The sequence below is a fragment of the Homo sapiens genome, chromosome 10, assembly GCF_000001405.40.
Source record: "Homo sapiens chromosome 10, GRCh38.p14 Primary Assembly".
Lineage (NCBI taxonomy): Eukaryota > Metazoa > Chordata > Mammalia > Primates > Hominidae > Homo > Homo sapiens.
Window position 1 is genome coordinate 30,277,571 of NC_000010.11, and position 125,245 is coordinate 30,402,815.

General features: G+C 42.6%; 1 protein-coding gene, 1 non-coding gene and 6 pseudogenes across 3 annotated transcripts, besides 10 other annotated features; 2 read left to right on the plus strand and 6 right to left on the minus strand.

Moving 5' to 3' along the window:
• Nucleotides 7,563-7,642: an enhancer, noted in NCBI's record as "active region_3203". NCBI's record gives its function as "activates an Ori minimal core promoter by ATAC-STARR-seq in GM12878 lymphoblastoid cells {active_cell/tissue: GM12878}" and the evidence as "EXISTENCE:reporter gene assay evidence [ECO:0000049][PMID:35858748]".
• On the minus strand, nucleotides 21,999-22,103 carry RNU6-598P (RNA, U6 small nuclear 598, pseudogene; annotated as a pseudogene).
• Nucleotides 24,253-24,502, minus strand: EEF1A1P39 (eukaryotic translation elongation factor 1 alpha 1 pseudogene 39; annotated as a pseudogene).
• On the minus strand, nucleotides 32,231-71,708 carry MTPAP (mitochondrial poly(A) polymerase). The gene is made up of 9 exons (NM_018109.4): nucleotides 71,549-71,708; nucleotides 63,898-64,070; nucleotides 62,656-62,880; nucleotides 59,233-59,457; nucleotides 48,854-49,065; nucleotides 44,821-45,047; nucleotides 38,548-38,640; nucleotides 38,393-38,466; nucleotides 32,231-36,401 (listed from the first exon to the last, which is right to left on the minus strand). The coding sequence occupies exons 1-9, from the start codon at nucleotides 71,703-71,705 to the stop codon at nucleotides 36,039-36,041; spliced, it is 1,749 nt and encodes a 582-aa protein (NP_060579.3). The 5' UTR covers nucleotides 71,706-71,708; the 3' UTR covers nucleotides 32,231-36,038.
• Nucleotides 70,188-70,688: an enhancer, noted in NCBI's record as "H3K4me1 hESC enhancer chr10:30636687-30637187 (GRCh37/hg19 assembly coordinates)". NCBI's record gives its function as "activates a minimal SCP1, AML or CMV promoter by ChIP-STARR-seq in naive H9 embryonic stem cells {active_cell/tissue: H9 hESC(naive)}" and the evidence as "EXISTENCE:reporter gene assay evidence [ECO:0000049][PMID:30033119]".
• Nucleotides 71,270-71,369: an enhancer, noted in NCBI's record as "active region_3204". NCBI's record gives its function as "activates an Ori minimal core promoter by ATAC-STARR-seq in GM12878 lymphoblastoid cells {active_cell/tissue: GM12878}" and the evidence as "EXISTENCE:reporter gene assay evidence [ECO:0000049][PMID:35858748]".
• Nucleotides 71,380-71,449: an enhancer, noted in NCBI's record as "active region_3205". NCBI's record gives its function as "activates an Ori minimal core promoter by ATAC-STARR-seq in GM12878 lymphoblastoid cells {active_cell/tissue: GM12878}" and the evidence as "EXISTENCE:reporter gene assay evidence [ECO:0000049][PMID:35858748]".
• Nucleotides 71,500-71,549: an enhancer, noted in NCBI's record as "active region_3206". NCBI's record gives its function as "activates an Ori minimal core promoter by ATAC-STARR-seq in GM12878 lymphoblastoid cells {active_cell/tissue: GM12878}" and the evidence as "EXISTENCE:reporter gene assay evidence [ECO:0000049][PMID:35858748]".
• Nucleotides 71,580-71,719: an enhancer, noted in NCBI's record as "active region_3207". NCBI's record gives its function as "activates an Ori minimal core promoter by ATAC-STARR-seq in GM12878 lymphoblastoid cells {active_cell/tissue: GM12878}" and the evidence as "EXISTENCE:reporter gene assay evidence [ECO:0000049][PMID:35858748]".
• DNM1P17 (dynamin 1 pseudogene 17) lies at nucleotides 79,584-81,414 on the plus strand (annotated as a pseudogene).
• Nucleotides 82,106-82,710: an enhancer, noted in NCBI's record as "H3K4me1 hESC enhancer chr10:30648605-30649209 (GRCh37/hg19 assembly coordinates)". NCBI's record gives its function as "activates a minimal SCP1, AML or CMV promoter by ChIP-STARR-seq in primed H9 embryonic stem cells {active_cell/tissue: H9 hESC(primed)}" and the evidence as "EXISTENCE:reporter gene assay evidence [ECO:0000049][PMID:30033119]".
• Nucleotides 82,594-82,643: an enhancer, noted in NCBI's record as "active region_3208". NCBI's record gives its function as "activates an Ori minimal core promoter by ATAC-STARR-seq in GM12878 lymphoblastoid cells {active_cell/tissue: GM12878}" and the evidence as "EXISTENCE:reporter gene assay evidence [ECO:0000049][PMID:35858748]".
• GOLGA2P6 (GOLGA2 pseudogene 6) lies at nucleotides 86,757-94,337 on the minus strand (annotated as a pseudogene). The gene is made up of 12 exons (NR_120609.1): nucleotides 93,495-94,337; nucleotides 91,963-92,049; nucleotides 91,757-91,855; nucleotides 91,476-91,563; nucleotides 90,576-91,080; nucleotides 90,196-90,308; nucleotides 88,781-88,856; nucleotides 88,257-88,350; nucleotides 87,775-87,995; nucleotides 87,579-87,681; nucleotides 87,136-87,497; nucleotides 86,757-87,049 (listed from the first exon to the last, which is right to left on the minus strand). The product of NR_120609.1 is annotated as a GOLGA2 pseudogene 6 (transcript).
• Nucleotides 88,494-88,729, minus strand: RN7SL241P (RNA, 7SL, cytoplasmic 241, pseudogene; annotated as a pseudogene).
• Nucleotides 91,027-91,095, minus strand: MIR7162 (microRNA 7162). The gene has a single exon (NR_106985.1). It is a non-coding gene; the product is annotated as a microRNA 7162 (primary transcript).
• Nucleotides 95,254-96,213: an enhancer, noted in NCBI's record as "NANOG-H3K27ac-H3K4me1 hESC enhancer chr10:30661753-30662712 (GRCh37/hg19 assembly coordinates)". NCBI's record gives its function as "activates a minimal SCP1, AML or CMV promoter by ChIP-STARR-seq in naive H9 embryonic stem cells {active_cell/tissue: H9 hESC(naive)}" and the evidence as "EXISTENCE:reporter gene assay evidence [ECO:0000049][PMID:30033119]".
• Nucleotides 96,214-97,173: an enhancer, noted in NCBI's record as "NANOG-H3K27ac-H3K4me1 hESC enhancer chr10:30662713-30663672 (GRCh37/hg19 assembly coordinates)". NCBI's record gives its function as "activates a minimal SCP1, AML or CMV promoter by ChIP-STARR-seq in naive H9 embryonic stem cells {active_cell/tissue: H9 hESC(naive)}" and the evidence as "EXISTENCE:reporter gene assay evidence [ECO:0000049][PMID:30033119]".
• On the plus strand, nucleotides 102,591-103,551 carry NIFKP1 (NIFK pseudogene 1; annotated as a pseudogene).

The following is a 125,245-nucleotide window of genomic DNA, read 5'->3' on the forward strand; positions in this document are numbered from 1 at the left end:
CAGATACCATCTCATGCCAATTAGAATGCTGATCATTAAAAAGTCTGGAAACAACAGATGCTGGCAAGGATGTGAAGAAATAAGAAGGATTTCACTTCTGGTGGGAGTGTAAATTAGTTCAACCATTGTGAAAGACAGTGTGGCAATTCCTCAAGGATCTAGAACCAGAAATACCATTTGACCCAGCAATCCCGTTACTGGGTATATACCTAAAGGATTATAAATAATTCTACTATAAAGACACATGCACGTGTATGTTTATTGCAGCACTATTTACAATAGCAAAGACTTGGAACCAACCCAAATGCCCATCAATGATAGACTGGATAAATAAAATGTGGCACATATACAACATGGAATACTATGCAGCCATAATAAAGAATGAGTTCATTTCCTTTGCATGGGCATGGATGAAGCTGGAAACCATCATCCTCAGCAAACTAACACAGGAACAGAAAACCAAACACCACACGTTCCCACTCATAAGCAGGAGTTGAACAATGAGAACATATGGACACAGAGAGGGGAACATCACACACTGGGGACTGTCGGTGGGTAGGGAGAAAGGGGAGGGACAGCATTAGGACAAACACCTAATGCATATGGGGCTTACAACCTAGATGACAGATTGATAGGTGCAGCAAACCACCATGGCACATGTTTACATTTAAATTTCATATGGAACCAACAACAGCCCATATAGCCAAGACAATCCTAAGTATATAACAAACCTGCACATTCAGCACATGTATCCCAGAACTTAAAGTAAAATTTAAAAAATAATAATAAATAAATACAACAAATATGATAACAGCCCTTTCCCAAAACAAACCCCCTTCTTGCCTGAGGACTAGACTGCCTTCATAGGAATAACAAATTACCCACAAGATTGGAAATTATGGTTTAGGAGTCATGCAGCTGGAGGCTACAAGATTCTGATCATCCCTAAACTGTTCCTTAGATCAACGCTTGCGATATTTTTGCAGACCCTGCACTTGTTGGAGCAGCTGGCATCATCCAGAGTGATAAACTGGCTCATCTGATCTTGTGGCCCCCACTCAGGAACTGATTCAGTGCAAGAGGACAGCTTCAATTCCCGATGATTTCATCTCCAACCCAACCAATCAGCACTCTGGACTCACTGGCCTTCCCCTATCCACCAAATTATCCTTAAGAACTCTGATCCTCAAATACTTGGAGAGACTGATTTGTGTAATACTAAAACTTTGGTCTGCCGCACAGCCAGCACTGCATGGATTACTCTTTCTCTATTGCAATTGCTGATATGGTTTGGCTGTGCCCCACCCAAGTCTCATCTTGAATTGTAGCTTCCATAATTCCCACGTGTTGAGGGAGGGGCCTGGTGAAAGATAATTGAATCATGGGAGTGGCTCCCCCCATACTGTTCTTCGGGTAGTGACTAAGTCCGACAAGATCTGATGGTTTTATAAAGGGTCTCTCCTCGGCCGGGCGCAGTGGCTCACGCCTGTAATCCCAGCACTTTGGGAGGCCGAGGCGGGCGGATCACGAGGTCAGGACCTCGAGACCATCCTGGTTAACAGGGTGAAACCCCATCTCTACTAAAAATACAAAAAATGAGCCGGGCGTGTTGGCGGGCGCCTGTAGTCCCAGCTACTTGGGAGGCTGAGGTAGGAGAATGGCATGAACCCGGGAGGCGGAGCTTGCAGTGAGCCGAGATCACCACTGCACTCCAGCCTGGGCAACAGAGAGACTCCATCTCAAAAATAAATAAATAAATAAATAAATAAATAAATAAATAAATAAATAAATAAATAAAAATAAAGTGTCTCCTCTTGCTTGGCTCTCATTCTACCTTGGCTGCCACCATGTAAGAGGTACCTTTTGCCTTCCACCATGATTGTGACGCCTCCCCAGCCACCTGGAACTGGGAGTCCATTAAACCTCTTTTTCTGTATAAATTACCCATTCTCAAGTATGTCTTTATCAGCAGCATGAAAACGGACTAATACAGTAAATTGGTGCTGATAGAGTGGGGCACTGCTGTAAAGACACCCAAAAATATGGAAGCGACTTTGGAACTGGGTAACAGGCAGAGGTTGGAACAGTTCAGAGGCCTCAGAAGAAGACAGGAAAATGTGGGAAAGTTTGAAACTTCCTAGAGACTTGTTGAATGGCTTTGACCAAAATGCTGATAATGATATAGACAATGAAATCCAGGCTGAGGTGGTCCCAGATAAAGATGAAGAATTTGTTAGGAAATGGAGTAAAACTGACTCTTGCTATGTTTTAGCAAAGAGACTGGCGGCATTTTGCCCCTGCCCTAGAGGTCTGTAAAACTTTGAACTTGAGGGAGATGATTGAGGGTATCTGGTGGAAGAAATTTCTAAGCAGCAAAGCATTCAAGAGGTGGCTTGGGTGCTGTTAAAAGCATTCAGTCTAAGTTTGTGAATTACCATTGACATTTTTAACATCAGAGCTAAATATTGTCATTTTAGAGATAGTAGGGAGCTAGGCAGTTATCTGGTCTACCTCCTTTATTTTTACATAAAACTGAGGAGGCTGCAGAAAAGAGTTTAAATGGTGTATTCCTGGTGATTGAGATTTATTATTCCTCCTTTACTTCTCTACTTGTTCCCCCTCTTTATTTTTAGCAAAGAAAGTTCTGCAACACTGCTGGCTTACGTTTGTCTATTTTTATGCCATGGCTAATAGAGTATGCTTCTTGGTTTGCTAAATGTATTTTCTTTTGGTTATTCAGTAGAAATTACTTGTCCTGAGTCTGTAATCTGCTGATGGAAAAATACCCCAAACTCTGTAAAATATTTTAAAGAGGTTTATTCTAAGCCAGTATGAGTGACCATGGCCCAGGGAACAGTCTTGAGAGCTTTTGAGAAAGAGTACCCCAGGCAGTTGGGTTACAGTTTGGTTTTATACTTTTTTTTTTTTTTTTTTTTTTTGAGAGAGAGTCTCACACTGCCACTCAGGCTGGAGTGCAATGGTGTGATCTCAGCTCAACCTCCACCTCCGAGATTCAAGCAATTTTCCAGCCTCAGCCTCCCAAGTAGCTGAGATTACAGGTGTGCACCACCACACCTGGCTAATTTTTGTATTTTTAGTAGAGATACGGTTTCATCATGTTGGCCAGGCTGGTCCCGAACTCCAGACCTCAAGTGATCCCCCCGCCTCAGCCTCCCAAAGTGCTGGATTACAGGTGTGAGCCACCGTGCCCAGCCTGGTTTTATACATTTTAGTGAGATGGGACTTGCAGGTAAAATACTAAACTAATAATGGAAGGTCTACATTTGTTCGGCCTAAAGAGGTAGAATATCTTGAAGGGGGCAGTGAGATGGGGATGGGGGTTACAGGTCATAGGTGGATTCAAAGACTTTTTTAATTGGTAATTGGTTGAAAGAGTTAAGCTTTGTCTAAAGACTTGAAGTCAGTAGAAAAAAATGCTTAAGATAAGGGGGCTTATGGAGACCAAAGTTCTTGTTATGTGGATGAAGTTTCATAGGTAGCAGCCTTCAGAGAGAATAGATAGTAAATGTCTCTTTTCCAGTCTTAAAAGATTTCAGACTCTTAGTTAATCTCTCCTAGATCCAGGAAAGGCCTGGAAAAGGAAGGTGTGGCTGCATTATCTCCATTAATGGAGATTCTCTACAAATGCAAATTCCCCCCATAAAAGATGGCTTGGCAGGACAATTTCAAAATATGTCAAATAAATATATTTTGGGGTAAAATATTTTGATTTCTCTCCAGGTCTGCTATCTGTTATGCAATGCTATACCAGAGTCAGGTTGGAATTTGTTATCTTATTGCCACAAAGAGTCTGTTTTTTTCAGTCTTATGGTCTGTATTTTAATGTTAGTGCTGGTCAGTTGTGCCTAAACTCCAAAAGGGAGGGAATATAATGAGGTATGTCCAACCTCCCTTCCTGTCATGGCTGGGAATTCAGTTTTTCAGATTTTTCTGGGGTCCTCTTGGCCAAGAAGGGATCTATTTAGTCGGCTGGGGGGCTTAGAAATTTATTTTTGGTTTACAAACATATTAAAGTGGCCATCAGAGAAATTGTCGGTATCCTGATAGCTGTTTTCTTATAATGTTTACAGTATCACTTGGTGGTTAATTTACTTAAAGTAATTAGAACTCTCTCAGGTAAAAGTGAAAGAAATTTTTTTTTTTAATAAAAACACTTTAAAAAGGAATTGATTAGGCCGGGCACAGTGGCTCACACCTGTAATCTCAGCACTTTAGGAGGCCGAGGCGGGTGCATCACAAGGTCAAGAGATGGAAACCATCCTGGCCAAAATGGTGAAACCCTGTGTCTACTAAAAATACAAAAATTAGCTGGGCGTGGTGGCGCACACCTGTAGTCGCAACTACTTGGAAGGCTGAGGCAGGAGAATCACTTGAACCTGGGAGGTGGAGGTTGCAGTGAGCCGAGATTGCACCACTGCACTCCAGCCTGGGCAACAGAGCCAGACTCCATCTCAAAAAAAAAAAAAAAAGTAATTGATTAAATATATACTGTGGACTTTTACAAAACAGCTTAGCTTCTGGGAGGTCTGGGGTATAGCTGGGCCTTGGGAACACCTGGAACCAAGCTTTGAGTGCCCTCAAGAGTCTCATGGTTTATCCATTTTTCTGCCTGCCCTGGCTTCCTTCTCTTTGAAATCAGAGGAATTTTTCTCCAAAAGTCTGCTAGTAGACCTGAGTTTGAATTATAAGAGTTTCCTGATTCCAGTTCTAAAATTCTAGGAAAAGGACACTGATTGACTTAGCATGGGCCATGTGCCTGCTTATAGACCAATTAAGTAATACGAGGAAATGAATATGACAGTAACAATATCTTGGCTCCGGTGACCACCCTTGGTGGTCAGTCAGTTGTATCCAGGAAGTGGAGTCATAGCAGCTTCCATCATAACCATGTGTGAAATTGGCCAAGTTACTTCATTTTTCTGTGCCTTTCTCCTTTACTTCATCTGTAAAATGAGATTAAATTGTTCCCCTCTCATAGAGTTATTTGAGGATTTTATGAGAAAATGCAACATTCTTTGTATAGTGGAAAACTGGAAACAATATGATATAAACATTCATTACTGTATTAGGCTGTTTGTGCATTGCTATAAAGAAATACTTAACCTGACCAACATGGCAAAACCCCATCTCTACTAAAAATACAAAAATTAGCCGGGCGTGGTAGTGCACATCTGTAATCCCAGCTACTCAGCAGGCTGAGGTGGGAGAAATCACTTGAACCCAGGAGGTGGAGGCTGCAGTGAGCTGAGATCGCGCCACTGCACTCCAGCCTGAGCAATAGACCAAGACCCTGTCTCAAAAAAAAAAAAAAAAAAGAAAGAAAGAAAAGGAAAAAAGAAAAGAAAAGAAAAAGAAAAAAAAGAGAAATACCTGACACTGGATAATTTATCAAGAAAAGAGGTTTAATTAGCTCATGGTTCTGCAGGCTGTACAGGAAGCATAACACAGGCATGTGCTTCTGGGAAGGCCTCAGGAAGCTTACAATCATGGTAGAAAGTGAAGGGGGAGCAGGTATCTCACATGGTGGGAACAGGAGAGAGAGCGAGAGAGTGAGAGTGAGGTGCCATGCTTTTAAACAGCCAGATCTTGCAAGAAGTCACTCACTATTGCAAGGACAGCACCAAGAGGATGGTGGGATGACGCTAAGTCATTTATGAGAAAGCCACCCCTATGATCCAATCATCTCCCACCAGGCCCCAAATCCAATACTGGGGATTACAATTCAACATGAGATTTGGGCGGAGACACACATCCAAACCATAACAATCACCAAGGGACAAGTTAAAGAAGTTTGTGGGCTCAAGCAGTTGACTTCTATGCAGCCATTAAAATATATGTCCCCAACAGAAGGCAGGCTTCCACGTATAACACATGTGACCATTTTCCCCAGGCCCTCTAGTTTGCAAAGGTGAGGGCAGAGCTCAACCTGTAGTGTAGAGCCTGAGACAGAGGGACCATGCTCCCTGTGTCCTAATGGGAAAGGGCTCTTCTTGAGTAGAAAGGTGATTACCAAGTTTTGCTTTCTCCTATAGATGAAACATGAGCAAAAACAGGGAAATGGAGACCTGGAAAAGAGAGGGCACAGAAACGGCCAGGTGGGTACACCTGTGATGCTGGTGGTGGGATTCGTTGGTGAACTACAGCCTGTAGGCCAAATCCAGCCCACTACCTGATTTTGCATGGCCCAGGAGTGAAGGATGGTTTGTTTGTTTTTTTGTTTGTTTGTTTTACATTAAAATGATTGAGAAATAAATTTTTTAAAAGAATATTTCATGACTTGTGAATAGTATATAAAATTCACATGTCATAAATAAAGCTTTATTGGAACATGCCAGACCCATGCACTTACATATTGTCTAGGGCTTCTTTCCCCCATGTAAAGTTGAGTAGTTTTACAGAGATCATATGGGTTCCAAAGCCTAAAATATTTACTATGTGACCCTTTACTGAAAAAGTTTGCTGACCCCTGCCTTGTAGTATGACACATGGATTTTTGGAAGAGTAAAACAAATTTAACATTTGCTGAGCACTCCTTCTTACCCAGCATGGCTATAGACTCTTCTCATGTATTTAATATAATTTTGTGAACAACCCTATAAGGCAGGTACTATTATTATCTTCATTTCACACATAAGAAAGTTAAGACACCTCGGTAATTTTCTCAAAGTCAGGTCATTAGTGAGTAGAAAAACTGGGATACGAACCCAGGCTGTCCAATTCCAGAGCAATAATCTAGTTAGATTTTCTGGCTTGTTATGGGATGGAATTCCTGCTAGCTGTCCCTCAAAAATGTCAGTATCGCTATGCAAACCATCATTTACTTGATTAGTCTTGCTGTGGAGAAAGGGATTGGGCTGTGCCTACACTTGGGGCACAACGGGAGAGGACACAACAGGAGGGGACAGTAGCCTTGAGAAGTGGCACCAGTTCACTCCTGGGCTTTACATTTGATGGCGTCATAGAATGGAGGAAATCATTGTGTGTGTGTGTGTGTGTGTGTGTGTGTGTGTGTGTGTGTGTGTGTGTGGTGTATACATAGCAAATGTCTCGAAGGTCCCATCCCAAACTGCATATAGCATTTGCCCTTCAGGAGTGAAATGGATAATGTAAAATTGGGAGCTGTCTACATTTTAATCCTACGTTGTTTGAAATTTTAAGTGAGGTTGTAGTCTTTGTATTGCTATTTTCAGAAACTCATATAAACATGGTGAAAAGAACTCTCTGGCCTGATTTTCCCTTTTGTGAGGTAAATTGACTTAACTCTTCTTTAAGTTTCCTAGGTTTTGAGAAGAGATAGATTATTTAATAATCTATTTCCCCAGGATGGCACCTAGAGGAAAAGATTATCCAGCCACCAAGAAATGCCCAGCTCCTCTATTTATGATGAACCTGACTTAATCAGGAGTAGAAGGCACATTTCTTCTTTTCAGAGTTACACAAGGGCCCTGGGTTTCCTGTTGACATGAAGATATTCACACCCTTCAGAGGATGGAACCCTTCACAAACAGCTTATCATCTGTTCCACTTTCTGCTCTTAGAGATGAAATAGGAAGTTTCTTCTTTGTTCAAAGATTAAGGAAACCACTGTTTCCCTGTTGAGATGGGGAAAGACGTACCATCCTGGGATCTTCATGTCTCAGAAGGATTATATACATTTTCCCTTGTCTTCCCTGCAAAGGAATGAGAGAAAGAACAGTCCCAGGGTTTGGCCACTGAAGGCTGGAAAGGGATGGCAGGGCCCTCCCACACTTAGTCATTACTCATGCATGAGGGCAGCTCCCAGCCCTCAGCTCTGGAGGGGTGGTGAGGGCTGGTTTTCCTGGGCTCTGCTAGGTATCTGCTTGGTATCTTGGGGAACTATCTCAAATTGAGTGAAAGAGCAGTGAGTGTTGCTTCCATTTTCGGTACACCACTGAAAATGAAGTACTTGTACAAGCTGGACATTTGAGTTTCACTTCTCTTGTAATGTTGAATACAGACTCCTAATTTAAAGACATGTATCTAAGGGACAAATAATTGCACTGATCCAAGAAGGGCTGGGCTCCTGGCTAAACTCTATCCTGAAGCCTGGAACCTTGGCCCTAAGTGAAAACAGCCAACCCCATTTTTCCACCCAAATGATTTCCTTTTTGGCCCACCCCGCCCCCTATCCTGTGCCCACAAAAAACCAGACTTCAGCTGGTAGAGGGAAAAAAAACACACACATACAAAAGCTGCTGACTGTCGGGGATACAAGCAGCTGAGTGGTGAGCAGAGAAGCAGCAACTGCGTACTGTAGAATATGGATAAACGCAGCTAACTTCAGACGGTGCGGCTTCAGAGGGGAGCCTGGCTGGAGACAGGCTGGGCTTCAGGGAAAGATCACCTTCTTCCCACTCGATCCCCTTTCCAGCTCCCCTTCCACCGAGAGCCACTTGCACTGCTCAATAGTCTTCTGCACCAATCATCTTTCAAACAGTTCATGTGACCTGATTCTCCCAGAATATTGAACAACAACTCGGGTGTCAAAAAGAGCAGGTGCAGAAGGCTGTCACCCTAACCTTTTACTGAGCTGTTAACACTTAGCCATCCACAGACTGCAGGCTGCAGGCTGAGTGAAATGAGTCACTCCAGTTCCACGAAGGGGGTCAAAGTCAAGGAAAAATCTCATCTTAACACAACCCATAATGTAATAGTGTGCAATATCTTTTCTAGTAATCACAGTTTTTGTAAAAAATCAGTATAAAGCTGTCAAGTTTTCTTTCTTAGAAAAGATCTGTTATATTTTTCTGAAATCATCTTCTTTATCTTTTGCAGGGAGGAATGTCCTTCCTTTTATGAAATTAAATAAGAGCCCCTATAATTTGCAAGAAACTGTTCTAAGTCCTAAGGAATTGGCAGCGAACAAAATGCAGCAAGTCTCTAAACTTGTAGAGCAAATTTTTTTCCAGAATAAAATGTAGCTTTATTATGACATAGGAAAGACTGCAAACCATTAGGGGAGGACGAGGAGTCAAATTGATGCAGGATTATTTTCTTGACTGTTTCGTGGGACTCGTGACAGGGGTGCCCTGTTTACTCAGCCCACCCCGCTTAACCCCTTGTAGGAGGGAGCACACAAGCAAATGAATGGAGGAACCGGCTGGCTGCTCCATTCCTTCAGGTCTGCCATGCTCCACCCCTCACAGGAGGGAGCATGTAGGCAAGTGAGTGCAGGAACCAGCTGGCTGCTTTGGTGCCAGCAGGAGCAAACTCCAGGCAGGCCCCGCAGCAGTGTCTAGGTGGGGGTGCCTGTGACCCCAGAGCCCCAGAGGGCGTGTTACAATGCTCTCTTAGCTCCACTGTCCACAGACAGCAGTGTGTTATCAGCTCAGTGGGCCCTTTGCCTCATCGTATGGGGCAGCTGCCCTCTGCCAGTGAGGGAAAGGGACCAGTGTTGACAGCCTTTTTGGGTATCAGCCCTTGGTGCATACTGAATCCTTGTTTGGTGCCCAAGAAGAATGAGGTCACATGAACGAATTGAAGGATGGTGGATGAGGATAATTTTATTGATCAATGAAAGCAGATCTCAGCCGAAAGGGGAGCTGGAAAGGAGATGGGAAGGGCAGGTTGCTCTCCCTTGAAAGCCTCTGTTTGACATCCAGCTGCTGTCTCTGAAGTCAAGGTGCCTCTTCCCAGTGTCCAGCTGCTTCTCCTCTCTACAGGCTGAGCCTGGGGTCTTTGTAGGCACAGGATGAGGGGTAGGGCAGGCCATAGATTGCTTTGGAAAAGGCAACATCTGATTGGCAAAAAGACGTTATTCAGAAAGAACCAATCAGGAGACAGTGGGCACACAGGGATAGAAGTTCTCACTTTGGGTGGCAGGTTTCAGGATTTCCAGAAGGTGGGGTTTTGCCACAGATCCACCCCTGTCTGCAGAGAATTTCTCTGCCTCTTGCCTCTATCCAGATAGCTCCTTAAAATGAGAGGTAAAAGGAAGACATAAACACCTTGGTAATGAAGCCTCCAACCACAGCACAATCATTGGATGTTTTTTCTCACAATTTTTTGTTTTCAAAGCTATAGTAAATGAAACAGCTACTTGAATTATCAAAAGAATAGCAGTTTTACACAATGAGAAGCATACATGCCAAGCAAAAATATAGTAGCACTTGGGCATAGAGTCCAGGGACCCTTCGTGCACCTGATAGGGAAGCCCAGGGCCTCGGTAGGTGTTGTGGGGGTGCTGGAAGGAGGCCAATCATGCTCCCAGCATATGGCTCAGCTCAAAGCACAACAGCAAATTCTAGAAAACAAATAAATATATAACACCATGCCAACAGTAATTGGCACTATTAGCACCAATTAATAATATTAGCACTATTTTAATAAGTGCTATGAAGAGACATGAAATAGAACCAGGAGCTCAAGCAGTGGGACTCAACCTGGGCCCAACGCTGTAAACACCCAAGAGCTTTAAAACATATTGTTGCCTTGGTTCTACTTGGAGAGTTCTATTCCAATTGGTCTGGAGTTTAGCTTGGGAATCTGAATTTTAAGCACTTTGGGTGGGTCTAATGTACTGATGAGCAGTGACTACCAATAAGGGCACACTGGCACTTGAGGCTTTCACTCACATTTCATTGGCCAAAGCAAGTCATATTCCTGACCTGCACTCCAGGCAAGAGGGCAGTGCCATTCCAGGTGTGCCCTGGAGAAAGGGAATGTGCGTGAAGCCCCTTAATGGTGGCCACAAGCTCCTCCTCCCTTGCTTGAGTCCAAGTGAAGAACTGTTTTTCTATTAAATCCAATTCTATGACTTTCCCTAACATTCACACACAAAGTAATGCAATACAGACCCACATACCAGCAGATCGCTACTAGCTGAGTGTGTGACCAGTTTGAGTATCTGGATGGGCCAGATGTTCACAGTGGCCACACTTAGCCACAAAACACAACAGCCTTCAATGTCCCAGCCCTTGGCCTAACCATCATTGCTCTCCAAGCATGTGGAGGCTTCAGCTTTCTCACTTCCGGAGCCGAGGTGACACTGTTATGCACTGGCTAGTTTAGCTTTTTTGGGTGCAACATCTGGAGCAAATGTGTAACTTGATGTTGGTCACTTTTACACAAAAATAAATAGTCTGTATCCGACAGACCCAGTGAAAGGTGCTGTTTGTTTAGACAGTGGATTTGTTGTGCATTTCATTTAGCTAATGAATCTTGGAACTCTCAACATAAACAATCAGGAAACTTAAACCCTTAAGGAGCCTAAGAGATAGGAATGTTTTCTTCAGTGTGAATCATGAGCTAATTATTGTTCCTAAAACTGTAAACCAAATTAATTATGCCTACCTAGTAGCTAGAGAACATGAAGGATCCAGCACCTGCCTTGTGTTCAAATATGGACTATTTAGAGACAAGAGGTGTGTTCGATTTTTCTGCTTGCTAGAACATACTCTCTTTCAAGTTTCTTCAAGTAGCAGGGGTCCCTTGTAAAGATGTACATGAGTTAAAAAAGAAACAGGGATCTCATGAGAACCTAAGAACAGAAGCCAATGGACACTCAGCTTACATATAATTACATATATAATTAATATTCTCAGTGACATAAGAGGAATCTTTGCATCCATGACACAGGAACAGAGTCATTTAAAAAAGGATCAATCAGACATTCAGAAATAGAAAAAGAGCTTTTGGAAATCTAAAATATGATTGCAGAAACACAACAATGACAAACTCAATAGAACAAATAAAAGTAAAATTTGGGCCGGGCATGATGGCTCACGCGTATAATCCCAGAACTTTGGGATACTGAGGCGGGAGGATCATCTGAGGTCAGGAGTTCAAGACCAGCCTGGCCAACATGGTGAAACCCCGTCTCTACCAAAATATAAAAAATTAGCCAGACATGGTGGGGTGCTTGTAATCTCAGTTACTTGGGAGGCTGAGGCTGGAGAATCACTTGAACACAGGAGGCGGAGGTTGCAGTGGGCTGAGATCGCACCATTGCACTCCAGTCTGGGTGACAAGCAAAACTATGTCTTAAAAAAAAAAAAAAAAAAAAAAGTTAAATTTGAGGAAATCTCCCAGAGAGTAGTCAAAACCACAAAAAGATGAAAAATAGAATAGCAAAGATAACAAAATTTGAGGACCAGTCCAGGTGGTCCAATGCTGATATTTAATAGGAGTTCCAGAAATATATTAGAAAAAAATGAGGCAAGAAAATCATCAATGAAATGAGTCAAGAAAATTCTCAGGACTGAAGGACCTGAGATTGAGAGAGCCCACAGAGAATCACACCAAAGCCCATCATGTGAAATTTCAAGTCCTGAGAGGCATGAGATGATCCTACAAGTTTCCAGAGAGTAAAACACAGGGCATGCATAGAATTAATATTCATGGCTTTAGACTTCTTGAGACACCAGAGCAAGAATATATCTTAAAGGAAAATGATGTCTGACCTATTATTCTATATGCAGCAAAACTATTAATTAAATATGAGGGTAAAATAAACACATTTTAACATATGCAAGCCCTCAAAACATGTATCTCCCAAATATCCTTTCTCAGAAAGCTACTAGAGGAAGCACTCCACAAAAATAAGAGTAAACCAAGAAAGAAGAGGCATGGGAACATGGGAAATCCCACAAACAGAGAGACAAAGAGCATCCCTGGGATGACAAAGGGAGGTCTCAAAATGACCAGACAGAGGGAACATAGTCCAGACAGAAGCACCGTCATCCACGGATGTCCTGGGAGGTCATGAGCAAGATCCACACTGCCATTTTTTAAAACCAAAGGTCACATGTCCAATGGAGCTCATTGACTATCTTGTCTATGTACTGAGAAGGTTTCTTTTTTCTCCTCTATGACCTACTACTTGGATCAGCTGAGAATCCTCATTTCACCCCCAGAGAAATGTTCTTCTTTGACCTACTCTTGGGAGCTGGAGGCAGATTATGGTAAGTTTGGACCCAGGAAGATCTGGGTAGCCTACTTGCCTGACCACATCACTGCTGAATCCAGACCCTGCTCCACAAATGGATGCCTCAGTGATGTGCTCCCATGTTTCCAGGTTTCAACAACAGCCTTGCCCCTGACCTTTTCAGAAGGGATGCTCTTACACATCCAGGGAATCTAAACCCAGAGATTCAGTTGAACTTATCCCAGGAACCTACCGGCAATTAACTCATTTTATTGCAGTTAAGTTTGTATTTGCTATTCAGTCAAAACTGAGCAATGTATCCTTTGAGGATACAAACAAGTTGGAAATCTATAAAGAAAGGCAAAGGAATTACTAACACAAAGGTTTGGAGAGGAATTTCCTTGGGGTGGAGGCTCGGGGCTGTCATAGAGAAGACGATCAAAGGGCGCTTCTAAGCTACTGACATGATTCTTCTGAGCCTGAGATAAGTGTATGCGGGAATTAATTTTATTCTTCTTCTGCTCTTACATAAACATTTTCTATTCTATTATGCATGATACATTTCACAAAACAAAATTATTCTTTTAATTTAAAAAACAGTCATGGCCAGGCACGGTGGCTGACGCCGTAATCCCAAGATTTTGGGAGGCCGAGGCAGGTGGATCACTTGAGGTCAGGAGTTCAAGACAAGCCTGACCAACATGATGAAACCCCGTCTCTACTAAAAATACAAAATTAGCCAGGCATGGTGGCAGATGCCTGTAAGCCCAGCTTAGGCTGAGGCAGGAGAATTGCTTAAACCCAGAAGGCAGAGGTTGCAGTGACTCTAGATCACACCATTGCACTCCAGTCCGGACAACAAGAGCAAAACTCCATCTCAAAATAAATAAATAAATTTTAAAAAATATAAAAGAATCAAGTAGCAGTTAGTGTTTTAAAAAAACAAAGACTGAGGAAGCTCTGTGTACTGATGTGGAATGATCTCCAAGATATTTTTTCAGATGAGACAAAAGGGATGTCGATGAGACAATGATTGAGAAGTCAAAAAACAAAAAAGCACACACACACACATGCATGTGCATGTACACACACACTTGCTGGTGTCCACATAAAAATACCCATGTAAGATTCCTTTAGGAACTTCTACTCTAAACTGTAAATGGGCTGCCTGGAGATCAGGGTCATAGAATGCTCACGTTCTATTTTTTTTTTTTTTTTTTTTTTTTTGAGATGGAATCTTGCTCTGTCACTCAGGCTGGAGTGTAGTGGTGCAGTCTCAGCTCACTGCAACCTCTGCCTCCCAGCTTTAAGCGATTCTCCTGCCTCAACCTCCCGAGTGGCTGGGATTACAGGTGTGCACCACCATGCCCAGCTGATTTTTGTATTTTTAGTAGTGAGGGGGTTTCATGATGTTGGCCAGGCTGGTCTTGAACTCTTAACCTCATGTGATCCACCCACCTCGGCCTCCCAAAGTGCTGGGATTACAGGCATGAGCCACTGCGCCTGGCCTACATTCCATTTTTTTATAGTTTTGAATTTTGCAGCACTTGAAAGTTTTACCCAGTCAAAAAAAACACTTTTTTTTTTTAAATAAAAGAAAGAAGACTGACAGGACCAAAGCAAATGTTATAAAGGATGCAGAATCATATCCTGCTAATAGGAGAGCAAATTGGTAAACCTCCTTGGAAAGCAATTTGGAAATATCTCATCAAGTTGAACCAGCAACTACACTCCTAGGTACATGCTCTAGGAAAACGTCTTTCATATGTGCATCAGGAAACATCTACAGGAACGTTCCAACCAGGCTTGCACATGATAACTAAAAAGGAAGAAAGAAAAAAGAGCAGCAATATAAAAGGTCCCAAAGAAGAGATTGTATTTAAAGAAATTCTATTATTTCCTTGGTCTGTGTGTCTGCTTTTACTGCAATACCATGCTACTTTGATTACTATAGCTTTGTAGTAGATTTTGAAATCAGATAGTGGGATGTTTTGCTTTGGCTATTCAGATTCTTTTGTGTTTGCATAAAAATTTTAGAATTGTTTTATAGTTCTGTGAAAAAGATTATTGAAATTTTGATAGAGATTGCATTGAATCTCTAAATCATTTTGAGTAATATGGACATCTTAACAATGATCATTCTTTTAATCCATGAACACAGGGTATCTTTTCATTTATTTGTACTTTAAATTTCTTTAATCAGTGTCTTATAGTTTGTAGTGTACAGATCTTTCACCTCCTTAATCAGATGTATTCCTATTTTATTGTTTTTGATGCTGTTGTAAATGGGATTGTTTTCTTAGTTTCTTTTTTGGATAGTTCCTTGTTAGTGTATAAAAACACAACTGGACAGGGGGAGGTGGCTCACGCCTATAATCCCAGCACTTTGGGAGACCAAGGTGGACGGATCACCTGAAGTCAGGAGTTCAAGACCTGCCTGACCAACATGGTGAAACCCCGTCTCTACTAAAAATACAAAAATTAGCCGGGTGTCATGGTGGCACAAGCCAGTAATCCCAGCTACTTGGGAGGCTGAGGCAGGAGAATCACTTGAACCTGGGAGGCGGAGGTTGCAGTGAGCCAAGATCACACCACTGCACTCCAGCCTGGGTGACAGTGAGACTCCGTCTCAAAAAAGTAAATACATAAATAAATAAATAAATAAATAAATATAAAAGAAAAACACAACTGATTTTTGTATATTGATTTTGCATCCTGCAACTTTACTGAAGTTGATCGTTCTAACAGGTTTTTTGGTGGTGTGTGCTGGGTTTTATATATTTCAGATCATGGCATTTCATCTGCAAACAAATAATTTAATTTCTTTCTTTCCAATTTGGGTGTCTTTTATTTTTCCCTCTTGCTTAATTATTCTGGCTAAGATTTCAAGTACTATGTTGAGTAGAAAGCATGAGAGTGGGTACCTTTGTCTTGTTCATAATATTAGTAGAAAAACTTCCACCTTTTCACCCTTGTGAATGATTTTAGCTGTGGGCTTGTCATATGGCCTTTATTATGCTGGGGTGCATTCCTTCTATATACAATTTGGTGAGAAGTTTTTTTATTTTATTTTATTTTATTTTTTCTTTTTAGCAGGAGTCTCACTCTGTCCTCCAGGCTGGAGTGCAGTGGTGTAATCTCAGCTCACTGCAACTTCAGCCTCCCAGGTTCAAGCAATTCTCCTGCCTCAGCCTCCCGAATAGCCGGGATTAGAGGTGGGCGCCGCCATGCCCAGCTAATTTTTGGCTTTTTTAGTAGAGACAGGGTTTCATCATGTTGGCCAGGCTGGTCTTAAACTCCTGACCTCAAGTGATCCACCGCCTCGGCCTCCCAAAGTTCTGGGATTACAGGCATGAGCCACCGCGCCTGGCCATGTGAGAGTTTTTATCCTGAAAGGAAGTTAAATTTTGTCAAATGCTTTTTCTGCATCTATTGAGATTATTAAGGCCAACTAAATATGGCCTGAGAAAGACTGCGTAGTTCTATATTTGAGTCCTTGTAGATGAACTGTAACCTAATTTAATAGGTAGACAACATTGAAAACGTAAATTAGGAGTATGCACCTGTAACAATAGCTAAGTATTGGCATTGTACTTCAACGCTCATACACTGCCAAGTGTTCAAACTGTGTTCAAATAAGGCAAACGCCAACCTGTAAGCAATCCAGCTGTTTCTGTACCTTGCTTCCAATTTTTGTACGTCAGTTTACGTTTTTGTCTATAAATTTGTTCCGACCGCAAGGCACCCCTGGAGTCTCTCTGAATCTGCTGTGATTCTGGGGGCTGCCCAACTCGCGAATCATTCATTGCTCAATTAAACTCCTTTAAATGTAATTCAGCTGAAGTTTTTCCTTTAACAAGATGATCATATAACTTTACCCTTCAGTCTGTTAATGTGGTGCATCACATTTATTAATTTATTTGAAGCATCCTTGTATCCCAGGGATAAATCCCACTGGATTATGGTGGATGACCCTTTAAATGTGCTGTTGAATTTGGTCTGCTAGTATTTCAATGGGAATTTTTGCATCTGTATTCATTAGAGATATTGGCCTTTGATTTTCTTTTTTTGTAATGTCTTTGTCTGGCTTTGGTATCAGGGTAATGCTGGCCTCATAAAATTAGTTGGGAAGCATTCTCTGCTCTTCAATTTTTTGTTAGTGTTTAAGAAGGATTGGCATTAATTCTCCTTTAAAAGAGTGATGCAATTCACTAATGAGGTCATCTGGTCCTGGGTGTTTCTTTGTTGGGAGGTTTTTGATTACTGATTTAATCTCCTTATTTGTTATTGGTCTGTTAAGATTTTCTATTTCTTCATAATTTAGTCTTGCTAGTTTGTACGTATGTTTCTAGGAATTTGTTCATTTCTTCTAGGTTATCCAATTTGTTGGCATATAATTATTTATACTAGTCTATTATCCTTTGTATTTTCTGTGACATCTGTTGTAAGCTCTCCTCTTTCACGCTAATTTTACTTGTTTGAGTCTATAATTACCATTTCCCTGAGTCTGGTAAGACAGAACAAACACATGTTATATGAAGCAGATGGATTGCTTCCAGATAGACAGCAAGGGACCAATCAAAAAGGCCTAGAATCCCTTGTGAGCCAGTCCCCCAACATTCATGAAAGCTGCATAGGATGGGATGGATAATAGCTGGACTGCATGGTCCTCATTTGCACCACAGCTGAGGGACCCTGAAAGGCAGCCCACCTCAGGTTATATATCTCAAGGACCACATGACATCCTGGGCAAAGCTTTGAAGGACATCCTGATTCCAGGGGAGGGAGGAAAAAAGTCCAGGCTGTCTCAGGTACTTTCTCCCTAACTTACAAGGTTACATTCCCTAGGAAGGACAGGACTACGGTGCAGATTGTTTCAGGCAATTTCTTCCTGCCTCAGGGTAATGCATTCCTACCACATTCTATAGTTATTCTTGAGAACTGCAAGTGAGACAGGGAAAAAACTAGGTGGTCCAAGACCACTCTGAAGAGGCCACTGTCCTGCAAAGTCCTCTCTTTTTCTTAGTCTAACTAAAAGTTTGCCAACCTTATTTCTATTTTCGAAAGACAACTCTTAGTTTCACTGATCTTTCCAATTGTTTTCCTCATCTCGGTTTCTTTGATTTCTGCTCGGATTGTTGTTTCTTTGCTTCTGTTGACTTTGGGCTTAGTTTGTTCCTTTTCTCTTAGGTGTAAAGTTAGGCTGCTTTGTGAGAGCCCCCTTTTTTTTTCTTTTTTTGGAGATGGAGTCTCTCTCTGTCGTCCTGGCTGGAGTGCAGTGGTGCAATTTCTACTCACTGCAACCTCAGCCTCCTGGGCTCAAGTGATTCTCCTGCCTCAGCCTCCTGAGTAGCTGGGATTACAGGCGCGCACCACCACGCTCAGCTAATTTTTGTATTCCAGGTTGGTCTCGAACTCCTGACCTAAGTGATCCGCCCGCCTCGGCCTCCCAAAGTGCTGGGATTACAGGAGTGCGTCACTGCACCCAGCCTCTTTTTTCTTAATGTAGGCATTTATAGCTATGGACTTTCCTCTTAGAACTGCTTTTGCTGTATCCCATAAGAACTTCATTCCATACTCCTTATCAAATATAAAAATCAACTTCAGATGAACTATAGACCTAAATGTAAAATGTAAAACCATACAACATCTAGAAGAAAATAAATGAGAAAATCTGCTGCCTTGAGTTAAGCAAAGATCCCAAAATCATGACTTAGAAAAGAAAAAGATTATAAACTGGACTTCATCGCAATTAATAACTTCTGCTCTTCAAAAAACACTGACAACAGACTTCAAAGATAAGCTACAAACTGGGAGAAAATACCTGCAAATTATCTATCTGATATAGGACTTGTATTCAGAACATATGAATAATACTCAAAACTCAATAAGAACTCATTTTTTTATTTCAATAGTTTTGGGGGTACAGGTGGGTTTTGGTTACATGGATAAGTTCTTCAGTGGTGATTACTGAGATTTTAGCACACCTGTCACCTGAGCAGTACCAATATGTAGTCTTTTATCTTTCACTCCCCCCAACCTTCTCCCTACCAAGTCCCCAAAGTCCAGTGTGTATCATTCTATGGCTTTGTGTTCTCATAGCATAGCTCCCACTTATAAGTGAGAACATATGATATTTGGTTTTCCATTCCTGAGTTACTTCACTTAGACTAATGGCCTGCAGGTCCATTCAAGTTGCTGCAAAAGACATTATTTCATTACTTTTATGGCTGAGTAGTATTCCATGGTATGTATATATATACCACATTTTCTTTATCCATTTATTGGTTGATGGGCACTTAGATTGGTTCCACATCTTTGCAATTGCGAGTTGTGCTGCTGTAAACATGCATGTGTATGTGTCTTTTTCATATAATGACTTCTTTTCATTGGGTAGACACCCAGTAGTGGGATTGCTGGATCAAATGGCGGTTCCATTTTTAGTTCTTTAAGGAACCTCCATACTGTTTTCCATAGCGGTTGTACTAATTTACATTCCCACCAGCAGTGTAAAAGTGTTCCCTTTTCACCACATCCATACCAACATCAACTGTTTTTTGACTTTTTAATTATGGCCATTCCTGCAGGAGTAAGGTGGTATCTCAGTATGGTTTTCACTTGCATTTCCCTAATAATTAGTGATGTTGGGTGTTTTTTCATATGCTTGTTGGCCATTTGTACACCTTCTTTTGAGAATTTTCTATTCATGTCCTCTTGCCTCTTTTTGATAGGATTATTTGTTTTTCCTTGCTGATTTGTTTTAGCTCCTTGTAGATTCTGGATACTAGTCTTTTGTTGGGTGAATAGTTTGTGAATATTTTCTCCCACTCTGTGGCTTGTCTGCTGATTATTTCTTTTGCTGTGCAGAAGATTTTTAATTTAATTAAGTCCCATTTATTTATTTTTATTTTTGTTGCATTTGCTTTTGGGGTTTTAGTCATGAGTTTTTTGCATAAGCCGATGTCCAGAGAAGTTTTTCCAATGTTATCTTCTAGAATGTTTATGGTTTCAGGTCTTAGATTTAAGTCTTTGATCTATCTTGAGTTGGTTTTTGTATAAGGTGAGAGATGGAGATCCAGTTTCATTCTCCTACATGTGGCTCACCTGTTTTCCCAGCACCATTTATTAAATAGGGTCCCCTAGGTTTTTGTATGCTTTGTCGAAGATCAGTTTGCTGTATGCATTTGGGTTTATTTCTGAGTTCTCTATTCTGTTCCCTTGGTCTATGTGGCTATTTTTATACCAGTAGTACCGTGCCATTTTGGTAAATATAGCCTTGTAATATAATTTGAAGTCAGGTAATGTGATGCCTCCAGATATGTTTTTTGCTTAGCATTGCTTTGGCTATGTAGGCTCTTTTTTGGTTCCATATGAATTTCAGCGGTTTTTTTTTTCTAGTTTTGTGAAGAATGATGATGATATTTTGATGGGAATTGCATTGAATCTGTAGATTGCTTTGGGCGGCACGGTCATTTTCACAGTATTGATTCTTCCCATCCATGAGCATGGAATGTGTTTCCGTTTGTGAAATCTATGATTTCTTTTAGCAGTGTTTTGCAGTTTTCCTTGTAGAGATCTTTCACCTCCTTGGTTAAGTGTATTCCTAAGTATTTTATTTTATTTTATTTTATTTTTTTATATTTTTTTCAGCTGCTGTAAAGGAGATTGAATTCTTGATTTGATCCTCAACTTGACTGGTGGTGTAAAGCAATCCTACTAATTTTGAATCCTGAGACCGAATTCATTTATCAGATCTAGGAGCTTTGGATGAGTCTTTAGTGTTTTCTAGGTATGCAATCATATCATCGGCAAACAGTGACAGTTTGATTTCCTGTTTTCTAATTTCGATGGCTTTTATTTCTTTCTCTTGTCTGATTGCTCTGGCTAGGACTTCCAGTACTATGTTGAATAGAACAGAATAGAAGTGGTGAAAATGGGCATCCTTGTCTTTTTCCAGTTCTCAGAGGGAATGCTTTCAACTTTTCCCCATTTCGTATGTTGGCTGTGGGTTTGTCATATATGGCTTTTATTACTTTGAGAACTCATTTTTTAATGCAAAAGATTTGACCAAACACCTCAATAAAAAAGATGTAAATATGGCCAGTAAGCACGTGAAAAGATGGTAAACATCATTAGCTACCAGGGAAATGCAGATTAACACCAAAATCAGACCCCATTACATGCTCATTTGTAATAAAGTATCTGACTCCAATTTTGATTTTGGTAGCTAATAGCTTTGACGCTCACCTCTCCTTCTCCTGCCAAACAACTGGGAAAGCTGATAAGAAAACTGGTGTTCCCTTCTTTAATGCCAGTGGGAAGTTTAAACCACACAACCCTGACCTATGTTTAAGAATCTTCACTTCTTCACCCGCCTCTTAATCACCATTGAATCCCCAAGCCAGTCTCCTTCCCTTGCTCTCTCAAGCCATTTTCTTTGTTGTTGTTGTTTTTGAGATGGGGTCTCACTCTGTCACCCAAGCTGGAGTCCAGTGGCACAATAGCAGCTCACTGCAGTCTCGACCTCCCTGGCTCAAGTGATCCTCCTGCCTCAGCCTCCTGAGTAGCTGGGACCACAGGCACATGCCACCATGCCTGGCTAATTTTTTAAAATTATTATTTGTAGGCCAGGTGCAGAGGCTCACGCCTGTAATCCCAACACTTTGGGAGGCTGAGGCAGGAGGACCGTTTCAGCTCAGGAGTTTAAAACCAGCCTGGGCAATATAGCAAAACCCCATCTCTATTAAAATTCAGAAAAATTAGCCAGGCATGGTGGTGTGTGCCTGTAGTCCCAGCTACTTAGGGGTACTTGGGGGGCTGAGGCAGAAGGATTGCTTGAGCCAAGGAATTCGAGGCTGCAGAAAGCCCTGATCATGCCACTGCACTCCAGCCTGGGCGACAGAGCAAGACCCTGTCTCAAAAAAATAAATAAATAAATAATTTTTTGTGGAGACAGGGTCTCACTCTGTTGCCAAAGGTGGTCTTGAACTCCTGGGCCCAAGTAATCTGCTTGCCTTGGCCTCCCAAAGTGCTTGGATTACAGGCCTGAGCCATTGCACCCGGCCTCTCAAGACTTTTTTTTTCTTTTTTTTAAAATATGGAATGCTTCACGAATTTGCCTGTCATCTTGTGCAGGTCTATACTAATCTTCTCTCTATCACTCCAATTTTAGTACATGTGCTGCTGAAGCGAGCACTCAAACCATTTTCAAACCAGCTGGGAAGCCTTCCCTGATCTTCTCAGAGACTCATTACGTAACAAGTCCTGTCACATCTTTTGGGGTGTGTATGTGTGTGTGCGTGGCATTATCAATATTGGGAATCTGAACCAAATTCTGGGTGAAGGTCCATCCTTCTTATAAAGAGTGACTATAACATCATTAAATGGCTAAAATTTAAAAGCCTGATGATATTAAATGTTGGTGAAGGTGAGGAGGAAGTAGAACTATTAATATATATATCATGAGAAAGTGAAATTTAAACCCACTTTGGAGAACAATTTGACAACTTTTTGAAAAGCCAAATATATATATACTATGTGATGCATTACTTCCACTCCTAGGCATTTGCCCAAGAAAAAGGAAGCATATGTTCATATAAAGACTTGTATATGATCGGTCACAGCAGCTTTACTTATAACAGCCCCTAAACTGGAAACAACCCAAATGATTAATAAAATGGAACACTATTTGGCAATAAAAGATTGAACTATGCCATTATTGTGCCACTGCACTCCAGCCTAAGCAACAAAGCGAGACCCTGTCTCAAAAAAAAAAAAAAATTGAACAATCAATATATGCAAAAACATGGATGAAACTCAAGCAGATTAAAAGAAGTCAGATAGAATACATACTGTATCTTCCCCTTATAATATTTTTTAGAATATACAAATATCTATGGTTATAGAAAGCAGTTAAGTGCTTGCCTAGGGCCTGGGTTGGGAATGGAGCAGAGGCAGAAAGGAAGAAGAGGGAGGGATACAAAGATGCATCACGAAAACTTTGGAGGTGACAAACATATTTAGTATCTTGATTTTGGTGATTGGTGTATATGTCAGAACTTATGTAATTGTATATTTTAGATATGCACGGTTTCTGATATGCCAATTACACTCAATTTGAAAAAAGGCAATAATTTCATGGCGAGTTGTTGTTGATAGAAAAGAGCTTCATCCATGGTATCCATGGGGATTGTAAAAATAAATCAATAAGAAAAAAAAAAGAAAAGAGCTTCAAGGACTGTTCCTTGGGCATTTCAGAGATCTCCTATCATATGATATTACCTTCAATTTCCTCCTTTTTTTTTCTGAATTCCATCTTCCTCTTTCTTGATTTGCTCTTTCATTTTGATGGAAGACACCCCTCAGTGAAATAGTAAGGGTACTTCTGTAAAAATATTTTTTCCAGCATCAATTTATGACAGTTTGGCTAGGTATAGAATTCCAGGTTAGAATTCTTTCTCCACCAGAACTCTGAAGGCATTGACCATTATCTTGCTACTCCATGATGATGTTAAAAAGATCAAACCTATTTTGATTCCTGATATATTCCTTTTCATACGCCCTTTGGTTCCTTTGTACATAATCTTTCCTTCTCTCCCCATCCCCCATCTCCCTGGAGACCTATAGAATCTTCTAATTGCACCCATCAAAGTTCATGGTAATGTGCTTTAGTGTGAGTTTATTTTTACACATTGTGCTGGTTACTCAGTGAATGCTGTCAACTTGACAGTGCGTATCTTTCAATTCTGGCAAATTTTTTTGTTGATGATTTTCTCTATTATTCAGATTTTGGACCTACTGCTTTGCTCCTTTAATTTGCTTACTTTTTCTTCTTGTTTTCTCTCTCCTACTATCTTTCTTTAATCTTTTTTGGGGGGAAATTTCCTTAACTTTATCCATCAGCCTTTATATTGTGTTTTAAAATTGCATTATTATATTTCATTTTTCAAGAATGTTTTGTTCTGAGTGTTTACTATGTATATGTATGATTCTGTTCTTTAATGAATGCATACATTCACTTGTTTCTCCAAGTATATTCTCCCTCCAAGTACAGGAAAAGTTTTTATCTTTGAGAGGCTCTTGTTCCTGTAGAGTTTCTGTCCTTCGAGTTACTTTGTTTTGGTTTCTTCCATGTTAAGAGGCTCTTCTGATATTGAGTGCATAATTTCTTTACTGCTGCACAAATTCTCAGACTTGGTGGCTTAAAATACCACAAATTCATTATCTTACAGTTCTGGAGGCCAGAAATCCTAAAATCAGGGTGTTGGAAGAGCTGTATTCCTATGGAAGCTCTAGAGAATGTTTCTCTGATGTGCTCATAATCATGCTTTTTTAAAAGTCTGTTTTGGAGCATCAGTGATGGTTACATAATACTTGCTGGTCTCCAGTTTCCACAGGAGTTAGCAATGGTGAAACCATGCTTACATTCAGCTTTCAGTTTTTACAAGACTCAGACATACTTGAAGGAGGCCTTTTCCATCTTGGCAGCCTCCCCCTCAAATTTTTTGATGGTTCTTTTGTCAATCAGATGGTGGGCTTGCCTGAATCTACATGTCCAATGACGGCAATGTTGATATGATTCTTTGTTTTTCCCATTTTGGCCTTAACCCATTTATGCCAAAGGTTGCAAATTTTGGGTGGTGGGGGGGGTGGAATCAGACCTTGGCAATGACCTTGAGCAGGATATAAATGACTCCCACAAGCTTAGCGTTCCAATAATGGAACATTAGGCATAAATGGGTTAATTTAGTGGTGGTTTTCACAATACATATATTTTGGTGGCAAACTTGTTATGAATAAAGCTCTCACAGTCTCCTTTTGGCTGGGACTGATACCCTTGACTTCTTGTTGGCTGTCAGCAGAAATTGCTCTCAACTTTTAGAAGCCACCCTCAGGTCCTAGCCATATGGCCCTCTTAAACATGGCAGTTTACTTCTTCAAAGCCAGCAGGAATTTCTCTCTCCAGCCTACTAAGAAGGAGTCATATTATATAACATAATCACAGGAATAATTATACCATCACCTTTGCAATCTAATGCAACCCAATCAAGGCAATGACTATTCCATCAAATTCAGATTGCAATCACACTCATGGGGAGGAGATTTTCCAGGGTGTGTGCTCCAGAGGACAGAAGTCTCGGAGGTCAGTACAGAATTATGCCTAAAACATCATGCATTAGTTTGAATCTTTCTTTTAGAAAAAGTAGTTTAAAGATTTAGAATGGAAGTTGAGTTCCTAAATTTTTCTTGCTACCATTTCTCAATACCTTTAGAAATCAGTAGCTAAGAACATGATAAGGGAAAGAAAGTAATGTGTATTGATTACCAAATATATACCAGGCACTGTGCTAGGTCCTTGACATTACAGTTTATTCAATATCAGAAAAGAATTACATTTGAACCAAGGAGGTACTATAAGAAACATGTAACCAAATCAGAGTGTTCTGAATACTGGTAAGTGCAGGTAAGAAAATTAGACAATAACAATCGTCATTAAGTTGAAAGGCTATATCTAGTATTTTGAAAATTTCCTAAAAGTATGATTGGGTATGATTTTGATCGTCTTGGAAAACAAATACTCTACATTTCCCAGTGAAATTTGAACATTTTTTCTTTTTAAAGCAAAACAGATTTTAGTTGCACAGAATTTAAAAGACTGTAGCTTATGTAACTAAATTTAATGTCCTAAAATATTTTCTCCTAAATCATGCTGCACATATTTTATTAATCTATGAATAAAATCTATTCCAGGATGGCACTGCACATATTTAATCATAGTCAAATCTTTCTTCATCTAGAAGATCCAATATAGCTAATATTGCTTAGAAAATAGGAACTACAGAGAGCTTTAGAATTAAGAAATATTTTAAACCACATTTAAATTCAAGTATTGTTTAACGCAATTTTTATCCTGAAGCATCAAGATGGAAATACTGTCTTTGTCCAGAGCAATCAAAATTAAAACATCAAATAATTTCAATTTTTCACATAATTTTATTAAATATTTAAAGACTTGAATTAAGGTCTCTGACAATATAATAGTGCTAGAATGTATTTAGCAAATTAAAAATACGAGTTGAAAATTAACTCAAAATAATAACAGCAATTTTTGTTAATTCTGTTACTAAACAAATGTGGGCTACTGAATGTAACTGAAAAACTACAAATATAAACTAGTCATATATTATAGAAATAACTGACTCATAATATACAAACACCTAAATTATTTCACCTATGTAAAAAATTTGTTTTATTCATGAATAAGATATCCTAAAAATAACATATGCTTAAAGTCCAAAAGAGATTTTTTCTAAACTCATAAATCATAAAATTTTAAAAAAGCATTTTGGCCTAAAATGCTCCATTCTTGGTCTCAACCCAGATAAGTATTTCGGAAAACTGGAAGAAAAACTGTATTTCATAGTTGTTTCAGGTATCTCAATGTGGATGGGAAAAGGAGATATTTTTCTCATTCTTATTTGAGCATTTTGTGCACTTATTCACACATGGCACAAATTTAAACTTTGAATTGGCATGTACAAAATCCTCTATGAGGAAATCACAGTCTAGATATAAAAGCTGGCAACTTCTGATTTCTGGAGCATAGCAGAACATTTGCAGTGCCCAGCTTTCATTAGCGGTGAACTAGGCATTCATGTTGGCCAAATTTTGTACTGTTATCCAAAGCTTAATTGAACAGGCACCAGCAAATGAGACATTTGAAAGCTTCTTACAAGGAAGCAAACTAAATAGTACACATTCCTATAAGATAAAATATATATAAGGATCAGAAGCTGGAGTAAAAAAGAATGATGTCCAGTAATGGCAGACTAGGTAATATCCATCAACTCTCTCACTGAAGGAAAACAACCAGAAAAGCTTGGCAAAACAGGCTGGGCGCAGTGGCTCATGCCTACAATCCCAGCACTTTGGGAGGCCGAGGTGGGTGGATCACCTAAGGTCAGGAGTTCGAGACTAACCCGGCCAACATGGCGAAACCCTGTCTCCACTAAAAATATAAAAAATTAGCTGGGTGTGGTGGTATGTGCAGACAGAGTGAGTCTCCATCTCAACAGAAAAGAAAAGGAAAAGACAAGACGGAGGGAGACAGAGAAATAAAGAAAGAGAAAGAGAGAAAGAAGCTTGGAAAAACAAAAACAGCTGCTTGGGGAGAGAGAGAGAGAGACGGGGGTGGGGAAAAGGAAAGGAAAAGGTAAGGAAGGAGGAAGGAAGGAAGGAAGGAAAGAGAGAGAAAGAAGCTTGGAAAAACAAAAACAGCTGCTTGAAAGCATCCGACTGCTAACAAAGGAGTGAAAAATTACAAAATTGTGAAGAAGTAGACTTAAGCAAGTGAGCCTAGCATTTGGGGTTGCTACCCGCTAGGGACATCTGCTGATGAAGTAGATCAGAGGGGAGCAGAGGTTTCAAAAAACTTGCAGGGATAGGAGACAAAAAGGACTTCAGGGCCCACCAAGGAAAAGGGACCCTGGTCAGCACTCCAGGTTTTGGACTGAGATCTTCCCCACCACAGTGCAAGTTAATGATGAACTAGAATCTGGAATTGAATCCAACTTCAAAATCTCAAACCCTTTCTGGATTAAAGTGATCCAGGATCATAAATACCCCTACCCATCCCCCAGAAACAAAAGTAAATCCTTTCTGAAGGAAGAGAAAACATCATCCTCCCTCGAAGTAATTCCTACTATTTCTCCCATCCAGTATCAACACACAAAGCCACCACTGCCACCACCAGGTATACCAGGAGAGAAGTCAACATCATGAAAAACAGAAACAGACCCACAGGGGAACCACATGATCAACTTCTCAGACACAGGCTTTAAAATAACTGTGTCAACCTGAAAAAAATATACTGAAATTGAGAATTCAATAAATGGATTTTTAAAATTAGACACAGATGAAAAAAGTTGATAAACTGCTATATAGGTCAGAATTCTGGCCAAACACAGTGGCTCATGCCTGTAATCCCAGCACTTGGGGAGGCCGAGGCGGGTGGATCACCTGAGGTCAAGAGTTCAAGACCAGCCTGACCAACATGGTGAAACCCCATCTCCACTAAAAATACAAAAATTAGCTGGGTGTGGTGGTGGGTGCCTGTAATCCCAGCTACTCAGGAGGCTGAGGCAGGAGAATTGCTTGAACCCCGGAGGCGGAGGTTGCAGTGAGCTAAGATCATGCCACTGCACTCCAGCCTGGGCGACAGAGCAAGACCCTGTCTCAAAAACAAACAAACAAACAAACAAAAAAGAAGTAAATTCTTGGAGTGAAGGGAGACACAAGAGTAGAAAATACAGGAAAGTATAGAAGAGACATAGGGAATTAAGCAAAAAGACCTAATAAATGTTAAGTGGAATCCCAGAGGAATGAAGGTGAATGTAGCCAAAGCAATATTTGAAAATTGTTGAGTTTTCTACAACTAATAAAAAATATTTTCAAGTCATTAAGTAATGTTGAACAGCTTATGTGAACAATGTTGAACAATCATATGTGCTGACATCATCAGCATAATCTATGTTGTAGGAACTCCCTAAGACAATCCCCTATCTTCAATAAATTGCAAGCGAAAAAAGAGATGAAGTATAAACCTGGAATCTAAGAGAGTTAAGAAACAGACCATCCAATCACAATATGTGGACTCTAATTGGATACTGATTCAAACAATTGCACTAGGAAAAAGCCATCGTGATATCCACAAGACAATGGGGAGCTTGAACAGTAATCAAATACGATGATATTATTAGAGAATTACTGTTTTTGTTTGTTCCATTTTGGTCTGACAATGATTTTGTGATTATATTAGAACAAAAGTTATCTTTTAGAAATATTACATACTTACAGATGAAATGGCAGAATGGAATTTGCTTAAAATAATACAGAAGTGGTAAGTTAATGGGGTTATAAATTAAAAGCAATTGGCCATGAATTAATTGTTGAAAGAGGTGACGGATGTGTGCCAAGTTCATTACGCTTTTCAATTTACTTTTGCCTGTGTTCAAAATTCTCCATAGTAAAGTTTCATACAATTATTAGTGAGCTTGCTTTCCTTGCTAATCAGCCAGTTTCATAACCCACCCCTTTTACTCCAGTTTTCAAGACAGGGTAGAACTAGAGAGAAATGTCAATATGCTTTAATTTTATAAGAGGAAAAGCTTCAGAAACGTAAGACTTCCGTTGTACCCAACAAGTTTAACATGTTAAAGAATTTTAGTGACACGGAGCATGATGCAGGCTTAATGTGGAATCTTTTCATTAGTTTGCTCCATTTTATTTGACAGCATCCATTACAGTAACTTTTCAATGTGCCACACTTCAAAATAAACCCAGGCAAAAGTAACAACCTATAATTTTATTTTTCACTAATAATTAATTAAATTTATTTATTTTTGAGACAGAGTCTCACTCTGTCATCCAAGCTGGAGTGCAGTGGAGTGATCTCATCTTACTGCAACCTCCAACCCTCAGGTTCAAATGATTCTCCTGCCTCAGCCTCTCGAGTAGCTGGGATTGGGCATGTGCCACCACGCCCAGCTAATTTTTGTATTTTTAGAAGAGACAGAGTTTCACCATGTTGGCCAGGCTGGTCTTGAACTCCTGACCTCAAGTGATCCGCCTGCCTTGGCCTCCCAAAGTACTGGGATTACAGGAGTGAGCCACTGGGCCTGGCCTACTTTTCATTAATTTAGACTTGGCCTGTTCCAAATTAGGTATTTTCCCCATACCATGTATTCATCATAGTATAGTATCTAGAGTTTCAAGTTAGATTTTTTCTTTTTTCTTTTCTTTTTTTTTTTTTTTTTTTTGAGGTAGAGTCCTGATGTCACCCAGGCTGGAGTGCAGTGGCACAATCTCAGCTCACTGCAACCTCCGCCTCCCAGGTTCAAGCGATTCTCCTGCCTCAGCCTCCCGAGTAGCTGGGATTACAGGTGCCTGCCACCATGCCCAGCTAATTTTTGTATTTGTAGAAACGGGGTTTTGCCATGTTGGCCAGGCTTGTCTGGAACTCCTGACCTCAACTGATCCACCCGCTTCGGCCTCCCAAAGTGCTAGGATGACAGGCGTGAGCCACCGCGCCCGGCCAAGTTAGACCTTTTTAATACTCTCTTTAAAATATGCCTTAGCACCACATTCTAGAAGCTTAGAAACTCTGCTATGGGGGAAAATTTTTGCAACATATTCATCTTAGAAAAATGAATAATGCTTTTAATCTAGCTTTGACTCCACTGAGTACCGAAAGGGGGTGGATACACACACAGATAACATAAAACACGAGCAATCACATTTAAAAGATAAAGTACATTTTTTAATAATTTGTGGTGATTTGATATATCCTGTATCACAAATACTATAGATTAAAGATTCTATCTACAGTACTTTCTGATAGTTGCTACATGGGAATTCCAGAGGAACACTGTAATGTTTATATTCTTTGGAATCCGTATCCACAAGTAATTGAATTCATTGTGGAAACCCAAATAAGTCTTTCAAGTATTTAAAATAAATTTGCCAAGATGAAAAGGGACTTCTGGTCGTGTTTTCATTCTTTTCCAAGTATATATGTAAAGAATTTTTCATTAATAAGGCTTTACATACAATCATATGTAAGCCATGAGCTGTTACTTCCTGCTGATAGCTTTAAACTACTTAAGCTTTACTTTCTTATTAAACACTAAGGAGAAAGACTCTTCTGAGGCATATGAGAGACAGTCACCTTCTGGCCTTTTGTGGAAAATTTAACAGCCAAATTTTATCTAACTTAATGATAAAACCTATACTCAAGTACTCAAATTTGTTGTTATTATTATTTTTGGCTGAGATGGAGTCTTGCTCTGTTGCCCAGGCTGGAGTACAGTGGCATGATCTCGGCTCACTGCAACCTCCATCTCCCGGGTTCAAGCAATTCTCCTGCCTCAGCCTCCTGAGTAGCTGGGACTATAGGCACTCGCCACCATGCCTGGCTAATTTTTGTATTTTTAGTAGAGACAGGGTTTCACCATGTTGACCCGGCTGGTCTTGAACCTCTGACCTCATGATCTGCCCGCCTCGGCCTCCCAAAGTGCTGGGATTACAGGCATAAGCCACCGTGCCCGGCCAAATTTGTTATTTTTAAAAGAAAGGAATCATGGCTGGGCATGGTGGCTCACACCTGTCATCCCAGCACTCTGGGAAGCTGAGGTGGGCAGATTACTTGAGTCCAGGAGTTCAAGACCAGCCTGAGCAACATGGTGAAACCCTGTCCCTGTCTCTACAACAAAATACAAAAATTAGCTGAGAGTAGTGGGGCACACTTGTAGTCCCAGCTACCCAGGAGGCTGAGGTGGGAGGATCGCTTGAGCCTGGGAGGTGGAGGTTGCAGTGAGGCTGAGATTGTGCCACTGCAGTCCAGCGCAGCCTGGGCAACAAACTGAGACGGTGTCTCAACAACAACAACAACAAAAAAGCCATGATCTAAAACTACTAGGTATCAACAGATTAATCATCTAAAAGCTGCTTTTTTATTATCCCTTTGCATGAAAACCATCAATGGGCCGGGCGTGGTGGCTCACGCCTGTAATCCCAGCATTTTGAGGGGCTGAGGCAGGCAGATCACCTGAGGTCAGGAGTTTGAGACCAGCCTGGCCTGCATGGCAAAACCCCATCTCCACTAAAAATACAAAAATTAGCTGGGTGAGGTGGTGTGTGCCTGTAATCCCAGCTATTCAGGAGGCTGAGGCCTGAGAATTGCTTGAACCCAGGAGGTAGAGGTTGCAGTGAGCTGAGATCGCACCACTGCACTCCAGCCTGGGCAACAGAGCTAGACTCTGCCTCAAAAACAACAACAACAAATCATCAATGATTTACCAATGAAGATATACTCAACCTCCTTAACTTGAAATTGGCAGTTCTTCCCCATCTTGCTCAACCTTAACTTCTGCGTATCACATTAAAAACTACATCCTAGCCAATCTGGACCCCTAGTTCTCCAAACATATGACAGCTACTCACCAACTGAATGTCAAACTCTGCAAAGTGGAGTTGCTACTTCAACAAGATGCATCTGCTTGGAAGCTCCTTCTGGCTTTGCTGCACATATTCAGTGTTTGCTTATTTACACAGGCAAATGTAGCATTTCCCTACCACGGCACCAGGAGGCTCTAAAGGGATGAATATGGCTGTACTTGGAAGGCCAAGGAAATCCTAGGAGCATGGAATGAGGTGGAACAATCTAATTCTGCTCTCACCTGACTACAGCGTAAGCCACCTGAGTAGAGCTCTACACCTGACTACAGCAAAAGAAAGACGCCAATAGGAAATGACAGCAGAAAAAAGTCTTATTTCAACTCAACTTTATTTTCCCTTCTCCTTTATGGTAACTGAAGGTGAATGAGATAATTACACACAGTTTTCCTATAACGTTTCAGGCTAATCGTTATTTCCTAGAAAGTCTCTGGCTAATTCTCAAATTTTCTAAAGATGGATAATAGCTCCAGGAATTATACTAGTGGGCTATAGCTGAAATCGTTTTGATCTGGGTAGTCTCCTATCAAAATTACTTTCACATACTTAGTAAAACTCATTACAGGTGAAAGCTACTGAATGAAAGCCTAGTAATAGTTATAGAAGAAAAAAACTTGAAAAAAGTTTTACTTAACATTGCAATTATTTTTAATTAAGAAACAGCAATGACAAATAATTGCTAGTTATCACTATCACGTAATAAAAATATTTTAAAAATCTGGGTTGTGATACACTAAAGTTATGAGAAAATATATTTGTCTGTAGTCTATATTCAGTTGAACAGACTTTAAAACTGTGTATTAAAAGGTCTTTGCAGCCAGGCGTGGTGGCTCATGCCTGTAATCCCAGCATTTTGGGAGGGCGAGGTGGGCAGGTCACCTGAGGTCAGGAGTTCGAGACCAGCCTGGCCAACAGAGTAAAACCCCATCTCTACTAAAAATAGAAAACTTAGCCAGGTGTGGTGGCATGCACCTGTAATCCCAGCTACTCAGGAGGCTGAGGCAGAAGAATCACCTGAACCCGGGAAGTGGAGGTTTCAGTGAGCCAAGATCACTGCACTCTCCAGCCTGGGTGACAGAGGGAGACCCATCTCAAAAAAAAAAAAAAAAAAGGGTCTTTGTAGGCCAGGTGCGGTGGCTCACACCTGTAACCTGTAATCCCAGCACTTTGAGAGGCTGAGACAGGTAGATCACTTGAGGTCAGGAATTCAAGACCAGCCTGGCCAACATGGTGAAACCCCGTCTCTACTAACATACAAAAATTAGCTAGGCATGGTGGCAGGCGCCTGTAATCCCAGTTACTTGGGAGGCTGGGGCAGGAGTATCGCTTGAACCCAGGAGGCAGAGGTTGCAGTGAGCCGAGATCGCACCACTGCAGTCTAGCCTGGGTGACAGAGCAAGATTTGCTCTCAAAAAAAAAAACAAAAAACAAGTCTTTGTAGATTTAAAATTAATCACATAATTAAATCTGATTCTGAAAAGTAAAACAGCCTAGTGTCAAGGCTGTCCTACAAATTACCAAAAAGAAAAGAAAATGCTAACCCATACACATACTTTATGTGCTTAAATAACCATATTACACCTAGCACCAACCTAAAAAAGAAAATATCTGACTAAATATCTGTGAACAGAAAAAAAAATTTCATTTAGAAACCCTTAAGTGGTTTATGCTTTTTAAGCTTTTTAAATCAATATGGATTTCTAGCCCAACAAAATAAAGAACAAATGAAAAATGGCTTTTAAAGACATCGCCTGTACAGAACACTGATATTTGTTGGTGTCAAATGTGCAATCCAATAGCACAGACACAAGGACACAGAATTCATTTGCTTCATAACAATGCTGAGTTTCTTAAAATATCCCATGCAGAACCCATTATAATTTCTGACATAAAATTTAAATGGGAAAAATTTTTAAAGTACTACAAACTCTAAATCTGAATTTTGAGTAGCAAAAAAGGTAATTACATACCACAAACACCGAAAGGCAACAGTTAAAGAGAAGTAACATTTACTTCGCGCCAGGAAAATGCACTGACCTAGCATTTTCCTACATCCCTCGCTTAATCCTCACATTGATCTGATCATGATCCCCATTTTACAGATCAAACAGGGGCCCCAAGAGACTGAGTAACTTGTCATTGAGCCAGTCTCGCTCAAGTCTGTTTTTAAACACTATACTACTTGCTTCTTTTCCTTTGAGAGAGTCTCACTGTCGCCCAGGATGGAGTACAGTGCTGTGATCTCAGCTCACTGCAGCCTCTGCCTCCCAGGTTCAAGCAGTCCTTGTGCCTCGGCCTCCCAAGTACCTGGGACTACAGGCATGTGCCGCTATGCCCAGGCCTTACTTGCTTCTTAAATAGAAAGTTACTCCACAGAAGCCAGGTGCAGTGGCTCACGCCTGTAATTCCAACACTTTGGAAGGCCAAGGTGGGCGATCACCTGAGGTCAGGAGTTCGAGATCAGCCTGGCCAACATGGTGAAACCCTGTCCCTACTAAAACTACAAAAATTAGCTGGGCTTGGTGGTGGGCGCCTGTAATCCCAGCTGAGGCAGGAGAATCACTTGAATCCGGGAGGCGGAGGTTGCAGTGAGCTGAGATTGTGCCATTGCACCCCAGCCTGGGCAACAAGAGCAAAACTCCGTCTCAGAAACAAAACGAAACAAAGCAAAAAAGTTGCTCCACAGAGAATGTAATGGAAATTAAATTTCAATATACAGTTGCCCATTGAACAACATGGGTTTCAACTGCGAAGTCCATTTACACACAGATTTTTTCCAACCAAACTTGGATTGAAAATACAGTATTCTCGGCCAGGCATGGTGGCTCACGCTTGTAATCCCAGCACTTTGGGAGGTTGAGGTGGGCTGATCACGAGGTCGGGAGATCGAGACCATGGTGAAACCCTGTCTCTACTAAAAATACAAAAAAATTGTCCGGGCGTGGTGGCGGGCACCTATAGTCCCAGCTACTCAGAGAGGCTGAGGCAGGAGAATGGCGTGAACCTGGGAGGCAGAGCTTGCAGTGAGCCGAGATTGCGCCACTGCACTCTAGCCTGGGCGACAGAGCGAGACTCTGTCTCAAAAAAAAAAAAAAAAAAAAAAGAAAGAAAGAAAATACAGTACTTTCACAGGATGCAAAATCTGCTTATGTGCAAGGTGGAATTCTCCCATGCACGGGCTCCACAGGACTGAAGGAGTTCAGTGTGTGCAGATCTGGGTGTACGTGGATGGTCCTGGAACCAATTTTCTGCATATACTGAGAGACAAATATGTCTCTTTCCTGCAGGAAGAGGGGAGTTCTCAAAAGAGATGTGAAGGAATACTGGGAATATCACATTTTAGTTAGAAACAGAATTTTATTTTTGAAAATAGAAAAATCAAACAATATTTTTAAAATGCAATCTATTGATGTCATCATATTTGGTTTGGAATACCTAAGAATGCAGTGACTGAAATGTCTGTTCTAAAAACATAAACATTTTTTGATATCAGTACCAACCCACTTTAATTTATATGTGAATAAGAGAACTTCGCTTGAAAAATACAAATATACATATTCGAGAGCACTACCAAATTTTGAAGCTTAATGTATTCATTGCCAACGTACTGTACATAACTAAAAGTCATTTTAAATGTTTTCTAAACAGGGACTGATGTGGATATCAACAATGGTTTCATCCTAAAACTGAGTTTTAGCATTTGTTTAGTATATTTACCTATTTAGTTAAAGCACATTACAATAATCTTTCACCCATTCCTTGTGGCTTATGTTTATTTTCATTTTTTTTAGAGATGGAATCTTGCTATGTTGTCCACGATGGATTCAAAATCCTGGGCTCAAGAGATCCTCCTGCCTCAGCCTCCTGAGCAGCTGGGACTACAGGTGTGCACCGCCACACTCCACAGCTGATGTTTTAATAAAGTGCCACTGAGTATCAGACTGATCAAACTGAAAACATCCCAGAACTTCAGACCAGGTTAAGGGGGCCAATGAGAAGATCATGAAAAGTGACATCAGATGAAAGCTGAGATCTGTGAAAGTTTCAAATCAGTTTTTCCAAGTAAGTCCACAGACCATTTGATAGGCTAAGCCCAGTTCTTTACACAATGTAGCAGCCATCATGTCTGAGTACTAATTGTTCTCTTCCCACTGGTTTTTGTGAAATTTTCTGTTCTGTTACCTTTTAAAGATTCTAGCAAGTTTTTGACTGTTTCAATTGCAAACTTATTGCTTTTCTTCTTGGTAAAGGACTTTCTGTTTGGAGCAGATGGTAGCAATAGGGATACCAGCCCCCAGGGCCGATTACTTGATATGGAAGGTCGATCTGTATCTTCCTGTTGTAAAATCCAGGCACTTTCTCGGGCCAAATCTACAAATTTTTGCAGCTGGCTTTGACTTACATTTTTGCTTATGTTGAGAGAAGTTTCAAATGGATTCTGAATGTACAGAGGAGAAGAATCAGGTTTGTTTTGCTCCCTTCCCTATAGATTATTACACAGAAGAAAAAATGAGTAAGTACATGAAGGGCTTAAATATAAAAACAGTTAACTCAATAAAATGTCAAAACACATAAAACACCAGCATTAACTTTACATAGCAAAGAATTTCTTTCTCAGGGGATTGAGTATGTATGCATGGTGGGTGTGTGTACTTCTCATTTTTTGTTTTTTTTTTCCCTGTTGTAAGTTTTATGAGTGTTCTTTGGAGAAATAACTTAGGGCTTATCATCTATGGATGATGATGTCATTGCTCAGAGAAGAGGTATCTGGACTAACTCAACCGACAAAAGTATTTTTAAAATAATATAACTTTTACCTAACAAGGTAGAGCATGAAAGGGAAAAAAATGATTAAAAAATCAGAAAGTAAGATGAAGATACGTTTATTTCTGAGACTTGCTAAAAGCATACCTATTATGGTAGAAACAGGAACACACAAAATTAGAACCCTTAAATTAAATATATTAATTAATGTTTCCCAAGTATGAGATGAGGAAAAAGAGGAGGAACAAAGGATTATTCATTATTTATTTAAAACACTAAAAAGTTTCCATTATCTTCCTATAGATCCAACAAAAGGGCTCTGCCACATAAGATAGTATCTCACAGAAATAAAAAAGATAACTGTAATCCAAGCATTTTGGGAGGCCGAGGCAGGTGGAACACCTGAGGTCAGGAGTTCAAGACAGGCCTGACCAACATGGTGAAATCCCATCTCTACTAAAAATACAAAACTAGCCAGGTGTTGTGGCGCATGCCTGTAATCCCAGCTACTTAGGAGGCTGAGGCAGGAGAATCACTTGAACCCAGGAGGCGGAGGCTGCAGTGAGCCAAGATCATGCCACTGCACTCCAGCCTGGGCAATACAGTGAGACTCTGTCTCAAAAAACAAAAACAAAAAAAAAAAAAAAAAAAAAGAAGAGAAAAGAAAAAGAAAAGCTAAAGCTATGAATCATATGACTAACATAAGCCATTAGTCTATATATCTTTTCCTCTTTCAAATGATACCATAAATTTACTTAATTAACTATTACAAAGCCAATGGTCAAAATTCCCTGATGTGAGCAGCAGCTGTTATATTCCCTAACTTATTTCATGCTTGGCATCTCTGAGCTTTGGAGTACAAAAAAGGTGACGAACTTTGTATGCTTATGACTTTTTCCTTCTAGATAGCATTTGCAAAGCTTTCCGAATGAATCCTTTCTCTCTCCTCTCCCCAATCTTTTATTTTAACAAAGAGTCCATGAGCAGGTAAGAGGGAAGGATGAAAAACGGAGAGGTGAAGAAATAAGGAGAAAGTATATCTGGGTTTGTGTTTTATGAAGCCAATCTTGTAAGGTTTGTAATCAAGTAGCCAAATGCTAAACAGAATAAACCCAAACAGAGGGCTATCCCAAGTTATCTCCCACTTGCAAACAAATTTTGTCTAGACTTCTGCCTGAGTTTCTTTTTGAAAAGAAAAAATGTCTTTCATCCCAGCTGCTCAGAAATCCAAATCGTAAGTTCATTTGCTCAAAAAAAAAAAACAAAACAAAACAAAACAAAACAAAAAAACACCTAAATCCTAAGGGCTCAAATTGAGGGAATCACTGAAATCTATCTTTGGGACTTAAGTTTATTCCATAGACACAAATCCAGTTTAAAAACAGCTGTATGTAAATAATAGTTTTCAGGAAACTTTCTGGAATGTATTCCACATCATGAGGGATACAGTATTACACTAAGTGAGGACAGAAGTCCCATGGCATAATAACAAGGCAGATGCTAAAGAGCTGGCTTTTACTATTTGGCATAAAGGGATGACTGATCTTAGTCAAGTCATGTAACTTCTCTGGACATCAACCTCCTTGTTACTACAAATTACTACACAAAAGAAATAAATAACATTTATTAGAGTGTTTTGAAAACAGTTAATTAAATATTAGTACAGTGGAAGACCAGATACTAATAACTAAATAGTAAAACATTATTTACCTGTCGAATATTTATGGAATTTTTATCGAAAGCAAAATTGCCAAAATACTCAAAAAATTCCTTCAGTAGTAATTCTGTAAGAAAATAAAACAAGGACAATCAGAGGAAAGCCTGTTTCAATCCAGAAAGGATCAAGTAAACAGAAAGACACTTACCTAATGTTTCTGTGTTCTGTGAAGGTTTAATTCTACTCAAGTCACGAACAAATGTGCAGTTGTTGCCTTCTATTACACATTTATCTTCTGCATCTTAAACACAAACAAAAAATATTTCACGTGTTTTTTTTTTTTCTTTGCCTGAGATGGAGTCTCACTCTGTCATCCAGGCTGGAGTGTAGCGGCATGATCTCAGCTCAATGCAGCCTCCACCTCCCAGGTTCCAGCAATTCTCCTGCCTCAGCCTCCCGGGTAGCTGGGATTATAGGCACATGCCCCCACGCTCAGCTCATTTTTGTATTTTTAATAGGGATGGGGTTTTACCATGTTGGCCAGGCTGGTCTCGAACTCCTGACCTCAGGTGATCCACCCACCTCATCCTCCCAAAGTGAGGGGATTACAGGCGTGAGCCACCGCACCCAGCCTATTTCACATATTTCAAAGATATTCCCTACCTCAGAATACAAATCTATGATTTAAATAAATTTAAGGCCAGGCGCGGTGGCTCACACCTGTAATCCCAGAACTTTGGAAGGCTGAGGCGGGTAGATCACCTGAGGTCAGGAGTTCGAGACCAGCCTGGCCAATATGGTGAAACCCCATCTCTACTAAAAATACAAAAATTAGCCAGGCATGGTGGCTTGCTCCTGTAATCCTAGCTACTGAAGAGGCTGAGGCACGAGAATCGCTTGAACCCAGGAGGCGGAGGTTGCAATGAGCTGAGATCACATCACTGTTGCCTGGGCAAGAGAGCAAGACTCCATCTCAAAAAACAAAACAAAACAAAACAAAACAAATTTAAGTAAATTTCTACTCTATTCTTTATTTAAATCACAGATTTTATAAATGATTGAATAATTATGACTGAATGATTAAATAACGATTTAATCTATAATTTCTTGTCTATGATTTAATGATGTTAATTTCACTATGGCATAACTAATCTCAAATCTTTTTATCTTCTTTTAATGGAGTTATATTTTAAAAAAAGATTTGAGACTAGTTATGCCACAGTGAAATTAACATTACATTTAATTTAGCATACTAGAATTATTGTCTTTCAACAACCCAATGATTCCTAATCAATTTTTGAGGTAATCAGTTTTCTAACAGTAGATGGAAATGTAGGGAGTTCCCCCATCTTTCACCAAACCAAATTTCAGCACTACCTCTAGTCAATACTTAATTTACATCTCCAATTCCATTCTTATCATCTTCATACACGACACAAACTGAATGCTAACTAAAAAAGCTTCAGGTAATTTCTAAAATGTAGCACTCTAGACTAACTGGAATTCAGTAATTCAGCAAAACAAACTCAATAACAGCACGTTAGACTCAGATATTCACCTTTCCTACTAGTATTTATATCTTAAGAGGTAATCATTTTCATAAATATACAACCACCATGAAATCCCTGGCCCACACTATCTGCAACAGATACTATGCTGTTTTCAAGAGCAAATTCCCACTCTTCAGAAATCTCATCAATGGCTACTTCCTATCTGAAAGCATTTCATAATTCCAAACTGGTTTTCCATCCTTTTTGTTCCATTCACCATTTGACTTATCTGACTGCATTGTGACTGTTTGTATGCTGTCCACTCCTCTGCCCCAGTCAGGAATTACAAAGGCCACTGTCCTATTCATTATTGCCCAACTCCCCACCACCGACCTGCCCCCAATGAGCATCTAGCATATAGCAGGTATATAATCAATAATCTGGATGACTGCTGATATTTTAATTTTTTTTTTGAGATGGAATCTGGCTCTGTCACCCAGGCTGAAGTGCAGTGGCGGCGTGACCTTGGCTCACTGCAACTTCCGCGTCCCGGCTTCAAGTGATTCTCCTGCCCCAGCCTCCTGAGTAGCCGGAACTACAGGCGAACACCACCACACCCGGCTAATTTTTATATTTTTAGTTAGAGACAGGGTTTCACTATATTGGCCAGGCTGGTCTCAAACTCCTGACCTTAAGTGATCCACTCGCCTCGGCCTCCCAAAATGCTAGGATTACAGGCGTGAGCCACCGTGCCCGGCCCTGATATTTGACTTTAAATGCCTATAATCACCAGAGAGATAAATAAGCCTCCTATAAATTTATCTCCCATTTTTTGTGTTTTTTGTCATTTTTTTGTCAAGACCTGGTTACCTGCATAATTTCTCAAAAATTATTCTAGGTTTTAACATTTTAATAGCACATTTTACGTGCTCTACTATACAATTTATAATATGTTGAAGGAGCTATATAAAATGTATGTATGTATATATATTTCTACTTAGATCTATTTTTAAGGAACCTGAGCACATGTTTTACTATTTCAAGTAATTAACAGTGTATGTTTTTTTGTGATGCAGTGTCAGTCACATATATTGATGCTCTTTTAGCTGCTGTGTCTTTTTTCAGGAATGAATCTTCAATTAAAGCACTAAGCACAGAAGTAAATGTAACAAAAGTAGCAAAGCCAGAAAGCATGGAAAACACAAGAAAATGAGACATATGAGAGAACACAGTGGAGATTATAAGAAAACACAAATAAACAGGGCAATTCAAGAGGAACCAAATATGAAAGTTAATATCATGGTCCATCTTGCCCAGTACAAACAGCCCTCAACTTTAAAATGTTATCCAATCATTTTGAAATCTACATAGTGAACTCCTACTATGAACCCAATACTATTCCGAGAACAGAAGACGCAGAGGTGAAGCAGACAGCTAGCCCTAGAAAAGCTTGACAATGCTGAGGCAGGCACATAAAAGAACTACAACAATCTAACAGTTGTTACAATACAGGTGTGTACCAAGAGCTTGGAAACCAACAAAGCACTACCCACTGGGAAGCAGAGAGGACAGCAAGAAAAGACCTAACAGATGAGATCCTGTACTAGGTTTGTCTGTCTTCTCTGGCTTAATCTTGAGATTCTCCATAAAAAAAAGCGGGGTGGCTGGGAGGGGGAGGCTGGGAGAAGGCCATTTCAGGCAAAAGCATGGAGCAATGAAAAAAAGCACAAAACATCAGGGATCATCAAGGAGTTCAAGAGTGGCTAAAGCTCCCAACTGGTATACAGGAATCAACGTAAAAGAAGAGGATAAAAAGGAAGGTGATAAAGGGCCCTGCATACAATGTGAAAAAGTTTGGTCTTTAGCTTAGCTTAGGTTCTAAATAGTAGTTTACAAAATCCTAGAAGTTCTGGAAGGTATTCTAGGAATTCATGTTGCCTTCTATTAATAAACAAGCAAGGAAGCAAATAAAATATTTTTTCTTTTAAAAAAGAACAAATTGATTATTTGTATATCAAATGAGAGGTACAGCTTAGAAGAAATGAAATGATTGTACACAAGATTCAGGTCACTTACATGATTAAACACCAAGTACTCAATATGGTTTTGATTGTTTCACAGTTTAAAATTGTTTTCTTCCTTAGGTTTAATGTCCACCAAAGTTGAACTACTGGTCAAAATTAGAAAGTATAAAAACCATGGATTTTGGAGGGAAAAAAAAGGAAAAGGAAAATATTGATAAATTCTCCTCAAAATGATCTTCACCAAATTCTTAATATACATTAATCTAAGACAAGTTCTTTTACAGCAACTTCAAAAACCATAGGTGATGGAAGGCAAAAAGTGTATTTTGCTTGGCATTTATTGGCAATTCGCACCTACAATGTGCTATATGCCGAGAAGCAATTGCAAAAACTAGCCTGAAAAATTCTCTTACCGTATTTAAAAACTACTGCAAAAATTTAAAAACAATCAAATTTGATGTTTCAAGTGAAATATTAAAGAATTCCAAGCTAGTTTTGCCTGTTTTGATGCTATACGATGTGAACATATTTAAATGTATTTTAATGTAGATTTGGAATTAAAAACTCAACAGGTCATTTAAAATCCCAGCACTTGGGGAGGCTGAGAAGGATCGCTTGAGCCTAGGAGTTTGAGACCAGCCTGGGCAATATAGTAAGACACCATGTCTACAAAAAGTTTTTTAAAAAATTAGCTGAGTGAGTGGTGGCACAAGCCTGTATATCCCAGCTATTGAGGAGGCTGAGGTGGGAGGATCACTTAAGCCTGGGAGGCAGAGTTGCAGTGAGCCAAGATTGCACCACTGCACTCCAGCCTGCCTACAAGGTAGAGCACAGTGGCTCACGCCTGTAATCCCAACACTTTGGGAGAACAAGATGGGAGGATCCCCTGAGCCCAGTTCAAGTCCAGTCTGGGAAACATGGCGAGACCCCGTTTCAACAAAAAATTAAAAAATTAGCCAGGTATGGTGGTGCATGCCTATAGTCCCAGCTATTCAGGAGGCTGAAGTGAGATTACGTGAGCCCGGGAGGTCGAGGCTATAGTGAGCCGAGATTGTGCCACTGTAATCCAGACTGGGCAACAGAGCAAGACCCTTTCTTAAAATAAATAAATAATAAATAAAATTTTTAAAAAAATAGTGACCATTTTTAAAAAAGATAATAGAAAGTTACTGAAGGACTGCAAAAGAGGGTAATACTATCATATGTGTTTGTGAAAATCACTCTCTTAACTAAGAATAGATTGGTGGGAACCAAACTTGAGATAAGGAGGAAAGACAACATAAGCCTTCCCAGGCAGAGGACAACAGGGCCTTAACATGGGCAGGGGTACCAGTACTTGTAAGACTGAAGGGAGCAATCAAGATGCTTAGGAGTAGTCTACCCCAAGTTCAACTTTCTTCTGCTCCTCCTTTTACAGCTTCTACTGTTTCTTAGTTTCTGAACTCCCAAAGTTCCGTTATTTTTCCCCACGATGGTTTCTATGAGAGTAGCATTAAGCACCACTGCACACAGCAGGAGTGGAAAAGGAAGTGCTACTTACAGGTAGTTTAGTGGTGAAGATCTGCCCATATCTTATGTATGGCTTACCTCTCCATTAGATTGTGAGTTATCTGGGAACACTGTTCATACCCCCACTACTCCAATAACACCTGACGCATAGGAAGTAATCAGTAAATACTGAATGAATGACACTAAGGGATGAAATGAGCACAGATATTGATGCTGCCCTTTATTTTAATCTCAAAAGTGAGATAAGTGACCACCACTCTACCCCACTGAAAACTTCCCATTTTCCCTTAACCTATCAAATCTAGCTTTATTTTATTTTATTTTATTTCATTTTACTTTATTTCTTTAGGCTAGTCAAGTGAAGCAGTGAGAGTGGAGAAGGAACACAGAAATTTGTAACTGGTTGTGATCAATTAGTTGTAAACACAAATCAAGCTTTTTTTAAGGTCAATTTCAAACAATATCAACACTTACAGTGTTAACAGGAAGAGATCACTTCTAATATGGATAAAGGAAGGTAGCATGGAAGAAATAATTTAGACTGGGAGAAGAGAAAGCAGATTCCAGGCAGAAAAACAGTGTGAACAAAAAGCTAAGATGAAATGTTCCAAGGGTAATCACAGCACTGGCTGGAATGTGGGACACATAAAGAGGAGTAGGGAAGAGCATGGAAAACTGGGCCGTGTCTAGAGAGCTAAAGATTTTAAACACCAAGCTATGTAAATAGTTTGCCTCTTAAGGTCATTTTAAACAGGAAGATTCAAGAAGGCACTTAATCGAATTATCAGGCAGCAATTATGTAAGACGGGTAGAAGACAGTATGCATTTGTGTGTATGTACCCCTTAATTATCTTCCCTTTAGCATTTACAGTTTCAAGATTTTATAACATAACTTCTCCAGCAGGCCTCAGCAAGGCTGAGGCACAAGAATCACTTGAATCTGGGAGGCATTTATAAAATCATTTATAATACAAACAATATAGTATGTCAAATTTAAAATAATGCACCTAAGACTGCTTATATGCTTTTCATTAAAAACACATTTAGAATCTTTGAAACATCACGAAGCAGTTTTAGTATCTCTAATACAAGTCTAAACATAAGTTCAGATTTGAAAGTCATCTCTGAGACTGTGATCCAATCAAAAGTTGTATCTGAACAAGTTGTATCTGAAAAAGGTCATTCTAGACTTGGTCAACTAGGGGAGAAGCTCCAGCTATCTCACAACTGCTGTAAACAACCTTGCCAACTGATACAAAGAAAACAGAACTCTCAAAAAATGCTAAAGGCCCTAGCTTCCCAAATCATCTGCTCTCGTGACTCCGGTAGACTTTAAAAAAAAGTCAAGACAAATTTTATGACTAATAAACAAATAGACGGGACTTTGGTAACACATGGTAATTATATTTACTCATAACATTGGAAAAAGAAAATGGAGAAGTTTCTTTCTAGTCTTACCTGCTAGGGTTTTTAAGGAATCTAGTGTTGGAAGAATAGGGGGTGATCTTCTCTGGAGAAAAAAGATGACCATCATTGTAAGGGAGAAATTTGTAATCCATGCACCAGGAATACTACTTGTTAGTGAATGTGCTCGAGCCCAGCACCGTACACTGAACACCAAGGCTCTCACTCTTGAGTCTAGGGCACCATATATATAAAGGAGTTCGGAACTTGTCAAGGCAATCCTTCAAAAAATAAAAATAAGAAAAATGTTCAAATCCCCAAATTATAAACCAAGGGTAAAATTAAACTCAAACCAAGAAACACATCTAAATATCCTACTATATCTGAATGTATTCAGAACATCATTAGGTAATCAAAAGCATTATGAATTTGCAATATAAAATTTAATATGAATGGCTGAATATCAAATACATTCATTCCCATTAAAACATCCTCTTAAAATTGATAATTAAAATGTAAGCCGGGCTCGGTGGCTCATGCCTGTAATCCTAGCACTCTGGGAGGCCGAGGTGGGCGGATCACTTGAGGCCAGGAGTTCAAGGACAACGAGGTGAAACCCCTTCTCTACTAAAAATACAATAATTCAGCTGGGCGTGGTGGCGTGCCCCCGTAATCCCAGCTACTCAGGAGGCTGAGGCATGAGAATTGCTTGAACCCGGGAGGCAGAGGTTGCAGTGAGCTGAGACCATACCAGTGTACTCCAGTCTGGGAGACAGAGCAAGACTCCGTTTCAAAAAAAAAAAAAAAAAAAAAAGAAAGAAAATGTAGATCTAGGACCAGGCGTAGTGGCTCATGCCTGTAATCCCAGCCCTTTGGAAGGCTGAGGCGGGCGGATCACCTGAGGTCAGGATTTGAGACCAGCCTGGCCAACATGGTGAAACCCTGTCTTAAACAAAAATACAAAAATTAGCTGGGCGTGGTGGCGCATGCCTGTAATTCTAGCTACTTGGGGGGCTGAGGCAGGAGAGTCACTTGAACCCGGGAGGCGGAGGCTGCAGTCAGCCGAGAAAGCGTTATTGCACTCCAGCCTGGGTGTCAGAGCAAGACCCTGCCTCAAAAAAAAAAAAAAAAAAAAAAGAAATAAAGAAAATGTAGATCTAGAACTCAGAATATGTATGTATTTATTTATTTGAGACGGAGTCTCGCTCTGTCGCCCAGGCTAGAGCGCAATGGCGCGATCTTGGCTCACTGCAAGCTCCGACTCCTGGGTTCACGCCATTCTCCTGCCTCAGCCTCCCAAGTAGCTGGGACTACAGGCGCCCACCACCACGCCCGGCTAATTTTTTTGTATTTTTAGTAGAAATGGGGTTTCACCGTGTTAGCCAGGATGGTCTCAATCTCCTGACCTCGTGATCCACTCGCCTCGGCCTCCCAAAATGCTGGGATTACAGGCGTGAGCCACTGTGCCCAGCCTAGAACTTAGAATTTTTAAATCAAAGTTTCTAAACATGATTTAAATAATATGTAAAACACACAAAGGCGCTTTATAATTATTAATAAATGGCTGGGTACAGTAGCTCACACCTGTGATCTCAGAACTTTGGGAAGCTGAGGTGGGCAGATAGCTTGAGCCGAGGAGTTCAAGACCAGCCTGGGAAACATGACAAGACACTGTCTCTACAAAAAATACAAAAGTTAGCTGGGTGTGGTGTCGCACACCTGTAGGCCCAGCTACTTGGGTGGCTGACGTGGGAGGATCACCTGAGCCCAGGGAGGTAGAGGCTGCAGTGTGCCAAAATTAAGCCACTGGGCTTCAGTCTTGGCGACAGAGTAAGGCATCATCTCAAACACACACACATATATATATATAAAATCGATAAAGACAAAAAGGCATTTATTGGCTGGGCACTGTGGCTCACGCCTGTAGTCCCAGCATTTCAAAGCAGGAGGATGACTTGAGCCCAGGAGTTTGAGACCACCCTAGGTAACATAGTAAGACCCTGTCTTTATAAAAATAAAAAATGTATATATAAAAGAAAAACAAAATTTTAAAAATTTAATTAAAAAAATAGTCAGGCGTGGTGGCATGCACCTGTAATCCTAGCTACTCAGGAGGTTGAGAAAGGAGGATTGTTTGGGCCCAAGAGTTCGAGGCTACAGTGAGCTATGATCACACTACTGCACTTCAGCCTGGGCAACAGAGAGAGACACTGTCTCTAAAAAAGTAAAAATAGAATTAAATTAAATTAAAAATATTAAGCTCCTACTGATCAAAACGTGTCTTGTAATTTCTCCAAGAACCAACAGATGGCATAAAAAAATAATTTAACAGCATCAAGTTAAAACTGTCTCTAAAACTGTCTTTAAAAAGAATAGAAGAAACAAGGCCAGGCGTGGCGGCTCACACCTGTAATCCAGCACTTGGGAGGCCGAGGTGGGCAGATCACCTGAGGTCCGGAGTTCAAGACCAGCCTGGCCAACATGATGAAACCCTGTCTCTACAAAAATTAGCCAGCATGATCACATGTGCCTGTCCCAGCTCGGAAGGCTGAGGCAGGAGAATTGATTGAAGCCAGGAGGCGGAGGTTGCATTGCAGTGAGCCAAGATTGCGGCACTGCACTCTAGCCTACGCGACAGAGCAAGACTATGTCTCAAAAAAAAAAAAAGAAAAAGAAAAAGAAGAAACAGCAACTTAGAAATTCATTGTGATTAAGTGTTTTATGTATGAAAATGAAGCTAAATTAAGCTAAAAATAAATATCAAAAAGTATAAGGTATCTTGATATAAAGAAAAAAACATAATTACAAAGATAAATGTAATTTTGTCCTATTTTACATACTACAAAGAAAATATAATAATGATAGAAAGTACAGTATTATATTTTTATACTAAAATTTGTCAAGAAATCACAGACTTTACTCCATGAGTTTTACTTGAGAGAAAGTCGCAAGTACTTATGATTGGCTTGTGGGTGAAGATTCGAGTTTAATCAAAACTGCTCTAGCCTTGATTTTCTGAATCTATTTTCAGTAATGATTATTTAGCTAACAAATAACATAGTGAAATGAACTCATGCAATGAGAAGTTAAGAAATAAACTTCTCAATTAAGAAATTTTCCCTACTGTGGGCCAGGGTCAGTGGCTCACGCCTGTAATCCCAGCACTCTAGGAGGCCAAAGCAGGCAGATCACTTCAGGTCAGGAGTTCGAGACCAGCCTGGCCAACAGGGTGAAACCCCGTCTCCACTAAAAAAACAAAAATTAGCCAGCGTGATGGCATGCATCTACAATCCCAGCTACTTGGGAGGCTGAGGCACAAGAATCGCTTGAACCCAGGAGGTGGAGGTTGCAGTGAGCCGAGATCGTGCAGTGTGCTGCACTCCAGCCTAGGCAACAGAGTAAGACTCCGTCTCAAAAGTAATAATGATAAAAAAATGAAATAAAGAAATTTTCCCTGTTGTGAAACCAGGAAAAGTCATCAGTACAAAAGAACTTTTCCCACCCCACTTTTTTAAGCAAACAAATCACTAGGATAATACAATGCACATAGGCTGAACAAAAGCCATCCGGTCTTAAGCTCTTCCAACCACTTTTGGACCTAAGTAAAGGGGACATTTGTCTAGTACACAAAGTTGACTATATATCTGGAGGCAATTCAAAGGTCAACTTCAAGTTGGTATTTTATTTTCTAAGTATTCTTAGAAGGCTTGTACTATAAATAGGCATCTTTCTTTCTTATTTTACTTTTTTCTTTTTTTGCCATCAGAAATTTCTCCTAAAAAATAGGCATCTTTCACACTACACACTACCAGGCTGCACAAGTAAGAATAATGAAATACATTTCTTCTCAGAGGTTAGATATGTGAACATTTTAACACAATATCCTAACACTGTTTAGGAACACCAAATTATCAACAGGTATAACGTAAGAGAAAAGATTACTTACTTTTCAATCCAAGTGATAAATTTTTAAAAAATTATTATTCAAGCATGTTTAAGATTACAAAGCCACTGTTTCTGTGTGAGAAACACTAAGCTAATATATCAGAATATTCATATTTAAAATAATAAATGTAAGCGGTCATACCTATTGTTCGTAGTCAAATCACACTGAAATCCGGAGGCCTGGTGTGAGAACCTCACGAGCGGACACCGGGCATTTAATATTTTTTGCACACCCACACAGCCAGGGCCAAAGTGGTCAAGGCACTCTCCTAACACAGACAGGATCTTCTGAGTTGCAATTCTTTCTGAAGGAACATTTTTCACTTGAAATTCCATCAGAAAATTTCCTGAGATCTGAAAAATAAACACATTTCTAAATAGGAGCTTTTGGTAAAAAAAACAATTTTTTAATAAGCTTTTGTAAAAGAATGCTCTAAATCACTGCTGGAAAGCAAAACAAAATAAGAAAAAAACAACCCACAAAATAAAAACTCTTCAAGAAATCACAGCCAAAAGCAAACTTAAAAGATCCCCAGTTGCCTTCTGTTTCTCCAGAATATAGAGAAATACAAAGCACTAACTTGAACGATCACTGGTTTTTGTAATTAACTTATGAACTACAGTATAAAATGAATCATAAATACTATGCATAGAACCATTCACCTTATAAATTCAGTGAACATATACTTGCCCCTTCCCAGTTGACCATTATATTTTAATCTATGCTATAAACCCACAGTAGTATGGAAGTACAGGCACAAGAGCTCATCAGTAGAAGAAAGAAGACTAGATGGTGTAAACAGGCTTGTACATAGGAATTTAATATTTAAGGCCACAAATTACTAGGGGAAAATTCCTATTCAACAAATGAGTTAAGTGGCCATCAAAAAAAATAAACCAGATCCTTTGTTTAATACTAAAACTCGCCGGGTGCAGTGGCTCACGTCTGTAATCCTAGCACTTTGGGAGGCCAAGGCGGGTGGATCACTTGAGGTCAGGAGTTCAAAACCAGCCTGGCCAACATGGTGAAACCCCATCTCTTTTAAAAATACAAAAAAAAAAAAAAAATTAGCCAAGTGTGGTGGCGGATGCCTATAATCCCAGCTACCCGGGAGGCTGAGGCAGGAGAATTACTTGAACCCAGGAGATGGAGGTTGCAGTGAGCCAAGATCACACTACTGTACTCCAGCCTGGGCAACTGAGCGAGACTCCATTTCAAAATAAATAAATAAATAAATAAATAAATAAATAAATAAATAAATTACTAAAACTCAAGTAAATTCCCTGAGCATGGTGGCTCATGCCTGCAATCTCAGCACTTTGGGAGGCAGAAACAGGCAGATAACTTGAGGTCAGGAGTTCTAGACCAGCCTGGCCAACATGGTGAAACCCCGTCTCTACTAAAAATACAAAAATTAGCCAGGCATGGTGGCATGCACCTGTAAACCAAGCTACTTGGGAGGCTGAGGCAAGAGAATCACTTGAACCTGGAAGGTGGAGGTTGCAGTGAGTCGAGATCACACCACTGCACTCCAGCCTGGGTGACAAAGCAAGACTCCATCTCAAAAAAAAAAAAAAAACTGAAGTAAATTCAACATGGATCAAAGACTAAAATGTAAAAGGTGCATCAGTAAAGTACCAGAAGACAATGAGTGAATGCTTTTACGATCTTAGAATAGCGAAAGATTCTGTAACCATGACATAAAATTAGAGAAGACACAAAAGAATATGATTGCATAAAAAATTAAAACCACCTTAAGGCAAAGCATCCATTCACTACTAAAGAACAAAGCAAATAACACACATCATACAAACGGGTAATTTACGACAGTTTTAGGCAAACGAAAGGGAGAAACCCATCAAATTCTAAAAATGGGCAAAAAAGACAAAAAAATTCACAGAAAAAATAAAAATGGCTAAAAACCATGATAAAAGTTGTGCATGTTTTCTAGAAACTAAACAGAAATTAAAACAGAAATGAGATTTTTTATTTTTCAGCCTGGTAAAGACAAACAGGTTAGTGACCAGAACTAACGCGTATGAGAAAACATGTATACACTGTTGATGGGAGTGTAAACAAGGGACATACTTCTTGTAGAACTTGTCCGTATCTACTGAAACTTGTATACGTTGGCTAACTATTAAAATGGTTAGAAATTACGTCAAAGGAATATTTGCATAAATGAGCCAATTTATAAAGATGTTCACTCACTGCAGTACTATCCATGTGGTATACACCTTTTGGGAGCTGTATCTAGTTTAATAAGGTTCCCTATCAACTATTCCCTCTTCTAGAATTCATTCCTCCTAAAAGGATGAAGGCTCCAACAATGTTTATCATGGACATCTACCCCCTTCCTTTCAGCTGAATGGACTGGGCAAAGACAGCTGATCTAAGCACTGTAGGAGTGTACCCCACATTCATTTGGAGATCTCTACTGGGAACTGGTTACTGGGAACAGGAACTAAGTAAGGTTCAGAGGCAACCATGTGGCTAAAATATCTAACTCAGAAGCTTTGGGGCAGCCATATTTACACAAGCATGAAAAAGAAAAGAAAATCAGTGCGGGTAGGGAGGAAGGAGTTAAGGACAGAGAGAGAGAGCAATAAATGAAGGAAAAACATGTAGACAGAAACAGAACACATCCTAGGTTGTTTTGTTGTTGTTTTTGAAACAGGGTATCATAGGCTGCCTGTGGTGGCTGTAATCCCAACACTTTGGGAGGCTGAGGCAGGCGGATCACTTGAGGTCAGGAGTTTGAGACCAGCCTGGCCAACATGGTGAAACCCCATCTCTACTAAAAATACAAAAAAAAATCAGCCAGGTATGGTGGTGCAAGCCTGTAATCCCAGCTACTCAGGAGGCTGAAGCAGGAGAATAGCTTGAACCCAGGAGGCCAAGGTTGCAGTGAGCCGAGATTGTGCCCCTGCACTCCAGCCTGGGTGACAGAGTGAGAATCCAAAAAAAAAAGGGTATCACTCTGCCACCCAGGCTGAAGTGCAGTGGTGCAACCAAGCTCACTGCAGCCTCAACCTCCTAGACTCAAGCAATCCTCCAGCCTCAACCTTCAGGGTAGCTGGAACTACAGGTACACACCACCACACCTTGCTAATTTTTTTATTTTTAGCAGAGATGCGGTCTCCCCCAGCCTATGTTGCCCAGGCTGGTCTCGAACTCCTGAGCTCAAGTGATCCTCCCGCTGCAGCCTCCCAAAGTGCTGTCATTACAGGCATGAAGCACTGGGCCCGGCCACTTCCTGGGTTCTTGATGGTTTACACTTCTTACTTCTAGTCCTTTCCTAAGACTCATCCATATTCCTGGCCCTGGGTTCTATGATGCCTCCTCTACTTCTTTAATTGTTTAAGCTAACTCGTGTTATTTCTCTAATGTATAATCAAAGAATATTAACTAATATATAGTTGGCAATAAAGAGGGGAAAAGTTACCTAGTGGTCCAGTGCCTAGGATTTGGCACTTTCACTGAAAGAGGGAAAAAAAAAAGATACCACCCTCATTATCCAACAAAAAGAGGACTGGTTAAATAAATTATGGTACATCCATTCAATGGAGTATTTTGCGGCCACTGAGGGCGATACAGTAGATTGAACTGCCAAGACACTACTAATGGGGGAAAAAAAATGAAGTTAAAGTTATTATCGGTAAAGATTATGTTCTGGGTTTTTTCTTTTAAAAAAAAAAGCTTTTCTATACGCACAGGAAAAAAAATCCAGAATATATTAAATTATTCACCGGGTTATCTCTGGAGGCAGTGTGACCAACAGAGATACTTATGTATTTCTATGTCTATCATTTTATAATCAGAAAAAAATAGATTAAATAAATCACTGTATACAATCCCTACAAATAAACATGTGGCATTTTCTCTACTGATCTGTCATTTAGATATTTTTATATTAAAAGGACTAAAAATAAACTTCCTTTAAAAAATTAAAATTTCAAGATTCTTCCTTAGCCATTTTGTTATAATTTACCTTCATAACCTAGTTCCCTGTCCATTCTCTTTTAAAATACAAACACACACAATTTATGTTAGGAATAGGAATCCAAACAAAAGCAAAGACAGATTGGGGGTCTATCTCAGGATGGCAAAAAGAGGTCAAGTGAGAAAGCAGTACTAGAGTACATCAGGGAGGAGTCATGGTGGACTCAATCTCAGAAGCAACAGAAGGATTAGAATCACTCAGAAGAAAGGTGACAGAGATTTTTTAAATTAAGTACTATAAATGAGAGAATAAAATCCTTGAGGTAACAGAAGTGAAAATGACAAGAAAAAATAGCTCTGATTAATGGAACTGGGCGCAGGAAAGTGGTGAACTGTGAACCATGAGCAGGAGTGTGGTAGTTATTGAAGCTGCTCACCATATGTTCTGTATCACCTTTCTGGCATTTGGAAGATCTCATGTTCTTGCCCCTCTAAGGTTAAGCAAACTCATGTGATTTGCTTTGGCCAGTGAAATGTGAGCAGAGGTTTTAAGTGTCACTTCCAGGCAGAAACTTCAAGAGCCGATGCTCAATTCTTCACTTTGCCTTTCCACTATTCAGTGATGGTAGCGCAGGTGGAGATGAAACACTGGTCAGCCTGGGTGCTTGAGCTACTACAATGTCTAGAGTGCCCATGCTGACCTGCTGTGACATATAACCTCAGCAACAGATAAATAGGTGATGTGTTAAGCCACTGAGATCTTTGAGATATGGGAGTTGTTTGTTACCAAAGCATCAACTAGCCTAACCTGACTGACCAAAAATGCAAGCCACGAAGAATCACAATGGACTCAGTACAGAAATAAAACACTGCCTTTAGGGAAAATTTAGATGAAAATTATACTTATTATGAGCAAAGGAAAGATATTCTCAAAAATGACTGTCCTCTATTAAATAAATAAAAACTAGAAAAACTGTTCACAGACAGTTAGATCCATAAATACTTCCTATTAATGTGTGCTATTCCTATAGCACTATCTGTTTATTAGCAAATCATCTAATAAAGAAAAAACAGAAGTTAAGCACACTGTCCACAGCAATCATTCAGATAACAGAAAGCAGTACTCAAGACTTAGGCACTAATTCTTACTTTTATTACCTAAGTCCTCTAAGATACAGAACCCTGTAAGAAAAAGCAAAACTGAAGGAAAGACCAAAGGCAGATTTTAGTTTAGGATTTTGTGCTAACATGATCTTTGTGATAAGTCAGGTGACATATTTCACATGTAACCAACTTTTACACACACTAAAAAATTTATGAACATTAAAATCTACATTTCAGTTAGTAAATAACTTTCCTTCTTTTTTAGTCTTGCTCTGTCGCCCAGGCTGGAGTGTAGTGGCGCAATCTCGGCTCACTACAACCTCCGCCTCCTGGGTTCAAGCGATTCTCCTGCCTCAGCCTCCTGAAGAGCTGGGATTACAGGCACCCGCCATCATGCCCGGCTAATTTTTGTTATCTTTGTAGAGACGGGGTTTCACCACATTGGCCAGGCTGGCCTTGAACTCCTGACCTCAGGTGATCCGCCCACCTTGGCCTCCCAAAGTGCTGGGATTACAGGCGTGAGCCACCACGCCTAGCTGTAAGTAACTTTTATTCATTCATTAGCAAATAATTTTAGTCCCTATCGTGCATGGGATATCATACATAGTGCCATAAGACATGCAAAAAAGTCTAACACACTCTTCCTAACTCCTCTCAGATTGAGTTGAGGAATAAAACACACACACAAAGAATTATAAAGCAAGGTGTAGTGTGAAAAGATATCAAAGAAACAAAAGGTAAGAGAAGAGCTCATGAATGCAGAAAGTAGTCAAAGAAGGTTTTATGAATCTGATGAATGTAAGAGTACTTGTATTTTTTATTGTATTTTATTTTTAATATTTTTACTAGCAAAGCTATTATAATCTTGAACAAAAACATATTTCCAAAAAATCCTTAAATAAGCACATGTATGTTTATAACAACACTTTCCTAATTTAAACTGACACAGGAAATGCCAAGTTCTGGTTATTTCTGTGTATGTATGACAGAGTCTTGCTATTTCGCCCAGGCTGGAGTGAGGTGGCGTGATCTCGGCTCACTGCAACCTCTGCCTCACCGGGTTCAAGCAATTCTCCTGCCTCAGCCTTCTGAGTAGCTGGGATTATAGGCTCCCACCACCACGCCCAGCTAATTTTTGTATTTTTAGTAGAGACGGGGTTTCACTACATTGGCCAGGCTGGTCTCGAACTCCTGACCTCAAGTGATCCACCCGACTTGGCCTCCCAAAGTGGTAGGATTACAGGCTTGAGCCACTGTGCCCGGCCCAAAATGCCTAATTGTTTAGTAAGACTGGAGCACTGTCTTTAAAACATCTTTTTCTAAATACCTCTATACCTCAGAAATCTAAGAGTAAGACTCAACTAAAAGTTTCTAGGCCAGGTGCAGTGGCTCACACCTATAATCTCAGCACTTTGGGAGGCTGAGGCAGGAGGATCGTTAGCCCAGGTGTTCGAGACTATCCTGGGTACCGTGGTGAAACAACGAGTCAATAAGAAAACAAAAATTAAAATGGCCGGGCGCAGTGGCTCATGCCTGTAATCCCAGCACTTTGGGAGGCAGAGGCAGGCAGATCACGAGGTCAGGAGATCGAGACCATCCTGGCTAACACGGTGAAACTCCATCTCTACTAAAAATACAAAAAATTAGCTGGGCGTGGTGGCGGGCGCCTGTAGTCCCAGCTACTCGGGAGGCTGAGGCAGGAGAATAGTGTGAACCCGGGAGGCGGAGCTTGCAGTGAGCCGAGATGGCACCGCTGCACTCCAGCCTGGGAGACAGAGCAAGACTCTGTCTCAAAAAAAAATAAATTAATTAATTAAAAATAAATTTAAAAAAAAGAAGAAAGTTTCTAACTCCTGCCTGTTTCCACCAAAGAAAAAATTTTGCCTCCCACTTACATAAGAGTAAAATTATATTGCTGTTGATGGTGGTCAACATTTCAACACTTACTCTGTGCCATAAGCACTGTTCTAAATGTTTCACACATATTAACTCAATAAATCCTCTCAAACATTGTATGAGATATGTGCTATAACACCATTCCAATTTTATAGTTAGGACAATTGAGGCAGAGAGAAGGTAAATAACTTACCTAGGATCACATTACTAGTAAGTAGAATTAAAATTCTGCAGCTTGATGCCAGAGCCCAGGCTTTTTAAACCATTACAACACACTGTTATGCTCCTTGATTATTCAGTTACAATCCTTTATTTAAGACAGCCTAATGTAATTTAAGTGCCACTGCCAGGAACTTAATATATTTTCAAGTACATGTTAGTCTTAATAAAACTGATCCAGGCCGGATGCGGTGGCTTACGCTTGTAATCCCTATAATCGTAGCACTTGGGGAGGCCGAGGTGGGTGGATCACCTGAACTCAGGAGTTCGAGACCACCCTGGGCAACATGATGAAACACTATCTCTAAAATAATTAGCCGGAAGCAGCAGTGTAAGCCTGAAGTCTCAATCACACGGGTGAGGCAGGAGAATTGCTTGAGCCCAGGAGGCAGAGGTTACAGTGAGCTGAGATCATACCACTGCACTCTAGCCTGGGCAAAAGAGTGAGACCTCATCTCAAAATAGTAATAATAATAATTATTATTATAATAAAACTGACCCATTTAATTTTTATCTGTTTCCTATGCCTGGCTAGCTTCAATTCAATAAGCATATGGTGAGCAAATTAAGTACACAGTACTGTGGAATAAGTATATGAACAGACATGATTCCTATCTGCCCAAGTTTATTATATAGTGGGAGATACATACATCAGCTACTCACTAAACATGACAGAAGAAATTTGGAGACAGATAGAAATACCTGCAAGATACTACAAAAAAGGAGTGGTTAATTTTGGCTGGAGTGGAGAAAAAAATCAAGAGCGGTTTCAAGAAGGTAGAATTAGAACTAGACCTTGAAAGCTGCATTAGGAATGAGTCGAGGAATGGAGGGAAAGTGCACTCCTGAGTGAAGGCACAGAACAACTGTTTGATCATTATGATATTTACAAGTGCCTTCTATTACTGGAAATGGTAATTAAACAATGTGGTTGGGGCCGGGCATGGTGGCTCAAGCCTGTAATCCCAGCACTTCGGGAGGCCAAGGTGTGTGGATCACCTGAGGTCAGGAGTTCCAGACCAGCCTGGCCAAAATGGCGAAATCCCATCTCTATTAAAAACACAAAAATTAGCCGGGCGTGGTGGGGCGTGCCTGAAGTCCCAGCTACACAGGAGGCTGAGGCAGGAGAATCACTTGAACCCAGGAGGCAGAGGCTGCAGCGGGCCAAGATCATGCCACTGCACTCCAGCCTGGGTGACCGAGTGAAGCTCCGTCTTAAAAAAAGAAAAATAAAAACAATGTAGTTGGAAAATTGGGTATGTAACAATATATAATGGGAAATGATGACTAAAATTAATTAAGACACAGAGGATTTCAATACTATGCTAAAGAAAAGAAGCATTCTAACTTTGTGGGAAAATTCAAACTGTGAGTGAAGGTAACTCCAACAAAGACTGAAGGTTAAAATATCAAGGCATGACACAAGGAATAAGAAGTGGAAACAGAATGTAGTTACAATAATCTAAGTGAGAGTTTATAAGGGACTGTGAAACTATGAATACAAAAGATAACAACTTAGAAGCAGAATTAAAAGAATGGTTAGCAAAGCTAAAATGCCACTAATTAACATGTGAAACATATAGAACTTTTGTAAGAACTTAGAAAGAACATTTGTGGGAAGATGAATATAAGTTGTCTCAAAATATTGTTTGAAATATCAACTGGACATCCACATAAAGTCTGATGTTCACTACTAGTTTGAAAGATGTAAGGAAAGATACAGCCATAGAAACTAAACATTTTATAAAAACACATAGCCTTGGCCGCGTGTGGTGACTCACGCCTGTAATCCCAGCACTTTTGGGAGGCTGAGGTGGATGGATCACCTGAGGTCAGGAGTTCAAGACCAGCCTGACCAATACGTGAAACCCTGTCTCTACTAAAACAAAAAAATTAGCCGGGCATGGTGGCCCCTGCCTGCAGTCCCAGCTACTTGGGAGGCTGAGACAGGAGAATTGTTTGAACTTGGAAGGCGGAAGTTGCTGTGAGCCTAGATCACGTCACCGTACTTCAGCCTAGGCAACAGAGCAAGAGACTCTATCTCCAACAAAAAAATAAAAATAAAAATAAATAGCCTTTTCAACACTGTAATTAAATTAAGACATCATTTATATTGTTTGGGAGGATGGAAGAGACACTGGTTAATTTTACCATTAGACATCGTGTTAAAGAGAACATAAATGGAAGAAATAATATCCAAACTTGAAAGAGAAAAAAAGGGTAAGGAGGAAAGTGCAGGAATAAAGCAGGAGTAATCCAATAAAAGGAAGAAAGAAAGTGAAAAGCTGCTGGGAAGTGGCCCATGCCTGTAATCCCAGCACTTTAGGAGGCCGAGGGGTGTGGATCACCTGAGGTCAGGAGTTCAAAACCAGCCTGACCAAGGAGGTAAAACCCCGTCTCTACTAAAATACAAAAATCAGCTGGGCATGGTAGCAGGCGCCTGTAATCCCAGCTACTCAGGAGGCTGAGGCAGGAGAAATCACTTGAACCCGGGAGGTGGAGGTTGCAGTGAGCCGAGATTGCACCATTGCACTCCAGGCTGGGCGACAGAGTGAGACTCAGCCTCAAAAAAAATAAATAAATAAAAGAAAGTGAAAAGCAAAAGCACAGAAAATAGGAAATAAAAAATAAAACAGGAGAAATTAGTCCAAGAATTATCAGCAGTAACAATAAACATATTGAACTCAAAGACTGATAGACTGGAGTAAAAGCATACTGCTATTTATAAGAGATACACCCAAACTAAAATAACATATATAAAGGCTGAAAATAAAGAAACAGAAGACATGTGAGACAACTACCAAGCGGCCATATTAACAAATAAAATAGAACTTAAGAAAAAAGTATTTATAGAGATGAATAAAGCATGTATGAGGGATATAATAATAAAACAATCTAATAAGGAAATATGATGATCGTATACCTATATGTAGCTAATATAGCCTTTGGATAAAACAAAAATCAAAAGAATTTTAAAGAGAAATTAACAAAACCAAGAATCATGAGATGTAAAAACATCTCAGTAACTAGATCACAAGATTAAAAAGAAAAAATTAGTTAAGATACATAATTTGAATAACACAATAGGTAACTTTGACTTAACTGAAAAATTTCTGAACACTTGAAAACAATTAACTATTTGATTGCATATCTACAGAATATTCACAAAAATGATCACATAGTAGAACAATACAAAGAAAGACTTCACCAAAGAATCAATAACAAATACACCTTATTCTTTAACCACAATGTTTAATAAGTTTAGAAATCAACAGTTCTATTTTATTAAGTTCAAAGATTTTTCTTTTTATACTTTCTTAACTTTACATGATTATAGTGGTCAAAAGAAATAGACTTACCTTGTGAGCGCTGAGGTTTCTGGTTTCATCTAGATCCAAAAACATGTCCAAATCACATCCTAACTTCCCAAAAGTGTTGACTGAGGAGCCAAAGGGTCTGACTATGCAGTCTGGAAAATACGCGGCGGCCATGTCTTCAATAAGAGAACAGGTGAGATATCGGAGCTTAGTGTTCTCCTCTGTTAGCTGGAACTCCTTCAAGAGAGTGTTCAGCTGATCGTCTATCTAGCTAGCCGAAACAAAACCAACAAAATAGAGAAAAAGTACAGGTCGCATAAAAAGTTACCATTTTACTTTCAAAGATTTGGTGGCGTTGAAGACCTACCTTAGAAATATGCAAAGCCTGGCGCAGTGGCTCACGCCTGTAATCCCAACATTTTGGGAGGCCAAGGCAGGTGGATCACCTGAGGCCGGAATTTCGCGACCAGCCTGACCAACATGGAGAAACCCAATCTCTACTAAAAATACAAAATAAGCCGGGCGTGGTGGCGCATACCTGTAATCCCAGCTACTCAGGAGGCTGAGGCAGGAGAATCGCTTGAACCCAGGAGGCAGAGGTTGTGGTGAGCCAAGATCGCACCATTGCACTCCAGCCTGGGCAACAAGAACAAGACTCCGTCTCAAAAAAAAATACTCTTTAAAAACCACTGAGAAGGCCAGGCGCGGTGGCTCATGCCTGTAATCTCAATACTTTGGAAGGCCAAGGCGGATCATATGAGGCAAGGAGTTTGAGATCAGCCTAAGCAACACAGCAGGACCTCGTCTCTATTTCACTAAAGAAATAAATTATATAATATTTTAAAATTTTTAAAAAGCTCTGAGGAATGCCACTAGCAAAATGAAAGTTGGCTAGAATTAAAACTTTGTAAGCGATGAGTATAAAGTATTGTTTTAAGAAAATGAAAGTAGTAAAGTACTCCAGAAGAGGTTAAAACAACCACGTTAGACATTTTAAACTCAAAGGGATGAAAGACCAATGTTAAAGGGCAAGAAAAACTAGAAATACTCAAGTAATGAAGGCCCAAGACCTCTCAGTTTCTCAGAATAACAATCCTGTCTATCCACTAGAAGACTGGCATTAAAATGATCACATACTGAAATTGTGTACTGGAGTATCTGAAGTGAAAAAAAATCGTAACTTCAAATGCTCTTATTTGAAACCAACATTGAAAATATCAACTGGCTGGGCACAGTGGCTCACACCTGTGAACTACTGGGAGGCCAAGGCGGGAGGATCGCTTGAGCTCAGGAGTGAGACCAGCCTGGGCAACGTGATGAAACCCTGACTCTACCAAAAAAAAAAATACAAAAACTAGCTGGGCATGGTGGAATGCATCTGTAGTCTCAGCTACTCAGAAGGCTGAGGTGGGTCACTTGAGTCCAGGAGTATGCAGCTACAGTGAGCTGAGATTGCACCACTGCACTCCAGCCTGGGCAACAGAGCAAGACTCCACCTCAAAAAATAACGTAACATAACATAACATAACAACATAACATTAACATAACAACATAACATTAACATAACATAACATAACGTAACATAACTGAACTGAACTGAACTAAGCATTCAACTCAAAAATAATAAAAGAGGCCGGGCTCGGTGGCTCATGCCTGTAATCCCAGCACTTTGGGAGGCCAAGGCAGGCAGATCACATGAGATCAGGAGTTAGAGACCAGCCTGGCCAACGTGGTGAAACCCCAAATCTACTAAAAATACAAAAAATTAGCCAGGTGTGATGGCGCGTGCCTGTAATCCCTGCTACTTGGGAGGCTGAGGCAGGAGAATCGCTTGAACCTGGGAGGCGGAGGTTGCAGTGAGCCACGATCAGGCCATTGCACTCCAGCCTGGGCAACAAGAGCAAAACTCTGTCTCAAAATAATAATAATAACAATAAAAGTAAAGGAAATAGATTAGAAGCAAAAATTTTCTTATTAGAAAATTAAACCTTGAAAATAATATTTTGATAAATAAAGCCATGAGTTGATTCTTTGGAAAGACTAGCAAGGTCTGGCAAGTCTGAGTAAGAAACACCAAGACAGGCCAGGTGCAGTGGCTCACGCCTATAATCCCAGCACTTTGGGAGGCCAAGGCGGGCGGATCACAAGGTCAGGAGATCGAGACCATCCTGGCTAACTCAGTGAAACCCCGTCTCTAATAAAAATACAAAAAATTAGCCGGGCATGGTGGTGGGCGCCTGTAGTCCCAGCTACTTGAGAGGCTGAGGCAAGAGAATGGCGTGAACCCAGGAGGTGGAGCTTGAAGTGAGCTGAGATCACGCCACTGCACTCCAGCCTGGGCGACAGAGCAAGAGTCCGTCTCAAAACAAAAACAAAAACAAACAAACAAAAAAACACCAAGACAAATACAAACAATATTTGAACACAGAAGAGACAGAATCTTGGGCCGGGCGTAGTGGCTCACACCTATAATCCCAGCAGTTTGGGAGGCCGAAGTGGGCACATCACCTGAGGTCAGGAGTTCGAGACCAGCCTGGCCAAAGTGGCGAAACTCCGTCACTACTAAAAATACAAAAGTTAGCTGGGTGTGGTGGTGCACACCTGTAGTCCCAGCTACTTGGGCAGCTGAGGCATGAGAATTGCTTGAATCGGGGAGCAGTTGCAGTAAGCCAAGATCATGCCACTGCACTCCAGCCTGGGCAAGAGCGAGACTCCATCTCAAAAAAAAAAAAAAAAAAAGAGAGAGAGAATCAGAAAGAAGACATTTTAAAATTGACAGAAAACCATGTACAATTTTATGTCATTATGCTGGAAAGAGAAAGAAAACCTAAACTGTTCAAAAGGCCGAAAACTTCAGAAGAATGTGGTTACCTGTAAGTACAAATGGGGCATGGCGGGGAAGGAGCAGACAAGGATTACTATCACTTTTCATTCAACATATCCTGTAGTTTGAATTTTTAAAAGCAATCCCATTTATTTATAGAGATATTAAAATTGTAATAAAAATATTAGCACGACAAATGTAATAATGCATTTTTGTAAATACACCTTGACTAAGTAGGGTTTATTCTGTGAATGCAAGAATGACTTGACATGAGGAAATCTACAGTGAATCTACAATTCACTACGTTAAGACATTAGGAGGGGAAAGAAAAAGACATTAGGAACCATATACAATCTCAAGACCATATGCCAGTCATCAATACCATCTCAAATGTCAAAACTCAACATCTACTCAATGTGTTGAGCATGACGACATTCTTAGAAAGCTAGAAATAGAAAAAAACTTTCCTTCATCTCATTATGCATCCACCACCACGATTCATCTCCGTAACTCTTTTCACCTTGTAAAACTGAAGATCTATACCCATTAAACAATAATGTAGCTTGAACATTTTACAGGAATCTTTATTGTTCATAAAAAAATACATAGTTCTAAAAGTTGAGGTACACCTAAAAACTTACACTTTCTGCATAACAAAGTAATTCAAAAAGCTGCTTGTTTGAACGTGGCAACTGATTACTTGACCGTACGCGTGACCGTTCAGAAGTCTGGTTTTTCAACTTCAGATTGAAGAAACGTGATCTGAATGGAATTGCAGTCTCCATGGCCGTGCTTGGAGTATGAGTCCCATTCTGCAGTGAACCTATGCTTTCCTTTTGGCAAAATTCTACGACAGCATAGAGACCCTATACCAAAAACATAAGAAAAAACAGAACACATTTCACGATATATCTAACATACTATTTTAGCTCATATATTAAAACAATTATCATAATGCTACAAAATATCAAGTCTTTAAAATTTACAAATGATATGATTCTAACATAGCATTAATTTTATTCAATTTAAGTAGATGAAGAAAAGGAACACTGGGCCGGGCGCAGTGGCTCACGCTTGTAATCCCAGCACTTTGGGACATGGAGGTGGGCAGATCACCTGAGGTCAAGAGTTCAAGACCAGCCTGGCCAACATGGTGAAACCTCGCCTCTACTAAAAATACAAAAATTAGCCAGGCGTGGTGGCAGGTGTCTGTAAGTCCAGCTACTTGGAAGGCTGAGGCAGGAGAATCGCTTGAACCCAAGAGACGGAGGTTGCAATGACCCAAGATCATGCCACTGCACTCCAGCCTGGGCAACAGAGTGAGACTCCATGTCAAAAAAAAAGAAACGGAACCTTAAAACAATGTTAGTTAAGAGAAGCTGAAAAGACTGAAAAGAATGATGAAGCAGAAAAATCCAAAGGCAAAACAAAGATCCCCTCCCACTGGCCTTCATCCGCAAGTTAAAGAGACTATCTAAAGTATTCAAGCTGGGTGTGGTGGTGCAGGACTGTAGTCCCAGCTACTCCAGAGGCAGAAGGATCACCCGAGCCTAGGAGTCGAGGCTGTAGTGCAATATGATCGTACCTGCCAACAGCCACTGCACTCCAGCATAGGCCACATAGTTGGACCCCGTCTCTTAAAAAATAAAATTAAGCATTCAAATAATGAAATCAGTCATAAATGACTTATAATCCTAAAATACCGCTATAAGAATCCCATATCAAAAACAAAACTCATTAAAGAAATCTAGATAAAGAAGATGCAGTATATCAAAGAGAACCTACCTACCATATTGCAAAAAGCAACAGCAAAAAACAACTAATGGAGACCTCCACCCTTGAAAAGCATAAACGTTAAGTTAGATTGTTTTTCAAATACTTACAAAGCTTTCATAGAAGAAATGATTATTAATAGGTCCAAATTGGGATAAATATTTAAGAAACTTGTTTTCACTGATTTTCTCTGGGCAATGTATTAAAACAGTCCGCTGTGCCTGTTCTCGTCTTTCATTTTGCATCTCAGAGAATCTCCTTTTGGGAATCTTGTCTTCAAAGCCTATGAACGAGACAAAAACATTTCCACCACACGCACACACACAAAATTTTAAAAATATTTTGATAAGGTGTTTAAAGACTTCATATATGACTAAAACCAACTTCACCTAATCTATTTTTTCTCTTCCTTTATAAGGGTTAAACTATACTACAGTAGTCTCCCCATTACCCACAGGGGTTATGATCCAAGATGCCTGTAAATGCTTAAAACCTCAGATATTACCAAGCCCTATATATACAATGTTTTATCCTACACATACATTGCTATGATAAGGCTTAATTTATAAATTAGGCACAGTAAGAGATTAATAACAACGGGCCGGGCTTGGTGGCTCATGCCTGTAATACCAGAACTTTGGGAGGCTGAGGTGGGTGGATCACCTGAGGCCAGGAGTTCGAGATCAGCCTGACCATGGTGAAACCTCATCTGTACTAAAAATACAAAAATTAGCCAGGCATGGTGGCGCGCGCCTGTAGTCCCAGCTACTTGGGAGGCTGAAACAGGAGAATCACTTGAAACCAGGTGGCAGACGTTGCAGTGAGCTGAGATTGCACCACTGCACTCCATCCTGGGCAACAGAGCGAGACTCTGTCTCAAAAAAAAGAGACAGAGATTAACAACAACTAATAATGAAATAGAACAATTCTAATATACTGTAATAAAAGTTATATGAATGTGGTCTCTCTCTCTCTCAAAATATCATATTGTACTGTGCTCACCTATTTGTGGACCACAGTTGACTGTGAGGAACCGAAACTGTGGACAGTGAAAACATGGATGAGGTGGAATTACTGCACTTTCAGTGTTCGTTTGACTACTCTCCCATGACTACTATTAAAACTGCCCACTTTCTCTGTTTTGATTTACTATGCTTGATGCAAAGTGCTGAAAACGGAGTTCCACAAAAAAAAAAAAAAAAACCAGGAAACTAAAATCACTTATTTAATACTTGTACAAATATGCACACACAAAATTGTGCAAATTGTAACATTCCAAAGCCTAAAAGAAATTATTACAAGCCTGAGTGTAATGAGACAATGAGTTTGGAAATTCGGTGTTTTGACATAAGCTATTAAGGCATTTTTCTTTCTCAAGGGTCTTGATCTGGCTCAAACAATTAACAGTGAGTTACCAACTATCATGCGCTCTGTATCAGGGAAATCAAAGAATTTAAAACCTCGTTACTGCCCATGAAGAGCTCCCTGATAATTTTACTAAGGAAAGAAAGAGGCTAGGAGTTTTACAATCACAGGGAATCAAGACAAGAATTGTGACAGTGAAGAATTAAATATTAATAACCCACTAGCCACAATGGGAAGGTCAACAAATGAACTAAGTATAGAGAGAAAAAAATTATTCAAGTTCTAAGAGAGTATTAAAGCACAAACCTGAATGTTAACAACTAATTTTTTTCCCCCAAGATTTTAACTTCCAGTTAAGTAGTTTAAGGTGTTTCTTTAAAAAGTCTGGAATGGTAGACTCTAGAGATCATAAACCACCAAGTCTGATATCAATACCCTTAACAAGGCCAGACGCGGTGGCTCACACCTGTAATCCCAGCACTTTGGGAGACGGAGGTGGGCGGATCACCTGAGGCCAGGAGTTTGAGACCAGCCTGCCCAAATTAGCCAGGCGTGGTGTCGTGTGTCTGCAGTCCCGGTTACTTGGGAGGCTGAGGTAGGAGAATCACTTCAACCCAGGAGGTTGCAGTGATCCGAGATTGCACCATTGCACTCCAGCCTGAGTGACAGAGGGAGACTGTCTCAAAAAAAAAAAAAAAATCTTAAAATTCCAAAGAAATTAAATAGAACAGAAAATGTAAATGATGTATAGAAATCAGCAGAAGCTTTTAGCCTCATTTTCTTCCAAAAGGCTATGAAACTGATGGATCAAGGAAATACTCCAAACCCACTATCTTACTATCTTTTTTCTTTTTTTTTTTAAAGAGACAAGGTCTCCCTCTGTCACCCAGGCTGGAGTGCAGTGGCACAACCCCAGCTCACTGCAATCTCCGCCTCCCAGGTTCAAGCGATTCTCATGCCTCAACCTCCCCAGTAGCCGGTATTACAGGCGTGCGCCACCACGCCCAGCTAATTTTTGTATGTTTAGTAGAGATGGGGTTTCACTACGTTGGTCAGGCTGGTCTTGAACTGCTGACCTCAAGCAGTCCTCCCTCCTTGGACTCCCAAAGTGCTGAAATTACAGGCATGACGCCACCACGCCAAGCCTGAAAATACAGCTTTTAACTATGTGCCTTCGCCTCCATTCCCAATGACAATTCTTTAACATCAATCTCTTATTTCAGGCCTGTATCACAATAATCTGACTCCTAAACTAGTCTCATTCACCCTAGTTTTGTTTTTCTCAAGCTATCCTCCACATAACTGCCAAAGTGTTCTTTATAAAATGGTCTTTTTTTTTTAAGTCTTATTCTTTGGCTTACCTGCTTAAATCCTTTAATGGTTTCCCCACTGCCTTTAGGATCACATCTCAACTCCATAGCATGGGTATAAAGTGCTTGCACCATGTCCCATCTCCCCTCTTTCATGTCACTTATACCATTTCTTTCTGTTGTACTTTTCACATATGGTACTCTACACACACAATACTATCACATGCTATGAACTATCTATGTCTTCTTCCTTCTGGTTGGAATGTCTACCTTCTCATTTTCTGTCTGGCAAACTCCCATTCACCCTCCAAATCTTGCTCAGGTCTGTGAAGACTTCTGACTCTCCATGGCAGAATCTCTTCCACCTCTGTATTACCTTACTTTAACAACTATGAAGGAATGTAATTCATAGTGTTATATTTATTTAACAATATGGAAGAATACTTTCTTCCATATTGAGGGCAGAGGCTATTCTTTTCAATTAGATCTCAGTCTACCAACTGTCCTTCCTCCAAGTGGTCCTTATTTCCTTCTCTTATGCTACAGGCTCTGCCTAGACCACCTTACCACCTTTTCAGTTGTGAATGCCACCTACACACTCGTCTCTGATTTTTACTGAGTCTAAACTGATGTCCAACTGCGTATTGTAAAAGTAAAGTCAAACAGCATAGAATTTTCTTTTTTATTTTCCAGACAGAGTCTCACTCTATTGCCCAGGCTGGAGTGCAGTGGTGTGATCTCGGCTCACCGCAATCTCCACCTCCAGGGTTCAAGCAATTCTCCTGCCTCAGCCTCCCGAGTGGCTGGGATTACAGGACCTGCCACTGCGCCAGGCTAATTTTTATATTTTTAGTAGAGAAGGAGTTTCACCATGTTGGTCCGGCTGCTCTTGAACTCCTGACCTCAGGTGATCCTCCTGCCTCGGCCTCCCAAAGTGCCGGGATTACAAGCGTGAGCCATGGCGCCCGGCCCAAACAGTGTAGAATTTTCTCAGGTAGAAGCATAAGTCCTCTCCCAGTCCTCTTACCCTAACAGCCAACCATTAAGTTGTGGTACTTACCTTTTCAGACATTTTCAAGGTATATGTAAACATATACACTTGTATCCATAGATACACATCTTTTACACAACTGAAATTTACTGAAATCTTACTATATATTCTGTAACATGCTGTAAGATATTTAATATATTGGGGACATTTTCCCGTATCAGAAGATACACATTTACTTTATTTCTTTTAAAAAGTATATACTCTTAAATATGTATTTATCATAGTTTAGCCAAATCTCTATTGATAAATATTTAGGTGGTTTACCATTTTTTCACTATTACAAACAATGCTGCAATGTCATCTGTATGCAATGTCTTTGCACATTTATGCAAATATATCCCTGCAGGTGGACTGCTGGCAAAGAGCAGGGATTACATTTGAGAATGAGATAGAAAAGTTTGATTAAAAAAAATGGAGCAATGTGCTTGAGAAGATGAAAAAGGTAGAATCTAAAGCCGTAAACAACAGTAGGTTAAGAATGATGTAGACACGATGACAAAGTTGTGAAGGCGGGAACAGAAAGTTGAGGTAATTTATTGCCTCACCAAAGGTTTATCAAATCTATAACAAATTAAAAGGAAGAACTAATAAGTGCTAATATTTTATGACAGATTGAAATGTGCAATGGTCTTGATAATACAATATGGTAAGCACAAACTAACATTAAGAAATGACTGAATAGGCCAGGTGCAGTGGCTCATGCCTGTAATCCCAGCACTTTGGGAGGTCAGGGAGGGTGGATCACTTGAGGTCAGAAGTTCCAAACCAGCCTGGCCAACATAGTGAAATCCCATCTCTACTAAAAATACAAAAAATTAACCAAGTGTGGTAACGCGTGCCTGTAATCCCAGGTACTCAAGAGGCTGAGGCAGGAGAATCGCTAGAAGGCAGAGGTTGCACTGAGCCGAGATAGCGCCACTGAACTCCAGCCTGGGTGACTGAGAGACTCCTTCTCAAAAGAAAAAAAAAAAAAAAAAGACAGAATACTATCCTGTATTTAGAATTAAAAACAAAATAAAGATGCATGCACGTAATGGGGGAAAAATTAACCTAGCAGTTTTATAAAAGAGGCCTGAAAGTCTGATGCATCATAGGAATGTCTTAACTTCTGGATTGAGGATAGGAAGAGAATGAATTCATATAAAGAACTTCAGGCCTTATTGAGACAAACGTTTTTAAAAATCCAAATTTAAGGGGTAATAACACTTCTTTGGTACTTACTAATCAGGCCACATATGGAGTACATGTTCTACTCTGGACATAATAGATAAGCCAGAGAGCATCCAGAGAGGAATAACAAAAAGTCTAGAAACTCTAATATACAATTACTACAGATAAAGAGAGGATTTACAGCCTGGAAAAAAAAAACTGTAAGAATCTGAGAGCTGAGCACTGGCTTTAAACATAATATAGCACCTTCTCTTAATAGTTTTCCAAGCACTGTCACATACACACTCTTCTGAAATTCACAATAACCTTTTAAGATAGACAGGGTAGGTATCACTGCAGGTGAAAAAAACTGCCCAAAGTCAAATACCTAATAAGCTGGGTAGCCTCCTGCAGTTTAGCTGTTGTTGGTTTGGCTGCTGGCATCCAAACAACAGCTAAACCTGTTCAGGTAACAGTTCTGGTAACAGCACACCCCTGCTAGTAAAAAACCACTCTATGTGGTTGTGGTGGAACTGTCACACTTATCCCCCACCCCATGAGATAGGGATTATCAGACTATTTTGGACACCTCCTCTTCATCCAAAGGGTGGGCATGTGATCAATCGGAAGCCGCAAGCATGTGAACGTGGAGCTGCTGGTGACCATCACCCCCATCATCAACATCCCATGTAGAAGAGCCCAAGATTATAAGGCCACCAAAAAACAGCTAAGGAAAATGAAAATATCTCACACTGACCACGTCAAACCAATTGACCTTAAAGTATGATATATGTCTCTTTCTGGAGTTTGGTTACACAGATTGGTATAGTCTCCCTTTTCTACTTAAGCTATTTTGAGTTAGTTTCTGTTACCTGTATCAGAAAGAATCCCGAATAATACACCATGTACTCTTATTGTCTTTCTACTACAGCTCTTTCCACTACTAACATGAAACCTATGTCAAAACTAAGACCAACCTGGAAATGGGAAATTAACAGATTTTAGCTCACTATAAATATTTTTCAACCATTAGAGGCTGACCAAAAATGGAATTGACTGATTTATGCAACAATGTTCCTTATTGCTATAAACTGGTAATGAATCCTCACACTGAATGAAAAACTGAATTGGATATTTCTCAAGTTCCTTCCAATTATAAAATCACATGCTTCTAGGTGAGTATAAGGTGTACTTAACTGTCCTTCTTTAAAATGGTAAAGACATCCAAATGAGGATTTTGTTATTTCCTGCAAGAATCCCTGAATATTTAGTCGTATTATTCTAATGACACAAAATGAAACATTTCCTTAAAAAAGAAAAATAGCAAAGCTACAGTAAATGAAGAGTATAGTCTTGGAATTAGAAGTGAGTTTTACTGGCTGGGCGCGGTGGCTCACGCCTGTAATCCCAGCACTTTGGGAGGCCAAGGCAGGCAGATCACCTGAGTCTGGAGTTCAAGATCAGCCTGGCCAACATGGTGAAACCCCATCTCTACTAATAACACAAAAATTAGCCAGGCGTGGTGCCACGTGCCTGTAATCCCAGCTACTCGGGAGGCTGAGGCAGGAGAATCACTTAAACCCGGGAGGCCAAGGTTGCCGTGAGCCAAGATCGTGCCATTGCACTCCAGCCTGGGTGACAGAGCAAGACTTCGTCCCGAAAAAGAAAAAAAAAAAACAGTGGGTTTTTTAATTTTTGCCACCGAATAGCTGAGTTTAGCTTGAACTACTCAAGCTACCCTTGGACTACCCTGTTCCCTCATCTATAAAATGGAGTAACAGTTATTTCCTTCCACACCTACGCTACAGGGTTGTTTCATATATCAAAGAGCATATGAACATACTCTCAAATTTAAACACCCATACAAATGTTAAATTACAATAGCTTTTTTGGCAGAATCCTTACTCAAATTTTCAGCGTTACTTAGAAATGTTCAACAGAAGTAGCTTCCACTAAATACAATCCAATCAATATTTGAATGAAATACATAAAGATTTCTCACTGCCTGCCAATGTAAGTCTTTTATACAGTCTGATAAAGACACCAGCTTATTTTAGGGAAAAAATAGCTCCAAGGAATCGTAGAAGTCAATACATTTTGTTTAATAATTTGACTAGAAGTCTAAATTAACTGAGCTAGTGACCTTGCCTAAGTTATTTACCTCTTTGAACCATTTTCTACATCTGTAAAATGGACACAGTGATACATTTCTTGCAAGATCGTTTTAAGAACTGTAAATAGAATACACAAGCTCTTGAGTCACAAGAGAGGTTCAATAACACTGGCTTCTCAATACACAAAGAAGCATATAAATGTAGAACGAACGCGGGACAACAGCCTGTTGCAGTGAATCCAAATCTGTTACCAGACTGATTTGGTTCAAAATGGCCAAAAAGAATAAAGTAAACGGCAGTACATTTCATAGACAGAACCCTATGTCTAGGAACCAAGAATCCTCTTGATTCATCAGGCTACAATATAACTCGGCCTCCAGCAACAACTTAATGTATCAAAATCAGAAATATACGTACACGATGCAGCGACTGGCTCAGGTGTGTAGCATTACTATCATTGGGAACACTATTTCGTCAAACTGTAAAGTGCAAGCAAACTGGGTTCCTGACCTGAATTTCATGGAAGTCTAAACAACTCCATTACTGTACACAGGAGTCGCCCCAAACAAACATCACACATCTCACTTCTGCCTCAGCAACGGCGGCGACCCTGGGTTCCCCTACAGAGATCAGAGGAGAGGAGAGGACAGGACACAGCCCCACCCTCTTGCCAAAGGGTCCACAGCCGTTTCCACAGGCCACGTGTTTCCCCGTGATCCCAGACTCCTCGCCCGCTGTGGGACGGAACTACAGGGCAAACCGGCGCCATCACCTGTCTCCACGCTCCCTGAAGGCTGCTCGTCTCTCCTAAGGTCTTTGGCCACAGTTCCTGGGCAACTCAAAAGCCTGACGATAGGCCGCTGGACTCGAGTTCTTCTCCGGGCACACAGGTTCAAACGGGTCAAGAGCCCCACGCCGGGAACCGCCATTGCTAAAAAAAAAAAAAAAAAAAAAACAGCACTAGCGCGAAGCTGAAAGGTCAGCGCGTTTTCGCGCATGCGTCGGGGGGGAGGGGGGGGGCAAAAGAAATGGGAAGCCTCGAGGGTCAAACTAGGCGAAAGAAGTTCGCTTTTAGAGGAAGAGAGGAAATTGAGGCCGGAAAGAAGATACCTAAGCTTTCAGACATGGTTTACTTCCACAGTCACACAATTTACCAAATGAAAAGTTCCATAGAAGGAGCGCTCCACCTACTCTTGTAAATAGCATCATGAAAATAGAACCAGAGCCCGGGCGCGGTGGCTCATGCCTGTAATCCCAGCACTTTGAGAGGCTGAGGGAGGTGAATCTCCTGACGTTACGGGTTCGAGACCAGCCTGGCTAACATGGCGAAACCTTGTCTCTACTAAAAAATACAAAAAAATTAGCTGGGCGTGATTACATGCCTGTAATCCCAGCTACTTGGGAGGCTGAGGCACGAGAATCACTTGAACCCAGGAGGCGAAGGTTGCAGTGAGCCGAGATCGCGCCACTGCACTTAAGCCTGTGCAACAGAGCGTGACCCTGTCTCAAAAAAAAAAAAAAAAAAAAAGTTAAAATAATGGAAAGGCTTTTAACCTCTCTGAAAGGGGCACCAGGAGCAGGCAGGGCATCATCATCTTCCTTGAACCATGTGAGGACATTTTACAACCTCTGCCAATATGCCTCAATTCAAATTAAAATTCAAGTGGTTTTGCCAGCCCCTCCTCCAAGTGAGAGGTACATACCTCATCTTAAAGCCATACGAAAGGCATTGGAGAGGACTGGTTCAGTCTTCTCATTTTGGACATGAGAAAGTGGGGCACAGATCAGACAACGACTGGCTATAGGTCACACCTGGGGAGTCAAAGTTTAAAGTCAGAGCTCTGCCCTTGATTCAAGGCTCCTCCTCAGTGCCTGTGTCATAACCAGTGGCCCTTGCTCGGGTGCCTGGGAAAAGGACATACGAAACAGTGCAAAGAAGCCTGCAACTGAAGGCAGCCTCCCCGGGGGAATACACTGCTGCTGGAGGCGAAAGGAAAAGCAAGGGGCCTCGCAATCGGAGCGTGAGAGAGGACAAACCAGCACCGGAACTGACTAGCCAGCTCTGTGTTAGCATGGTGCTATTGCCTTGCAGGTATTTTCCTTTTTAATCATCTCAACAAATCTGAGTGATTAAACCCATTTCATGGATGAGAACACGGAGGCTTAGAGACAGTAAGTAACTTGTCTAAGGTGGCCTCATTAGAAGTTGGCTGTGCTGGCTGGGTGTGGTGGCTCACGCCTGTAATCCCAGAACTTTGGGAGACCAAGGCGGGAGGATCACCTGAGGTCAGGAATTCCAGACCAGCCTGGCCAACATAGCGAAACCCTGTCTCTACTACAAATACAAACATTAGCCAGGTGTGGTGGTGGGCACCTGTAATCCCAGCTACTTGGGAGGCTGAGGCAGGAGAATCACTTGAACCCAGGAGGCAGAGGTTTCAGTGAGCCAAGATTGTGCCACTGCACTCCAGCCTGGCAACAGAGCAAGACTCTGTCTCAAAAAAAAAGTTGGCTGTGCCATTTGACCCCAGGTCAGTCCCCAGATCCTGGGCCTTCCACTCGGACACACACTCAAGGCCACCCTCAGGCCACACAGAGTCCTGCCACTCCCACATGGATGTTGAAGAATCTCAAAGTTAGATAGAAGTATATTTGATTTTGATACTTCCAAGGAAAGTCCTGCGTAAGCAATGAGTTTGGGGATGGATGTGAGGACTTTTTAATTTTTGTGGGGGATATTTAATCCCTTTAGCAGAATAAAATGTTCTCCAGCCACTTGGCAGTAGGTACTTTTTTTTTATTTTATTTTTTGAGACAGAGTCTTGCTCTGTCGCTCAGGGTAGAATGCGTTAGTGCAATCTCAGCTCACTGCATCCTCCTCCTCCTGGATTCAAGCAATTCTCCTGCCTCAGCCTCCCAAGTAGTTGAGATTACAGGCACCTGCCATTATGCCCGGCTAATTTTCGTATTTTTGTAGAGACAGGTTTTCACCATGTTGCCCAGGCTGGTCTTGACCTCCTGAACTCAGGTGATCCACCCACCTCGGCCTCCCAAAATGTTGGGATTACAGACGTGAGCCACTGCACCCAGTTGAAAGTAGCTATTTTTATAGAACTATTCTGTCGTAAGGTATTACTTCTAGCTCACTGGCCTGCATCTTCCAGAAAAGAAAACTTTGCATTTAATGTTTAAAATGAAATAAATGCTTATTTTTATAAGGTTGATATGGTTTGCATCTGTGTCCCCACCAAATCCATGTTGAGATATAATCCCCAGTGCTGGCCGTGCGGCCTGGTGGAAGGTGTTTGGATCATGGGGGTGGATCCCTCATCAGTGGCTTAGCGCCATCCCCTTGGTGATAATTGGATGTGTTCTCGGAAACCTGGTTGTTTAATAGTTTGTGGCACCTCCCCTCGATTTTGCTCCCGCTCACTCCATGTGACGTGCCTGCTCCCCCTTTGCCTTCTGCCATGATTGTAAGCTCCCCGAGGCTTCCTCAGAAGCAGAGGCCAGTGCCATGTTTCCTGTACAGCCTGCAGAACCATGAGCCAATTAAACCTCTTTTCTTTGTAAATTACCCAGCCTCAGGTATTTTTTTATAGTGATGCAGGAAGGGCCTAATGCAAAGGCGTACTGTTTTGTTTTGTTTTCAAGCTAAGGTATATTGTTTATGCCTTATTACAAATTTGAGGGATATCAGAAACTGGGGGATACTGTAAGCCCAGCAAGGGGAGGAATACTCTATGGCTTCAAGCCTGGGCTCTCCTGCATATGGGGTTTCACAATGGGAATGGTGCTTGATGCATTCAACTAATACCTTATTTGTAGACATCTGTATCATTTTCAGCTTTTAAAATATGATCAGCTACATTGTAGCCAATATCCCCAGTTAAGTCACAGCTGATATACAACTTTATTTCCTTATAATAAAATACTAGAAGTTACTGGTCAGATTTAAGATGTTCAATACAAATTGCTCTCTAGAAAAACTGTTCCATTTTACCTTCAGACAACAGTTATGAAAGGCTCATTTTTCCAAACCCTCATGGTTTGGAAACTATATTCATGGTTTCCAAATCTCCTGTGTCCCCACTAAATCTCATGTTGAATTCTAATCCCTAATGTTGGAGATGGGGCCGGGAAGTAATTGGATCGCAGGCGCAGATTTCCCATGAATGGTTTACACCATCCCCTTGGCACTGTCCACACGATTGTGAGTGAGTTCTCATGAGATCTAGTCATTTAAAAGTGTGGCACCTGCCCCCTCACTCTCTCTGGCTCCTGCTCCCACCTTGTGAGATGTCTCGCTCCCCCTTCGCCTTCCACCGTGACTGTAAGTTTCCTGAGGCCTTCCCAGAAGCTGAGCAGATGCCAGCATCATGGTTCCTGTACAGCCTGTGGAACTGTGAGCCAGTTAAACTTCTTTTCTTTAGAAATTCCCCAGTCTCAGATATTTCGTTATAGCACTCACTAACACTCACTAACTCTGAGTTTGCTTTTTCTTTTTTATTATTACTAGATGAATATTATTTTATGTATTCATTGCCCATTTGTATTTCTTCTTTTCTGAATTGCCAGTGTATTTCCTTGACTCATTTTTTTTCTATTACTGTGTTTGTCTTTTTCCCGTTTGTTGATGAGTACCTTCATATAGTGGGAATACCCACACTGATATACTTCATTATATAAAAATCGAAACTTCTGTATGTTACAAAACACCAGAAAAACAAATGAAAAGACAGAAGAAATTATCGAGAAAAACAAATTTACAATGAATAGAACAATTTTTCTTTATACCTTCTGTACAGTACTGAGCATCACACTTAGAAAGTCCTTCATAATCCTCAAGATCAGGTAAATGTTCATTTTTTGTTATCTCTTAGTTTGTTAGTATGTTTATAGTTTTATTTGTTAACATCTTTACAACAACTGGAATTAGTTTCTGGCATGAAGTTTAAAGCAGTAATAATTTTAGCTGGATTTTTTCCCAGGAAGTTAATTAATTGCCCTAACAAAACTTATTGAACAATTCTTCTTTGCTCACAGGGTCTTAACTCCACCTTTATCATATGCTAAAAAGTATGTTCTTATAAAAATTCAGATTAGTTTCTGGACTTCCTATTCTGTTATTCTGTTCCATGATCTGTGATCTTTTCTAAATTCTAAAGCTGTCCCTATTCCAACAAGGGCTCCCAAATTCTCAGAAATAGAGTTTGCATTGCTTTGGTCATCTCTGTTCATATTCTTATCTCTTATGTTAGACTGTGAGTTCCCTGAGGAATGGGAACTCTCCCTGTGACCGTGAGTTCCCTGAGGGAAGGGAGGTCTCACTCCTCTTTGTACCCCGAGAGCCGAGTGTGGTGTAATGAAGGGAGGGCAAAACAGCACATGGGGAAATGAGGAAGCCCCAGGATTACAGTTGCCAGATTGAGCAAATAAAATAAGCAGTTAACCTACAATATCAGATAAACCACAAATAGTTTTTTGTATGAGTATGTGCTATGTAATATTTGGGATATACTTATCCTAAAAGTTATCCAGACATCTCCACTGAAACACTCATCCTCCTCAGATCTCAAACCTCCACCTACCATGAGATCCAAGCTGAAAAACCAGGAATGCATCTTTTACATGCCAAATGCCACAAGTGACACAGGCTCAAGTTAGAGGCACCCAACAGGCTGAGCATGAGAGTGGGAAATATGACCTTCCACGCTTACAGAGGCAGCATCACAGGCCAAGAATGAACTGACTCACTGCTGTTCCTCCAAAAGCCTCTCCCCCAACCCCCTGCACCCTGCCCCATGTCCCTGGTCCCCAGGGGCCCTGAGCTGAGTGGGGCAGGGCAGATACTGTATGATCCTACAGCTGACCGTTCATAGTCTCTAATCTTTCCTTCTCACATAAAAGAAAAACAGGGCTGTCCTCTGATGCTACCCAGCATGTGACACCTGCCTAGACACACCCAGTAGGCACTCAAGCAATGGTGGGGATGCAGTCGTTCTGTTTCTCGTGGTTTTTTGTTGTTGGTGGTGGTTGTTTGTTTTTGAGACAGAGTCTCACTCTCTCACCCAGGCTGGAGTGCAATGGTGCGATCTTGACTCACTGAAACCTCCACCTTCCGAGTTCAAGCAATTCTCCTGCCTCAGCCTCCCAAGTAGTTGCGATTACAGGCACCCGCCACCATACCTGGCTAACTTTTTGTATTTTCAGTAGAGATGGGGTTTCACCATGTTGGCCAGGTTGGTCTCGAACTCCTGACCTTAGGTGACACACCAGCCTTGGCCTCCCAAAGTGCTGGGATTACAGGCGTGAGCCACCGCACCCAGCCCTATTTCTCATGTTCATCCATACATTTCCACAGGGGCTGCAAGCCTACACAGCCTATGCACTTGGTCCAAATGGCCCCTAGTTTGTGTCAGGCACAGTGCTAAGCATTGGGGTTACAATGGTGAAAAAAAACCAACCTGGCCCTTGACATCCTGGGGCTTACAATCTAGTTGGGGAGATGGCCATAAATCACGTGATCAAAAATTTTTTAATTGAAAAAGTATAAGGAGATATAAGAGCGTATAGTGAGGGACCTAATCTGATGGGGTGGGTAGTCAGCACCCCAAATGAGGACTATTTGAGAAGGCGTTCACTGTCCAAGAGAAATGCTTCTGGCAGAGAGAACTGCATGTGCAAAGGTCCTGAAGTAGGAGGAAGGGTGCCTCAGGGATGTGAGGTGAGTGAGAGAGTGAGAGAGAAAGAACGAAGCAAGAGGAAGCTGCAGAGGCAGGCAGGGTCCAGATCCTGCAGGCCAATAGTGAGTCAAGGCCATTGCAGAATTTAGCAAGAGAGTCACTTAATAATACTGGGCTTTTAAAGATGAATATGGCTGCAATTCCAGAATGGGTGGTTGGAAGAGGCCAAAGTGGAAGCTACTGGGGAGGTCTCTGTAAGAGCTGACAGTGACCTAGTGGTGGAAATGGGGCAGGAGAGAGGGAGACTGTGTTGGGCTTCATCATGGTTGAATGCAGGAGAGAAATGAGGTATCAGGGAGATGCTGGCACAGCCAGGGAAGACTTTCATCACCCACTGGGCACGGGGGAGGGTGGTTAAACTGTGGGGAGAAGCAGGGCTCTTAGCCAGGATGGAAAAGAGAGAGAGAGTGAGGAGAAGGAGCAGGAGCAAGAGAGCTAAAGCTGAGAACTCAAAGGACCAAGGAGATGCTACAGGGCCGGCTCACAGAGGTGGGGCAGAAGGGACTCATTGTTGCCCAGCTTTCTCTCATTTCAGTCTCAAAAGCATCCCGCCTGCTAGGGGGAACTTTTCCCACTTTGCAGGGTAGTCAAATCAGATCCTTTCCTAAAATCACAGAGCTGGGACATGAACGCAGGTCTGTGTAACTGTAAAGCTCACACTCTTCTCTCTCCCAAAAGCCCCACTCCTGCCCCCTGATCCCTGGGCTGATGAGTTTACATCGAGGCCTATAGCCAAAAGGAGGGCTCAGAGACTCCCCAGCAGTGGAGGAAAGTGGCTGGGTGGGAGGGCTAATTCTCAATTCTTGTAGTTCTCCCAGAGCCTGGAGCCTGGGGCAATATGGGGAAACCAAGGCAGACACAACGTGGAGACAGCAAAGGGTAGTGTTTCTCAACTTTGTCTACATGTTGCCATCATCAGGTGAGCTCTGAAAACTCTTGGTGCCCAGGCTGTCCCCCAGCCAATTAGCTCAGAATCTCTAGGGTGGGGCTGGGGCTCTAGAGTGTGTGGGGAGCTGGGTGTGTGTTCAGGCCAGTTGCTTCTCTCTGTGCCTCAATGTTCCCGGTACCGTTGGAGGGGCTGAGATCCTGGGGATTCCTGGAGCCTGGCTGCATGGCCTGGCCACTCTGATGCCCTTGTGTTCTCCACGCCAGGCCAGCAAGGCTGAGGAGAATGCCTCCGACAGCTTCATGCACTTCATGGACTCACAGCTGGAGCGGCAAATGGAGACCACCCAGAACCTGGTGGAATCCTACATGGCCATTGTCAACAAGACCTTGCTGGACCTCGTGGTTGGTCTCCTACCCGAGACCATCATGCACCTTATGATCAACAACATGCATGCACCGCCTCATGGGGGCAGGGGGCTCCTGTGGCACTAGGGGTGCAGGTTGGCCTGGGGGAGGTGCCGACCAGCCCTATGGGACCAGGTGCAGGGAAGGAGGCACCGTCCAGACTAGAGCTCCCATAGAAATATAACACGGGACTGGGCACAGTGGCCCATGCCTGTAATCCCAGCACTTTGGAAGGCCAAGGTGGGAGGAACGCTCGAGCCCAAGAGTTTGAGGCCAGCCTAGGCAACATAGTGAGACCTGGTACCTACACAAAAATCTTAAAAATAGCTGGGCTCAGTGGTGGCACGTGCCTGTAGTCCTAGTTACGCAACAGGCTGACGTTGGAGGATCACTTTGAGCCCAGGAGGTTGAGGCTGCAGTGAGCGGTGATCTCGCCCACTGTACTCCAGCCTGGCGACAGAGTGAGATCCTATCTCCAAAAACAATTTAGGAAAAACTGAGTAAACAGGTGTCCTGGTGGCATGATATGTCCTAGGTTCCCTCTCAGATCTGTGACGTTGGACAGGTGACTTTTCCTCTGGACCTCAGTGTCCCCATCTGAATGAGAAAAGGCGGTGGGGAGGCAGATCTTTGAGTCTAAGCAGTGTAGAAGTCGCATCTAAAAAGCCATACTCGGGGCTCCAAGTCCAGCACACAGTCCCAGCAGGGCCCGACGGGGTGGCCAGAGTGGCACAGGCATCAGGTCCCAACCTTTTTGCCCACTCTCAGACCAAGGAGTTCATCTTCTTGGAGCTGCTGGACAACCTGTACTCGCGTGGGGACCAGAACACGCTGATGGAGGAGTCGGCAGAGCAGGCATGGCGGTGTGATGAGATGCTGTGCATGCAACACGTGCTGAAGGAGGCGCTCAGCATCATCAGTGACATCAGCACAAACACCGTCAGCATGGTCATGGGGACCCGTGGATGACTCCTGGCTGCAGGTGCAGAGCGTCCCAGCTGGACGCAGGTACCAGGGCTGGCCCCCACAGCCCCAAAGCCCACCAGCCTCCATGACTGAGCCTGGGGGCTCTTGGAACAGACTCCATGCCCAAGCTGGCAGGCATGGGTGCTTTCTGGAACTATCAGAGAGGGCAGAGAGCTCGTGGTTTATGGTGTAGGGGCTGGGAACTTGGAAGGGGTTGTGTGTGGGGCTGGACTCTGAGGCGGCCAGAGACCTATGAACGTCATCTTGGGCACACCTGTCATGCAGTCTGAGTCATGCTGGCAGGGCAGGGCATCCAGCTCCCAGCCTGGGAGTGCAGAGCAGGTGTGATAGTCAGGGTCCCACCTCCTCTATCTGTCGGCAATCCAGTGGTGATCTAGGATAAAACCTTGAGAGTCCCATGCACACAGTCATCCCACAACACACCTCACAGGCCAGGGAGGGACACACAGCCCCCTTCCCTCTCTCCCAGGTACCATCATAGCTGCTAGCATGTGGCTGAAGCCAGGGTCCCTGGCCCCCGCTGAAGCACTACCACCAGCCAGCGGCCTCATGCACCTTGGCCTGTTGCTCTTAGGGGTTGCCTATGCTGTTCAGCCAAGGGGACCACAGTACCTGCTGGCCCAGCTGAGCTCCACCCAGTGAGCCCACCCGCCTTCCCTGCCATGGACTCTCCCTCTTCTGCTTTTCCCAGCAGGAAGCGCCCAGCCTCACCTATGCAACCTGCAGCCCCCCAACCAGCTGAGGCTCCCCTCTTAGACTTATAAGTCTATGGCCAGTGGCATCCAGCTGCCTGCTCTCCCTGCCTCCCCCAGGGTCCCTTCAGAGGGTCCTGGGCTTTCTGACCACCCAGAAGGGCCTCAGGTGCACCCTCCAGCCATCCATCCCTTTTAGCTTCACCACCCTGGTTCAAGCAGTGTTCTTTCTCTATTAGGCCTGGCGGCTGTTGTGTGGGGCTCCCCAAGGTGAGAGGCAGCCCTGGGCCAGTGGGTTGGAAGACAGGGTGACCAGAGAAGAGGGAAGCCCGAGGGGGCTGAGCATTGGTCTGAACTGTGGGTACACTGCCTAGGTGCCGTGGGAGAGGCCAGTGTGTGTAGGGTGTGGAGGGCCACCACAGCCCCCAGGACCTACCTGTGAAGCTCCAGCTCCTCCCTCCATCTTCCTCCCCTTTCCCTTCCAGCCCCTCTCTTCCAGGAACCTTGCCACACCCACACCTGCACCCTCCCTTCCCCGGCCCTCCCACAGCTCCTGCAGCTTGCCCCTGCTCTGTGCTTGCCTCACCAGCTCTCTGCCCACTTTTCTCTCTACCGTTTTCTCTCTGCTTTCTCTCCAACTGCCAGCCAATCGATCGGGTCAGGAAAATCCATCCCATCCTGAGAGCCTCAGGCCCCACTTCGACCTCTAAACAGATCCCTCCTCTTCTCAGAGACCTCCCTTTCCAAGCCTGCCTGGGTGGCTGTTCTGTGACTTGACAGCGGCTCCCCCAGCCCCAAAGCTTCATCTGTGACTTAGTCTGTTGTAGTGGAGAGCTGACATATCCAGCTGTGACTGTTGCTGAAAACTTGTGCCACCTCTGTGGTATGCCCCTGCCCTGTTCTATAAATATCTATAAATAGGCCGGGCGCGGTGGCTCACGCCTGTGATCCTAGCACTTTGGGAGGCCGAGGCATGCAGATCACAAGGTCAGGAGTTTGAGATGAGCCTGGCCAATATGGTGAAACCTCATCTCTACTAAAGTTACAAAAATTAGCCGGGCATGGTGGCAGGTGCTTGTAGTCCCAGCTACTCACAGGCTGAGGCAGGAGAATTGCTTGAACCCGAGAGGCAGAGGTTGCACTGAGCCAAGATCGTGCCACTGCACTCCAGCCTGGGCAACAGAGCGAGACTCCGGCTCAAAAAAAAAAAAAAAAAAAAAGAAAGAAAGAAAAAAGAAAAAATCTGTAAATACTCGTATGCATATATATATTTATAGATAACACACACACACACACACACACACACACACACACACACACCCCCATACCTGGCCAACTGCCTCACCTGTAGTGCTGGGAATCAGTCACTGTGCTGTCCTTGTGGAGTCTTGTGGCCCAACAAGAGAAAGCTGTCCCCTGACATTGCCCCTCCACAGTGCACCACCTCCAGTGAGCCTCGCTGTCCTGCCCGGCCCGTGGCCTGCCAGCCCCCACCATCCTTCCTTTCCCCCACCAAGCATGGGGTTGCTGTGCAGGCAGCTGTGTGGCCTGACAGTCTACCAGTTCTGCTGTCCCTCAGCTGAGAATCAAACCCATTTCTGGATGACAGGGAATGTGTCCTCTGCTGGCTGTGTTCTCTGCGGAGCTCTGGGGAGGGGAAAGTTCAAGCCATTTCTAGGGTGCTATTGGGAGTGGTGAAAAGGCCACACCCTTTGCAAGGGACACTTTTCCTGGAAAGCCCCTGGAGCTTAGCTGGTTCTTACCCTGTGAAGCTGGCTCTGGCCACTAGAGGGCAGGACCATGAACTCAGCCTGGAGGGAGCCTGTGGGGCAGCTGGCACTCTGGAGGGACAGACAGAACAGACCACCAGGTGCAGACAGGAGAGGCAGGCAAGGGGACGGAGAACGGAAGATGCCTGGGGTGGATGGAAGTCAGTGCCCTTGGATGCTGGTACCTGCCTTTCCAGTCACCACTAGATCAGGCTTCTGAGCCTGTTGGCTGTCAGGGCTGGACTCACCCCATAGGCGTCATGGCAGTCCCTGTGAAATCCTCCAGGTGTCACCAGGCAGCATACAGGTAACAGGCCTGGAATGTCCCAACAGCCCAGCTGGACATGCTCAGACACTCTGGGGCTCCTCGTTCAGTGGCACAAACTCCAGGACCCAGTGAGGGAAACAGGAACACACCAGGTCAAGCAGTATGGCTAAATCCATTTATTCCAAAATAAAAAGCAAAATAAACAGGAGTCACATCACCAGGGAGCCACGACCCCATCCCCACCTCCTTCCTCTGTCCTATGCTATCAATAAATAAGTTTCCCAGCCACAAATAATTATTAGAACCTCCTCCCCGTATACCAGCTCCAACCTCTGCTAGGTACAATACAGGGGGTGGCCCTACCCCCTAGAATATACAAAACGTTACACAGATACAATATGTACACTGGGGAAGGGGGGCCACCCCAGCAGCCTATGCCCTCACCTAGTCTACAGTTAGCCCCACTGTCCTGACTCAGCTGTGCCTCTGAATAAGAAGATGGGAGCCCCCCAGAGGGAAAAGTTGCTTCGGTGCGAATAAGAAGGCCATTAGGCCTCCTCCAAACAAACCAACTCCACCAGCCTCTGGCTCGTAAATAACAAACATCATCATCCAGAAATTTAAGGACTCAGCCCTGGTCAAGGTGGCAAAGGATCTGTTCGTCTGCCCCCATTAAACAGGGGTCTTGTCTTGCTACCCTAATGGTAAAGGGGTGACTGGGAAGGGGTGTTAGGGACATGGTGGGGGTGGAGACTCCAGCCCCACTTCTCCAGGCTTTGCTGACAGCGGCCTGCTTTTATTTATTTTTATTTTTGTCCCATGACTTGCTTTTTAATCCCTTAACTTCTTTTTCATAACTTTTTTTATAACTTTTCGCAAAACTTTTTTCTACTTCTTTTCCACAATTTTTTTGCCACAACTTTTCCACAACATTTTTTATCCCATAGCTTTTTCATGCCATAACTTTTTAAATCCCATAACTGTTTTGTAGTTTGTGCTCTTTTAATAAACATACTTGCAGAGTTATATTACAATTTTGTAAAAATAAAAACAGATTATCTCATGCCAAGCCTGCCCAGCATTTGCAGTCTCAGTTCCTTTAATACTGTAGTTTTCAAGACATACAAAAAAAAATTTTAAGGCAAAACCAGCACTTTGCAATAGTTTATTAATTTATTATATTACAGTGGCATCACAGCAGCAGTCAATAATACCAATTAAGGCAAACGTCTTTCAGTATTTCCATTATACATTCTGTTTACAAGAATTCATAAGTTGGTAAAAGTCATTCTAAGAAAACTTGGCAAATAAAGCTTTGGACTGGAATTGGCATTTCTTTCTCTACTCCCCTCCCCCACCTGTTTCTTTCTTTTAAACCACAGTATTCATATTTTAAAATGTTTTAACTAATTTCAAAACATTAAGATAGCAGTTACATTATTTAATAGTTATATTATTTTAAAATGACTCTTTAAGATAAAGTTTTAGAGAAACTATATTATGGATAGGGCTGATTTACATTTTCAAATTTTCTAAAAATCAGCTTTGGTTTTAGAACTGATTTTTTCATTTCTGGAAAACCTATCAGGTTTAATCAAACACTTTAAAAATGATTATCATATATTGCAATCTTTAGGTATTTTGATTCTTTACTTTCCACAGAAATTCAATTTTTTTCAGTTGAACTCACATTTTAAAATTCTATGTTTCTGTTGAACTCTAACTTTCTAATGTTGCCTTCTGAGCAAATTGAAAGCTGCCTTATACTGAATGAGGAAAAGAATACTTGGCTGAATGAAGTATTGCAAAAGACTGCACGCACTTTGAACAAAGACTTAAGTTATTGTCATACGATTTTCATTCTCTTTAGCTTTTTCTTAAATATACGACAAAATGCATACACAGAGTGGTATTTCCATTAATATAGTAAATTCATTTTCCAGACTGACATCCAGCTTAAATATGCCAGTATGTGATTTAATCCATAGGTACCTGGTGAACACATTATTGTCAGATTGGTTACAGATGCCAAATGCTATCTGAGGGTCATTCCTAGTCATTTATATTTATCAGGGTAAAAGTGAAGTGATTTGAACTATAAAAACACCTTTGAAATAATTTATTGATGTATTAGATAAACCTAGTTTCAGAATTATAAAGAAAAAATGTTAGACCAAATAATGTGGCTAATTAACAGTGGTACAATTTCCAGCCCGAGGGTTTAAAATGGACTTAAATTAACTGTCTTTAAACTAAACTCAAAGAATGCAAAAGTGGCAAGTTCAGAAAATAAAAGGCAAGAACAGGACTTTAAATCCATTTTAAACCCTTGGGCTAGTAATCACACCACTGTTAATTAGCCACATTATTTGGTCTAACATTTTTTCTTTATAAGTCTGAAACTGGGTTTATCTAATACACTGATGCATTCATATAATTTGGAAGAGTCAACTGAAATCAAAAGGACCCAATATTTGTACTCTTTCAGTGAATGCAGGCAAATCTGTAATTCCATCTATAAAATCATATTATTGCTCTCCTATTAATGTCATATTTATAAAAGTATCATGAGGATGCCAAATGCTAAAAATGGAGATGGTCTAGTAACTAGAAATCTCCACCCCAGGGAGCACACATACATACCTCCCTACATCCTAACAATGTGACGTATTTTGGAACACAGACATTAGAACTTCATAAAGTTTAACTGTTGATTCTTTCCCAAGCATCATAAAGTCACACATTTAGACAATGTATGACTGAAATAATTCATTCATAATGTATAGGCACATTAACATAAATACTGCACAAAATATGCCTCTAACTGAAACTGAGAGGTATAAAAACATATTTCACTCTTCATAAAGAACTTTGTGAGGAAATATAACTCTGTGATTGTATAGACGCTTTTCTTGATAATACTTAGACATTCACAAACAGTAGATTGCACTGCAGTTTGTAAACATTTTAAGTTGCATAAACTTCTTGATTTTCAAATATAGTATAATACTGTCTACTAAAACTCTTTTTTGTTTCAACCAAGTACTCTCACAAATATTAGTTTATAATAATGTTTGTTATTGTTTTTTAAAGTGTTTTCCATTCAAGGAAAAGAAGTAAATTCCTATGTCAGAGTAACCCAATGTGGTTGAAGAACAGGTATTAGCCAGAGAGGTCTAGATGGTAAAATCAATCTTCTAGCCTCAAAGAAGCTCCATGAACAGAGAGGAATGCCAGGTGTCACACAGCTTCCCTTCACTCTAATTCATTCTTGACTAGAGCCTGTATGACTTTCTGGGACATTTAAACTTTAAAAGGATTTCTTATGATCTTTACTAAATACTTTAAGAAGAATGCCAACCAGTGCCCTTTTGTGTACTGGGACATGTAGTCATGTGATTAAAACAGGTAACATGAACTCTGACTTTAAAATGTATTATAGATATAAATGCTCTAAGCTAGGAAAGGTTTTCCACATCCACAGTCAATGATGGGAGCCTTTCATGTCTCAGAAATAATCCCTTTTTAGGTAATCGAAAAAGGGTACAACGGCCACAACTCACGATGCAATGTCTTCATGAGCCCAGAGCACATACAAATCCTAAGGGAACTACCATAGTACAGCGCTCATTCTTGGCACCGGAACACATGAAACATACTCTATCCTGCACACACCTGCCAGAGCAGGCCATTTTCCTCTCTGTGAGATTTAAAAAGCTCCCCAAAATGTTATTACTCCCATCCCCAATACACAGAAAATAAGGGTAGGGCTGTTTCCAGTCTTGGCCTTTAAACAACTCTAAATGTCAGTACTCATAGTGGCATATTACAAAGTAATAAACAGTGTGCACTTGAGGGCAAACCACATATTGAGCTAATGAGCTCACGGTGATTCGAATTCGATCAAACATAATAGCAGAACATAAGCAAATTTTATCTGAATTCTGTAATGAATATACATGCTGCAAGAACATTAAAAAAGCATGGCGGCCTACTCCAAACCAGAAAGAACAGTTTTGTGCAAATAGTGAGTTTTGTGTGTTTGAATTCCCACCATGTAAGGGCGAACTCAATATGCATTCTAATGACCTACAATTATGGAATTAAAAAAGAAAGATACTAAGGGATGCCAGAGTGAACAACAGGGAAAGACCCACTCTCCTTTAACTTTTTACAAATAAATGTAAACTATAAATTAGAAACACAAATAATCATGAGTGACTCTAACATTCAAATGAAGTAAATGAATTGTGTAGGAGATTAACCCCATAACTTTTTTTTCTTCTTTTTTAATTTCTTGACCAGCTCTTAGATGATGGTGATGTTTAGCTCCCTGTTCTTGGCAGCCTGGTAAAAGAATGGCATGCAGGGACTGCTGCCCAAGCCTGGGTACTCCTGGGGGTCCCGCATCACAGGAAGAAGCTGCATGAGCTGCTGTGCAGTGGGGTTGTCATGGGGACAACCCTCCCTGGCCTCTCCTGGTGCAGGCTCCAGGCTGTCGGCTCACCTCACAAAAATCTTTGGAGAGAGCGGGGCGGGGATCTGAGCACAGTGCGAGCCTCCCCTGCTCCTGCCTGGCCACCCCACCTGAGGGCTCTACTCACCACCCTGCTTGTCAGCAGCCCCAAGCTCCTGAGGGGCTGGGGCCCCTGGAGCAGGATCATCAGCAGGGTTCTGGGCAGCGGCCAGGAATTTGCCATGCCCCTCGTTGTGATCGCCTGCAAGCCGCAACACCAGCTCCTGCAGCTCCAGCAGTTTCACCTGAAGGGAGGGGTGCTCAGCTGCCACGCTGGTGCCAGTGCCCCTGCCCACGCTCACACCCACCCCACCCCCACCCCCACAGAGGTGCTGCAATGCCCCATCTTCATCTCCTCTTTGTCCTGGGCCAGCCTGATGATGTCCTCCTCCTCCTGGTGCCGCGTCTTTGGCGCTGCCCTCTGGCCCTCGTATGTTGTGATTTACTTTCCTGCGGGAGGACAGGGCTCAGATGCTGGGGCCCCTCCGATGGCCCTGCAGCTCCCCCTGCCTTCCCTGGCCTCTCACTCACTGATGGTGTCTGCCTGTCCTGAGAGGTGGATGGATCGAAGCTCTAGTTTCTCCACCCACTCCTTCAGGTCCACCTTCTCCTTCAGGAGGTCCATAAAGCCACTCTGGATCCAAAATAATGGGGTCACATCTTGAGAGCGACCTGCCCTGCCCTGCTCTGCCCCCAACCTTCTTGGCCCATGCCATGACTCACTCACCTGCAACTTCTCCATGGATCCCTGCAGGGCCTGATGAGTCTACCCACACACAGACTCATCCCCAGTCCCTGGGGCTGGTTCCACTACCTCTGGCTCCTTCTGGGCCAAGGCCACCCGGGTGAGTCAGGCGCTGGCACCACACCCTTTGCTCCCTCAGCTGCCCACATAAGCCATACCTGCTCCTCCTGGGCACTGGCTCCAGCGGAGTTGAAAAACGCCACCTGAAGGCAAGAGGTGAGTATTCTTATAGAGGCATATACAGAACAAACGGGGCAGGGAGGTAGAGCGCAGCCCCTTCCCTTGGGGCCTCAGAGAGTGCACCTGTTGGTGAAATGCACAGGTGAAATGATGTCTGACCACTGGCTCCTGGAAGGAGTGAGCGTCCACAGAAATCAGAAGGTGGGGAAACCAAGAGCATAAGGGGGTCTGGGAGGGACCACAGAGGAAGGTGGCAAAGCGGGGGCAGAGTGAGTCACGCTCGCCATGACCTCCCTGCTCTCCAGGTCCTCCGGGATGCTCAGCATGGGCCAAGCTGAGCCTCCTCTTCCACGTTGTCCAGATGTTCTCCTCCATCTCCTGTGGGGGGTGGCCAGAGGGGTCCTCAGACAACCCAACAAGGGAGGTACTACAGACCCACCTCTGCCTTCATCCTCACTGTGTAACCCTGAGCCAGCCCCTCCCCAGAGGGGAATGAGCTGCTGTTCTTTATCTTTACTTTCAAGAACCAAGATCTTGCTATATTGCCCAGGCACAGTCCCACTACCAGTCGGTGCAGGAGTTCTGACCTACTCCCTTTCTGACCTGGGCCAGTTCACCCATCCTTAGGCAACCTGTTGGCCCCCTAGCCCAGGAGGTCACCATATTGATGCCAAACTTAGTGCAGACACCCGGTCAGCATAATGACCAGCTGTTCTAAAGGTCTCTTCCAACTCCTCAATCCTACGCTGCTAACAGTCCCCCTTTCCTTCTGGGGCTCTCTCCTCCTCCTCTGAGAGATCTCCTGTACCTTGCCTAGGGAGTGCCATGAGGCTCAACTGGGCCTGTAGCTGCTGGTTCTGCTGGCTGGTACCTTCCAGGTGCTCCTAAGGGGCCAGGAAAGAGAGTGAGAAGGCACGGAGGTTGCCAGGTCATCCCCCTCAAGGCCCCGTCCTCAGCAATTCCCTCCCCTGGGTCTCCTGCAACTTTTGGTGGGCCATCTCTGCCACCACTTTGCCCCAAGCTTCCTGCTGCTGCAGCTGGTCCATGAGCTGGGTCTGCAGCAGTAACTGCCTGTGCTGCGCCTCCTTCTCAGAGGTCAGCTGCTGATAGGCAGCCACGTACTGCTGCAGGTGACCCAGGGACTGGTGTCCCTGCTGCTGCAGACTCTGAGCCTCTTGGCTCTTCAGCTTCACCTGCAGGAAGACCCTGGGCATGAGGGCACATGGTGGCTGGCTTCCAGATTCTGGGCCCATTAATAGGGTATTGAGGGCACTGTGGGGCTCTGTTGCCCGCCCAGGCCCCTGGCCCCTTGCTCCAGGCCTAAGTGACTGCCTCCCTTTCCTAGAACCCCATGCCTTCTTCCCCAGCCTCAAATCTTACACCTTTCTTCCCACCATTTAAACTGTAGGCCACAGGCTGGTGGAAAAGCAGAGGGAGCCAACCACCATCTGCTAAGTGTGCTATATGACTAATACTTTCCATGTATTATCTCATTTAATCCTCAGCACCTCTGCAAGGAAAATGCTAACTTCCTTTTGAAGTTAAAGGAACAGAGACTTAGAGATGCAAAGTGGTTGAATGGCGACCAGTGGAACTGAGGCTGGAATCTAGTTTGAATCTAAGGAGACTTTTTTGTTTTTGTTTTGTTTTGTTTCGTTTTGCGACAGAGTGTCACTCTGTGGCCCAGACTAGAGTGCAGTGGTGCAATGTCAGCTCACTGCAACCTCCACCTCCCAGGCTCAAGCGATTCTCATGCCTCAACTTCCTGAGTAGTTGGGATTACAGGCATGCGCCACCATGCCCGGCTAGTGTGTGTGTGTGTGTGTGTGTGTGTGTGTGTGTGTGTGTGTGTGTGTGTGTGTGTGATATTGGTAGAGATGAGGTTTTGCCATGTTATCCAGACTGGTCTCAAACTCCAGACCCCAAGTGATTCTCCTGCCTCAGCCTCCCAAAGTGCTGGGATTACAGGCGTGAGCCACCATGCCTGACATAAGGAGCCTCTTATACCACGACTCCTCCCCTGTGATTGGGGGGCTCCATGCCTCTAGCTGGGATGATGATGTCCACACCTGGGAGGAGCCCAGGGCTACCCACCTCTAAAAGTCAGAGGGCAGGAAGCAAGAAACAGTCACAGGACTGCCCTGGAGGGAGCTGGGGTCACCTGCCCCCGGGCTGGAGCTGCTTTTGGCCTCACACCTCCCCTCCCCAGAGGCTGGTGCTCACCTCCCAGCCCTTCTTGGATGGGCAGAGGTTACAGTCTCCTTCAGCTTGCCCAGCTTCTCCTGCAGCTCCTTTACTTGCTGCTCCAACTGTAGTGCACTCTTATTCTCGTTGTTCTGGACAGAGAGAAGCAATCAGTGGCCACCCACTGCAGCTGGAGACCCCAGAACTTGGTGTCTGCCTCCCATGGCACCAGGAAGGGTGGAGGCAGGTTAGAAAAATTATCCCCTCTCTCCCACAGCCATCAGAGCAGGGCTCTGGCTCACAGGTGCCTTTAGAAGTACCATTTCACGTGAGGGCTACACTGCCCCATCTTACAGGTGGGGAATCAAAGGCCTGGAGGGCAAGGGAGGAGGGCAGGCTCACGAGGCGGGGCAACGCACCAGCTCCTCTAAGCCGCTCTGTGGCCCAGCCAGCTGCTAGTCGAGCTCATGGTTCTGAGAGAGCACGTGGTTGATGGTGGTGTGGTTCCGCAGGGCCTGCATGCACGTCTCTGCCTGCTCCTCCCAGAGCTTGGCTTTCCGCCCCAGCTCGAGCAGCCTGTCCTCCTGCTCCGCAGCCTCTCCTCCCACTCCCGTAGCCTCTCCTCCCGCTCCCGCAGACTCTCCTCCCGCTCCCGCAGACTCTCCTCCCGCTCTCCCAGCCTCTCCTACTCCTGCAGCTTCTCCTCCAGCTCCTGCAGCCTCTCCTGCTCCCGCAGCGTCTCCCGTTCCAGCAGCCTCTCCTCCTGCTCCCAGTTCAGGTGACTCAAGCCTTGATTGTTTTGCACCTGAGCTTGGAGCTGTCCTGCCAGACTCTCCTGCTCCTTCCTCGGGTGCTCGGCCTCAGCTTGTAGCTGCTGTTCCACCTCAGAGGGCCCTGCTGGGGGCTCCAGGGGCAGGGGTTCAGCTGAGAAAGGAAGCAGACAACAAGGGCCTCTGGGTTAACAAAACAAAACAAAACAAAACAACAAATAAAAGCCCTTCTCTTGGTGCACAGATCCTCTCAGGCTCCCCAAACTTGGCCTCACTGCTAACGATTCCTCGCTCTCGGATGGTAGCCAATCTTCCAAGCCACTTTCAGATAGAGAGCACTGTGGGTGGCTGACAATGAGCACTCCTCCCTCTTTGTTGATGGCGACACTGAGGTTCATGGAGATTATAAGACTTGCCGTCTCCTGGCACAGACCTCTTTCCCTCTGCCTCAAAGCCCTTCCATCTACCCACCTCCCTGGGGCATTCTAAGCCATCCCCACAGCCCTCTGATGCCAGTCCTGCTCCCAGGCCATGCCAGCCCCATCTTACCCATCTAGTTTTTGAGTTCGGCCAAGCTCCTCTCCAGCTCCTGTACCCGATGCCTGTCATGCTTCTTCTCCTCCTTCCATGTGCAAACCTGCCCAAAGCACGGGGGACAGGGCCCTGGAGAGAGGGGCTGGTGGTTGGACAGGCTACCAACTCCCTCTCTGCCTCCACCTCTACAAAGCCCAGACCCATGACCACCTCTGGCTGTACTATTCCCATTTTACAGATGGCCAGAAAGATCCAGTGACCTATCTAAAGTGGGGGGCTTAAGGGTCAGGTCTCACCTCCTCTGACATTTTCCATACCCTCTGCTGCCACCGGGCCCTCTCTCCTTTTAGATGTTGAGTATATTCATCTGTCTCTAGCTGGACTTGTTCCAACATCTGCAAGAATGGGCACAGAAGTTAGGAAAGGCTGTCACTGGTCCTCACCTGCTCCTGGCCACCTGGCGTCATCTTCCTCCCACATCCCTCCCTCTACAAAGCTTCACCTGTGTCACGTGTGCTTCCAGCTGTGCCCGAGCCTTTATGGACTGCCATAACTGCCGCTTGAGGACTGCTTCACAGCGGCTCGAGGACTGTATGGTGAAGAGTGAGAAGTTTCGATCTGGGGAGCCTGGGCCGTTCCACACAGTGCCCCTTAAAAGGGCTAGGGTTAGGCTCAATATACAACTTGGTCAGTAAAGGTCAAGGCATTTCTAAGCCTGTGGTCTGGTTTTTAAAAGAACTCAGTAAAGTTGGAAGGGACAGGGAAAAAGATCGAATTTACAGCTGGCTAACAGAGGCCCAGAGAGATCAGATAATATTGCTGTTGTTATTACTGTTATTACTACCACTGTTTGAATGTTTATTGAGTGCTTCGCCAGTTACCATGCTAACGATCCCACTGAATCCTCATAACCACCATATGAGACAGTTACTATGATTACCTCTATTATTAGTATTAGAGTTACTATTAGAGTATTAGAGTTTCTATTATTAGTATTAGAGGTTAAGTGCTTGCCTAAGGTCACTTAGACAGAGCTGGGATTTGAATACCCAGGTCTATCCTATTCTCTAAGCCCATTTTTCTTGCTGGGGGTTGGGGCACAGATAGGAAGGGGGAAATTAATCTTTTATTCATTTTTTGAAAGGATGATACATTCACATAGTCCACAACTCAGAAGGTACAGACGGGAAGTATCTCCCAGCCACCCTGTTGCTCTCTGCTGAATTTTTTACAAATCCTTGCAGACATGTTTTATGTATATTATCATAGTACGTACGTACACACACACACACACACGTTCCCCCTCTCTACACAAATGGTAACATACTAAAGGTACTCTTCTGTACCTTCACAGTACAAGTATGCAATCCCCCACCTAGGACTTTGTCAAGGCCACAGCCAGGTAACAGCAGGGTGGGCACTTGGCCTCCAAGCTCTGCATCCAGTGCTCGCTCCCCACAGTGCCCCGCAACTAACCCACAGCAGCTGACTCAGCCCCAGGCTGCCTCTAACAACCACACACAAAAGCAGCAAGAAATGGCCATGCTGCCTTCTGGGCAGGACATTCCACCCTGCAGCAAAGAGGGCAGTAACAGAAGAGCCATGCTGCATGCTCCATGCTCTGGGGTCCCTCAGGGTGAGGCCTGGGCACCCCAGCTCCCCATTTACCCTTAGCACCAGAGGCCCCCAGACCCTTTCTTCAGGGCCCCAAAGGGAAACTGAAGCCCAGGATTGGCAGTGTGGAATCAGGGGACCCCACTGGACTCTTAGCAATGACTCGGTGTTTTCATTGAGTTGATTGATTGTTGTGGAGCTCAAGTCCAGGGCTACTGCTAGTTCTTGGTACTGGCTCTGAGGCACATGCAGAGAGGAGGAATTGGAGGAGGATTGCGGGGAGAGGTAGAGAGAACAATCATTAGGGCTGGGGTGTGTGTGGGCTGTCTCAGCTGGCAGAGGGGCACTCAGCCCCTGCTGTGGGAGGAGGTTGGGGGGCTGGCCTACAGGGCCACTGCACTTTGGCCCAGGGCCTCTTACCTCCAGATCCTTCAGGGTAGCAGATGATGCAGGGGTAATAAAAATAAGAAATTCAAAAAAACAAAAACTTCCATCAAAAACAGTTATGGCTATGGAGAAAGTATAAAAACAGCAAGAGGCTGGGCACAGTGGCTCATGCATGTAATCCCAGCACTTTAGGAGGCTGAAGCAGGTGAATCACTTGAAGCCAGGAGTTTGAGACCAGCCTGGGCAACATGGTGAAACCCTGTCTCCACTAAAAATACAAAAAAATTAGCCTGGCATGATGATGCATGTCTGTAATCTGAGCTACTGGGGAGGCTGAGGCATGAGCATCACTTGAACCTGGAAGGCAGAGGCTGCAGGGAGCCAAAATCACACCATTGCACTCCAGGAGAGAGAACGAGACTCTTCAAAAACCAAAACAAAACAGCAAGAAGGAAATATGGGGATCTGGGCCTTTGTTTCCAGAACAGAGAGACCTGGGCTGGGCACAGAATCTCAGAGCATGAGGAAACAGGCCACAGACCCCCTAATCTACTGGACCATTGGCAGAGCAAAAGCCAGATACTCAGCTGCAGGATTCCCCTAGGCCTGTGCTCCCCACCGTATCATTCAGTGTCTCTTCTGAGCCGGCAAGGTGAGTCACAGCACCTGGACAGACCTGACCAACTTGGGTTAACAGGTGTGATGACTGAACAACTGTCTAACAGCAGCCAAGGGTGCTCTGTCAGTCCCCCTCCCCATGCCCATCTCCAGCAGGATCTGCCTCCATTTGTGCCCTGCTCCTCTGGCTTGGCAGGAGTCTCCCAGGCAAGTTAGATACGGAGGAAATGCCAAATCACAGCCAGAGGAGGTCATCTCCAAGCCCATGTGTCCCTATGCCCTGTCTCCCAGCAAGCTCTTTGTGCTCCTGAAAGGTGCTCTATGAGTTCATAACGATGGCCATGACCTCACCGCTCCCCCTTCCTCCCCCACTCCCCATATGGATGAATGTTACCCACCTTTAATCTTCCAGCCAACCTCAAATGTCACCTCCTCCACCCTCAAGTCCATTCAGAACCAACCTCCCACTGAGCTGAGCATTTGGAATGTTCCAAACTTCTTTCTTGCCTCCTTCAGAGGAGTCTGCCTCCCTCAGTCTGCACCCTACCTTGTTCAGCTATTCTCTCCACTGTTTATTTAGCAAAGTGCCTTTGTTGTCAAAAGCCCAATAAATATGCTAAGTGTCCATTTGATTTTCAAGAGGTTATGGTCTTAGTCACTCATCTGTTTGGTTAACCTCACATCATTTACAGTTAGTTCCTCTGAAAAAATAGCTTCAACCCTTCCAGCTATAATGTGAACTCATTTTATCTTAACCCTATGTTCCCTACTCTTAAACCAAAGTGAATTAATCCAAAATAAGCACAAACTTTTATGTGGTCTATAGATCTTTGCCTTTAGGACAAAACCTAAAGGTCAGTTTTGTTTTTGTTTTTCATCTCTCTTAGTCTGAGAGTACCACACTGGGCATTCAAAAGCCCAAGTCCCAGGCCGGGCATGATGGCTCAAGCCTGTAATCCCAGCACTTTGGGAGGTGGGGGCAGGTGGCTCACTTGAAGTCAAGAGTTCAAGACCAGCCTGGCCAACATGGAGAAACCCTGTCTCTACTAAAAATAGAAACATTAGTTGGGCGTAGTGGCAGGTGCCTGTAATCCCAGCTACTCAGGAGGCTAAGGCAAGAGAATCACTTGAATCCAGGAGGCAGAGGTTGAAGTAAGCAGAGATCACACCGTGGCACTCCAGTCTGGGTGACAGAGTGAGACCCCGTCTCAACAACGACAACAACAAAAAGCCCCAGATCCCACATGCCTGCTCTATACATTATTCCCAAATTACTTTTAAACTTTAAGGTATGTCTCACCTTCTCCAAGATGATAAAAGATGCAGGGAAGGAAAAAACTCAATTAATCAAGCAGGTGAAGAAGCAGACAGGCTGAAGGTTAATGGCAGCAACATAAAATAAGCCAAAGTATCCCCCAAACCAGAGAAGCCTCAGGGGCATGCACAGCTGGAGAGAGCAAGCCAGAGAGGGGTCTCAGCACTGCCTCACCTTCCATTTGTCCAATGGGAGAGCGCTACCCCATTGGAATGGTTAAGGTTGGACACCAGCACCTTCAGAATGTCCTGAATCTACAGAAGGCAAAAAGAGAAAAACAAGGGCAGGGGGAGAAAGACAGAAGTGGCTTAGAGCGAAGCAAGAAAGTCAGGGAAGGAGGAAAATGTGGATTCAGGGAAACGAAACGCTGAGGAACAGCAGAGATCAAAACCATGGCCTGTGCCATTCTTCCAAATGGCCACCTGCTGCCTTGCCAGGGGCAGGAACAAATAGATAGAAGAGTCTCCTGAGCAATGCAGTCACAGAGTGGAGTCCCCTGACCAATGCAGCTCTTAATCTGCTCACCGGACCCCTCTCCTCAGGCCCAGGACATGGGCGATGAATCTAGTAGAGCTCCAGACCACCATCTCCATTTAAAAAAAAACAGACTTCTGAGTAAGGGTTCATTGGAACAAAGGGGGCTCCAGCTAAAAAACAAGTTTTAAAGACACTGATCTTATCCAGTATCATCTTACAGAGGAGAAAACTGAGGCCCAGGGGAAGAAGTGATTTTTCTGTGGTCACCGAGCAATCTGGTGGCAAGTTAGTTCTTCTCTTAATTCTAGTGCCTGGGGCCCTCCTCACCACATCCTGGGGCCCTTTCAGTGACTTCTAAAGGGAGAGCCTGATGACAAGTGGCTGTTCTCATCGGCCTGGCTTCCCGTTGAGACTGGGGATGAGGAAAATCAAACAACAACAAACATTTCCTGGCTGTCCTGGGTGTTTACAGCAGGCCATGTACTAGGGATTAACATAAAAACAACAGCAATTACAAATCTCATTTAAACTTCACAAATGGAAGGCAAGCAACACCACTTCTATTTTACAGATGTGAAAAGAGAGGCTCAAAGAGCAGCAGGTGAGGGCTGAATATGGACCAGGGAGCCCCAGGAGTCACCCACCCAAAATCACCCAGGGGTGACTGCTGAGGGCAGGGGCTGGGCTGCTTACTGAAGGGGCAGGGATGACTGACAAGACTTTGGTTGAGGGACCCCAGAGGTGCTGGGTTTGGGGGCCCCAGCCCAGTGTGCCTTTGGAGTGGTATGGACTCTGGTAACTGTCTTGCCACTGGAGGGGATTTGTGGCTGGGTTGGGGGGCCATGTCCTGGTTTATTTTACCTTTTTCTTGGCCACAGCCAATTTACTCTGTTGAGTTTCTTCCAACATCGTGGGGTGGAGAGGGAGGCAGCGTTGGGGTCACATCAGTGAAATCCCAGCAATGACTGCAAAGTACCTCCAGTCACATGCCAGGCAGTTGTGCAACTGAGCCAGAGGAGGTGTAACCAGGGTCCCACTAGAACTCAGAATAGGGGCGTGGCCTTAATGATCCAAGCTCATTGGTCGATGAGAATGATGAATGCGAAAGGAGGTGTGGCCAGGCAGCAGCATGTCCAGAGGGACCTGTTGTGTCACAAGGAAAGCTGTCCATGCAACCGCTGTCCCCACCCACTCTGGGAGAGGGGAGGGGCTGCCCACTCCGGGAGAGGGGAGGGGTCAGCTTTTGCTTTAAAAGCTTTAAAACTTTAAAAAAGAAACTTTAAAAAAAAGTGTGTATACTTTATATATATATATGTGTCTGTGTGTGTGTATCTATATGTTCCTCCAGAGCTGTCTTCGTTATCCAGCTTCTATGCAAGGTCTATGAGTTTGGCCTATATTTTACATCTTCAAATGGAGTACAAGAATTACCAGTATTACCTCAATTAAGATACAAATCCTATAAAAATGGAAAATCCATAGCATGCTTGATGATTAATAAAGCAGACTATATTATTCAACATTCCAATAAGATAAAATAATTACAGTGATTTCCCTTTTTTAGAAAAATATTTCTCTTATTCTCCTACATTATTGTTAAGATATTTTTTAAACAAGAAACATGTCTAATATCTTAAAAAACACTAAGCTTTTGGGCCTGGTGTGGTGGCTCATCCCTGTAATCCCAGCACTTTGAGAGGCTGAGGGGGTGGATCACCTGAGGTCAGGACTTCAAGACCAGCTTGGCCAACATGGTGAAACCCCATCTCTACTAAATATGCAAAAACTATCCAGGCATGATAGTGGGTGCCTGTAATCCCAGCCACTCACCAGGCTGAGGCAGGAGAATTAATTGAACCCGGGAGGTGGAGGTTGCAGTGAGCCAAGATCACGCCACTGTACTCCAGCCTGGGTGACAGAGCAAGACTCCATCTCAAAAAATAAAATAAAATAAAAAATAAATATAAACACAAAGCTTTCAATTTAATAAGCACTTAAAGCTCTTTACCAGTTTAAAACAAATACAAGGCCCATTTTTCTAGAATCACCTGGCCTCTCTAAGCCTTACAAATGATACTGAATTTCTCACTTGATACTTGGCTATGATTTGGAATCATGAAAACTAAGAATTATGTTATGTCACTGTGTATTGCTTGTTACCTGAATTCCATAGTAGGCTGGGATCAAGGGTTGAATCTTTCATGATTTGCTCCATAACGTGTGCTTCTTATCCCAGACCGAACTAAGCTTTTTTCTAGAGTTCTACAATTTACAGTTAGTAGACAAGAATGGTTCTCAAAGATGTAGTCTCTGGACGAGCAGCACCAGCAGCACCTGAGAACTTTTTATAAGTGCAAATTCTCAGGCCTCACCCTGAACTTTGATGAACCAAAAACTCTGGAGTAGGGCTCAGCAATCTGTGTTGCAGTAATCCCTCCAGGTGTTCAAGAACCTGTGGCATACAGGAGGTAGAAAAATGTATTTCCTCCTGTAGGTTCAAAGCCAGGGATACTATATATTCTGTCTTGATACGAAACAATGACATGCAATTAAAAGAAATAAATCTCCTTCCTACTCCCATCCTCCATCCAGTGTGTTTTATTTTTATGAGTTAAATAAGAAAACAAGTGGCAATCAGAGATTTCATCTAAAAAGTATATTTACAAGTATCAGTTCTCATCCAGCCTGATCTTACACAATACCATTTACATCCTCTTACATCTCAAGTTTTAAAAAAGTGTCTTTCACAATGTAAGTCTCAGGCACACTAGGAGTTCTATAATAAAACACCAAGGCTGGGCACGGTGGCTCACACCTGTAATCCCAGCACTTTGGGAGGCCGAGGCAGGTGGATCACCTGAGGTCAGGAGTTCGAGGCCAGCCTGACCAACATGGAGAAACCCTGTCTCCACTAAAAATACAAAATTAGCCGGGTGTGGTGGCACATGCCTGTAATCCCAGCTACTTGGGAGGCTGAGGCAGAAGAATCGCTTGAACCTGGGAAACAGAGGTTGTGGTGAGCCGAGATCACACAATTGCACTCCAACCTGGGCAACAAGAGCAAAATTCCATCTCAAAAAATAAAATAAAATAAAAATAAAACACCAAGTAGATCAGAATGTCCAAACTTACTAAAGAAGAAAAGTGGAATCATTGGCTATATTTTCAAGTTGCATTCAACAGGAAATGTAAGTTTTGAATTATTTTCATCTTCATACTTCCAAGTTAATAGAATTAAACCAGAATACTCCATTCTTTCAAAGCCTCTAGCCAGGCAAAGTTTTACTGTATTACTTCTTGCTTTCAATGGATATAAACCAGAGTCCTGGTAGGCACATTTTTGGATGACTGCAAAGATGCAGAACTAAACAGTTCCATCTGTTCAATATTAAAACAAAAGTCCTGTAAACCTCTGATAGTGAGTATAATACTTTAGCACTAGCACCAAAGCCTCAAATATGAAAAGATACCAAGAACACCACTAGCAAACAGAAGTGAGCTCTCAGCTGGGAGCAGTAGTTCATGCCTGTAATCCCAGCACTTTGCCAAGCCAAGGTGGGAGGATTACCTGAAGTCAGGAGTTCAAGACCAGCCTGGGCAGCATAGCGAATTCACATCTCTACAAAAAATTGAAAAAACTAGCTGGGCGTGGTGGCACACACCTGTAGTTGCAGCTACTTGGGAGGCTGAAGTAGGAAAATTGCTTGAGCTCAGGAGTTCAAGGCTACAGTAGCTATGATCGTGCCACTGCACTCCAGGCTGGGTGAAAGAGCGAGACCTAGATAATTACAGTCTGTCCTGCTCCTGTTTACATTAAAATCACTAAGTTAAAATGCTTTCAATCAGCAGGATAAAAATTAAGTGAAATGTGACTTTGGAGTTTGGCCAGAAAATAGGCAATGGAGAAACAGACACTTTCCACAAGAATAAAAATGGCAAATAAGCATATAAAAAAGGTTCAAAAGCACTAGAAACCAAAGAAATGTAATGAAAACAATGAGATTTTCTGCTTAGAGACCAGCATAGAGGACAAATGGAAGGGGGAAACTGGAGCTCTGTCCTTGTTGGTGGGAGTATAAACTGAACCAATTTTCCTGCAGGATAATTTGAAAATTTCTATTAAAAACCCTAAAACTGTTTTATGTTATTTTCCTCCAGAAATTCTACTTCTATGAATTCAGTCCAAAAATGATTGCTCGAGTCCATTAAAATGTATACATAAAAAAATTTACCTCTGGGGTGGCAATGATTAACTTAAGATACATCCAGCCATTAAAAATGATGATGCAAGGATGTATTGACTGCCATAGAAATATGCCCAAAACATAGTAAGTGACAAAAGACCATATACTATGATTCTACCTTTTAAAATGTTTATATGCATAAAAAACTATAGAAAACAACAAACCAGAATGTTTTGAGTGGCAAAATTAAAGATTTTTCTTTATATTTTGTCTTCCAAATTATTACAAAAAAATTTCTTCATATTTTGTCTTCCAAATTATTACAAAAATAATTACAAATTATTACAAAAAGAATTATTACAAAAAGAATTACAAAAGATTTTCGTTATAATCAGGGAGAAGTATTATTTTCATTTATTTATATTTAAATTTCTTTTCCTTATTTTTTCTCATGTATGTATCATGTGTAGTCTAGAGAGCTTGAATCCCTGCCTTTTGAGGTAAATCAGCCCATTTCTGTCTCTATAAATTTGCCTTTTTTGAAAATTTCAAATCAATGGAATTACACCATATGTGGTCTCGTGTCTGGCTCTTTTACTTAGCTAATGTTTTTGAGGTTGTTCTATGACATATAACATGTTTTAGTAGTTTGTTCTTTTCATTACTGAGTAGAAATCCACTGATGGATATATCACATTTTGTCAGCAGAGAGCCTTTTAAACTTGGATTCCAACTTCCTCTGATCTAAATGAAACCCTCCAAACACAGGACTTGTAGAGGAAGCTGCTGTGCATGTCAAAATAGCTACTTATCAGAACCAGCTTTGTCATCAGGACCCTGAACTGGTGCAGAAATTTTTATTATTTTGCGACTTCTTTTTTACAGGGAATTTTTGTGCTACTACACATCAGGACTTTTGAAGCATCTGATACATCCATTTAACAAGAATGAGCATGTGTCTGAGTGGACAAGAAAGTGAAACCATCCATGATACATTGTGTATTTTTTCCTCCCCCAGACTGGACCAGGGAATTTCTTAACTTTCTACAGTATCCAGTCTCCATTTACAAAGCTGAACAGTATTAAAGATCCTGCTGCCTTTGTCAGGCAGATTTGGAGGGGAGGCCCAATAGCAAGGGTGGAGAGGAAAAAGAGAGTGGAGCTTGTGGAACAGGAAGCCCCCCGGGGTCTGCGCTTGGCTCCCAGCTGTTGAGGATGTTGTGGATGGTGAAGTGCTGATGGTGTCCTGAGGCAGCCTAGCACCTCCAGTGGGCCCAGAAGGTCTTGATTCGAACACTTACCCCTGTTTCACAAGTGTTTAAAAGCTGTTTTTGCTTTTGTTATTTTCCTAAATAATCATTACTTGGTAGTTAGTTATTAATCTTTCTTTGGGAGAGGGACAGGACTTTAAAACTGAAGAACATAATTTTCATTAAAATATCAAAAATGGAAAAAGGTTACTTTGTAAACAATTTGCTAAACAAACCAAATGGCAGCTGTTGAGAATCTCAATAAAATGTTAAATGCATATGCTGCTTTTAGAAGAAATAAATTAAAAAATGCATTTGCTGGCAGTGGTACCCTTTTGCCTAAGGTTGGGTCACTGTGTCATCATACTGTGGTGAGGGTATGTGTGGTGTATATGTGTGAAACTTTTCATCTCAGGACGGATCGTAATCTTAGTTGCAATTTTCCTTCCAAATAGGGTTACGAAGTAGTAAAACATGGGCTTGGAAGTGACAGACCTGAGTGAATCAGGACAACTTAAAAAAAAAATCCAATAAAACTAATTTTTAATAATCCTGAGGTTGGTTTTTGAAACAATAGATACAATTATTTACTCTAAGCATCTGGTTATAATTTTGAATCAGTAATACATACTGTCGCCACACTTTTTTTTTATGGAAACAAAGTTTTCATCCAGAAAACCCCAAAACAGTGACTTTTTTTTTTTTTTTTTTTGTAAGACGGGGTCTCACTCTGTCACCCAGGCTGGAGTGGAGTGGTAGATCTCACCTCACTGCAGCCTTGACCTCCCACCTCAGCCTCCTGAGTAGCTGGGACCACAGGCGCCACCGCGCCCGGCTATTTTATTGCATTTTTGGTGGAGATGGGGTTTTGCCATGTTGCCCAGGCAGGTCTCAGACTTCTAGGCTCAAGCCGTTCGCTCACTTCAGCCTCCCAAAATGCTGTGACTACAGGTGTGAGCCACTGTGCCCAGCCTGGAAGGATTTTTTAAAACATAAGTTCAAGCATCTTATCTGAACTCTTTTAATTGGAGGTATCTCTTCTCTCATTATCCTCATCTTTGGTGTTCCCCAGAGTTCACTGCTGACTGGGATGTACAACATATATTTCAAAGTCGAGGTTGGGTGCAGTGGCTCACGCCTATAATCCCAGCACTTTGAGAGTCCATGGCAGGCAGATCGCTTGAGTCCAGGAGTCCTAGACCAGCCTGGGCAACATGGCGAAACCCTCTTTGTATTAAAAATACAAAAAATTGGGAGTTTCCGGGAGCGCCGCCTGGAGCTGCTGGGCCACTTTTGGCATGGCGGCCTTTTCCCGCTCGGCTGGGCCAATCCTGTCGCTGAACCCGCAGGAAGATGCCGAGTTGCAGAAGGAAGTGGCACAGGTTCACAAGCGCATAACCAAGCGAAAAAAAAAAAACAAAAACAACTTTCTCCTGGTGTAGTCTATGTGCGCCACCTACCTAATCTACTTAAGGAAACCCAGATCCTTTCCTATTTCTCCCAGTGTGACACTGTTACAAGGTTCAGACTGTCCAGAAAGAAAAGGACTGGAAATAGCAAAGGCTATGCATTTGTGGAGTTTGAGTCTGAGGATGTTGCCAAGATAGTTACTGAAACAATGAACAGCTACCTATTTGGTGAAAGACTCTTGGAGTGTCATTTTATGCCACCTGAAAAAGTACAGAAATAACTCTTTTAAAGACTGGAATATTCCATTTAAGCAGCCGTCATATCCATCAGTGAAACGGTATAATCAGAATCGGCACTTACACAAAAGCTACGGATGGAGGAGCGATTTAAAAAGGAAAGAAAGAAAGAAAGATTTCTCGGAAGAAATTAGCTTAAAAAGGAATTGACTATGATTTTCCTTCTTTGATTTTACAGAAAATGGAAAGCATTTCAAAAACGAATCATCGGATGTCTACAAAAGGCCAGGTTTTACGTAAGAAGAAGAAAAAGGTTTTAGGCACTCCTGACACTCTTGAAAAGACTGTGGATAGCCAGGGCCCCACACCGGTTTGTACATCAACATTTTTGGAGAGATGAAAATCTGAAGTGGCTGAAATGAAGGATGATGATGAAGATAATGAAATAGTTTTCAAACAGCCCATATCCTGTGTAAAAGAAGAAATACAAGATACTCAAACACCTACACATTCACAGAAAAAAAGACGAAGAAAAAGCAATCAGTGATTTTCAATGTAATATATATAACATTTCTTTTGAAAATTGTAATATTTTTATGATAAAAAATACAAAAAAATTAGCTGGGCATGGTGGCTCATGCCTGTAGTCCCAGCTGCTTGGGAGGCTGAAGTGTGAGGATCACCTGAGCCCAGGAAGTTGAGGCTGCAGTGAGCCGTGATCGCCGCACTGCGCTCCAGCCAAGTCGAGTCATTACATTTATCTTAACCTGTTCTAGGCTGGCTTACCAGAGATTTGTATTAAGAATACAATAGGCGATCTCACAGACATCTAAGTACAGAACTCAAAATATGACCCCACCATGGAAGGACTGGGCTGGGAGGTGATTTTTCTCCCCTGCATGCCTTCACTCTGGATTTCTGCTCCATGCTTGTGCTTTGCTCTGCAGATGGACGTTGAGCACGTGCTCCAGGCTTCTCCAGTCTCTGAGGCTTTGGCCTGCCCTGGCAGTACCCCTGGTCCCAATGTTACTGGAACTTTCCTTACAGATGCTCCTCTGCAAAAAAAATCTGTCGAACACTCTCTGTGTCATTTCCAATTAGCAGGATAGAGAATCTGATCTGTCTAGCAGCAGGGGTGGGAGTTCCCTGGTTGTCCCTGGATTTGTAGTGCTGCCCTTTCCAAAGACTTGAGGAGGGGCCGGATATCCAAAAAGAGGGTGCAGTTGGGAAATCAGTAATACAGTCTACTTCAACAAGAAAGTATAAAGTAGAGGCGGTGGCTCACGCCTATAATCCCAGCACTTTAGGAAACCCAGGCGGGTGGATCACTTGAGCTCAGGAGTTCAAGACCAGACTGGGCAACATGGCAAAACCCCATCTCTACTAAAAATACAAAAAATTAGCTAGGCGTGGTGGCACATAACTGTAGTCCCAGCTACTTAGGAGGCTGAGGTTGGAGGATTGCTTGAGCCCAGGAAGTCGAGGCGGCAGTGAGCCAAGATCATGATGCCACTGCACTCCAGCCTGGGTGACAGAGCGAGACCCTGTCTCAAAAAAAAAAAAAAAAAAAAAAGTATAAAGTGGAAGCATCTGTATGCATGATTGAAGTCATGCTTTCCATATATTTTTTCCACTTTGCCTTTTTTCTGTCTAAAACACTGTATCTTAAGCTTTTCCCTATGTTATTAAGTACTCATAAGCATTATTTTAATGGTTGTATCAGAAACCATTATCTGGACTCATTATCATTTATCCATCTGCAGTTGCTGGAGATACTGCCGTTTCTGCCACACTCAGTCACCTTGACTGACCTTGCTCTGTGTCCAGTTATCTACTAATACACATACTGGTCATTTAGGAGTTAAAGTTAAGAATAAACAGTTATCATAGTTCCTAACACTTCAAAAAGAATGTATCTTCCTAAAAATAGAATGACTTGGTGGTTAAGATAATTTTAAAGTAAAATAGATAAATCGGTATTGAAATTAACATTTTGCTTTCTTCTTGTATCTATTCTTCATTTCTCTGTCATTTTGATGGATAAAGTTTCATTTGGAGGGATTTTTATTTCAAAATAGAAATAGCATATGACATGAGAATGGGAACTCTGAAAGGTTCAACTTTCTAGTCATTAGTTTCCTAAGATTTTCACAAAAGCTACCGATAGCCAATCATGATTGGCCTGTATTGAAAGTGAGTTGACATTACATACAACTTATGCATATACTTTCTATCAGATATAGAAAAATAGGTGGTGTGTTTGGAAAAGTATTGGGCTAGGAGTCAGGAAGCTTGACTGTTGACTGTTGGTCCCAACCCTAGGCTTGTTCAGCTGAGCACCCCTAGACAGTAATTCAGCAGCTATTTCTTAAATACCTAATGAGTTTCAGACTTTGTAGTTGGGCTGGGAATATAGACAGTCATGCATTCATGATTCTCCAAGCCTCCTATTCTCACCCCAGCTCACTGTGAGCTTTCTTATGCATTGTGTAAATTTGTCTCCTAACAGTCCCCAACTCTCTCTCCAACCGGCTTCCCAGGGCAGTTGTGCAGATCAAATGAGAGAGAATATGTGTGAAAGCAAATTGTAAATGATTTTAAAATGCAATAAAAATATGACCCATGAAAAATTATTTAAAGATCCTTAGAATTTTAAATAAACAGTACATTAACCTGAGTTCTCTATGGTTTTTATTTTAAATAGATATGAAAGTTTTCCAACGGACCACTGATATTGTTGAAATTCTTGGCTTGATTATTCTCCAAGAAAATGATAGAGTGGTTTGTGTGATTAATTTTCTAAAATTGCCAGCCAAAAAAAAAAAAAATCTTTTTTGAGTTGAATGACTAGATCAAAGGAACGTTGACTGTATAATGGAGAAATGTTTTCTGTGTTCACTAACAGCTTGCCTTTGTTTGATTCCAGCTGCAGCATATCGTGAGTGATGAGATCCATGTGCGGGTGACTGATCTTTACCCGGCAGAAAATAATAATGGGGCCACTGGAGCCCAGCCGAACACACAGAACTCAAGGAGCCTCCTGGAGTCAGCGTATCAGTAGAAAGCCGAACAGCTAATGTCAGATGAGAATTGCTTTAAGATGAGAGTTGCTCATGCAGTCAAAGACCTTGCTGCTGACAGTGTAAGTTGTTAGGATTCTCTGAACCTGAAGTTAAAGCCAGGGTATTTTGACCCGGTGATTCTACTGCTGGAACTTTTTAGAGTTCCTAATGAGTTCACCAGAGAAATACAAAGGGGAAAAACTATCTTCCTGGACAATCTACTTTGTTTCTTTCTTGCCTTTAAAAAAAAAAGAAAAAAAACTAGTTATGTATGATTTTTACAATTTTGTATTCTTCATTTTCTCTGAATATTTTTCATAGTATACTTTGTAAGTATTATTGTTAGAAAAATGTTGGTACATGAAATCCATGGTCATGGTCATTATAGAAAAGAAAATGTAGGCCTGGCACAGGTGGCTCACACTTGTAATCCCAGCACTCCGGGAGGCCAAGGTAGGCAGATCGCTTGAGACCAGCTTGGGCAATGTGGCAAAACCCCATCTTTGCAAAAAATACAAGAATACAGAAATAAAGCAAGTGCGGTGGTGTGCACCTGTAGTCTCAGCTACTCAGGAGACTGAGGTGGGAAGATCGCTTAAGCCTGGGAGGTTGAGGCTGCAGTGAGCCCTGATCGCATCACTGCACTCCAGCCTGGGTGACAGAGCAAGACCCTATCTCAAAAAAGAAAAAGAAAAAAAAATGTAGATAACCAAAAAAAGTCACCTTAGAATTCTTCCCTGAAGTTGCCATTGATGACATTTCTAGACTTTTCTATGCTTGAATATATATTTTGAAAGAGTTTATATTGGACAAATGGTCTTTAATTTTTTTTTTTTTTTGAGACAGGGTCACGCTCTGTTGCACAGGCTGGAGTGCAGTGGTGCAATTTTGGCTCACTGCAACCTCTGCCTCCTGGCTTCAAATGATCATCATGCCTCAGCCACCCTAGTAGCTGGAATTACAGGCATGTGCAACCACACCAGCTAATTTTTGTATTTTTAGTAGAGATGTGTGTCAGGTCCCAGGGTCCAGGTCCAGCCCATGCTGAAGTCTGAGGGGAATGGGTGGGTGATCAGAAAGAACACTGGGGGGGCCATAGGCAGATGAAAGATAGCTTTATTCAGCAGCAGCTCTCATTAACAGCTTTCTTACACTAGCTCTCTTATTAGCAGCTTACTCTTACACTGTTCACCGTGTATCAGCTGCTTGAGCCAGCTGCCCCGCCGACATAGCTGCACAGCTGGCTCTCCCTTGCCTTCAGGGTCAGCAGCTTAACTCTTTCTCTCTCTGGGCATGAGCAAGCCCAGCTGTGTCCTGGGTCCCTCCCGTTTGTCTGCAAGATGGACAGCTTTGGCTCCCTCTCTCTTTCTCTGGGTGCCAGTGCACCCACATGTCAAACCATGTGGAGTGGAGCTGAGCCAAGCCCCCAAGAGCCATGTGTCTTATGCACAGCATCAACAGAGCACTTATACCTATTACAGACAATAGTGGCATAAAGCCAAGTATGAACTTACACAAACAGGTTATATTACAAGTGGAGGTGTGCACTTACCCGCCAAACTCGCGAGTCACGCAGGCTGGATATACGCCTCGGTCTATTCCTTGACCAAAGCACACCCATGTACCTTATAATGTGGTTTTGCCATGTTGGCCAGGCTGGTCTCAAACTCCTGGACTCAAATGACCTGCCCGCTTCAGCCTCCCAAAGTGCTGGGATTACAGGTGTGAGCCACTGCATCTGACCTGAAATGGCGTATTTTTGCTCAATTAGCAACACTTTTGGGTCTTTAATGTATTTTCTATGGCTATTTGATATTCACTTTATAGAGAATTAGTGCCTGTATTGTTGGACATTTAGGTCGTTTCCAATTTTTCACCATTGCAATGGATAATTATAAAAGCAAATAGTTGGAAACAACCTAGATGTCCAACCCACTATGGGGATGGGTTAATGACATGCTGTTATGAATACTGGAGACATATTTTGCAATTCTTAAAAATATATTATAAGTTGTAAAACTGCAGTATCTGTGCCCCCCACAAATCTATTTTGGAAATAGCTGTATTTGTGTGTATATATTAAGTTATTGTCAGGTTGTAAGCTTTACTAGCAGAGGGGAATTTTGAAGGCTTTAAAAGAACACTGAGCTAGATCTAGCTTCTGGCTCTGTGTGTTTATTGACTAGTGGTGTGCCTTGAGAAACCAGAAGTCTCTGAATTTCAGTTTTGTCTCTGTGTAAAATGAAGAAGGTTGAAATAAAAAATTCTCAGCCGGGCATGGTGGCTCACACCTGTAATCCCAGCACTTTGGGAGGCTGAGGCAGGCAGATCACGAGGTCACGAGATCAAGACCATCCTGGCTAATATGGTGATATCCTGTCTCTACTAAAAATACAAAAAAATGGGGCCGGGCGCGGTGGCTCACGCCTGTAATCCCAGCACTTTGGGAGGCCGAGGAGGGTGGATCACGAGGTCAGGAGATCGAGACAATCCTGGCTAACATGGTGAAACCCCATCTCTACTAAAAATACAAAAAAATTAGCCAGGCATGGTGGCGAGCACCTGTGGTCCCAGCTATTTGGGAGGCTGAGGCAGGAGAATGGCGTGAACCCAGGAGGCGGAGCTTGCAGTGAGCCAAGATCAGAGATCACGCCACTACACTCCAGCCTGGGTGACAGAGCAAGACTCCGTCTCAAAAAATCTCAAGTTTCCTTCCAGGCTCTGATCTTCTCCATGTGATTCTGATAGTTACCTTGTCTGCAGAAAGCCCTTAGAGTAATGGCACTGAGAATCTCAGGGTTCTGAAAGGGGAGATCACGTGCTATCACCATTGATAGTTGTTTTGTGCAAAACATGGTTTGCTTGCCTCTATTGGTGTGTTGCTTTTAAGTATGTATTTTTTTTTTAAATCAGACAAATAATATTAGTGGAACTCGGAATTTCAGGAACTTCATATGCAGTTGGTGCCATTGTAACAGTACTTTTCTTGTTTTGTTTTTTAGAAAGGGTCTCACTCACCTGCTTTTGAGAAAGCAGGGGGACTGGCTTTGGCTGGAGACAGGGTCAAAAGGGCTCTCCTGGAATGGCACATTCCCATCCCAGGGAGGGAGCTCTGTTGGGAACATGAGATGGACCAATAAGATCCATCCATTAGGAAAGTGGCCCTTGGTCTGTCCAGTTTTAATGGAGGAGGGTGCTTGGTGCAATGACCACTTCTGATGGGGAAACTATTCAGAGACATGGGCATTCATTGTTTTTCCCACGTGTGCCCCACTGGGGCCCAAACTTGAGGGGTGAAAAGTTCCAGGAGACAGATCAAGAGTGGTGTACATGCCATGGCTGCCCAGGCTGGGCTCTTCCCACCGCCCCTCGGCCCTACCCTCTGGAACCCTGGGCAGGCTGGCAGAAGCCCTTTTTGTGGTCTGGGCTTCTGGCCAAGATGCCTATGGCTTCCTAACACCTGTGTGGGGCAGTCTAGTGTAAAGATCCTGAAAGTAGGAGAAGAGCAGTTGATCAAGTGAATCCAAGATGTAACTAAAACTGTCTCTGATGGCAAAGCCTTTGATGCTGAAGAGTCTGGCCCATAGAAAGATGGCCCTGAGCATGGCACCTCTGACTAAATCCGTCACTCTGGCCCACTGAGCATATGAGCCCAGCCTTGCTCACAGTCGGGGCGGGAGGAAGACCTCATGGAGGCCACTCGATAACTGCACTTCCCGTCATAGCTGATTTCACCCACACCGTCCTCTGCCCCAGCCAGCCCAGCCCCGTCATGCCCTGCCGTTGCAGTCAGGGCTCTTTAGGGTGAGTAACAGAAAATTCACTCGAGTTGGCTTAGGCAAGAAGGGAAGTTCATTGGTCATTAAGTTAGCCACAGGCAGGGCAGGGAACAGTTGGGCCTCAGGAATACCTGGACTCAGAGTCACCAGCACTGTCAGGATTTGCAGGCTCCTTCCCTTGTCTCTGTCTCCATCTCCGCCTGCAGATCAGTTTTGTGCTCTCAGAGCAACTTTCCCCACAAGGTTGGAATCAGACTGTTGGCAGCACGAGGCTTCCGTCTTCCTGGCTTTGCCCCCAAGAAAGGATGGGGCTCCCCTCCATTAGTTCCTATTCAGAAAATTCCAGAAGAGAGCTTCTGCTTGGTCTGGTCTGGGTTGGCCGGGTAGCTGGGACACTAAATCTGCCAAGCCCTCTAGCGGCATGTGGTTGAAGAAAGGTGGAGAGATGTATTAGTCAGTTCAGGGTGCCATGCCAAAATACCACAGACTGGGTGGCTTAAACCACAAATATTTATTTCTCCCAGTTCTGGAGGCTAGGAAATCCAAGATCAAAGTGCCACCAAGGTAGGTTTCATTCTGAGGCCTCTTCTCTTGGTCTGTAGGTGGCTGCCATATCGTGTGCTCACATGATCTCTTCTTTGTATTTGTGCAGAGAGAGAGTGAGTGCACTCTCTGGTGTCTCCTCTTATAAGGACACTAATTCTATGGAATCAGGGCCCCACCCTTAGGACCTCATTCAACCTTAATGACTCCCTGAGAGGCCTCATCTCCAAATACAGCCACACAAAGGTTTAGGGCTTCAACATATGAATTTGGAGGAGACAGAGACATTCAGTCCATGATGGGAAGAAAAACTATTCACCAAAAAAGGGATGCAGTGGCCAGAAAAGGGGGCAGATGAAACTACAGATGCTCTCCCCATTTCCCCCAATACATAACACACACACACACACACACACACACACACACACACACACAAACACACACACACACAGCCCTGCCTTTGCCCTTTCCCAACAAGGCCACTCCCCACCCCATGTTTATTTACCTGCCTCCTATCCTGCTCTCTGAAGCTGCCCCTTCCCCTAAGTTGTCCTGTTGCTCACTGAATGCTACACACAGGTAGGTGCATGTAAATGTAGCCAGATACTACATGGTCCTCCTGGACCATGTGTGTTCTGAGCCCCACCATGGGACTGGGCAGGAAGTAGGTATCACCCATGTCTATTGTCCTCAGGCAGAGCCTAGCTCTGGGACACGAGCTCAGTGGGTGCTGCGGCTTTGTTGGGTTCACCTCAGGCCCCCTTACCCCCAATCCACTTATAAGGTTCCCAGGGCCTTGATACCTCTGTCCTTGGAAGAAAAGAATGTGATTACCTAGCTCACACAAACCTGCTGGTGGCTTCCCGTAATAGAAGGACATAATTTTCTAGTTCAAAAGAGTCTATCAAGTGACAAGCACAGTGAATGAAGAAAGACCTACAACAAGGCACATCATTGGGAAATTCCAGAAAACCAAGGATAGAGAGAAAATCCTAAAATCTTCCAGAGAGAAAAGACAGGTCATATATAAAGAGCCAAGACTCCGCATGACACTGCCTTCTTCCCAACAACACCGGGAGCTGGAAAATAATACAGCAATATTTCCCAATGTGAGGAGAAGTTACGTTTAAATTAGAGCATTATATCCAGCCAAACTATTAATCAGGAGTTGGGGTAGAACAATGACATTTTAAAATATGTGGGAGTCAGCAAGCTTGGCTTCCATTCACTCTTTCTCAGGAAGCCACTGGAAGATGTATTGCAGCACAATGAGAGGGTAAACCAAGGAAAAAGAAGATATGGGGCCAGGGAACGGGAGATGCACACAGAAGAGGCAGCAGAAAATTCAGAGAAATGCCAGGATGCCAGCCGTGCCATGGGCTGAGAGAGCTGAGTCCAGTTTGGAGCATAAGGATGGAGGGCAAGGGAGAAAGGGATGCCTCCTGGAAAATAACAGGGCTGATAGGGTAGCTGGTGTATCTTAGTTTTTGGATAATTATTACTAGGCATTTCATAGATCAGTTGGAGCATCTGGGGAAAAAAAAGTAGTTAATAGGGACAAAAACGTATAAGCAAATGAAGGGAAACAATCTGAAGCAATTATCAGCTCCAGGGGAAAAAAAGGAAAGAAATGAAACAAATTCAGTGCAGGACTTGGCTTAGGAAACAAAATTTAGATATCTATAAGACTGTAAATGCATTTGATTTCATAAGATTGTGATCCAGTCAAATTGGTAGAATGGAGGCTCCCTTACTTGTAAGGGAGGTAAGCCTTATACTCTGTTATGCCAGGAAGTCGACAGATGCTGAGGAAAACAAATCAAGAAATAGCAACATAAGCATTATTTAGAAATATGATTATACCAGAGGAAGTAGCAAAATGAGTTTAAAGTGATGGCCTCTGGGAATTAGGACTCAAAGGCAAGAAAGGAAAGGGCAGAGGAAATGCTTTCTGATATAACCCTTTTATTACCATTTTGTTCTTTTTTTCTTCTTCTTTTGTCTTACTGAGGATTTCTTGCTCCAGATACCATTTTGTTCTTAACTCTGTGTATCTAGTACTTTGATCAGAATTAAATATAATGTTATAAGTTCTGGAGATCTGTTCTACAGAATGATGACTACAGTTAATAATAATGTATACTTGAAAATTGCTAAGAGAGATTTTTTGCTTTTATTATTATTTTTAATTGACACAAGAATTGTACATATTTTTGGGGTACAGTATAATATTTTTATACAATGTGCAATGATCCAATCAGGGTAATTAGCATCTCCACCACCTCAAACATTTATCTTTTCTTTGTTCTGGGAGCATTCAAAATGCACTCTTCTAGCTATTTGAAAATATATAATAAATTGTCATAAATTATCATCACCCTATAATGCTAAAGAACACTAGAACTACTCCTCCTATTTAGCTGTTTTGTTTTTTTTTCCAGTCCGGGTCTCACTCTGCCCCCCAGGCTAAAGTGCAGTGGTGCAATCACAACTCACTGTAGCCTTGACCTCTCGGGCCCAAGTGATCCTCCCACCTCAGCCTCCAGAGTAGCTGGGACCGCAGGCATGCACCAACATGCCTGGTTAATTTTTTAAATTTTTTAAAGAGATGGGGTCTCCCTATGTTGCACAGGCTGGTCTCAAACTCCTGAGTTCAAGTGATCCTCCCACCTCAGTCTCCTAAAGTGCTAGGATTATAGGTGTGAGCCACCAAACTCAGCCATGTACTCATGTATCTGTTAACCTGTTAGCCAACCTTTGGCTACCCCCTCCCCCTTACCCTTCCTCGCCTCTAGTAAACACTATTCTAAGCCAATAGATCTTAAATATTCTTACCACAATAATAATAATAATAATAAAAGTATGTGAAGTGATGAAAATGTTAATTAACTTGATTTAATCATTTCATAATGTATGCATATATCAAAACATCACATTGAACACTGTAAATATACACAATTTTTATCAATTATACTTTAATAAAGATGGAGGAAGAATTGAATATAACATTAAAACAAAAAACAATTGCAGGCCGAGCGCAGTGGCTCACGCCTGTAATCCCAACACTTTGGGAGGCCGAGGCGGGCGGATCACCTGAGGTCAGGAGTTCAAGACCAGCCTAGCCAACATGGTGAAACCCCATCTCTATGAAAAATGCAAAAATTATCTGGGTGTGGTGGCGCACGTCTGTAATCCTAGCTACTCCGGAGGCTGAGGCAGGAGAATTTGCAGTAAGCCGAGTTTGCGCCACTGCACTCTAACTGGGCAACAGAGTGAGACTCTGTTTAAACACACACACACACACACACACACACACACACACACACAACCATCAACAACAACAACAAAAATTGCAAAACCTAAAGAAAGTCTTTAATCTAGTCCAGACCAGCCTTTTACAGATGAGGTCACTGAAGTGCAAAGAGGTGAACTGACTTGTCTAATCTTACACAGCAAGTCGCCGGCAGAACTTGACCTGAAATCCAAAGCCAAGCATTTTCTATTACCTCCAGGCTTTTCAGTCCAGCCCTCCCGGGGGCTCTGCTTTGGGGATTGGTATTGGTGACAAAGGGAATAGACTGGAACATGCATAGAGCTCTCCATTTAGATTGACATTTTCACACTGTGCCAGGTCGTCGGCAAGAAACAGTGCAAGCTCCAAGATTGCTCGCCCCGACCCTTTTCCTCCTCCCCAACCTCTCTCATAACCAACTTCAGCTAAAAGGTCTGAGAAGAAAAGGGAATCTTAGATGACTCTCACTAGGGTGTAAATGACTCCCACCATGATTTTTATTTTATTGAGTCATAACTCCAAAAGCAGTTTGATAGATAGGATGTCAGGCAGTAGGATGAAGACAGATGGGGAAACTGCCTAGGCTCATGAAGAAGGTGAAGGCACTGAGGCCCTGAGTAATTTCATAAAGAACACCTTAGAAAATGTCCAGCACCGTGGTTTCTTACCTTCACTTAGCACTCACAAGGCCCCACATTCTGACAGATTTTGTTTATCAGACAAATTGCACTCAGTCGGGCTTTTTTCATTTTCCTCAGAGAGTTCTCAGGTTGCACAGAATTGAGATAATCTCCCTGCCTCACCGTCTCCCCCACGAAGACACTCCATGTTTTTGTTTGCAATACAGTCTTTTATGGATCAATGTAAGATTTTCATGGTGTTCTTTGCATTTTGCAAGTATTGCTCAAACTGGAGACCCAAAAAGAGCACTACCTTTAGAGTCAAAGACCCCTAGGTTCCAATTTCAGCTGAGATACTGTGAGCACATCACTAGCCCACTCTGATCCTATATCCCGGTTGTATAATCACCTATTTCCCATCAATTGCGAGGCTGGAGATAAAAGTGCCTACTCTGCCCAGTACACAATAGGAGCTCAGTAAACTTAAGTTCTCTTGCTTACCCACTATCCTAATGTATTAGGGGAAAGACAGAGATGTGGGGAATGGCACCTGGGAGGTTCCAGCTGTATGCTTCACAATGCTACCAATGAAAATTCTGAATTAGGCTTCAGTTTCCTCTCTACAAAATGAGACAGGACAGGAGTGGGTAGGAAGAGGAAGAGCTTGGCTTTGTTGGTTTAAGCTGGGCCCGTCTGATTCCGTAACGCAGGCTTCACTGCGGGGTCCAGCCCATTCCCCACCCAGGGCTTCGGGTGCTCTGAATGTCTTTTGGTCAACTCCAAGGCTGCCCAGGATCAGGGTGGGGAGGCAGGGTGGTGGGTAGTGGGGTAGAGAGAAGCAGTTCCCCCACATAACCTGCAGGTGGCACCAGAGCAACGTGGGAGCCGAGGGTTCCGCTGTAGCCTTCCTGGAGACTCACCCAGGCAGGGCGAGGTAGGGCGAGGCAGAGGTGGTGCACACCGTTCAGCTGGGCAGCGGCCTGAGCGCGCCTGCGGATCAGTCCACACCGTTTGAAATCGACACATGGGTCTTCTGGCTAATTTGCTCTCTTTGGCAGGGTGATCATATGATTTATCATCCAAATCCGGACATTCGGAGAGTGCAAGGGGCACTGTTATAATTGCACCGGGACAGCAGACATAACCTTACGTGTACTTTGCAAACCAGAACATATGGTCACCCCACCCTCTGGTCACTTCTTCTTCCTTGTTTCCATTCTTTCTTTTATTTTTTTTTTCTTTTAAAACACACAGCATTCTTTTCCCCGAGCACCATTGTCTTTGAAAATGCCTTTGCCGGCCGGGCGCGGTGGGTCACGCCTGTAATCCCAGCACTTTGGGAGGCCGAGGCAGGTGGATCACGAGGTCAGGAGTTCAAGACCAGCCTGGCCAAGACGGTGAAACCCCGTCTCTACTAAAAATACAAAAAATTAGCTGGGCATGGTGGTGGGCGCCTGTAATCCCAGCTACTCGGGAGGCTGAGGCAGGGAATTGCTTGAACCCAGGAGGCAAAGGTTGCAGTGAGCCAAGATCGCGCCACTGCACTCCAGCCTGGGCAACAGAGCAAAACTCCGTCTCAAAAAAAAGAAAAAAAGAAAAAAGCCTTTACCTTCGGGATATTTTCGACCATGCAACATCTACTTTTGCATCTTGAGTCTGAACAGTCTCTCTGAAGCCATCCCAAAGGCTGGTTTTAGCTTCCAGACAGAAGACTCTGTTCGCTGGCTTACCATCTCCATGACGCAAGAATTAAAGATGTCTGACGTGGAACAGTGACCCTTCTCTCAACTTTGGTGCCCCTTTGCTAAATTTATTCCTGTAATTTTGTTCTGAGTGCTCATGTCCTTTATCTCTTTTAATTTACGTATATTAGTTTATTGAATTGCAAGTAGACAAGCCCCATTAAGCAAGATTCTTATATTTCCAAGACCATCCCATTACTCCATTCAACCCCGAATTAGCGTGCCATTTATCCCCTTGTTTCTGAACCCTCTTCACTTAATAGTCTCATAAACATCCATCCATTGCAAAAAGGACTCAAACTATTCTCGCTTCCATTTTTAGTTGATTCATTGCTATCCAAGTAATAATTTGTCTGGGGGAGTCATTAGTAGAGAATTGTGCCCTTAAATTTATTTTTATAGTTGGATTCTGCTAGTTAATATCTCTCTCTCTCTCTGTCATTCTCACATTACAACAAATGACTATGTCTTAACCTAAAATCTAGGTTAGAAATTTGATCTTATCTGAATAAGATATTAATAGATAATATGAGATTTTTTTAATTTACTGAAACTTTTCTCAGCTAAAAATGATCGTCACAAATATGTATGTAAGCAATTGGAAAATTGGGATGTAAATATATCAACTCTTAAAATATCATGTTTGGAGACAGGATTTTCCTTTTTTTTTTTCTTTTTTAATAAAGTAAATTTGCTATGGTTGGAATGCTTGTGTGTCCTCCAAAATTCATGTTGAAACTCACACCCCAGTGTGATAGTATTAAGAAGTGGAGTCTTTTTTTTTTTTTTTTGAGATGGAGTCTTGCTCTGTTTACAGGCTGCTGGAGTGCAGTGGCATGATTTCGACTCACTGCAACCTCTGCCTCCCGGGTTCAAGCAATTCCCCTGCCTCAGCCTCCCGAGTAGCTGGGACTACAGGTGTGCCATGCCCAGCTGATTTTTTGTATTTTAGTAGAGACGGGGTTTCACCATGTTGGCCAGGATGGTCTCAATCTCCTGACCTCATGATCTGCCCGCCTTGGCCTCCCAAAGTGTTGGGATTACAGGTAGCGTCTTTAGGAGATAATTAAGTCGTGAGGGAAGAGCCCCCTCATGAATGGGATAGTGACCTTATGAAAGGGCTTGAGGGAGCTGCCTAGCTCGGTTTCCTTCTTTTGCTTTTCTGTCCTTTCCACCATGTTGGGACACAGCATTCCTCATCTCTGGAAGACTCAGCATTTAAAGTGCCATCTTGGAAGCAGAGAGCAGCCCTCACTAGACTACAAATTTGCTGGCACCTTGATCTTGGACTTCCCACCCACCAGAACTGTGAGAAATAAATTTTTGTCCTTTACACATTACCCAGTCTCAGATATTTTGTTATAGCAGCACGAATGGACTAAGACAGTATCTTACATACAGTGAGATGCATATACCTTAAATTACAACTCCATACTATTTACATATGTGCACATTCATGTGACCACCACTCAGCTCAAGATACAGAATGCTTCCATCACCACAGAGGGCTCCCTCTTGCCCCTTCTCAGTTGCTGTCCTCCTCAAAGTTAACCACAATCCTGACGTCTGTCACCCTGGGTTAATTATGAATATAAATGGATTCATACAGTATGTGCATGTTTGTGGCTGACTTCTTTCATTCAACACAATCCTATGAGATTTAGCCATGTTTTGGGTATTGGTAGTTGTTTATTTTTCTGGTTGTGTAGTTTTCCATATTTCATTTATTATCCTTCTTTCTTTTTTTTTTTTTTTTTTTGAGACAGAGTCTCGCTCTGTCACCCAGGCTGGAATGCAGCGGCACGATCTCGGCTCACTGCAACCTCCACCACCTGGGGTCAAGCGATTCTCCTGCCTCAGCCTCCTGAGTAGCTGGGATTACAGGTGTGTGCCAGCATGCCCAGCTAATTTTTGTATTTTTAGTAGAGACAGGGTTTCACCATGCTGGCCGAACTCCTGACCTCATGATCCACCCACCTCGGCCTCTCAAAGTGCTGGGATTACAGGCATGAGCCATTGCAACCGGCTATTTATTACCCTTTTATTTTTATGTCTAACTCAGTGTCTTGTGGGGTCTATTGGTCCTTTTTAGCTAGATTGATATTAAAAATCTTCTTATCAATGGAGTTCAGGAAATTTTTAGAAGATAGAAGCCTAACAAACCCAAGCCCCCCAATCTTAAGCCAAGTTTCCTTCTCACACCTGCTTCAGTTGCTCTTCTTCATGTGGTATTTTTTTCCTCACAAAGCTGATGGGAAATCGAGGAACCCAAAAGCTCTTCATCATGTTATCAGCTTAGGGACGCTTGCCATCTGAATAACAGGGTAGATATTTATAATCTGAAATGTTAAAATAACAATAGGAAACACTTACATAGCACTAACTGCTGTTCAAAGTGCTTTACATATATTCTTTTCCTCAAAACAACTCTGTGAAATAGTATTATTGTCATCCCCACACTTTAGATGGGGAAATTGAGGCAGAGAGAGACCACGTAACTTTCCCAAGGGGGTAGGGCCAGGACGTGAAACTGTGTTTTCTTGTTTTAGAGCTTGCACACTTCACCACCACACCATATTGGGTAGCATGATACTTCATGTGGTTAAAGTATTTTCTTCTATTAGCTTGGGAGCATTTTCTGAATAATTCAAATCTTATAAATTTGCTTCAAAGAACATAAGTAAATTGAAATGGATGATCTGATATAGAATGTGTGGCATTCATGAATACATTATAGGACACTCCAGTTTTAAATAATAATTATTTGCCTATCTTGTGACTTTTGTCAGGCAGGGCTGTAATGTGCTAGCCTCATTTTCCTTCTCTTCAATAGGAGAAGATGGACTCAGAGACAGGCACAATTTATCACAAAATCTCATCACACTTTCCCTCACCATCCGGAAGCTGGAGATAGGTTTGTGAAATCTTCGTTGTGAAAGAGTTGAATGACAGTTGTAGCATAGTGAGTTTAAGAAACATGGTTTTACTTGTCAGTTCTGTTGCACAGGGTCCTGCAAGTTTCGGCAGTTAACATATGTGACCAACAGTTTTCTCACAAAGATTATCAGGGTTCTAGAGGAAATTATCTTCCAGTTTTATTCTGCTGCTAATGTGCTATATTTCTTTATAGATTCTTGGCCACTTGTTTTTCATTAGACATTTTTCTGCCTCTTTATGCTGTACTTTATTTCTCTTTATGCCCAGCCCCAGGATTTTCCTTCTAATTGCAAGAGGAAGATTATTGAAATTTTCTCTTTCTCAAACTCCCAGGCTCAAGTGATCCTCCCCCGTCTGCCTCCCACCACTGCACCCTGCTGATTGTCTCTTTAACCTTCCCCCTGAGCATGTGTACACACACACACAAACATGAATACAGACACCCATCCACATGTACACACAAACACACAGAGACATACATATATCTACACACACTTATTAGATATACATTTACACACACACACACGTGCACACACACATATACACACCTTCCTTCTATCTTCTTCTCAGGACTCAGGATTCTCAGAGAGTGGAAAGAGTATTGCACCACGAGTCAAAGATAGACTGTGCAACTTTGCCCAAGTGCCTTTCCTTTTGAGATCTCATTTATAATAATAAACATCCTTACCCACCAATTAGGGTTATTTTGAAGATAAAACAGAAAGGAAGGATAACAGAATGATGGCATGTTGTATAGTAAAAAAAAATAAAATAAAATAATTAACAACCAAAAATAGGTCTGGCCTTTGTCCTTGACTCCTTATCTCCAACACGTAACGCCTGATAGGAATATTTTTGCCTGGGGATCTTGGGTCAGGATGGATAGTCTAATAATAAGATTTAGGGTGGAGACTAGCCAGGCCAGGAAAACCGACTATGTGATTTAGAGTCCTGGCTTTAGGTCACCCCTGAAAGGATTGGAGACTGGAAACTGAGAGCAGCCACATGGACAATCAAGCATGCCTCCGTGATGAAGTTCCAGTAAAAATCCTGAACACTGAGGCTTGAGGGAGCCTCACTGGCTGGAATACTCCATGTGTATTGGCACATATCAAAGCCAGGAGGGTAATGCACTCTGACTGCATGGGGAAGGGATAATGGACATTCCATATCTGGTGACCTCCTGGACTCAGCCCTATGCCTTTCTTCCACTACCTGATTTTAATCTATATATTTTCCCTATAATCAAACCATAACTGTGAGTATAACAGCTTTCTGTGAGTTCTAGCCAGTCCTTAGAGGTAAGCAAGCCGAGTTCATCTACTGCCTGCTGAAAAAACTATTTTAAAATTCCTAAACCAAAGAAGGCCAGAGCTCTCATGAATCTGATCCAACAGATTTTGAAGCCAAAGCTCCAAAGCTGAGGGTATTTGAAGCCAAAGCCAGGCCAGACAGAGATGAGGCTCCTGGGAGGGAACAGGTGCAGTCCTGTCCAGGGTGCAGTGTCCCTGGGCTATAGCTGGACAAGGGCTCCCTCTGGGTCACAGCTTCTAGGAACAGAGTTTGGGGCAAGCTGACTGTCTGATTTGTAGGACTCTGGTGATGATCTCAGCTGGGAAATTGTGTGGTAATGAAGAGAGATGGTTTTGCTTTTCCAAATCATCCACCCCCTGCATGCTTTGATCCACATTGGAACTCAGTGTGGAAACTGCCTTTGAACAGCCTAAACCTGAACTCTGGGCTGTGTGTCCAGTTTCCTGGCCTCCAGCTTTGTTCACTCCTTACCCCTACCTATCACTGATGCCAGATCCATCCTCCCAAATATCCTTTTCATCATGTTACTCTCCCCACCACCTCACGGCATCTTCTGCACAACAGGAAATGTCTCTAACCTCAGTCTGGCATTCAAGGTTCTTTCTGATGTGGCCCACCTCTCACCACTCCACCACATCTTCCCGTGGGCCCTGCCAAACTGGATCAATTTTTTCTATCCATGAGCTGAACTTTCCCACCTCCAAACTGTTGCTTGCACTGAGTCCTTCCTCTGAATGTTCTGTTCCTCCCTCTCCCCAAGTCCAAATGCTATAGACTGAATTGTGTCTCCCCCAAATTCATATGCTGCAGCCCTAATCCCTTATGTGATTGCATTTTGAAATAGGGCTGTTAGGAGATAATTAAAATTAAGTGAGGTAGGATGGGCAGAGCAAGATGGCTGAATAGCAGCCTCCATCAATGATTCTCCTTGCAGGAAAATCAAATTTAACAACTCTCTACACCAAAAAGTCATCTTCATAAGAACCAAAAATCAGGTGAGTACTCACAGTACCTGGCCCTAACTTCATAACACTGAAAGAGGCACTGAGGAGGGTAGGAAAGACAGTCTTGAAACACCAAGGTCACTCCTCTCCCATCCGCCAGCAGTGGCCACTGTGGTGCTGAGAGAGAATCTGTGCACTTGGGGAAGGGAGAGTGCAGCAATTGTGGGACTTTGCATTGAACTCAGTGTTGCCCTGTCACAGCAGAAAGCAAAACCAGGGGGAACTCCCGTGACACCTGCCCGTGGAGGGAGCATTTAAACCAGCCCTACCCAGAGGGGTTCACCCATCCTAGCAGTTAGAAGGCTTGAGGCTTGAGTTTTGATAAGCCTTGCCATGGCAAGCTATCGTTACCTGGGGCTCTAAGTAAACTTGAAAGGCAGTCTAGACCATAAAGACTTCAATTCCCAGGTAAGTCCTAATGCCATGCTAGGCTTAGAGCCAGTGGACTCAGGGGGCACACAACCTAGTAAGACACCAGGCAGGGCAGCCAAGCGAGTGCTTGCACCACCCCTCTCCCAACCCAAGCAGTGCAGCATGCAGCAACAAACGTGGCTTCTTCCTTTTGCTTGAGGAGAGGAGAGGAAAGAGTAAAGAGGACTTTGTCTTACATCTTGGATACCAGCTCAGCCACAGCAGGATAGAGCACTGGTCAGAGTCAAGAGACCCCCATTCCAGGATCTAGCCCCTGAATGTCATTTCTAGATATACCCTGGGCCAGAAGGGAATCTGATGCCTTAAAGAAAAGAACCCAGTCCTGGCAGGATTCATCACCTGCTGACTCAGGAGTCCTTGGGCCTTGAATAGCCAACAGTGATACCCAGGTAGTATGTTATGGGCCTGGAGTAAGACTCTGAGACTGAGACATGCTGGCTTCAGATGAGACCCAGCACATTCCCAGCTGTGGTGGCTGTGGTGAGGGACTTCTTCTGCTTCAGAAAAGCAGAGGGAAAGGTAAAAGGGACTTTGTCATGCAGCTTAGGTACCTGTCTGGCCACCATGGGGTAGAGCACCAAATGGGCTCTTGTGGTCACTGATTCTAGGCCTTGGCTCTTAGATAGCATTTCTGGACGTGCACGTGCCCTGGGCCAAAGGGGAGCCCACTGCCCCAAAGGGTGAGTCCCAGGCCTGGAAACACTCACCACAAGTGATTTAAGAGCCCTTGGGCCCTAAGTGAACATCGACCGTAGGCTGGCAGTGTTCCCTGTGGGCCTCTGGTGGTGGCCACAGGGTGAGTTTCCTCTGCCTGTGAAAAGGCAAAGGCAGAGTGGAAAGGACTTTGTCTCATGGTTTCAGTGTCAGCTCAGCCGCCTTAGAATAAAGCATCAGGTAAATTTCTAAGGTTTTTTACTCCAGTCCCTGGCTCCCACACAGCATCTCTAGACCCGCTAGGGCCTGAAGGAACTCATTGCCCTGAAGGGAAAGACACAAGCCTGGCTGGCTTTGCCACCTGCTGACTGCAGAGCCCTAGGGCCTTGAATGAACATCGGTGATAGCCAGGCAGTGTTTACAGGGGGCCTTGAGTGAGACCCAGTGCTTTGCTGGCTTTAGGTCTGACCCAGTGCAGTCTAAGTGATGGTAGCCATAGGGATGTTGTGTCAGCCCACCTGCAGCTCCAAGTGGCTCAGCACAGAGAGAGAGAGAAACAAAAAAAGAGACTGAGACTGTTTGGGAGAAATTACAGGTAAAGAATAAAAGTCTCTGCCTGGTAGTCCAGAGAATTCTTCCAGATATTATCTAAGACTGCCAAGGCAGTACTTCTATGAGTCTGCAAGCACCATAGCATCACTGGGCTTGGAGTGTCCCCTACTCAGATACAGTTTAGATCACAACACCCACATCCTTTCAAATACCTGGAAAACCTTTCCAAGGATGAGTACAAACAAGCCCAGACTGAGAAGACTACAATAAATACCTAACTCTTCAATGCCCAGGCACTAAAGAACATCCACAAGCATCGAGCCCATCCAGGAAAACGTGACCTCATCAAACAAACTAATTAAGGCACCAGGGACCAGCCCTAGAGAAACAGAGATATGTAACCTTCCAGACAGAGAATTCGAAATAGTGGTTTTGAGGAAACTCAAAGAAATTCAAGATAACACAGAGAAAGGATTCAAAATTCTATCAGATAAATTTAACAACAAGATTGAAATAATTAGAATCAAGCAGAAATTCTGTAGTTGAAAAATGCAAATGACATAATAAAGAATGCATCAGAGTCTCTTAATAGTTAAATTGATCAAGCAGAAGAAAAAATCAGTGATCTTGAAGACAAGCTATTTGAAAATACACAGTTAGAGGAGACAAAAAAATTAAAAAAGAATGAAGCATGCCTATGAGATCTAGAAAATAGCCTCAAAAGGGCAAAGCTAACAGTTATTGGCCTTAAAGCGAAAGTAAAGAAATAGAGGTAGAAAGTTTATTCAAAGGGATAATAACAGAGAACTTTTCAAACCTAGAGAAAGATATAAATATTCAAGTACAAGAAGGTTATAGAACACCAAGCAGATTTAACCTAAAGAAAACTAACTCAAGGCATTTAATAGTCAAACTCCCAAAGGTCAAGGATAAAAAAAGGATCCTAAAGCAGCAGGAGAACAGCAACAAATAACATACAATGGAGTTCTAATACGTCTTGCAGCAGACTTTCAGTGGAAACCTTACAGGCCAGAAGGGAGTGTCATAACATATTTTAAGTGCTGAAGAAAAAAGTCTTTTACCCTAGAATAATATATCCAGCAAAAATACCCTTCATACCTAAAGGAGAAATAAAGAGTTTCCCAGACGAACAAAAGTTCGGGGATTTCATCAACACCAGACCTGTGCTACAAGAAATGCTAAAGGAAGGCCTCCAATCTGGAGTTGGACAGGCAGTGGTTAATTCTCCCAGCAATGATGTGTGGCAGCACATGCTAAGGGTTGTCTACCAGGGAAGCCCACCCAAGCAACCCTTAGTGCTCAGGGTTTTTCTTGGGGCATGCAGCTCCTGGGTGATTGACCCCAGCTACTCAGGTTTCAGTCCCTAGAGAGGTCATATTGATACAGCAAAGCCCAAAGCCTCAGGCATACAAAAACATTCTTACAAGGCAGAATATTCGGCCGGGTGCGGCGGCTCATGCCTGTAATCCCAGCACTTTGGGAGGCCGAGGCGGGTGGATCAACTGAGGTCAGGTGTTTGAGACTAGCCTGGCCAACGTGGCAAAAGCCCATCTCTACTGAAAATAGAGAAAAATTAGCTGGGAGTGGTGGCCGGTGCCACTCCCAGCTACTCAGGAGGCTGAGGCAGGAGAGTCACTTGAACCAGGGAGGCGGAGGTTGCAGTGAGCTGAGATCATGCCACTGCACTCCAGCCTGGGCAATAGAGCAAGACTCCACCTCAGAAAAAATAAAAATGAAGGCAGAAGATTCAAAGTGCTCAGAAGTTATCTCCCCAGAGGTGGTCAAGGGCCAGTCCTTTTTTTGGAATGTGCAGGGTTGGAGTGACCCAAGGCTGCTGAGCAAACTAACGCTTTACTGTCCAGTGGTCTACATTAGAATGCCCTGAGGAGCTTTCAGAATGCTCTATGGCCAGGCTGCACCCAGATCAATCACTCAGAGTCTCTAGAGGGTCTGTCCAAAGTCAAGACCCACTGCCATAGATAGTAATTGGTACCAAAGGAAGGAGTGAGCTCATCCCAGAGGGAATGAGGAGAGAGTGGTCACAGGTGGAAGAGATGGCCAAGAACAGTGGACTAAGGAGCAGCAGAGGCTGCAGACTGCGGGAGGGATGGCACACAGGGAAGGAGTGGCCAGAGAAAGGGCAGAGAACCAGGGTCCCCAGGTGTACTACATTCAGTGGTTTTTAGTATATTCAGAGTTGTGCAAAAACCACCACAATCATTTTTAAGACATTTTCAACAACTCCAAAAGAAACCCTGTGTCCTTTAGCTGTTACCACCCACCCACAATGACCCCATTCCCTCCAGCCCTGAGCAACTGCTTATCTACTCTCTGTCTCTATG

What these genes read in the sequence shown, in the direction of transcription:
- MTPAP (NM_018109.4), bottom strand. Translation starts at nt 71,705, where the DNA reads ATGGCGGTTCCCGGCGTGGGGCTCTTGACCCGTTTGAACCTGTGTGCC. An exon ending in TACTTTGTTATGCAGAAAGT is followed by an intron (nt 59,458 to 62,655) that starts GTAAGTTTTTAG and finishes TCGGCTAGCTAG; the next exon opens with ATAGACGATCAGCTGAACAC. An exon ending in TTCCTTAAAAACCCTAGCAG is followed by an intron (nt 38,641 to 44,820) that starts GTAAGACTAGAA and finishes TTTGTGTTTAAG; the next exon opens with ATGCAGAAGATAAATGTGTA.